Here is a 107,510-nt window from a genome sequence, read left to right as displayed (position 1 = left end):
GGGCAAGGTTCCTTCTGTTTCTATTTTGTGGGAGAATTTGAGGAGTACCTATGTTAACTCTTCTTTGAAATTCTGGTAGAATTTTGCACTAAAACTATCTAGCCTTGTGATTTTTTGGGGAGACTTTTAATGACCCTGTCTATTTCACTGGTGGTTATAGGTCCGTTTAAATTGCTTATCTGACCTTCATTTAGCTTTGGTAAGTGGTACCTATTGAGAAAATTATTCAATTCTTTTCAGTTTTTCTATTTGGTGGGGTACAGGTTTTTAAAGTGTGTCTTTATGATTCTCTAGATTTCCTCAGTGTCTGTTGTTCTATCCCCCTTTGATTTCTGATTTTGTTAATTTTGGATATTCTCTCTCCTCTTTAGTGAATTTGGATAAGGGCTTGTCAATCTTGTTGATTTTCTCAAAGAAGCAACTCTTCGTTTCATTGATTCTTTGTATTGTCTCTTTGTTTCTATGTTATTGGTTTCAGCCCTCAGTTTGTCTATTTCTTGCCATCTACTCCTCTTGCATGTGCATACTTTCTTTTTTCATTCTAGAGCTTTCAGGCATTGCTAGTATGATATCTCTCCATTTTTTAAATGTAAGCACATATTGCTATGAACTTGCCTCTTGACACTGCTTTCATAAGTTTGGGTATGCTGTGTATTCGTTTTCATAAAATTCTAGGAAGTATCTCTTATGTCTTGACTCATTTTTCATTCAGTAGTGAGTTGTTCAGTTTCCAGGAGTTTGTAATGTTTCTGTTGTCATTGATATCCAGCTTTAATGCATGGTGGTTAGATATGATCCAGGGTGTTTGTATTAGTTGGGTTTCTATTGCTGTGAAGAGACACCATGGTCACTATTCTAAAAGAAAACATTTCATTGAGGTGGCTCATTTACCGTTTGAGAGGTTCACTCCATTAGCATCATGATAATGGTGGTGTGCAGGTAGACATGGTGCTGGAGCTGAGAGTCCTATATCTTGCAGGCAACAGGAAATGGTCTGCGACACTGGGCAGTATCTTGAGCATATATGAGACCTCAATGCCTGCCCCCATAGAGGAACACTTCCTCAAAAAGACCACACCTATTCCTCAAGGCCACACCTCCAAATAGTGCCACTCCCTTTGCGGGCCATTTTCTTTCAAACTACCACAGTATTGTTTCAATTTTCTTGTATCTGTTCAGACCACATATGTGGTCAGTTTTAGAGAAAGCTCTATAAGGTGCTGAGAAGAAGTTATGTTCTTTTGTGTTTGGGGAAATGTTCTGTAAAAATCTGTTAGTTCCATTTGGTTTATAATGTCAATTAGCTCCAGCAGTTCTCTCTTTAGTTTTTGTCTGGATGTCCTGTTTTGGGGAGAGTAGGGTATTGAAGTCTCCCACTATCAATCAATGTGTGAGGGTCAATATGTGATTTAACCTGTAGTAGTGTTTTTTTTTTTTACAAACTTAGGGGCATTTGTTTTTGGGGCATAGATGTTAAAAACTGAAATGTCCTCTGACTTAGGCCAACTCCCCTACATGAAATCGATACCTCACACTGCTTGGGTCACCAAGAGCCAGAGACTAGATAGCCCAGAGACCTAGAGTAAAATCCAATACTACCAGACTTAAAAAAAAATAGTGATAAAATGACTCCTAATGATGTTCTGCTGCACTCACAGACCAGTGCCTTATTTAGGCATCATCATGCAGCAGATGGGAAAAGATACAGTGCCCCAGACATCTCTCTCTCTCTCTCTCTCTCTCTCTCTCTCTCTCTCTCTCTCTCTCTCACACACACACACACACACACACACACAGGGGGCGGGAGAAAGAGACCTTGGAACACACAGCTCTAAATGGGATGTCTCCATCAAGTCCCTCCTCTCAGAGCTCAGAAGTCCTCAGGGAAGTAAAGGCAGAAAGAGTGAAAGAGCCAGAGGGGATGGAGGACCCCAGGAGAACAAGACCTCTGGATCAACTGAGCAAAGCTCACATGAACTCACAGAGACTGAAGCAGCATGCACAGGTCTGCACAGGTCCTCTGTGTGTATATATTACAGCTTCCAGTTTACTGTTTTATGGGACTCCTGAGTGTGTGAACTCATGGGTCTATAATTCTTTTGCCTTTTCTTGGGCTTTTTTCCCCTTCTGTTTGTTTGCCTTGTTAAATTTTGTTTTGTTTTGTTTTTCTCTGTAGCTTTGGAGCCTGTCCTGGACTAGCTCTGTAGACCAATCTGGCCTCAAACTCACAGAGATCCACCTGCCTCTGTCTCCCGAGTGCTGGGATTACAGGCGTGCGCCACCACCGCTGGCTGTCTTGTTGAATTTTAATGTGATGGTTTTGTTTTATGTTTTATTTGGTTGTGTTTTGTTATCTTGTAGAAGCCTGCTTTTTTCTAAGGAGACAGAAAGGGAGTGGATCCAGATGGGAGTGGAGGTGGGGAGGAGCTGGGAGGAGCGGAGACAGGAGAAACTGCAATCAGGATATATTGTATGAGAAAAGAATCTATTTTCTTTTTTATGATAATTTATGTTTAATTAGATCAAGTGATGGCATGAGCTAAAAGTGGTTCATCTACTTTATGTTCTACAAGGTATTTCTCCCTTAATAAGCATCAAGAATCCTCCAACACACTTCAATAAAGATGAAAAACAAAAAAGAATTGCAGTGTCCTCTTGGAGGAGTTTTCCTTTGATGAGTATGTAGTGTCCTTCCCCATCTCTTCTGATTAGTTTTGGTTTGAGGTCTATTTTGTCAGATAGCAAAATGGCTACACCAGCTTGTTTCTTAGGTCAATTTCCTTGGAATATTTTTCCATCCTTTTACCCTGTGGTGATGTCTACCCTTGATGTTAAGTTATGTTTCTTGGTTCCAGCAGAAGGATGGATCCTGTTTTCAAATACATTCTGGTAGTCTGAGTCTTTTTACTGGGGAATTGAGATCATTGGCATTGAGAGATACCAATGACTAATGGTTGTTGATTCCTGTTATTTTGTTGGTGGTGGTGGTAGTATTAGTGGTGGTGGTGGTGGTGGTGGTGGTGGTGGTGGTGGTGGTGGTGGTGTGTGTGTGTGTGTGTGTATGTGTGTGTGTGTGTGTGTGTGTGTGTGTGTGAGATGTGCTTCTCTTCTTTTGACTTTGCTGATCTTGGATTATTTCCTGTATTTTCTTAGGTATAGAAACTCCTTTAGGTTGGAGTTTTCCTAATACCCTCTGTAGGGCTGGATTTGTAGATGGATATTGCTTAAAATTGGTGCATCACTGAATGTCTATTTTCTCTATCTATAGTGTTTGAAGGTTTTGCTAGGTGTAGTAGTCTGGGCTGGCATCTGTGGTTTCTTAGAGTCTGTAGCACATCTGTCCTGGCCCTTCTGCGTTGAGAAGTTGGGTGTAATTCTAATAGCTCTGCCTTTATATACTACTTAGTCTTTTTCCCTTTGCAGCTTTTAATATTGTTTCTTTGTTCTGTACATTTAGTGCTTTGATTGTTATGGCCTGGAGGGAGGGACTTTCTTTTCTGCTCCAATCTATTTGGTATTCTGTATACTTCTTGTACCTTAATAGGCTTCTCCCCCTTTAGGTTCGGGAGATTTTCTTCTATGATTTTGTTGAAAACATTTTGTGTGCCTTTGACCTGGGTTTCTTCTCCTTCCACTATTCCCATTATTTTTAGGTTTGGTCTTTTCATAGTGTCTTGGATTTCCTGGGTGTTTTGTGCCAGAATTTTTTTTAGATTTAACATTTTCTTTGATGTAGATACCCATTTCTTCTATTGTTTCTTCAATGTGTGAGATTCTGTTGGTGAAGCTTGCCTCTATGGTTCCTGTTTGAATACCTAAAGCTTTCATTTTCAGAATTCCCTCAGTTTGGGTTTCCATTATTGATTCTATTTCCACTTTGATCCTAAATGTTTTTATTCATTTCCTGCCACTGTTTTTGTTTGTGTTTTCATAGATTTCTTTTTTTGTTGTTTTGTTTGTTCGAGATGGGGTTTCTCTGTGTAGCCTTGGAATCTGTCCTGAATCTCACTCTGTAGACCAGGCTGGCCTCGAACTCACAGAGATCCACCTGCCTCTGCCTCCTGGGTGCTGAGATTAAAGGTGTGCGCCATCGCCACCAGCTCATTGATTTCTTCAAGGGATTTGTCCACTCCTTCTTTAAGACCTCTATCATATGCGTAAAGGCTGTTTTCAGGTCTTTTACTTGTGCTCCAACTATGTTGGAATTCTCTGCTGTGGTAGGTTACTGGCTGTAATGGAGACATATTATCCTGGATGTTGTTGATTGTGTTTTTATTCTGGGTCTAGGCATCTGGGATTAGGAAGATTTTTAATTCTAGGTGCTGATATCTGGTCTTGTCCTTGTTTGGTAGGTATCTTATTCTGTGGTTTCTGTTCCCTCTCTAGTTCTTAGGAAGAGTGTGGTCACTCTGTGTTGCCTGGTAGGAAAACCTGGTGTCCTGATAGGTGTTGGCACTGGATGTTCCAGATAAAATGTGTTTCTGGGTTAGGACCTAAAACTTAGGAATGGGCGTCAGCTGAGGTGGCATAGGGGCTTCTGAGGAGTGAGGAAAGCAGGGGGGGGGGGCGTTCCACCAGGATCTGTTTGGTTAGTCCCCTGGGAATGAGGGCACAGAGTGTGAAGAGGCTACAGCAGGAGGTCTGCTACAGAGCTGGGGATGAAACTGGGGGATTGGATTTGAAGACATGGAAAAGAGAAGATCTGCAGTCAGCCTACCTGCTTCCATGGTCAGAGTGGCCTGTGGGTTCCCAGGGACTGCCTGCTGGAGTTGGGGGCTGGGATCAAGCAATGAGTGGGGGGAAGGAAGGTTGGAGGGGGGAAGATCTGTATGATCACCTGGAGATAGGTACAGGAGAGGGGAGGCTGCCACAGGTGTTCTCCTGCAGATCTGGGGATGAGACTGGGGTACTGGACTTGGAGGAGCAGAGAGAGAGGTGAAGGTGTACAGTTAGTTTGCATATTTTCCTGACCAGAGCGCATCTCTTAGTTTTTAACATTTCTACATCTGTGTATCTGTGCTGTAGTGTCGTTGTCACAGTATCTGTAAAGACCAGTTCTATAGAACGCTATGTCTGTATGCACAGCACATATGCCAGTTTTCTTGTGACTTACTGACAGTTTACCTTGGCAAATGAGTATCCCAGGGTCTACTTTTTCCAATGTATCCTTGTGTCTCAGAGGTATCTTATAGCTCCTGTCTATACACCTCAGCATTTATTTCTCCTAGTGTTAGTACTTTGTTTTGTCTCTGAGATTAGTTTTCCATATGCTTCATTTTTTTGTGCCAGTTCTTTGTGTTCTAGTATCTCGGGTTCTGTGTGTTCTTTTGTGTACATATACCAGTGTCTCTGTGTACCAGCATTTGGTATTATCTATTGCCTCTGTATTTCTGTGTATCTGATACCTGTCATAGAGCTTTTGTGTGTGTTAAATATTTATTCATGCCAGTGTGTCTGTGTGTTTTAGTGGCTATGTATGTTTTCCTTTGTCTGTATGAATCATAATATTTGTATGACAAGCACTTGAATTTTCTCTACATAATTCAGTTTCCCAAGATTTATGTATACCAAGGTTTCTGTCCTGGTGTCTATGGTTTCTATGGTATGCTGTGATCTATAATCTGTATGTCCTTGGTTGTCAGTAAGTCTATGAGTGTCTGTTTCCAACTCTTAATACTTCTCTATGCCTTAAATTCTATCAGTCTCTGTGTTGTAGCACCAACATAGGCCTATCTCTGGGTATCACTATGACACTATATTCTTTACTTCTGACCTTGTCTCCATATGCCCTGGCTGTATGTTTAAATGCTTTTGCATCCTTACCCTTGAATGTCCCTGAGATTTAGCATGTCCCAAGCTTCTTTTCTAGTAACTGTGTCTTCCTCTCTCTGGGTGCCCACAAAGCTCTATGTCTCACTGCCTGCTTACCTAGTGAGTTGCTATTGTTTGAGTGTGTGTGTGTGTGTGTGTGTGTGTGTGTGTGTGTGTGTATGTGTATGTGTGTGTCCCTTTTCTGTGTAGCACTTAGTTTTTGTGTATTCCTGATTATCCATCAGTGATTCTTTACATTTCCCAATTTTTGTATATTCACAATTCTTCATATGTCTTTGAATCCTTGTGCATCCCTGAGTCTGGATATGCACAACCTTTACATGGCTTGAGTGTGTTTGCATGCTACCTACTGGCTTCACAAAGTGACTGGGTACCCAGCAGCCTCTGTATTCCACTTTCAATTTGTTATTATTTCTGTTTGAGCCCAACTCTTTGCATATACTGGACACTATGTGATCCAGCACGTGTCCCTGCATTCTTGTGTCTGTGTGTCCCTGAGTTCCTTTGTTCTGGTGTCCACATGCTCATGCTCTGTATATGCTGCCTTCCATGTGCCCAATATCAAAGAGTCCCCAAGTCTGTGCATCTCCAGAACTTCTTCTCTCAGGTCTAAATCTCTGTGCTTTGCTAGTTCCCTTCTCTGTCTGTCTCTCCTACATTTTGTCAGTGTCACTGTGTGACTACTTATAGTACTATTTAAGTAGTATAAGTACTTATAGTACTGAACCTGTGCTCTCTTAGTCCCCGAGTCTTTGTTGTGGGTCCCACATGAGAGTATTCCTGTTTCTGTGAATTTATTTGTCTGAGTATTTCTCTGCATCTCTTTCATTCTGTCTCATTGTCCTCTGTTCCATGTCTTTGCCTCCCTATTTTGTCTAGGGTCTGGAGCCATGCTTTTGAACAATAACCTACTACCTTTATGTCCTTAGGTTGAAGTCACTGTTCTTATCCCTTCATTCGTAGTCTTGGTTTGTTGCCTGCTATAGGTGTCCTCAGGTTTATCCTGATTCAATGTCCTCACATCCCTACCCTTCTCACCATCCTCTGCCTCCTGACCTATATTTTGTGTCTAGTTTTCTTTCTTTTTATCTCCACCTTTCCAGGCATATCTATCTATTTCTGTTTCCAAATTGACCCTGTGTTCACATGACTAGATTTGTGGGTTCACATTCCTGCCTACTACTTCTCTGTCTCTGAGTTTGCTGTTTGTGCATCGCAGTGCCCCATGGTACCTGTGTTGGTACCTGCCTAAGCTAATGTCTGTGCTGTCTGGCCTGATGGCGATCTCTTTGCTGTAGTTTTCATTGTTCAGGGGTTTTCTTTCTTTGTTTCTAGATCTTGGAGTATGTGGATCTCTGATGTTGACTCTTCTTCTGCAGGTGCTGATATCACTGAGTCTTTATTTCCACACCTCACATGTCTCTCTCTGGCTGTGTGTCTCTGGATTATCATTTCCTCCCCACCTATGTCTGCAAATCAGAATGTCAGTGTATTTCCATGTTTCTACTTTTTCTGACCTTGGCTAGTTTTTGAACTGTGATCCTGCCATTGTCTTCCTGGTTATCTTTGTATCTTTATGTCTCTGTGATCTTAATATCTTTGCTCCAGTCTGGATCTCTGTGTCTGTTAGTTTGTAATCTGTTATGTCTCGTTCTTCACATTTGGCATTGTGAATTTGGCCCGAAGTCATCTTTTATTTTTGTCTCTTTGCATTTCTGTGAAGGGACAGTAACTTAAAGTCACAGGAACACTCCAGTGAGAAAACATATGTTTCTGTCTCTGATACAGTCACTCTGGCACTCTGTCTTCTTTATGTCTTTGTGTCCATATATTCATGTTTTTCTTTCTATTGCTGTTGTTGTTGTTTGAGACATGTCCTTGTCATGTAGCTCAGGTTGGCCTCAAACTCACTATGTATCTCAGATTGGCCTTGAAATTAAAGCCACCTTCCTGCTTCAGCCTTCCAAACGCTGAGATTACAGGCACATGGACCCACACCCAGCTGTCCAAGTTTCATTGTTCTGAGTTCTCTATACTTTCTGCTGCTGTGTCTCCTCCGTCACTGTCCTTCCATATTCCTGTCTTTGTGGCTGTTTTTCTGCATGTGACCGATGTCTTTGGTTGCACGCCTACTGTGATTTAATGGTTAGTCTTGTACATTCATTTATTCTACAAATATTTATTAAGCATCTGCCATGTGCCATGAATTGTGGCTACAGAGGATTCAGAACCGATTCTTGCTCTCAGAGAGCTTACAGGCTTAGCCAGGATCCAGATGAGGAAGCAGATGATTATTAGACAGTATGAAAACTGCTATGAGGTCAGGCAGGACATAAAGCAGGTGCCAAACTCACCTCATGGAAGGCCCAGGGAATGCCTTCTGGGAGAGGGGCCACCTACAACTTGAAAGCTGAAGCGAGTTTACCTAGATGAGGGAAGAGTGTCCCACACAGAAGGCTGAATACACATGGAAGTCCAGTGGTGGGGACGGTCCATAGCTTACTAGGGAAATCCCAGGAGCTAGGAGTACATCATAGGAATAAGGGAACACTGTGAGCAGGGCTGGCAACTCAGTGAGACTTTGGTTTTAGGAAAGACAGTCTGTGGGCTATGAAAAGAGAAAATGAAGTTGGGAAGGTGAGGTAGAGGTAGGGTGGGGGATTCTGCGAGGAATAGATGGGGGTATGGAGGGGTTGATGAGGTCAAAGTCCATTGTATACATGTGCAGAATTCTCAAGGAATGAATAAAAAGGAAAGTCACTTCCAGGGCTAAAGTGAATTTGGAGGGGGAGAGAGTATAAAGAAGAACCATGAGGTGAGCGTACTAAAGCATTTAGGCCTGAAGTTCTGCTTAGCTCTATCTTTGTGTTTCCTGGTATATTTGTCCCTTAGCACATGTATAGGCGGCCTTTATGTGCATCTCCATGTACCCAGGCCTGTGTCCTGGTTGACTCCATGCCCTGGCCTCTGGATCTACAAATTTAGACCTCCTGGCTCTAGGTCCAGGAGCCATCACAGAACATAGGCAAGGTAGGGCTGACCCAGCAGCTGTTCTACATGAGAGCGTTTCACCAGCCAGCATGAAGTCCAGCGGGGATGAAGCCTTGGTGACTCTTTCAGCAGCTTCTTGCCTAGTACCACTGGCACATCTGGGCCCTGGTGCTTCTGTATATAAGACCCAGTAGGTCCTGTTACCAGCTGGATATCTGTGTGCTGAAACTGTCCTGAGGGAGAGAAGATGGAGCAGCAGTTAGAGCTGTGAGGAGGCCTGAAAGCAGGGAATCTAGGAGGAAAGTGGCAGGGTGGAGCATCAGGCCTACAGGAGGGGAGAGGCTGGACACTGTGGAAACCGTGGAAGAGCCAGATGGGACAGGGCTGTGGCGTGGACAGTCAAGATAGCAGAGATAAAGAAAGCAGCTGGGCTTGGAGAAGACAGGAAGATACAGGGGAAGAAGAGGTTCAAGGAGCCTCAGGGAGATGAAGCTATCTGTCTGACCTATCATTGCTGGCCTCAGGTGCTGCTGGGGTCTTCACACTTCTTATAGTGTGGCTACTTACAGCCTTCTTTCAGAGAAGGCTAAAAATGCAGATGGCGCTTTATAATACTAAAGAGCTTGCTGTGTCTTTCTCTGTTTAGAACCTTTCATGGCTTCCCCCTCCCATGGTGCCTTTGAGATGAAGTCAAATTCCTCCTCTTGAAGTTCAGCTTGATCACGCCAGTGCTAGCTCCTCCCAGTCTCCATTCCTTTCCCCCACGCTCCTGCTTAGCCTTGCAGATGCAGCACCCTCCCTCTCGAGCTCCAAGACTTGGGATACTGTAGCTTCCTGTGCAGCTCACTTGACACTCACCACTCCCGGTGATCACTAGTCTATGGCTGACTCGTTCCTTTTCCCATATCAGGAGCTTCCCAAAGGCAGAGTTTGCTTTTCATTTCTCTTCAGAGTCGAGAGCACTGAATGTGAGGGGCTCACTAGACCTTCACCCTAAACGAGGTTTCTGGGCTGGAGAAAAGGCTCAGAGCTTAAGGGCCCTTGCTGTCCTTGCAGAAGTCCTGAGTTTGGTTGCCAGCACCCACATAGGCTCACAAACTTCTTTAACTCAGATTCCAGGGAATCTGAGGCCCTCTTTTGGCCTCTGGGGTTACCCAGCATACACATGGTGCACACACATATGTGCAGGCAAAAAACATTTATATACACAAAAATAAAAAGAAAGGAAGAAAGAAAGAAAAAAAGGACTGGTACACCATAGTTCCTCTCAACCTCAGCAGCACTTACCCATCAGGCCACGGGCTGAGGGGCTGAGGCCTGAGCCATTGGCCACATAGAACCCCAAATGGGGTAGTTGTAGTGTGCTGGGGTGTCTGTAGTGGTGACGAAGAATCAGGAAGTTGAGGCGGGGCCCAAGTTGGAGGGTGAGATGGGCTGCAGAAGTGACATGGAGCTCCAGGTGGGGCTTCTTCACCAGGGCAGGTTGGTCCCAGGGTAAGTTCAAGGTACCCTCCCCTTGCACAGATATGGAACTGCGGCTTATTGTAATAGTGTAGGCCCGGGGTTTATCTGAAGTGATTGTGATGATCTGGAAGTATGTACGGGTCTGGTCCTCATGGCCTGGTCTTGGTGGTGCTCCAAGCAACTTCCCACTCACATGCAACCCTATAAGGGGGAGATGCAGGCATAGAGCACAGGTTTCCACCCCGGCACGCACATGGTGACCCACTGCACAGGCAGGTGTGAGGTCTCAGGGTTTAGATGATATAATTCAGATTTGTGGCTAGAATGCTATCTCTCATGTGGAAATGCTTCCACCATGGTCCATCCTGAGCTGTGTGTAAGGGGAACATGTACACAATGCTTATCCTAATGTGACTATTTCCATGTATATGTGAATACTTGCCATTGCTGTATAAATCTGTGTGTTTGGTTATATTCTGATGAGGATCTCTGGAAATATCAGTGCATCCACATGTTTGAAGAAGATGGCATGTTACAATGTGTATTTTTGGTTGTATGATTATATGTGCCTCTGGATATGTTGATGTTCTATGTCTTGGTTGTAAGATCTGTTGGCATGTATAAAGTGTCAGAATGCATGCATCTAGACGCATGCCAGTGTGTATCAGGTGACTATTTCTGTGCACTAGTATATTTCATGTGTCTGATGTGCCAGGGAATATGTGCTACTTCTGTATATTTGATTCCTAGAAATTGGGATGAACCTGGAAGCAACAGGGCTTCTATGTCTGAATGTATTGATGTGTGTGGGTTACTGTGTGGTACATATTTGCACATTTATGGATGGGTATGTGGAATGTCAAAATAATTTACCGTATGCCCTAGTATGTATCTCTGACAATCTTAGTATTTTTATCAATGTGCTTGTTTTCATTTTTTGTACCTTTAAATGTTATTTATTTATTTAATTTTTGATTTATTTATTTTTGAGACAGCCTCTCACTATGTAGCTGTGGCTGTCCTGGTACTCACTATATAGACCAGGCTGGCCTCAAACTCACAGAGAATCCTTCTGCCTCTGCCTCCTGAGAATTGGGATTTAAGGCATGTACCACTATGCCTAGCTTTAGATTTATATATGTATTATTTATGTGTGTGAATATTTTGCCAGCATGTATGTATGTGTACCATGTGCATGTCTGGTGCCTATGGAGGTCAGAAGAGAGTGTTAGATCCCCTGGAACTAGAGTTAGAGATGTTTGTGAGTCATGTGTTTGCTATACTATGTATTCTTGTATATTACAAGGTACTATACATAATTATTATTTTATCTATTATAAAATATAAATATAGAGAGCATATAATATTTACATTATACATATATGTATTATACACATATTATATCATCTATACATATATGTATGTGTGTATGTATGTATGTATATATGTACATAATTCTGGGTCTCCAGAACTGTAAGCCAACACAAATACTCTTTACAAAATAGTGCCCCAGTATATAAAATATATCATTATTTTATATACTCTACTATAAGGTATATATAGTAAAGTGCTAAATGTCTATGGTTGTTAACATGAGAACACCCAGCTGTGGTCTTGTGTGGGAATGGAATCCTTGGGGTTCTCACCTGCCTTAGGGTCCTCTATAAGCTGCAGTAGGTCCCCTGGGCGCCCATCCAGTGTGAAACAGATCTTGTCTCCTGAGTGAGGAATGTGGATCACAAAGTGGGGGTCCCCATCCACTGTAAGGCAGGAGATGGAACTCTGAAGTTATGAGTCTTGAAGGAATGGGGAAAGGAGAGTGAAGGAGAAGAGGAGAATGGAAGAATGTCTATTTTCAAGAAAGAGGGAGAGGGAAAAATGAAAGAGAGGGAGAGGAAGGGAAGAAGGGAGGGAGGGAGGGAAGGAGAGAGAGAGAGAGAGAGAGAGAGAGAGAGAGAGAGAGAGAGAGAAAGAGAGAGAGAGAACCCAGTGTCAGTCCAGTGTACAGAGTGGTGGGTGGTTGGGAGTGGATTACCAGAGGACGAGAAGGTGAAGATGCCTGGCAATGTGCCTGCAAAGGACAGAGGACACAGATCAATAAAGAATTGATCTAACACATCCTTAACAACCCTGGGACCCTCTGGTTTCTGAGTCCTAGGTAAGGGCCAAATTCCTGAGCTCTGTATTCAAACTTTTTCTGGAATTTTTTCTCCAATCTTTTCTTTACGCTTTATCCTATACTAGTCAGATTGACTTATTAGTTATTGTTTTTTTAAGTCAGGGTCTCACTGTATAGCCCACGCTGGACTTGAACTCTTGATCCTCCTTCCCTCAGCCTCTGGAGTGCCAGGATCACATATGACCATCACACTTGACCTTCAACTGACTGTTGTTATGAGTGCCTTGCCTTTTGTTGTTGTTGTTGCTGCTGCTGCTGCTGCTTCCTGTTTTTCTTGCCATTTGGAATGTTTTCCTTTCCTTTTTCTTACTCAGAGTCAATTTCTGGTTATCCTTCAAGGTCAGACCAATTGGATGGATTAATGGATTATTAGAGAGTGATTGTTCTAAAAGCTACCTCTTTGGGTTAGCTTGCTCTGGCTTGCTGAGTGATGACTTGCACTGCTTTGACATTCTTTGAGTTCCTACCATCAAGGAGATTCTCAGGAGATGAGCCAACTCCACTTTGGACCTTGAAGAATCTCTTCTTTATGAATTAACCATTCTGTAGCATTCCATTACAGAAGGAGGAGAACATGGTGATGGGGATGGGGGTTGTCTTATTTTTAATTGGAAAAAAATTTCATATAACATACTTTAATTATTTTTCCCTCTCCCCAATTCTTCCCAGATACTCCTCACCTCCTTACATACCCAACTTTATATTCTCTCTCTTTCAAAGCAAACAAACAAAAACAAAAACAAACAAGAAACTGAAAAACACAAAAATGAAAATAAAAAACAAGCAAAAGACCAATAAGATTAAAAAAAAACTGCTCAAAGAAAGCAATATGAGACAAAAGGTCTACAAAAACACCATTGAATTCATTCTGTGTTGGCTAACATGGGCATAGGACCTGCCCTGGTGTGTGACTGATCCACTCAGTAAGATTCCACTGGAGAAAACTAGTTCTACAATAAGTGTTGTTCTAAACTACTCAATTTATGGCAATTTATTACATGCTGATGGAAAATGAATATTTTGCCCCTCCTCTAGGCTCCCACACTGTCAACAATGAATAGAAATGAGGGCTTAGAGGTGTCTTTGCCAGAGGAGCCCCTTGTTTACCTTTTACTAGCTCCATGGAACCACCCTTGGAGTCCATATCATGTTCAGTTCCTCCCAGGATCCTCTCAGAATTGTCATCCCAGTGTGGACTTCCTGCCAAACACAAAGAAATAAAAGGAATCCTTCCCACGCTTGGGTCAAAGAGAAGGCAGGGTCTCACTGTGCAATCCAGGCTTGCTTCCAACTACTGATCCTAATGCTGCAGTTTCCCAAGTACCAGAATTCTATGTGACCTCCATATCTGGTCCTTTCTTCCTTCTGACTGGGAGAGTCCTCACCAGCTATCCAAACTAACTTATGTCTATATTCGTCACAGCTCCTTTCAAGCTCAGATACACTCAAACTTCTTACTCATAACACCTATAAATTCATCTGTTCATTCACTCATTTATTCTTCCAGGCACTGCTTAGGTAGGCGTCAGGATATGATGGTGAGAAAGACATGTGTGGCTCTCACCTGGTGAAATATCATACATAGTCAAGATATAAATGGTGGTGGATGCTATACAAAAAAATTGGACTGATCAAGGAAGTTAAGGCCTGTGGAGGAGGAAGGTGTGTAAGAAAGCTGATCTGAGATCCAAGGTACCGGTTGGAGTTTTAGGACTATAGGAAAGGGTGAATCAAGGAGAAGCAGTAAGAAAGACATACTTGAGTTATGGTTGGGGAGGGTCCAATGGGAGGAGTGCGTGCAGGGAGGGGGGGCAGACCAGGGGTCTAGAGTTCCAAGGATAAGTGGGAATGTGGGAGAAGGTGAAGTCAGTGTGGTGTAGGCATACAGAGCACTCCACTTTGAACTTTATTCCAGGTGTGAGGAAATCGGGGAGCATTATGTAGGAAAGGGACATGAATTGATTTGTTTCTTTGAAAAATTTCTTGGCCTGCAAGACAGCAAGAGGAGATTGGTATGGAGACAAGAAGAGAGCCATTTGAGATGAGATGGTAGAGTTTGTCTGATCTGTGATAGTGGCAGTTGGGATCGTGGGAAATCAGTGGATTTGGGAAACAGATTAGAGGTAACATCACCAGAACATAGAGGTAGATGGGATAATAGGGGAAGTGATGGACATGGTATGTCAAAGATGTGGCTCAATTTTGTGTTCCTGTGAATTATTGCTACCCCCTAACCCTTTCTAACCCTCTGTTATAAAGTAACTCAAGAAATTTTTCTTAAAGAAAGCTGAATAGCGGCATGGTGAAACACATTTCTTTCAGGAGCAGAAAGTATAGGTTCTAGTCCCCGACTAGCTAGCTGTGTGACATTAAACAAGTTGCTTCACCTCTCTGTGCTTCCGTTTCCCTGTGTATAAAATGCATTATCAATAGTTTCTCATGGGGAATTAAATGGTAGATTAGAAACATGATATGAAGAGAAGTACCTGTACATAGGGAGAGCTAGAAATTATAATTTAAGTCTTTGGGAAATGTAATGGTAATGACCATTATTTTCCATAAAATGTATGTCCCTTTATTAAGTGGGACTGTTCACAGAGTACAGAACAACCAAGCAGACCTGCCTTACCTAGTGATGTTCCAATTTAGCCTATCACATTCCTCCCCTGCTTAGGAGTCAGGAACCATTCTCTTTTTCAACAAGACAAATGTCAACTCTACTTTAGCCAGTTTGCTTCTGTTTAACCTTTCCAGTCTTATCTGCCAAGGCCTCTGATTCTGTGCCTATGTACCGAGGTCTAGAAATGTTAACTAGTCCAAAGTCCCAAAGCAACCAAGGAAGCTTCTGGAGCATTACTAAAATCCGTGCATACCGTATACACTCAGCTCTCTCCATTCCCACCCCCTGCTCTGCCTTGGTCTCTTGCCAGCAGCACTCACCATCTCTGTCAGGAGTGAGAAATGTATAGAAGACTGGTGGGTTCGAGGACTCCACGAACTTGGACTCTACCACTGACTCTGGCAGCAGCTGGAGCTTTTCTGGGAGAAGATGAAGACTGATAGCCTCAGGGGGAGTGCTGGAAGGCAGCAAGATTGGGAGGTTTTGGGGAGATGCCTCCTGACATAGAACCAGAGCTTCTGGTTAGGGCCATTATTAGAATCCCTGGCAGAGATGGTCCCAGAACTTGCCTGGTGCTCTTGGGTCCTAGTAGCGGCTCTTGCTGATGCCACAGTTTTGTAGTGGGTAGCAGAGAGAGCGGAGTAGGGGCCAAGGAAGAAGGGAGAGGTTCCCCAGGACTAGATGTGGGCACAGTACTGCTGGGACTTGTGGAACTTGGAAGTGTGTTCGAAAATGTGCCGACACTCTGAGGAACTAGTGGCCTGGGTCTGGCAGGTAGTGGGATTTGGGCGTTATAGGGAGTTGGGGTTCTGGACTTGGATAATGGTAAGCTAGTAGAAGTTTGGTGAGATGAGACACTAGATTTAGGAGATGAAGGAATTTTAGGAGACTTGGGAAAGACAATCCATGATCTAGGGTGTGGTAAATTTGGGGGAGTCTTGGGAACAAGACCCTTGGAGCTGAGGTGTGATGGGTGCTTGGATATCTGAAATGTGGAGATAGATTTGGGCAGTGGCAGGCTTTGGAGTATCTGTGATATGGATTCCCCAGGTTGAGGGTATGATGGGGCATCTGGTGTAGGTTGGGCATCTGATGAAGCAGGAAGTTTGAAATGAGTAAATGGATTAAAATGTTTCATAGTGCTACCTTTGGGCTGGGCAGGGGTGACAGGATTCAGAGGTAGGACATATGTCCTAGAATTAACAAGTGATAGAACACCAGGATTCTGGTGTGATGAAGTGCCAAGTTTCAGAGGCAATGGGACATTAGAACTTGAAGGCACAGGAGTTGTCAGTGCCAAGGTACTGGAATCTTGTGCTGGAATTTGAGACTTTGGTTGTACTGAAGCTGGTAGGCTATTAGAACACTGACCCAGTGCTCCCTGCTCCTTGGAACTGGGTACTTTCTTTTTAGGGACAGTAATAGTTGAGGTTGGTTTCATAGGCCTTGATTTGGAAGAGACCTCAAGGACTGAGGCTGGTTGAGCTGTGCCTGCTCCTAGGCCAAGGCTTTTGCTAGATGAGGGTGTGACTGTTCTTGTCTCAGCTGTAGTGGATGGCTGGCTCATGGATTTCTCATTGGTCTTCTCGAGGTGCGCCATGACCAGTGAGGTTAGAGGTGTGACAAAGTTGTATTGAAGGGATAGGTTGAGGGCTTTGGCAGCCAGCAGACGGCGAGTGGTAGTGTCCCGGGCTTGGAAGCGTGCCTCCAGCAGCTCCCCAATTGTGACATAAGCCCACAGGCGGTGGATAAAATGTGCCACATTGAGGGCAGGTTTCCCTGAGCAACCAAAGGCTTTCTGGCTGCTGTTGGTGGCTTCTTCACTATGGTGGGCCACAAGAAGCTGACCATTGGGGCCACGGGCTGCTAGGTGGATGCCCAGTTCTTGTTCACCTGGTTGCACCTTGCCAGCTACCACCAACTCTGAGCCACAAAAATAGTTAGGAAAATGGGCCCTAGGGGAGGCCCCAACCAAGCCCCCCAAATAGTCCAAGCGCACATCTGCCAGCAGAGGCTTGGAAATCTCATCATAGAAACCCTCTAGTTGCAAAGCTGCATCACTGTCTTCATATATGCGTCTTGCTTTTCCATGGTTCTCCAGGGACAAACGGCGCAGCAGTGAGAAGTCAGCATCATCCCCAAAGGCCAAGCTGAAAAGAGATACCCTGTGGCCCAATGCCTGACGGATGTTGGAAAGGATCACACTTGGAGTTGTCACACCGGCTGTGGGCTCCCCATCTGTCAGGAACATGATAAGAGGAATCTGCCCCACACCACGGCCCTTTCCAGGCTCCTGGTTGCTATGGTTCAGCACTGATGCGGCTGCCAGAAGAGCTGCGCTGATGTCGGTCCCTAATTGGGGAGCAGACTGTGAGATCACTTTCTCAGGCCATTTCCTACCCCCACTGTAGACACACCATGCTCCCAGGCTCATCCTCCCCACTTTATCTTTTCTCACGATGTTCCCACTGCCTGTCCCTCCTAACTCCTTCACGCTTGCCCTGGCTCACGTGACCTGATAGTGGAGCCCAGATGTCCTTGTCCTTTATTACTCCTGGTCTCAAACCATTCTTTGATTGTTTCCCAGGGTGTGTGTGGGGTGGGGGGCAGGATTGTTTCCTTCTCTAGTCAGATGACAGCCACCCAAAGGGAGCCTCACCACCTTCTTGCCACAGGGGAGAAGATGGCTTAGATGACAGAGGCAGAAATCTGGGGAAATGGTGTAAGCATTTGAGATACAGGATTTAACAAAAGTCAGAACTGGTGCAAATGCTTGGAAATAAAATCTACAATATTGAATTTTAAAAGTCTTAGAAACATTTGCGCTTGCTTTAAGGAAGACGAAACTTTGGTCCAAAGAGAAACATGTGAAGATCCAGGGGAAATCAACCATGTTCTTTCTGTCAGGAGATGAAGATAGGAGGCATGGTTATGTATGCAAAATGTGAAAGTGATGTTTCTGGCAGAGTGATAAATAAGAGGCATGGGAGAATGAAGAGAAGGGCTCAGAAATGTCCTGTCACCACAGACTATCACCACAGCCTGTCCATTTGGGTAGGCAGGTATAACACTTACAGCCATCCGCTTCCATGCGACTCAGGTAGGTTTTAGCACTGTGGATATTCTGGACAGTGGCTTGGATCGAGCCTTCGGCTTTCCAGATGTTAACTTTGTCAGAAAAGGAAATGATATTGAAGTAGTCACTAGCTTGCATGTCACTGAGGATCGTGTTCATGGCCTTTTTAGTCTGTGGCATAAGGGTGAAAGAGAGGATGAGAGAAAATTTGAGCTCCATGAACTTGAAAGGCTCTTTCCACAAGACACTTAGCTCAGAGTGCTTTATGGTTTTAACTGTATTTGACCCTTCCTTTCTGTGAGTTGAGGATATCAGGTCAAAATGTTTGTCAGGCTTTATGGTAGGCTTAGAAGTTCACTGTCCAATAGAGAAAAAATTCAGTTCTTAACTTGCAAGAGTCACATTTCAAGTGTTAAATGACCACATGTGGCCGGTGGCTACTTGTACTAGATAGTACATAATTTGAGATTATCATCAAGAAAGTTCCAATGGAACCACATATGGTGGTACATGGCTGTAAACACCATTCAAGAGGCTGAAGTTGAAGGATTACCAGTTCTAAGACAGCCCAGGATACATAGACTATCAAAAAACAAATGAATAAACAGAAGAAAAGTCTACTGGACAGCTCCACTTTCAAGTTTTCAGGTCTGTCCTTCCCAGAGCTCGACAGTCTGCAGGGTCAATGGTTTCTGAGTGTGCGATCCTGGCCAGAATAATGTCAGTCCTTTCAAGATGGAGGACCTCATGATTACAGAGCTAGCTAGCTGGCTGCTGGACTTTGGTATGCTTTACTTCTCCTCAGATCTGCTTCTGAGCCTCAGTCCCCTGTTTACTTCAGGACTACTGTCTCATCAGACCCTGGATAACCCAGATTCCATTTCAACTGCATAACTTTGCCATTGTGCCCTTAAATAGCACAACATTTCTCCTTCATTTGTTCACATCATCAATGGGCTTTTACTTGCCGCTTCTCTGGAAAGCACTTTCCTGAGCTGTCTGCTTTCAACCTTCTCACCCAGACAGTCTCTACCCCAGACTGCTCACTAACAGCCTTGCATGGAATATTTTCACTCTCCATCCACATATCCAACACTCTGATAACAAGTCACAGAATGTTTCCTCTTTCTCTCTCTTTCCCCATGACAATATTTCACATGGAGCTAGGCATGTAGGACGGTGAATAGAAAGTAGATTCTAGTATTAGGTACCATTTATGGGACACTTCCTATGTTCCAGACATTGTTGAATACCCTAGCTGTATCAGTTCATACAGGCTTTACAGAAGCATAGTGAAGAAGACTAAGATTATCCCCATTTCTAGGTAATGGCACAGAGGCTCACAAAGATAGAAATAGTCATTGGCTCAGAATCACAAATCACTGAGAGGTGTTAAGGGCAGGCAATAGAGCTCAGTCAATATTGTGCTTCTTAGAATGCAGGAAGCCCTATGCTCGATCTCAGCACCATATAAACTGGGCATGGTTGTGCATAACTATAATTCCAGCACTTAGAATTTAGAAGGAAAAGGATCAAATGTCAAGGTCATCCTCAGCTACATGTTGAGATTGAGGGCAGCCAGGGCTATTTCAAGAAGCAGTGATTCAGAAAAGGAGTAGCAAGTGTTAAAAAAAAAAAAGTAACAACAATCATCTTACACTATCAAAAAGGGAGACAGTTATGGATTTCAGAGGCCCCAGGAAAAGTCCTCGTTACCTGTTGCAACTTAGTTCCAAACATGGAGCCGCTGACATCTATAACAAATACCACATTCTTCTCCACTGGTGGGAGGCCTCTGGGGGCAAAGTAGTGAATAAAGTAGCCACCATAGATCTGGACAAAAAGAAGGGAGCCAAGATGAACAATGCTGAGAGCCAATGCGAACCAGGCCCCTCTCACTCTCCTGCATCACACCCTGCTCTTCCCTTCCCAGGCCAGCTCCCTCTCCCTAGATGTCTGTTGGCTCAGCCTTGCTCTGCACACCAGAACCAAACCTCTGCTCTTGAGCCCTTCATCGCAGACCTTGCCAGGAGCAGCAGAGGGAAGAAGAGAAGCTTGGGGCCCAGGCCTACAAGGGTCAGCATCTCTGTACTGTGTGAGTTCCTGTCCCTGGGACAGCCAGACTTGCACAGGCTCGGGGGTCCCCGGGGACGTTTGTCTGGGCTCCAGGAACGGAAAGTATTGTTTTAACCTCCCTCAACAGAGTGAGCCGGGGGCCCAGCTCATTGCTGCCAAGGGCTGGGAGCTCACAGGGCCTCCTTCTCCTCCTAAACACTCCTTTCTGCTGTTGCTGGGCAGAGCAGGGAGGGAGGGAGGAAGCAGAGGCCAACAGAGCTGTCTGTGCAGAGGGGATTGGTTAGCACCAGGTACAGATGCCTTGGGCTGTCCTGATGTAATTGGCTGCCGCTCCCTGCCCCCACACTCCATCTTTCCCTCTGCAGAGCCTGAGGGCTGGGTCCCTGCAGGGAAGGGAAGGAGATGGGCCTGGAGGCCCCTCAGGACCAGTGTCCTCTCCAGCCCAGGGAGGCCTAGGCTGCCTAGGGGTCTAGGCTGTCCTGGAGCCTGCAGTTTGAGCCCTAAGGCCTGAGGGCTGCCCAGGGCAAGCAATATTTGCTCCTGCCTGCCCTCAATCACCCTGGGAGCTCCCTTCTTTTCCAGAGGAGAGGGAATGGGAAGAGGAAATGCTTTCCCCCTCCATCCCTGCCTCTGAATTAATCCACACGGAATGGGAGGCCTATTCCACACAAACCCGGCTCCTTGTCCCATTTCCCCAAGGCTTCTATCACTCACCCACCCTGTCACTGTCAAGCCATGGGCAGAATCCTCGGGGTGGGGGGGCTCCTATGTGCCTGGTATACCTGGGGGAGGAAAGTGTGCCCACCAATCCTGACTGCATTCTAACCGGATTTCTAGTGGACAGCTTATAGCCTGGGTGCCAGAAACTGGCCAGCAAGCTCCCACAGCCCTTTTAGTCAATCACCACATAGTCTCAGTCCCTGGGCACACTGAAGGGCACCAAGTCATGTGCACTTGCACAGCCCACCTTGACTGCGGAGGGGTTCACATGCCTCCTGCTGAGGGCCATGCCTTCTTGCCATGGACCCTGTATGAGGTCAACCATGGTATTTCTGTGTCAACTGCTCTCCCAGGTTGCACCGTACTAGGTCTTCTTAGAGCGTGGGCAAGCATGTACTTTCCACCCACTGACACAACCCTCTGCTCCCAGTTACTTGGGACTTCTCACCAGCTTCTTTCCCACTGGGAGCTAAAGACATGGGCAGCTGTGAGAGTCCCCTACCAGTGTTCATTCCCATTGAACCCGCAGCACGTGCTGCTCCCAGACTCACTGCCTCCACCACTAAAGGCATCTAGGACAAGCTTGTTTCCTAAGCCAGCAGATGGCTTTGGACTCTGAGCAGACCCCACCTCACTGATGTGTTTCCCTCTTGTAAGCTCTGGGGTTCTGAGACCCTGAGCTCTCCTCCTGCCATCACAGGCCACCTCTTCAGAGCACTTTCTCTAGGTCCCTTTGTCCCCACACCCACCCTCGCACCCCCAACCAAGACAGCATGTGCAAAGTTTTCCAGGTCATTGCCTGCACTGGGAAAGCTTAAGACAGTGAAGCAAGCTGGTGGAGCAGGCCTTTCGAATTTGGGTCCCGGTACTTTGAGCCATTTTGACAGTGTAGACTGATCATTGTAAGATTCCCTGTCTTACTTACTGCAGTCCTTCCAGCCCTGCCTCTTGGCAATAGCTATCACTGTCCTGAGTCTCTCTAAGCATCCCTGCCATAATTCTGCATGTTCTGTCATGCCCTGCCCCGCCCCTGTGCCGCCTTTTCCTTCATTCACTTCAGGCAACACCTATTCACTTTTGCCATAGAAAGGTAGTTGTTACCACGTCTCAGGAAGACTGTCCTGATGCCTCTATGCCTGGAATCACACACACACACACACACACACACACACACACACACACACACACACACACACTGCTTAGCACAGCACCTATAGTGAATTTGATCTCAGATGACAAAATGGATCTGTCTGCTTCAACCAGGAGCTAGCCAAAGGAGAGACAGGGAGCTTAGTCCAATCCCTTCGCAGTTTCCAGCACCAGAGTTGGGCCCTAGTCTGCAGAGTTTCTGCTGGAGGATGTGTCAAGAGAGGGATGAAGGAGCAGTCTTGTCAACAACATTGTATGTGGTGAGGTAGAGGAGAGCACCTGAGGGTGAGATGAGGAGGGAATATAGATGGGTGAAATGTGGAGGGGATGTAGATGGTGAGATGTGGAGGGGATGTAGATGGGTGAGAAATAGAGGGGATGCAGAGTGGTGAGATGTGGAGGGGATGCAGATGGTGAGATGTGGAGGGGATGCAGAGTGGTGAGATGTAGAGGGGATGCAGAAGGGTGATAAGTGGAGTGGATGCAGAAGGGTGAGATGTGGAGGGCATGTAGATAGGAAGGAGTTTACCGAGGAATCGGGGTGGAGAGGCAGATGCTCATCAGTGGAGGAGATGGAGGATGACACACCAGGACAGTAGTGAGTCTGAGCAAATCTTTGCTCCTGTGCTCTTTGGGACTGGCTCAGGTGATGGTGGATAAACTTGCTTGGTGGCCTGAGGCCTTTCAGCAGGATGGCTTGTGTGCTGGGCAGGAGCGGGGAGGCAGGAAAAGCCTTTTGGGGACTGACTTCCCAGTCTTTGGGGTCTTGGGTCAGGGCTGCCCTACTCAGCTGGAGCACAGGAGCTCTTCTCTCTCTCCAGAGGCGTTCAGGCTCAGAGTTGACACATTCCTGTGCAGGAAAAGGCGTCATGATGGGGACAAGTGTTCAGAAGCCAACCACAGCAAGAAAGCCAAGGACAACAGGACACTCTAAGAGCTACAGAAAGCATGTAAAACCAAATACTCAGCAATGCCTTGCTTTGCAAAAGGGGCTGCTCCAGAGCAGGCTAGGGGCTGACACAACTGGGTGGGTCCATGCAGGCCCTGCTTCCAGTCCTCCAGTTCTGTCTGTGAGCTGCATACATGGTTCCCAAGGAGCAAAGCCACTTACCTTGTCCCTGATGGCTAGCTCTCACATATTCCTAGGAACACTCAGAGGGATAGCTCCTATAGCCTAGAGCATGGCCCTGGCCCGAGTGACGGTGTGCCCAAGACCTCTGCAACTCTGGGGTCCAGGTACCTGCACGTCTCCAATGATGTCCTCCATGGCCACATCATAGTGGACCGTGAAGTCGGCCATGATGCCTGATCTGGAGAAGGCAGACTGGTCTTGCAGTGTTGGGGAGAAGGTGATGTGGACACAGGTCTCTCCCCTCTGTATCCTGGTGGATGGGGGCATGTCACCCTCACCTGTATGGGTGTTGAGGTGGTACGGAGGGCTCAGTGCAGAAAAAAGCCATGGGTGGAGACAGTGACAGGGCCATGTGTGGGGAGAGTGAGAAGTGCAGTCCCTCACACTCCCAGCTGCTCCATCAGCCTGGCATGGCCTTCCAGCTGCCCCACTGTCACTGTCATGAGCCCTGTGGCCAGCTCCCGCCCTGCCCCACTCATCACACCCTGCCTGCCAGACCCAGTCCTCCCTTGGCTCCCAGCCCTGGCGGTAGAGGGTCTCTCCTTCACTCATAACCTCACCCTGCCTCACTTCCCACCCAAGCCATGGCCTGTCTCTGGAGGACTCTCATGTCCCCAGCTCCACCAGGAACCTCAGTGTCCTCCTCCAGAGGGGCAGTGTAGTGGGTGGTGAGGACAGAGACAGACACAGTGGCAGGGCTGGGCTCCTCTCCTGTCTTCCTGCTGTGAGACAGGGCAGGCTAGCAGGGACCTCCTCTGGGACACCTCTGGGACTGTGTGCCTCTTCTTCCGCCTCTTCCCCCTGTCACTCAGCATCATGCCTGTGAAGGAGCCCTTCAGAGTCTGGTGAAATCACTCATGACTTTTGCTTCTGGACATTTGCTGAACCGGCTGCAAGATCAACTCCTCTGGAATTTTAGTCCAAGACGAGTGTCCATTTAGAAATGTCTCAGGGCCTCCTTTTCTCCAGAAAATGGAGACTTGGGAATTCTGCTCCCCCTCCTTCCTGCTACAGCTGTCAGGAAGCTTAGGGGCAAGCCGAGCCCCCAAGCTCTGAGAAGCCTGCTCACATCCATTTCCTGGGCTTCCTTCCTTCCAGAAGTCTTTGTTTTGTTTTATCCCCACAGGACTACTTCTATCCTCTGTTTTAACCTTTAAGGAGAAGGGGGAGGGAGCTGCCATTTTTAGCTTGGGGCTTAAGCATGCAGGCTGCTAGATTCAGCTGGCCTGTGCACCCAGGTTCCTGTGCCTGAGCCACTTGTCCCCTTTCTGTGAGCACCAGTCTCCATAGAAACAGCACAGGGGTGGCAGTAGCTCCTAGATCTTAGGAGGTTGCTTTAGTGGTCAACTGTGAGCTTATGGGAAAAGACATTTGGGAGCACACCTGGACCTCCATGAGTGTCCAATGAAGGGAAATGATAGCACCACCACCAGTATTCATTGTGATGCTCTATGTCCCGTGGATGATGCTCTATGTCCCGTGGAGGGAGAATGGTCCCGTTTTTTTGCATGGGTCTCGTGGTGTAGCTCTGTGAGAAAATGACCACTGGCATGAACAAGGCTCTAATATCCATTACTCTCAGCTCCGGGAAAATAAACCTCTCCTTGTGGTCTTGGGTCATAGTTTCTCTCCCTTTCATCTGACAGATCAACAAAGGGAAGCCTTGCTCATTTGGCCCCATCTTATGGCAAAGTCAATCCTGGCCTGGAACCCAGCTTGTGCCACATGCATCATGCTGTCTTTCTGGCTGGGCAGGTTCCCATCAGCCAGACCCTCTAGTGCTGACAATCTCTGCCAGGGTAGCCACTTGAGCTATGTAATTTCCCTCTTTCTGTCTACTTAACTCTCAGAGGAGTGTTTCAATTGGTTTAGTGGTCCCTGAGCTTGGCTGGATATCAAGTTCACTTGAGACTGGTTAAACATGGAAATTTGTGGTTCTAACTCAAGCCTACGGTACCAGGCTTCAGTATGGCAAGGTCCTGGATTCTGTGTTTCCTTCAGATTGTATCATGATTGCCCTGCAGCCAATGCTCCTATTATACTGCTACGGATGGGCTTGAGTGCAAGCCTATTAGTCAAGATTAGATTTTGCCCCACATCCTGGCATCACCTGTCCTAGCTTTCAGCTTTTTTTCTTCCTTTTTTGGTCATTTAGGGAAGAGCAGGACTCATCCCTCATAATCCCTACAGCCTTCCACACTGTTAACACAGTATTTCATGATCCACTATAGTTTGCTTGTCAAACATTAGTCCTTTTTTTTGAGATAGGGTCTCACTGTTTAGACCTGTAAGTCACTATGTAGGCTAAGCAGGCCTTGAACTCACAGAGGTACCTGATTTTGCCTTCTTGTAGCTGGGTTATAGACATGTGCCACCAAGTGTGGTTCATTTATTATTTTTAGTAATTGAATCTATACTTTCAGAAGCTTTTACTTCATGCCCAGTTCATATTGACTTCAAGAATTGGGCAGGTAGTGGACTGGAAATATCTTGAACTCTAAGCAAGTCCCCCTCTCTCTCTGATTTGGGAGGGAAATTAGTATAGGTACATTACTGAAGGATTGTTCCATAGAATGCCCAAGGTTTCCATTCAAAGAATGGCAGTGTCTTTAGTATCTCATAGCCCTGCCCACATACTTGTTTGGTTGTTGGTGCACACTCGGCTGGTCCTCAGTGGAGGTATGTGCACGTAGGCAATGCCTGTCCTTTCAGACACCGTGATTTCTACATTCAGCTTCCTCACCAACTGTCCAGGCCTCAGGCTTACCACCAACTGGTACCGGCCCTGATGTCGTTGTAGAAGTTCTTCATATGCCAGGGCAAAAGTTACCTCTGTGCCTGCTGCCAGCCTAGTGGAGATTCGAAATTTTTCTGATTCCCGGTCCCTGGGCAAGAAGTAGAAATGGATGGAAAGGGTGTTGGATTTCCTGTGGCATAGGGGAATCATTAGATGGCATGCTTCTGCTAAGCCTCATCCTTAACCAACTGGACCTGATCAGGCTTTTTTCTCAATCAAGTCCCTGGGTTGCAGTCAATCATCTAGGCATCTATTCACCAACCTCCCTTCCTTCCTCCTCCTCCTCCTGAACATTCTACCTGAAAAATGATCTCAAAGGTAGCTCTCTCCCTTACAGAAACATGGTTGATAAAAATCTGAATCGAGAACAGAACAATTAGGGGCTAATGCTTTGTTTAACAAAAAAAGGCTTCAATTTACCCAAACAATGCCTCTCTCTCTTTAATAGTCTCCCAACCCTGCCTGATCCTTGTGTTAAACAGAGCTTCTTTATAAAACAATAGTAGGTTCTTAGTAGCAAAATCTAAAGCATTCCTGTAAGATGAAACTCTCTTACAAGTTGAGAGGAATCCATACAAAATATAATATTTGCACCAGACAAATGGGACTCATTTAAGAAGTAAGGCAATCTAGGCCAGCCTCACTTGTTAACCCAGGCCAGAAAGACAAACACTGCATTCTATTTCTCACATGTGGACCCTAACTTCAAACTTTTAGATATCTATGTTTAACTTGGAGTGTCTGTACAAGTCAGGAAGCCAGAAAGGGCCCATGAATGTAGAAGAGGGGTAAAGGCCTTAACGGGATGAGTAGGGCATATGTCCTTTAAAGGAAGGAGGGATATTTGAATCTAAAGTTTTTTTTTTCTTTTTTGTAGATGGGATAGAATTATGTTCCACAGGAGGGATGATTATTGGTCTTGTTTCTGGAGAAAGGACATCATTTGAATGACTATGGAAAAATGCTAAGGTGACCCTCAGAACAGGACTTTATGGTGGCAAAGGTCCAGGGGGAACTGAGGACCCCTGGGCTCCATTTAGCCACACTCAATATGGTGACGTTGGAAGGAAGCAAAGCTAATGGGGAAATGGAACCCAGAGAGCCTTAGGTATAGGAAGAAGTGAAGAACCTGCTATTCTCATGGCTGTGCAGCTTTTGAGCTGTCTGGGTGATGCAATTACAGCTGCATTCACATCTGAGGGGAAAACATTTGGGAGGTGGGGGACAAAGAGAATGGGGCCCGATTAAGAGAACTGCTGAAGTAAGGTTTGTCCATGGCTAGGACTCATACAGGAAAGCAGAGATGGACAGGAATCGTAATATGTGTGCTGGGAGTCTGAAGTTTTAAATATTGATGGGAGTTGTGTATGGGGAGATGAGGATATGAGATATGGGTTAACCAAAATTAAGAATGTATGAAAATTCCTGTTTATGCAAACCCACTACTTTGTCAGATAATTTAAAAGAACATATCAAAAAATAGTTTTAATGGAGGTACCCTACATAGGTGGAAATGCTACTCCCAGAAGCCATGGGTTATTAAACCAAAATCCTAATGTGAGGTGTGGGATATCTCCTTATGAGTTATTGTTCAAAGAGGTTCCAGAAGCCCCCAAATAATATAGGCCATTACCATTTTTTCTAGGTTTCTCACTATAGAAAGATGGTTAAACCTTATTGCTAAAGACACCACACACTTTGATTGTAGGGAATAGATAAACCAATCTTGAACTGACCAGGAAACTTCTTTCCTGATAGCTAGCTTCCCTGGTGCTGGAAGGTTTTATGTAGGCTGCTTGGGGAGAAGATTTATCAGTGATCTTTTCCAGAGCTATATCTAGCATACTACAGTATCAGATTACCAGGCAAGGGGGGGTAACCAGCTACTCTCTGATTGGATTTGAGGCATGCTTCACAAGAAGAATTTCATGCCTGGTACTGAAAAACCTAGTCAAAAGTCTATGGCTAAGGAAGTCACAGGCCCAAAGAAAGAACCTACTATTGTAGTTTTACTAAATGGTCATATTGTTAAAATGCTCTCTACCTTGATCAGAAAAGCTTCTTTTTACACTCAACAGTGATTAGTTAAGAGACCCATAACTGGTCAAAATGCTGAGAATAAGTGACCCAGCCCTAAATAAGATGTCCATATGATCCCCTCTGATGTCCAGGTAACATCATGGAATAGGGAGCAGAAAGAATGCAAAAGCTAAAGAATTTGAAGAAATACTATGAAACAATCTCTTCTGTATATGACATGGCTTTTGTATTCATGGACTCACAGCAGCTGTAATTACCTGCATAAGACCTGCATGAGATCAAGCTAACCAAAATCCCAGCTGGAATGGGAGAAGAGCCCATGAAATCCTGCTCTTTATTAAAGAGTTAGTTGGTGGCTTCTGTGGGGGAAGGAAAGTCATCTTTATTTGGAAGATGTAGTCACTGGTAGGTTGCCCATGCTCCAGTGAATGGCCCACACCCATTTGCAAATGTGCAGCACTAATTGAACTGACAGCATTATAAAGAACAAAAGAAGAGGATATGAAGTTGGAAGAGGGATGCATTGAGGGGGTATGTGGTGATATTTTATAAATAAAGCTTGCCTGGAGATCAGAGGAAATCTCCAGCCATTATAAGTAAACACAAAAGTCATGCAATGTTAGCACATGCCTTTAATCCTATCACTTGGAAGGCAGGGATCTGTCTGGATCTATGTGAGTTCAAGGCCACACTGGGAACAGAGCCAGGTGTAGTGGCACACGCCTTAAATTCTAACACTAATTAATCATGGAGGTCTGGAGGTCTGTACAAACAGACAGAAAGTGACAGAGCTGGGCAGGAAGAGGAAGTGATGTAGCTGAACAGAGAGAGCAAATCAGATGGCAGAACAGCAAGGCATATAGGCATGGGTAGACAGGAAGTAACTCTGTGCTTTTGGAAGCTGTGGAGTTGGTGAGGTAAGGTTGGCTGGTGGCTTTTCCTATTCCTTTGATCGCTCTCAGACTTTAACCCCAATTTCTGGCTCTGTTTTTTTTTTTTTTTATTTATAAGACTGTTTAGAAATTCATCTACAGGGGTATATGAGGGCTTGGATGGAGGATGAGAGTTGGATATGATCAAAATACATTGTATAAATGTATGAAATTTTCAAAGAATAAATAAATAAAATATCCCATTAAAAATAAAAACAAGAAAAGAGAACAACTCACTTGTACATAATCTTCCCCCAAAGCACCAGTTATTAAATAAGTTACATTTTGCTAGCAGAAGAAAGCTGGAATTAGGGAAGAAGTAAACTCCCACTTACTAAACATCTACTGTTATAGGCATTGATATTTACTGACTCACATAATCTTAATGTAATCCTGTGAAGTAGAAATTGTTGTCTTCATTTTACTGAAGTAGAAGATGAGATCCAGACAGAAGGAATATCGTTTTTGGTCACACAACTAAGATAGTTAATCACGTTTAGACCAGATGGAGCCTTACCTGATGCCCACATGAGCGGCTGTCTTTCCTTGCTGATAGGCTTTGTCATAGATTTTCTTTGCCTGGTGTTTTTCCTTGATTTCTGCAACATAGACTTTATTGTCGATGGTCCTGAAAGGGCAGAAAACAAGAAGGGGGAGCAGAGATAGAGAAAGAAAAAAGATGGTTCAAAACATAGTTACAAATAAAATGGAGAAGAAAGGGGATGGGGAAAAGAAAGAAAAAACCTGTCATTAAGACTGAGTGGGAAGAATGAATGACAGCAAGAGAGGGAAGAGGAGATATCCTCCTGAAATCTGTTTGTCAACTGGGGAAAGAGAGACCATATAACAGGTGGTAGACCTGTTGGAGTTTTGTGTTTCTCAAAGTGTTGAATGCTTGCCTTTTAACACACAACAATGTTTTTAGGTGGAACATTTTTATTTTAATTGATGTATATTTGCTATAACATTTATTTTTAAATAAACACACCAAGCTAAGCATGGTAGTGCAGTCCTATAATCCCAGTACTCAGGAATCTAAGGCAGGAGAATCACAAATTCAAGGACATTCTGGGCTATATAGTGAGTTCCAGGACAAGCTAGGCAATTTAGTGAGATTCCATCTCAAGTTTCATACACACACACACACACACACACACACACACACACACACACACACACAATTTACTTCAGTAACTCACAGGTACTGCTGCTTGGGATATGAATAACAACCTAAAAAGTGTGTCTTTTAAAATAAAACACATTAGGTAAATAATATTGTGAATGGTGTAAGTAGTAAATATTGTCAGTGATGCAGGCCCTAAAGGACCTGAGCTGGATCTGACCTGAATGGTCCCTCCCTGACAACTGATGTTCATAGTACCCCATAATGCACCCTACAAACTTCCAAAGTAGGGAAGCAACCAACAGTCCTACCCACCTGTTACTCCTATGAACCACAACAACAGCCAGCATGGCACAATAACCCTAAGGGTGCAGTAGTGGCAGACATACCTTGGTGGTAACCAACAGCTCTCTAATTGGAGTTAAGATCTTCTCAACCAGAGAGAAATGCCTGGTACTGGAAACTTAGCCAGCTATCAGGGCTAATAAAGTCATGGATCTTGGAGGAGAACTTTCAACTGACACTTTACTAAACCAGCATAATCCCTAAGTACAGTCTAAATATTTATTCTTATACTCACATAGAAGTGTAGTTCTAACCCCTAATCAAGGAAACTTCTCTTTGTAACAAACAGAGATTATTACAGAAAACCACAACCAATGAAAATGCAGAGTAGATGGATCCCAGCTGGTCAGTCCATCTACAACACAATGCCTGCACCTAAAGCTCAGGGATCATTGAAGAAGAGGAGATGGAAAGATTGTTAGAGCCAGAGGACCAGGAAGTTTGCTGTGAGATTGTGTCTTCTAGAATGTCAGAGAAACTACACCCATGAAGTCTCAACAATATGGCTGCCTTAACATGGCCTGAACAAAGAAGACACCAATAGGTACTTTAACATGGGAGGAAAGGTCATGAGGCCTCAACCCTACTACAGGAAACTAAGGAATGCTGAAAGTGGAAGAAACAGAAAGGGTTTATTTCAGCTTGCAACTCTTAGGTCACTCTCCATCAATGAGTGAAGTTAGGGCAGGAATTCAAGAAGGGCAGAAATCTGGAAGTAATAGCTGATGCAGAAGCCTTGGATGCATGCTGCTTATTGGCTTGCTCAGCCTGTTTTCTTATAGAACCCAGGACCACCAGCCCAGGGATGGCACCACCTACAATGCCCTGGGGTACCCCCTACCATCAATCACTAATTAAGAAAATGCCCTTACAGGCTTGCCTATAGGCCAACCTGATGGGGGCATTTTCTCAGTTCAACTACCTCTTCCCAGATGACTGTAGCTTGTATCAGGTTGACAAAAAACTAATCAGCACAAGTGATTGTCAACATGACACACAAATACATGCCTGTTAAACTGTAACATTTCTATCTTGTTTATCCCCAAGATCTCATGTTAATATCACAATGTAAAACAGAACAACTTTTAAAAAGTCTCATACTCTTTAAAAAGTCCAAACACTTTTAAAAAGTTCAGCTTCTTTAAGATATCTAAAGTCTCTCTAAAAATTCAAAGTCCCTAACTATGAGCTCTTGTAAAATAGAAAAAAAAAAGTTACATACTTCTTGTCCCAAGAGGAAAGAACCAGGGCACAGCCACAATCAAAGCAAAACCAAACTCCAACAGTGTAAAAAGTCCAGTGCTGGGAATTGACTAACAATCCCCTGGGCTTCAGAGGGCTTGGGCAGCTCCCGTTCCCCAGCTCTGCCATCTACAGCACACACAGCTGGTCTCCTAGGCTCAGGCCAGCTCCACACCACACTTGCAGCTGTCTTTGATTGTCATTCCATAGTCCTGGCACCTGCATGCAGGGTCTGCACTGCCACTGAGGCTGCACCTTCACCAGAGACCTTTCCCAGCCTCTCCCAGTGCCAAGCCTCAGCTGCTCTCCATGACCCTTTCACAGTTTCAAAAACAACACTATATAGGAGACTCTTACACATTCCCAAGTTCAGCTACCAGCTTGAGATGCAGCCTTGGTGTTCCTCCAGGAATCACTTCCCACAAGATTTCACCTCAATGATGCTGGTCTCTTATTAATCACAGCTGATTCTTCAGCCCCAGCTAATCAGCATCGATTGTTCCAGAAAAGCAAAATTTTCACTTTAGTGATACTGGTGTCTTGTTAATCACAGCTTATTTTCAGCCCCAGCTGACCAGAAACCAAAGATTCTCAATTCAAAATATCCTAAGAACAGTCTGATAAAGTCTTTGCTTCCCTAGGAAACTTGACAGTCCAGGGCTCTATAATCTACATTGCTCTCAGCATTCTTATTTTTCACGTCCCCACAGAACAGCTCATCTAATCACTCAACAGCTTTTCTAGTCCAGAGTTTCAAAATCTTCCGCAATCCTCCCCAAAACAACAAGGCCAGGTCTGTCACAGCAATACCCCATGAACCCACTACCAATTTCTGTCCTAGATTGCCTTTTGATTTTGTGATAAACACCATGACCAAATGCAGTTTATGGAGGAAAGGGTTTATTTCAGCTTATGTCTTATCATCATCACGAAGGGAAGTCAGGACAGGAACTTAAACAGGGAAGGATCCTAGAGGCAGGAACTGATGCAGAACAAATAAAGGAGTGCTGCTTACTGTCTTGCTCCCCATGGCTTGCTTAACCTGCTTCCTTATACAATCCAGGGCCACCAGCCCATGGGTGGAACCATCCACAGAGGGCTGGGTCCTTCCATATCAATCCTGAATCAAAAAAAGAACCCAAATACTTCCTTATAGGCCAATCTGATGGAGGCCTTTTCTCAGTTGTGGTTCCGTCTTCCCAGATGTCTAGCTTATGTCAAGTTGACAAAACAAAAACAAAAACAAAAACACCCCAAAACTATTAATCACACTTACTAACTGGTCTCCCTTTTAAACCCTTGCTCTTTATATATTGATCTTATAGCAGTAGAAACATCTATTGATCATTGGTTTATTTGAGACAGGGCCTGAACTCACTGTGTAGACCAGGCTGGCCTAGAGCAACAGAAATCCACCTGCATCTGCATCCAGAGAGCTGAGATTAAAGGCATTCTCCATAATGCCTGGCATATATTGTTAATCTTAAATCAAGCCACTTTACTTCTACTGTTCAAATTCTCTGTAGCTTCTATCTCAACTGAGAATAAAAACGAAACTCTTCACTAGGTACTATGTAGTCTACACATTATGGCTATTACCTCTTCAATCCCATGACTATTTCTGCCACTCACCCTCCTCTGGTCATGCTGCTACTTTTTTCCCTTCTTTCTTTCTTTCTTTCTTTCTTTCTTTCTTTCTTTCTTTCTTTCTTTCTTTCTTTCTTTCTTTCCTTCCTTCCTTCCTTCCTTCTTCCCTTCCCTTCCCCTTCCTTCTTTCCTTCCTCCCTCCTTCTCTCCCTCCCTCCCTATCTCCCTTCCTTCTTTCCTTCCTTCCTTCCTTCCTTCCTTCCTTCCTTTCTTTCTTTCTTTCTTTTTTTTTTTCCAAGACAGGGTCCCTCTGTGTAGCTTTGCGCCTTTCCTGGAACTCGCTTTGGAGACCAGGCTGGCCTCGAACTCACAGATATCTGCCTGCCTCTGCCTCCCGAGTGCTGGAATTAGAGGCGTGCGCCACTACCACCCAGATTCATTCTTTCTTTCTTTCTTTCTTTCTTTCTTTCTTTCTTTCTTTCTTTCTTTCTTTCTTTCTTTCTTTCTTCTTTCCTCTCTCTCCTTCCTTCTCCTTCTCTTTCTCTCTCCATCTTTCCTCTTCTCCCCCCTCCCCATCTCTCTTTTGGCAAAGCTGGGGGTGGAACTTAGGTTCTTGCACATGCTAGGTAAGTTCTATGTGACCAAACTATATCACTAGCTTTTTGAGACAGTGTTTCACTCTGTAGCTTAGGCTAGCCTTGAACTCACCATGTAGCCTTTTTTCTTCTTCACTTTTCTTGGTTTTTGTTTAGTTTGAATAGGGCTTACTCTGCAACTCAAATGCCTTGAACTTGATATTCTTGCCTCTGTCTCTCAACAATTTTAAAAATTAAAATTATTTTTAACTTAAAAGTATATAAGGTGGTGGCTGGGAGATAGCTTAGCCAATAAAATGCTTACCTTGTAAATACAAAGACCCGAGTTTAATCCCCAAAACCGATGCTAAAAAAGACAGGGCATGTATAGTGGGGGCATTTTTGGACTACCAGCATTGGGGAGATAGAGAGAAGTGGATTCTTGGGGTTCACTGGCCAGCCAGCCTAGATTACTGGCAGATTCCAAGCCAGTGAGAGAACTTGTCTCTCAAAAAAAGGTAGATGGTGCCTGAGGACACCTGAAATTATCCTCTGGACTCCATAACTTATGCAAATTGCATGTATACACATATACATACATATTAAAAACCCTCATAAAAGTTGTATGTACTAATGAGTATTTAAAATTTGATACCCATATGATACATGTGTGCAGAGTGTAATGTTTAAATCTGAATAATCATGTATAGCCTCAAACATTTATCACTTGTGGTAAAACTTTCAAATCCTTCTTTGAACCTTTGAAGGACAGTGCACAGTTGTCACCTGTGCTGTACAACAGTGCCTTAGAGCTTGTTGTCCCTATCTGATAGTGATCAGATGTCCCCACCTCTCTTGACCCCTTCCTCCTACCAGCCTTGAGAACTCATCATTGCACCCTCAAATTCTATGAACTTAACCATCTAGATTCCACATGTGAGGATATCATGGGCCACTTGCCTTTCCATGCCTGACATCCTTCACTTAGCATAATGACCATTCCATCCACTTGGCAGGGTTTGAGGGTTTGAAAAAAATTAAATGTATTATTTTATTTTGTGTGCATGGATGTTTTGCCTGCTTATATGACCGAACTTTATGTACATGCTTGGTATCTGCAGAGACAAGGGAAGATGTTGAATCCCCTGGAACTAGAGTTACAGGTTGTTGTGATCTGTCATATGGGTGCTGGCAATTGGACCCAGGACTTCTGGAAGGGCAGACAGCGGTCTTAGGTGCCAAGTCATCTTTCTAACCAAAATTTGAAGGGCTTTTTTTAATTGTTGTTTTTGAGATAGAGTTTTGTTCTGCCTTAGGCTGGTTTTGAACTCCCAACCCTTCTGCCTCAGTATTCCCAATGCTGGTATTATAGGCATGAGCAACTACAACCAGGTCAAAACTAAATTAAAAACAAACAAACAAACAAAAGACAAACCCAAACCAAACTAAACCAAAAAACAACTGTTTGGAAACAGGGCTTTGGTATGTGGTCTTAGCTGCTTTGCGCTCCCAATATTCTAGCCACAACCTTTTCTATGCTGGGATTAGAGGCACGGACTACAAAGTCTAGCCCATTTATGTTATCACAAGTAATAGGACTTTGCCAGGTGGTAGTGGCTCACGCCTTTAATTCCAGCACTCGGGAGGCAGAGCTAGGTGGATCTCTGTGAGTTCGAGGCCAGCCTGGTCTACAGAGCAAGATCCAGGACAGGCATCAAAACTACACAGATAAACCCTCTCTCAAAACAAAACAAAACAAAACAAAACAAAAAACCAAAACCAAAACAAAACAAAAAACCAAGTAACAGGACTTTATTCCTTTTTTATTATGGTGCATTTGGGTATCCATTAATCAAGTAGACCCTTGGGGGCGCCTGCATTTTTAGCTGTTGTGTATAGTGGTCCTTGACCTTTTTTTTTTTTTTTTTTAACTTGTCCAGCATTCTTGTCCCAGGGCCTTTGTGGTTATTTTTCCGTTCGCCTAGACCGTTCCTCTTCCAGATCGTTGTAAGTCTTCACGCCACTCTCTTCGGGTCTCTGCTTAATGTCATTGGTCTTTGATCACTCTAGACTGGTACCTCTACCCAGTCTCTGTCTCCTTTGCTCTATTTGCTACTCTCTTTTTTGTAGTCTTTCTCAGAGACAAACTGATGCGTATTAGTTTAAGTTTTCCATGTCATACCTTCTCTAGGAGACTATGAGCTCCTTGGGGGCCAAAGGCATGTCTGCCTGGTTTGCTGCTAATGCCCGGCATGCAGTACTCACTCCATCATCTCATGAGTGTCCCAGGAAAGTCAGTGTGTGTTTCAGGAAATAGTGGATCAAAGAGCTATAGAAAGAAGGCTAGAGAATCCAGGACTTTGAACTCAAGACTCCATGAGCTCATGTTGCAGCAAGGCATGTGAAGTGTTGGATAAATCTCAAACTGGGAAGAAATGGATGGGGTCAGAGCTACCTTTCAGCTGTGAGAATTTGGTGTCCTAGAGAACATTAATATACCTCCGTGGGAGGTAAGAACAGCTGTCTCCATTTCACACACGGAGTAACTAGGGCACAGATAGTGGCAGCTTCCAGGAATGCTAAGGGAAGATATGCAGCTGGCAGAGGAGACTACTTAGACAAGAAGTGCTTCAAGGCAGCTGAAGCAGTATTGCTGAGGCTGGGCTAGTGTGGGGGTGGACAGAGCTGGCTGGGCCTCAAGGTCTCCTGGGGGCTGGGGTGGTAGGGTGGGGCGACTGTAGCAGTAGCACACTGGGGCCTCTGTGTGTGTGTGCTGCCTCCAGCCAGCATCCTTTCCACAGAGTCTGCCCAGGAACATTTCTCCAGCCTGCTTTGCTAAAATTTCAAAAAAAAAAAAAAAAATCCTTTCTGTGGCTTTTTGTTTTTGTTTTTGTTTTTGTTTTTTTTTAAACTTCCTATTGAAATGAACCCCCGTTCTGCCTATTGCTTGGGCTTTACATCAACTGACCGCCAACCTTTCAGGTTGGCCCCACAATTCATATCATGCCTGGGGTTTGTTTCTTTGTCTGGGGACTGCTTTTATATATATATTTGGTTCGCTTGGTCCTCTACTTGCAGTGATCTTGGTTGCTTCAAGTCTTACCCACTTAGAAATCCTCTCATTGTCTCAGTTCTTCTTCCCTATCCAGACTGCACGCCAATCATCTAGCCACTCTCCGACATACAGCCTGGAGGTTCCTGATGGCAGGACATGGGCTTAGGGCTCTAAGATGGTTTATAGCACAAGAGTCTTCTCTGCAGTCATGGGGTGGGAGTGACCAAGCAAGGACAGAAAGTCTGTTTGGCTAGGACTCCCTAATCTCCTAACTCAGAGAATGTCTCCACTCCAAGATAGACGTCCCCTTTCCTTTTGTCCTTTTGAAGCAGGCTCTCATGTAGCTGAGGATGGTCATCTTGAACTTCTGATCTTCCTGCTTCCACCTCCCCAGTGTTTGTATGATAGGCGTGTGCCATCATGGCAGTTTTATCTGGTGATGGGAACTGGATCCAAGGTTTTGGGCATACTAGGAAAACATCTGACCTAGCTACATCCCCAACTCCAGAAGCCTTCTCCTAATTCCCATTCTGATATATGTGGCCTAATGCAACCCCATTCTGATAAGTAAGTAAGCTTTCCCTTCATCAACTTCCCTCACTCTTCATCTCATCCATGGCCTACCATCTAACAAATAAAACAGAAAAGGGGCAATCACCATTCATAACCCCCCCCCCCCCCCGCAAGCAGGTTCTTCCTCCCTCCAATGGTCTCTCAAATTCCACCGGCATATTCTCCTTCCATGCTCTAGCACAGGGCACTTCCCAGCTTCCCAGCTTCTTGGCTGCCTCTCCCAGCTTAGCCCTGCCTCACTGTAGTCACTGCTTGCTTACCACATTGCCATGTCTCTTTGCTAAGGGGCCCTGCTATCTCTACAATGGGGTGTACAGGTCCCTGGGGATGCTGGGGACACAGAAAAGGGAATGGAAGTTGATTAGTGCGCTATTTATAGAGATGCCTATTATTCTTTGTATACTACTCATAATGCATATTTGTTCTTTAGTATGTTTAATATGCGTGTGCTCCATGTACTTGCTTTCACGCTGGAAGCCCCTAAGAGCCTAGTCTTTTCCTACCTCTCAATTGTCGTCTCTGACCACACTTCTACCTTCTGCCTATCCCCCACACTTCAGTGACATAGAAGTACATGAGGGAACACTTGTGTCTTAATTCCTTGGCCTTGAGTTTCCAGGCTTGCGTCCATAGTGCTTGGCTAGTGAGCATCTCATAATTTAAGGTCAGCTCTAAGTGTCGTTATCCAAGGCTTTTTTTCCCACTGACGGGAATTCAAAATTGATCACTGTCTCCTGCTGGGCCTTGGGGTTTCCACCATTTTACACTCACATTTCTCTTTCCTTCTCCAGTATTTATTTCAATCACCTGATTCCTTTTTTGCGTTCCCCATTAGAGAGTAGACTGAGAGCAGGGACTGTGTGCAGTCTGTCCCTCCATCAGAACCATGCAAGTCATGCCTTCAGTATCAGGAAAAGGATTTCTTTCCCAAAAGCTAACTTTTTCAAGTATTTACCATACACCAGACACTGATGTTAGCATAGATTTCCACATGTTCTAATTCATTTAATCCTTGCAAGTGGTTTCGAATTTTATCCGCATTTTACAGTTGTGTAAAATAAAACTCAAAAGTTAGGTAGCATGTCCTGAGTCCCACAGCTGGCAGAGGCAGGATTCAAAATCAAGGAGTCTGATTTTACAATCCGTCCTCTTACCTGCTCTGCACTTGTGAGAGAGCAAACAGACTGAATGAATGCGTGTACAAACGAACGAAGCCTTGAGTTTGGAAGCAGACTTACATCGTGAAATTGGAGATAAAGGCGACTCGAGGTAGATCCAGGTCAAAGGTGGCTTCATGGGCCTCATCATGGGGATTGCAGAGGACAGAAGTGATCAAAGTGTGTGCATAACGAGACACCACAGTGGAATGTACAGAATAGCTCGTCATCAACAACTGAAAGAGAATACAAGAGAGGTGACTTAGACTTCTTTATTGGCCAAGATGGGCTGGTACATGGGATCTCAAGGTTCCTGAACTGGAGGAGGAGAAACTGAGGCACCTCGAGAAAGTGACCTCTGTCAGACATCGACGTACCTGAGAGTGCAGCAAGCAAATTTCAAAGTAAAGGTTCCAGATGATTCCAAATCAAAGCGCTTCTGATCTTACTGAACTCAGATCTCGCTAAACATGGGTTCGAATTTAGCAACCTGGTCAGGGAGAGGGTGATTGATGTCTTCCTTGCTCCCCAGCTCCCTGAAGCTGCCACTGCTGCTGCTGGTGTACCACAGATTTCACATTAGAATGAACATTTTTTAGCAAATCTTTCGAATGGAACAGAATAGATGGAGTCACCGGGCCCTACATTATTACAAGGCAGTGGGATAAATATTTAGGTTTTTATGATTGCAGCTATAAAGATTGAGCCTGCTAAATACAGTAAAATACTGCAATCATGATAAGTGTTCAGCACTCATGATCCTAATTAATCCTCACAGTCTGAGGAGTTAAGTTCTAGTATTTCCCACATCTTACAGATAAACATTAACTGAGGCTCAGACACTGAGGTCACACAGTAGTGAGATAACTATCTTCTTCCATATCTTCCCTGAAGTTATGATCCCTCCCTCTACCCACACATCACGTACACCTCGTCGTCTGTTCTTAGTGCAGGGAAGTGGGACAAAGAGGTAAACTGGAATCAGCTGGGTGTAGGTTCAAGCTCTGGCTCTGCGGCTTCCTGTCTTCACCTCTGAGCCTGTGTTTCCTCCTCTCTCTAATGGGAATAATAAGAGAGTGTGGCTTACAGGGGCGCTGTGAGGACTAACTGGAACCATAACCAAGGCTACTGGCACATCACCTGACTTGCACTTAGCAATCAGCAACTTCTCAGCCCTGCAGAAACAGACCGAGAAACCTCTGATCCTCCCGCCCCAAGGAGCTACTTCTCTCAACTTCCAGAGCATTGTCTTCTCATGCTAGAACTGACCTTGCTGTTGGATGAGGCAGAGCCATGGGGTCCCTGGTGTGTTAGGTCTAGGAGAATGGTCAGCAAAACACTGACACAGCAGAGGCACCTCCATTCAGACATGGTGCCACTTCTGGCCTGGGCCTGCTGTTCTCATCCAGAATGTCTGACCCTGAGCTCCAAGGCCTCCCTCTTTTAAACTTCCAGGTATCCCTTCTCTTGCGAGGGAGGGACTATGCTGAAGGGTGGGGAAGTCTCTGAATGTGGCATTGAGGCCTACACAAACCAGGATTGTCCAAGAGCTGAGGCTGGCATCTTGCCTGGAGGAGGGCCAGTTCTGTGCCTCCTTTCCCCTTCATCCAGCTGTAAGATGAATGGAAACTAAACCAGAGCGCTGGCTCTGTCTGTTTGCTATGCTGGCTCAGGGCGGGGTGTTTCTTTCCTATAAACATCCACTGGGGCTCAATAACTGGAGCCAGAGAAAGGTCACTGAGCACTGATCATCTTAAAAAGGTAGCAGCCTTTAAAGAGGCTTGGAGAGGCAAGTCCCCAGCCTCAGGCTTTTCTGTTGCTCATTTTGAGTCTTGACACAGGAGGGACTCTAACAGTGTAGAGATTGCACAGGCATGAGATTTCTAGTCTCAAGAATACCCAGAGGTTAAGATGGGCAGCAGTAGAGATGAGAAAGCAGGCTCAGGACCGAGAACATCCAGGTTGGAACTGCAGTTCACTGCTCACTGGCTACATGATATTCAGTGAGGAAACTTACCACTCTGCAGCCTCAGTTCCCTCATCTGTGAAATGAGGATAACAATAGTATTTAGTTATCAACATTGGGCCTGTACTTTTGGAATGCTTGACATCTGGTAGGTATTCAGTAAATGCATGCTGGGATAAGGTATGGCAAAAATCCAAGTATGGCGGCCAGGCATAGTTCTACACATTTATAATCCCATTATCTGGGATACTGGTGCAGAAGAACTATGAATTTGGTACCAGCCTGTGCTGCATGGTGAGTTCCATGCCAGGTTGGAGTACATAGTGAGATCCTGCCTCAAAACATCAACAAAAGAGCATGGGGAGCCCCCGTCACACTGGAGACATGAAAGGGGCAGAAAGATGAACAGTTGAGATGCTCTGAGCCCAGTGTCTGAAGGTTCTGTGGAAGAAGGATTGAGGAATGTGCCCACACAGGGGCCATTCATGTATCAGAACCTTTATTGCACTTATATGAACACAGATTACATTCACAAGACTTCCAGCATCTATCAACAAGGGAGAAACTCTCTGAGGACTTTTTATAAATTGGCATAAAGATGACAAAGGACTTGCCCTTTCGCATTAAGCACTACACAACAAAGTCTCATTCTAGCCTTTGGGGGTTCCAAGTCTTACTACTTGCAACCTAAGCCCACTCAAAGCTCCCCATTGCAGTCTCCTCAGTGGAGGTGCAGACACTGGGGACGCAGCTCACTTGGTCAGAAGGCTTGCCGACACTCATGAAGTGCTGGGTTGAGTCTTCAGTACTGTGTAAATGGGATGTGGTGCAGCTTGTCTGTAATCTTAGCACGCAGGAGGTAGAGGCTGGAGGATCAGAAGTTCAAGGTCATCCTCAGCTACATAAGGAGTTTAAGGATAGTCTAGAATTTGTGAGACCATGTCTTTAAAAATGAAAAGGAAAAAAAGAATTTCCTCATAGGGGACAGTCCTTGCTTGAGAAAAGCTTTGTTTATATACCAACAGAGAAAACTCCATCAGGTGCCCACTCTCTCTCTTAAAGACAAACAGATAACCAGGGGTTCCCAGGGAAAGAAAGCCTGTACCATGAAAGCAAGAAGCCCAAACAAACAAATAGAACAAATGAACCCAGAGCAGGTTGGGAATTTGAGTAACAAAAGAGAACTTCAGGAGAAAAATTACACTTGTCAATCACTCAAGAAAATATGACATGTGTGAAACAAGAATTAGATGCTACAAAACAAGAACAATCGGAGAACAGAAAGACACCTCAGAAATGGAAAAGAAGTTGCTGGAAATAAAAGGGTCAACAGAAAGATTGGAAAATAACAGAGGAAATCTCTTAGAATGTAAGGTGAAACAACAAAACAAACAGGAAATATGAAAAAATGTCAAAGATACACATCAACACAGCAGGCACATTTAGAGAAACGAGTTAAAGACTAAAAGAAAAATAATGAAGTAGTTTGTGTGGTTTTTTTGTTCTGTTTTGGTATATTTGTCATATTGATTTTTCCTTTTTTAAAATTAGTTTTTAAAAAATTGTTGTTTTCCCTGGGTTTTATAAGGAATAGAGGGGGGGAGGGAGAGGAAGGGAGGGAGGGTGGGAGGGAGGGAGGGAGAGAAAGAGAGAACATGAAACATGGTGGATAGCAGAGTGGGGAAGATCTGGGAGGAGCTTGGGGAAGGGAAAGAATATGATCAAAATATATTATATGGAAAAGGGTTTTTAAAATTATTATTTTTATATCCTGACCATTGTTTCCCCTCCCTTCTGTCCTCCCAGTCCCTCCCCCCTCCTTTCAGCCCCCACCCCATCCACTCCTCCTCTGTTTCTGTTCAGGAAAGGGCAGGCCTCCCATGAGTATCAACCAAACATGGCACATCAAGTTGCAGTAAGACTTGGTACCTCCCCTTGTATTAAGGCTGGAAATGGCGACCCAGGAGGAGGAAAAGGGCTGGAAAAAGTTTTTAAACAAAAGGTTTTTTTAAATGTATCAGGAGCTGGGCATGATGGTGAATACCCGTCACCCCAGCACTGGCAAGGCTGGGGCAGGAGGATTGCTGCAACTCAGAGACCAGTCTGGTCTACCTAGTGAGTGTCAAGCTAGCCAGAGCTACATAGTGAGAAATTGTATCCACAACCCAAAATAAAAATGTATTAGAAGTAATTTCCTACAGCTAAAGAAAGATCTCTAGAGTAGGTGCCAGAACAGTGACCCCAGAAGCCTGTGACTCCATCTCAGTCACTGCAACAGATCCCACACTAGTTCTCTTCCACGTTATCATCCTTCCTTCTGTCCTCCATCAGCAGGTTTCCAGGTCCCTTGAAAAGCCAATGCGCAGTCTTTCTTCTCTGTTGAAATGGTGGAAAGCACCAAGGCTCACCTACAGAGCCTTATGTGGCCAGCCCCCGTTACTAGTCTCCTCACACAGCCCATTGCTTCTCTCTTCTTCTTCTTCCACTACTCTAGCAACCCTGGACTTCATGCTCTTCCCGAATGCTAAGGATGGGAAAAGATGCCATGGGAAGGTTTTTGCACCATCCTTTCCACTTGGAAAATCTTTTCCCAGATGTCCACTTCACTCTCTTACCTCATGCAAGCATTTGTTCCCATCCTGCCATTTCATTGAGTTACTTCTTGAGCAACCCATTTAAAGCTGAAATCACCTCCTTTCTTCACTGTTATTCTCTCTCTTTTACCCTGTGTTTTCAGTTCCTCTCTGTCCCCTGGCCCCTTGTTTCTATGTGACAGATTAACTCAGACTGGTCTCAGACTCCAGATCTCCCTTCCCTAGGCTTCTGAACGCCGGGATTAAGGACTGCGCCATTACACTGGATTTCGTTTCCTCCATAGCACTTTATTACGTTGTTACAGATCTTATTTCTTGAGCCGATTGTTTCCTCTCTTCCCCGTACTAGAATCAGCTTCACGAGGAACAGGCATTGCTATCTGTCTTCTCCACTGTTATGTCTTCAGCTCCCAGAACAGCATTCAGTACCTAGCAGACACTCAATAAGTATTTGTTCAATGAGTTGACATAATAAAGGCATATAATTTATGGAAGAATAAAACCTGTTACAAAGTCTACATATATTCAAGAAAGGAGTGGTTCAAATATGAAACAAAATAAAATATGGTTATAAGAAACTAATGGAGTATATATAAGACAGTCTTTGATGCTAGAAAAAAATCTCCTTTAAGAGGCCCAAAGTTTATGACATTGGACTTGCAAAGGAGGAAGTGTATTCTTGGCTCACTACTTAACTGGATTTTGGAAAAAATATTTACATAGTCAAGACAATGTAAATACTCTTTATTGGTTTTTAGGTTTAAGAGCTACCCTGGAAAGACAAAGAGAGGAAGATCTCGTTAATACTGCAGAACAGAACATAAATGTCAATAATATGTATAACGTCAAAGGAAAGATCACCGAGATAATGTAGGACATTGACGGGCAATGTGCAGCTAATATCTTTTTCAAAGCAGGCAGTTAGGAATAATGCTGGCTTTGTAAAGTGGTAGTTGTAGGTTCTCCTCCAAGATCCATGACTTCACTAGACCCTGGTAGTTGGCTGGGTTTCCAGTACCAGACATGATTTCCCCAGAGTGATGTTGGTTACTGCCAACGGTATTCATGCTCCTGTTGTGCCCTCATGGTTATCGTTGTTGTGTCCATGGCCATCATGGCTGTGCAGTACTCCTGGTGTCCTCCCTCCCTTTGAAGCTGCCATTGTACCTTCTGGTACCTATACTTGTAGATAAGCATAGCTTTTACCCCTCCTCAAGGAAACCTTGCCAAGGAGAGAAAGACCATTACAGAAAATCCCAATCAATCCAACTGCAGAGATGTGGAGCCCCAACTGACATACCTACAACACATCTCCTCCACCTAAGGCTCAAGGCTCATTGCAGAAGAGGGAGCAGAAATACTGTAAGAGCCAGAGAAACAGGCAGTTTCCTGTGAGACTGTGTCTCCTAGAAATGTCAGAGAAGCTAGACCCAGAAAATCTCTCAACAACATGGCTGCCTAAACATGATCTGAACAAGGAAGATCCCAATAGACATAGTACTAACATAGAAGGTGGAAAGGTCATGAGACCTTAACCCTAGTCAAAGAAGTACAGACAATTAAGGAATGCTGAGAGTGGGAGAAACAGTCTTGACCAAGGAAGAACACACTCATTATTCCATATCAAAGGTCATCGAAATACGACTAAGCAGGTTATATTTATATATTTACGGATATAAAGTAACACACATATACATTTATAGAAAAATTGTAACCACAATATTTTTTTGTTTGTTTTTTCGAGACAGGGTTTCTCTGTGTAGCTTTGTGCCTTTCCTGGAACTCGCTTTGGAGACCAGGCTGGCCTCGACTCACAGAGATCCACCTGGCTCTGCCTCCCGAGTGCTGGGATTAAAGGCATGTGCCACCACCGCCCGGCACATGGGACCATTTTTATAATATTCTTTTGTTTGAGTTGTTATCACGTACACTTCAGAATTTAATAAAAAATTAAAAACATTATGCTGACCTCACAAACAAAATACAATGATTTCTCCCATGAATCAGGGTCTTACACTGTAGGTCTTGGCTGGCCTGGAACTCACTATGTAAACCAGGCTGGCCTGGAATGTGCGGCAATCATCCTGCCTCTGCCTCCCAAGCATGGTCATTACTGGTTTCCACCAGCAAACCTGGCTCGAAATGTATATATGTCTTGACACTTTCTAAATGGGAATCTCCAGCTAGACTTGCCTCCACAGATGAAAATCATACTGTAATGTCCTTGACATACTTAGGAAGGGTGCTGGTGTTTTGTTTTGTTTTCTATTGCTATAGCAAAGTGCCTGAGGCTGCATGTTCAAAGTCCAAGATTAGTTGGTCCCATCTCCTGCAGCTGTGTCTGAATTTCAACAAGACTAATAGCATCATGGTGGAAGCACAAACAAGGAGAAGTCCAATGGTGAGGTGTGAGTCTTTTACTAACAATTCACAACTATAGAAACTCACCTGAGTCCCAAGAGAATGACATCAATCTCTCTCAACAGGGATTAGCTCAGGGAGGGATCTCGTCGCTCTTTCCTGGCCCCATCTCTGAAAGATTCCACCAATTCAAATCAGTCCACTAGTCTCAAGCTTTCAGCACATGAACCCTTGGGAGAGAAACAACATTCAAACCAAAGCATAGTACTTGGAAAGCTTATGGGTCTTAACACCTCACAGGCAATGTAGTATTGTGGTTAAAACGCTGGTATTTGACATCCATTGAGCTAGGCTCAGATCCCTTTTGTGATGTATACCCATTACACAAAAAAGCTTGCCTCTGGTAAGTTATCTTTCTTATCCCTTAGTATCTTCCATCCTATGAGGCTGGTGCTCCCACTGTAGAAATGTAAGCCTTTCTGCTTTCATAAAGTTTCCTGGGGAGTAGAGAAACAGCTCCCTGTAGCCAGAAGAGGACTTGAAAATGAGTTGTTCAAATCTAAGCCTTTTATGAGCAAGGGCCACCTTTGTGAAGGTGCCTGTTTTTCTCTTCTTGTGATGGTGCCCCATTTTCTTTTCAGTCGCCCAATCCTTTCTCACAGGTTTGTTTTTAGGAGGCTTCTTTGTACAAAGAACATGGGAGAAGTGGTATGAGTCCAGAAGTGGGGTATCAGGATTTCATATCTATGGGGAACCTGCCTTTTCTTTAACAAAAGGTAGTCTCTCTCTCCCCGTCCCTCTCTCTCTGTCTCCTCTTTTGAACAGATAGCCCTCAGAGTTTGGAATAACACAGAGTAAGTTAAATTGCCCTACAACAGTGTTCTACCAGTATATCAAAAGAGAAAACAGCTGGTGTGGTGCCACCTTTAATCCCAGCACTCCAGTAGATACAGGCAGAGGTGTCTGTGAGTTCAAGACCAGCCTAGTCTACTTAGTGAGTTTCAGGAAAGCCAGAGCTACATAATGAAACCTTATCAGAAGGTGGGGAAGAGAGAGGGGGAGAGGGAGAGACTTTGAAGTGGAAAGGAGGAAGCTGCCAATAAGGGTAGAAGAGGCCCACCAAGCATGGGGCACAGGGCTTTTCCTGGTACTGAGAAGGGCTGTGCAGTTTGAAGAATGAGAAAGTCTGATCGCCAATTCATAATTTGCTGTGCTGTGCGGCTCAGGTGTCAAAAGGAATGACAAGTAGCCCTGGAAGGGATTTTTGCCCTTCTTTTCCAGCATTGTTTCTGACTTTTTCAAAATTCATCAACATTGGTTCTCTATAGTCCAGGGGAAGAGAAGTATGTTAGGTAGGATTGGTGGTAGGGCTCTCCTGCACTCTGTCTCTCAGTTTCATGGGTCTGGAATTTTAGTGTTCCTATGTAAGACAGTTTCTTCCAGCTCTTCTATGTGAAGCAATATTTAGCCAGGCTTCTATATTTCCTTAATTGCAATGTCTAACAGAAACTCAGCTTTTCATGTTTTCCCCAAGTTGGTATGTGGGACCTATGTAATCTCTTTTCATTTAAAACACTTTTATTACACATTTTTTTTGTGTGTGTGTGTGTGTGTGTGTGTGTGTGTGTGTGTGTGTGTGTATGTGTGTGTGTGTGTATACCATGGTGCATATGTGGAAGTCAGTAGACAACTTTCTGGAGTCCATTCTCTCTTTCCACCACGAGGGACCCTGGGACCAAACTCAGGTCATCATGTTCTAGGGCAAGCACACGTGCCTGCTGACCATAATCTCAGGTATTTTTCTGATGGTTTATGGTTATCGGAAACAGGCCTTGGGCATAATGATTTAGGCTCTTCAGATTTTGAAGATTAATGCTGATGATCAAAAGATTCTACAGTACATAAGAAGAAAATGGAAGGAAATTTCTCTAGTCAAAGGGCCAAGACTCTGAGCTAATTGTTTTTTCTCTTCACATAAGGTTGCCACCCCTTCTCTGGTCTCCAGGTCCTAAGATAAGGATATTTATGACATTGTGTTAGGAAGGCAGTAAAACTGCGGAAGGGCATTACCTTTCTGATGAACTTGGACTGAGATTTAGCTTACTTCATTGAATTCGATAATATTCAAGGTTCTAATTCTGTTCCTCCCGAGACCACGAGTGAAACAAAGTGGAACTCTAAATGTTGGGAACTGTAAGCGAGGGTAGACAGAGAACAAGGAAAGTGGTTGCATGAGAAGAAGTTTCCAGGCAAGAGAAAATGTCAGCTGATAGTGAAGTGCTCTGTTTAACTGGAATATAGGCAACTATATATGCCTTTCAAAGAAAACACAGCAGAAAAAAGGCTGGCAAATAGGGATAGATGGCAAACTCAGGTGTTGCTTGAAAATCTACTCACTGTCACAATACGATGCATGACATTCAGAACCACCAGGAAACTGTTGCACGGCAGAGACTTGGAAATAACAATGGCTAAATGAGGCATACACTTATTCATCTCATTAAAAGAAAGCCAGAGGTGGGCAGTCCATCCACCAAGTGGTCAGGAAGCAGGTTCTTTTCACTTACTGTGATGGTGTCCTAAAGTATAACTGTAGTCTTCTCGGCCTTTATCCAGGGGCAGAGCTTTTGTATCCCACAAATGAGATGTTCTATGACTAGAGAAAATGAAGAGAGTGGGTATCAGGTTAAGTAACTAGCAATGGACTCTGCAAATGTCTGCACTGAAGATATTCCTTCCAAGCTCACCAGAGATTTACCTGCAAACATGCCCAAACTTTTTTCTGTGCTTTGCTTTTCTAGACTTCAGCAATATTGAACATCATAAATGCATTCATTCCTCCCCTCCCTCTTCTCTCTTCTTCTCCCCCTCTGCTCTCCTCCCCTATGTATCCCAGGTTAGTTAATCCTGCTGACTTTGGCCCCTAAATGCTGGAATTATCATTGTATGCCAAGCTAAAAAAATCAGCACTATGTGTATTTTTTTTTTAAACCAGTGACAAGAGATCAGACCCAGGGCTCATACATGCTAGACTAGTGCTCTAACACTTAAACTGGATCCCCAGCCCAACCTCTCTATCTTGTAGAACTATTTCTCAACCTTCCTAATGCTGTGACCCTTTAATACAGTTATCATGTCGTGACTCTCCCAACCATAAAATATTTTCATTGCTACTTCATAACTGTAATTTTGCTACTGTTATGAATCATAATATAAATATCTGATATGCAATCCCTGTGAAAGGATCGTTCGGCCCTCTCGACCCACAGGTTGAGAACCACTTCTTAAAAATTCTTTTCAAATCCTGTCTTTTCTTTGGTCACTCCTTACAGCTTCTTTTCTTTTATTTCATCCATACCATCCATACATGCTTCTTGTCTCTAGGGCTCATTTCTGGATTCAGTATCTTCCAATTTGATGAATTCCTTCCTCCTGAGTGTACTTTCCTGTGAATTAAAGACTCATTTAAATAATGACAGTTTCTAGATTGACAGCCTTTACTTAGGCCTTTTTCTTGAATTTCCAACGTGCTTATTCAATTGTCAATACTGCATTTCCACCTGGATGTACCACAGGTGCCTCAAAATCAACATTCATTTCCTCTTAAATCCATTCTTCCATGCCTCAGTGAAAGGGTCACCATCCATACTATCTATCAAATAAAGATCCAAGATTTGAATATGTTCCTCCTTCCAATCCATCCCTACAAAATCCAATTACTCAAGTCCTACTGTGCGCCCCACCCCACCCCCACCATCTCCTTACTATCTCCACACAACACCTAAGACCTTCTCACTAAAACACACACCTACAACATCCATGCTGTCTTCAGCTGTAGGGCTCTTTAACGGACCTTCAGTACACTCAGGTTTGGGTACTTTATTATCTTGATATCGAAGGTTTGTCATAACTTGGAAGGGAGAGGAATTTGGGGTGCCAAAATTGGAAGAAAATGAGAGACTAGTCTAATGCGATCAGCAGAGACAGCCTAGGAGGTAAGAAAGTGGGAGTGTGACATTGCAAACTGTGGGGAAGTAACCGTTCTTTCTTATTCACAAATGGTCACTAGTCTGCAGGCCTTGATGATGTGTGAAACGTATGTGAGTCAAGTGTCTGTAGAGCATAGGGATTTGTCATACTTCCTTTCTTTAGTAGAGGGAAAGGTGACCTCATGAAGCAGACTAGTGACCATTTGTGAATAAGAAAGATCTTGAATTTTATATCTATAACTGTCATGTAGTACATTATAGTTTCTAATAAACTTTTCTGGGTCTGCATTCATATGCTCTATTGCTAATAATGGTTTTGTCCACTTCTCTTTGTTTTTATATTTTATCTTGTTCTCTTGAAGAGACCCAATTCTTTATGTGAATTTATTAGGTAACAGAAGTGCCTTAGTGAGAAACCTTAATGAGGGTGAGATGTAAATACCATAATAAAACTAATTATTTTGTACAATTAACTTTTGCTGAAAGTGGAAGTCTTTTTTTTTCAAACGATCTGAGTCAGCAAAACATTATAAAGCAACGAAAGAGTCCAATATAGACACCAGGATGTTCCTTGTAGCATTATTGTAGTAGTGCGAAAAAGGGGAAACAATCCAAAAGTACATGGAAGCTGAACCAAGCAAATAAATTATAGGGCATTTATATAAGAAAACATTATGCGCTACTGAGAAAAATATGCACTAAGGAAAAGAAGTTTGAATATATAACTGTAAAAAGAAGTTATAAGAACAATAGGTATAGTATGTAGCCTGTGTGGAAATAAAGCACAAATAATCAGACTATGAATAGAAAAAAAAGTCTATCAAAACGCTAATCATGACTATTGCTGGGGAATGAGATTAAAGGTAGCCTTTCATTATCTGTTACATATTTCTGCATTTTTCTGATTTTCACACAACACACTACCTTTGTAGTAAGAAAAAATAACGATATAAAATAAATAAATTCAATGAATGAATCGTTTTCGTGGGGCAGTTTGGCTTGGAAGGGCTTCAGACCGAGCCTGGTACAGTGGCATAAACATGGGCTTTGGCGTCAGACAGCATTGAGCAGGGCCCCATTGCCCCACCCCCGAGGAAGGGGGGCGGGGGTAGGGGGCTGCGGAAAGGGGCTGGGCTGGGCTGGGCTGGGCTGTCTGCAGCACTAGTCCAGGAGGCTGAGACTTCAAGAGGGACTGAGAGCAGGCACACGCATCCCAGACTCGCTAGAGGACAAGGTGAGGGGACAAGATTGGGCTTTCCTGGCGACCAGACACTGGTTCTATCCCCTGAAATCTACAGCTGGGCAGGTGGACAATTTTTATTTCACTACTGTAGCTGAAGAAGAGGTGCTGCACTTAATGTGGTGTGGGAAAGAGAACGACCAAGAAAGTAGTAGGTTGTAGATGGACTGGACAGCAGGGACTGGTGGAGGTGGAGGCGAGAAAAGGGGGCAACTGTGCATGTTGGGAGGAAAACTAGGAATACGGGGGAATGTGAAGGGAAAGACGAGATCCAGAGAGAACAGGGGTATGCAGAGAAGGGTTAAGGAATATTGGGGGGTGTGTGCATAGGTAGTACAGAGGAGGATGTAAGGAATGGGAAGAGATTTTGTAGAGTAAATAGGAAAAGCGATGGGAAATAGGGAGTCCGGAGTCAGGCAGAGGGAATAAGGAGGTGGGGGGGAGGATAAGGAGTGATGAGGGGGGGAAGGGCAGACGGGCTGGGACGGAGGCCCCCTAGGGAGGCGGAAAGGGGCGGGACCACTTCCGGCCTTTAGTGGGGAGGGCAGTATCTGAGTTTCGGAGGGGCTTGGAGAGAGTGGACACACTCGGGAATTGTAGGAGGACGAGGTGAGCCATGGGCCCCAGCTTTGGATGAGAGCCTGCTAGGGGTCGGCCCCACCCTCTGGGATCTGGAGAAAACCTGCCTCAAGAGCCAATTCTTACCGAGTCCATCCAGTTAGGGAGGGGACTGGACCCCGTTTAGCTGGGCCCAAGATGGAATCACTAGTTCAGTCCTGAGTTGAGGAGGGGGTGTTACAGGGAAGGAGCCAAACCCAATTTGGGTTTTACCGTTTGGAGGGGGGCGTGTTAGGATAAAGGGCGGGACCTGCAGGCTCTGTGAAATTGATAGGGTGGATGTGAGTAGGGGAGGGGCTGGGACCACCAGACACTGCGACAATTTGGAAGGAAGGCTTGTTGAGGAGGGGGCGGGGCCGAACAGCACTGCGGACCTAGAAAGGGGCGTGTGTAGGGGCTGGGTGCTGGACTGAGACCGTGGCCACTGCGCATGCGCTTTATGTATAGCGAGAAAGGGGCGTGTTGAGAAGGGCTAGCACACAGACAGGGCCAGCTGCTGAATGCGCATGTGCACGGTGAACTTCAAAGAACGGGTTTGTACTGGGAAAGCAGGCGGGGTTGAAAGGGCGCTGCAGCAGACGCGCATGCGCATTCCAGGCCTGCGGCTGGGGGGGGGGTGCGCTGGGAAAAGGGGGCGGGGTCCTCAGAGCTGCCGCGCTGGCACATCTTCCTGGAGGAGGGGAGGGTGCGGCTGCAGAGAACTGAGACCTAGAGACTGAATTTCTGTGTCTGAGAACCTACTGGTTGGGGCTCGGGGAGGGGCTGGGCATTGGAGCCCTGGAGAAGGTGAGGATCAGCTTCTAGGCAGAACAAGGGATACGACGTTCAGCAGGCTCTCCACTTGACCCAGGCCTTCTTTTCAGACTCAGCTTTGAACTTGAGACATGTCTGAAACAAGCGAGAGTGGTGCAGGTCCAACTCGCTTTCAGGTAAGACCGATTTTTGGCCCCTCTTTATGCTTTGCCTTTCCAGCCCATTCTGCTATTCCAAATCCTTGGAGCTTCTCCTCTCATCCTTGTTATTCTCCACCCACTTCTTTGCCAGGGTGCATCCCCTCTCCCCAGTGGATGGGAGGCCAGGAGACCAGGAGGGCAGGGAGAGAGGGTGGGCGGGCCCATGTACTGTCATTACTTTTTACTAAAGGGAATGGGAGGCCTTTTAAGGATGAGATGGTCAGAACACAGCGCAGGTAGGAGTCTTCACAGGTCAGAGAAGTGTTGCCTCAGAATTTTGGGGGATCATTTGCATAGTTGAGGGTGGGAAGAAGGTCAATGAAGTTCCCTGTTTCCCCTTGCAGGGCAAAGCTTCAGAAAAGGATAGCGGTTCCATGATGCAGGACCTGTTGACCGTGACCCAGAACTTGGAGGTCTCAGAGACACCAAAGGCTGAAAAGTCACCAGAGGTCTCAGAGGCTGCAAAGGTCCCCAAAGCCTCTGGAAACCCGAAGGCTCCAGAGGTCTCAAAGGCTCCAGAGGCTCCTGAGGCAGCTGCCACCAAGGCCTCACCTACCACACAGCCGACGGATACCCAGGTTCCAGCAGCTGACACCAAGAGCCCAGCAGCTGACACTGAAACGCAGAAGGCTGACCTGCAGGCTGTGACAGTGCCTGAAACCCAGACCAAAAAGGTCAGCTCTGTTACTGATGAGAAGGTCAATACAAAGGCCCCTGAGACTGAGGCTGCTGCCTCCCAGGCTGGAGCAGATGAACCAGAGCCTGAGGGTGCAGCTGCCCAGGTCCAGGAGAATCAGGATACTCGGCCCAAGGTCAAAGCCAAGAATACTCAAAAGGTAAGGCCTCTGCCTTAACCACCCTTGCTTCTCCACAGTCAACGTGTCATTTGGTTCATTTGTTCTGCAAGCATTAAAAGACACAGGGAACACTAAGAGGAATGTATTCTAGAGTTCAGTGCCTGGTGGGGAGCTGAGATGGGAGTATACATAGCTACAATCTGACTGTGATCAGTTTATATTTCCACAGTAGATATCCACTTTAGGCCTTGAGTTGGGCATATGCACATGTGTAGTCTCATATCTGAACGTACCTCCTATGGTTTCATTCTCTAGAGAAAGAAACTGATGTCCAGAGACAGAACTAGTCCAGGGTGGTATAAGCAGAGTCAGTGGCAGACATAGGAAGAAGAAAAGCCTCGCGCCTTATTTTTGAGTTGTTCCTGATCCACTGAAGGAGGAAGTTCCCAACTGGTACTCAGTGATAAGCCCATGACTCAGGATGGCTAGTGTCCAGTGAGGCAGCTTATTACTGCAAGGGCAGGCTTAGGGGATATATCCCAGAAGAGACTGAGTTAGGAGAAAGAACTGCCCGCTTCACTTGCTGATGTTGACCCTCCTCTGTTGATGCAGGTGAAACACCTGGATGGGGAAGAGGATGGCAACAGCGATCAGAGTCAGGCTTCGGAAACCACAGGTGGTCGGAGGGTCTCCAAGGCCCTAATGGCCTCCATGGCCCGCAGAGCTTCAAGGGGACCCATAGCCTTTTGGGCCCGTAGGGCATCAAGGACTCGGTTGGCTGCTTGGGCTCGGAGAGCTTTGCTTTCTCTGAGGTCACCTAGAGCTCGGAGAGGCAAGGCCCGAAGAAGAGCTGCCAAGCTGCAGTCATCCCAAGAACCTGAAGCACCCCCACCTAGAGATGTGGCCCTTTTACAAGGAAGGGTATGAAGTCATCCTCTGCATTGCACCTTTCCCATTGCCTTGTCCGACTTCTTCTCTGTTGTGCTTTGAAGTTTTCTGCAGATTTTTGACTCTTCACCATTTCCTTCTCCCCTAGGCCAATGACTTGGTGAAGTACCTGTTGGCTAAAGACCAGACAAAGATTCCCATCAGGCGCTCAGGTACAGTCCTCCAAACAGTTTCCCTCTCTTGAGGTTTGCCTTCTCTCCAGTGTTCCGGGGACATCCTTCCCCCTCCTGTCCCTGTCTCCTCCCAAAGTTCTCCCAGTTCTGGCACCTTTATTGATAAGCCCCAAACCTGACTATACCACCCATGGCATGGACAAGGAAGGGTCTGTAGGTTGGGCATGAGGGTCACCTGGTATCTCTACAGCACAGATGTTTACAACACTCTCCTTTTGCAGACATGCTGAAGGACATCATAAAAGAATATACTGATGTATATCCTGAAATCATAGAACGAGCAGGCTATTCCTTGGAGAAGGTGAAGGGGCAGCCCTGGGGGATGGGCGCATTGGGGAAACCTTAAACAGAAGAAAGGTATATGATCACCCTCCTGGGGGGAAGCACAGAGACCTAATACATTCCCATTACTGTGCTGATGAGCACACAGTGGCCTGGGGAGGAGCAACCACTGATCACTCGGCAAGTCAGCGGTGGAAACACAGCAAGTACTGAAGCTACGTAGCTCAGTCCTGGCTTCTGTCTGTTGCTGGATACACCATCCCATGTAATGCAGAGGCTCACCTCTCTGTCTCCCTAAATTTCTACCGATCACAACGATGCTATGGATGACCACCCTATGTTTGTTACATGCATAATACGCATTTAACGATGTGCTTTATATACAATATTATATTCTCTCTCACAAAAAAATCTTTAGCTGTTATAAGGAGCCACAGGATGCCTGGGAAGCTGAATTTTAAGAATTTATAAGCTATTCTCATCCACAGGTATTTGGAATTCAACTGAAGGAAATTGACAAGAGTGACCACTTGTATATTCTTCTCAGTACCCTAGAGCCCACTGACGCAGGCATACTGGGAACGTAAGCTGGGAAAGTGCTAGGGTGGGAAGGGGTTTCTGCTTCCTCTGAGCAGCTCAGGAAAGATGGTCTAAATGCCCATGTCCCAGGTCCCACACATGACTGGACCCCTGTGAGCAACAGTGGTACCAGATTATGACAGAAGAGTTTCAGAGCCTGGAGGGGGGCATTCCTGCTGTCACATGGCTTTCTAACAGGCTCCCAGGAAGTCAGCCTGTTGTTACTTCTCTTCTACTGGGTGCCTGGCCTGGCTGTGGAAGGGTAGCTCTCAAAGGGATTTCTGGTGTGGATCATGATGCTTGAGAGCAGGGTGCCACTAGGGTTCCATCTAGAACTTCTCGGGGCTGGGGGCTTTAAGAGAGAAAGAAAAGACTCCCGTTAACTGAGCGCCTGTGTGGTTGACAGGGATTCGTCCATGTCCTGCTAACCCTGGGTAGGGATAGTATGTGGCTTCCCATTTTACTGGAGACCTTGACTCAAGAGTGAAAGCACCTTGCCTTGGGTCATAGATAGCTGGGACCACAGAGTAGGCCGAATTCTCTGTATCTGAGGAATCTAGGAGAGGCTGGCCTAATGAACTGTGTTGGATAGATGATGACTTATGATCATAAACTTTCTCTTTGTCCTGTTATTCTCTTAGGACCAAGGACTCACCTAAGCTGGGCCTCCTCATGGTGCTTCTTAGCATCATTTTCATGAATGGAAATCGGTCCAGTGAGGGTGAGTAGCTGGGCATGCAGTTGAATAGGTGGCTGTTGTCTGGATTCCAGATGCTCATTTTCTGTCTTTGTCTCCTTGCCTCTTGCAGCTGTCATCTGGGAGGTTCTGCGCAAGTTGGGGCTGCGTCCTGGGTATGATTGGGCTCTCAGCGCTTGCTGTCCGTGTTGTCTTTTGGCAAGAGAGGACGGTCCCAGGATTGCGTCAGCCTGGTGGTCTGGTGGAGTGTGGGGTGGGGGTGGGGAATACTAAGCTGGGTAGTGGGTCCAGGGGTCTGACCTGTGTGGATGGGGAAATGTCTCTCATCTCTACTCACCTTCTCACCATCTCTTGAGCTTCCACAGAGCTTTCTCTGTACTGCCCATCTATTTTCTATTGTGGAAATGCCTCTGCCAGCATCTGGGAGGTGTGACAGATTTGATGCTATTTATTTGTTTATTCAGTTTTCTATGTTCTCAGGATACATCACTCACTCTTTGGGGATGTGAAGAAGCTCATTACTGATGAGTTTGTGAAGCAGAAGTAAGTGCCTATGTCTGTTGTTGGTGTGTTCCATGCATTTTTGTCTCTTTTGATAATGGATATGTTCTGTGCAAGTCTCTGCATGTGTGGTCTGAATGTGTGCATGTGTGTATGCTATTGGCAGGTTATTTCTGAGAGCAGTCACAGATTTATGTTTCATATGTGGCTTCAGAACAATTCTGTGAGGGAGATAGAAATAGTCTTAATGAATTGATGCCATTTGCTCAGCATAAAAGTTGTGTTTAGAACATGGCTCGTTTTACTCTGCTAAGTAGTATTTTATAAAAATTAATTTCCATTCAGATGGCATCAAGTGGTACTCTTAGGCAACCCAGGACAGTGCTGGGTACTGTAGACTTGTGCATTTGCTTTCATTTACATAACTGTGTACCATTCCCGGGTGAGGGATAGGATCCCTAAGAGGGGATGGTTGAGCCTGACCCACAGGTGATTAAAAAAGTGCTCATTTGGGTTTGGAGTCCTAACCTGTTAACTTTGTAACTAGGAGTCTACCTTGTATCATTAGGTGTCAGAGAAGAATATGCATGCTCTCACATAGAGAAACAGGTGTGTTTAGGAGCATGAGCGCACACACACACACACACACACACACACACACACACACACACACACAAAGACGGAGAGGGGAGTAGTATATAAAGAAAGGAATAGTCAATCAAGAACAGTTCTCTCTCTCTCTGTCTCCTTATGTATACCAGACTGGCCTCAAACTTACTTAGCTAAGGATGACCGTTAACTCCTGATCATACTGCTTCACCCTCCCGAGGGCAGGAATTAAAGGCATGTGCCACCATGCCTGGCCAGTCTTTTTTTTTTTTTTTAATAGTGGATCTTTCCAGAGCCTGGCCAGTCCTCCTTCCAAATCCTTGTAGTGTGGTGTCCTCAGAGCAGGGACCCTGAAGAATGGCTTCTCTGTTTACAACACACCCAACAGGAATCTGGGGCCATTGTAACAAGGGGTACAACACTTTGTCCTCCTGTGAGCAAGTGCCCTACATGTTTGTTTCTCTCCAGTTCTTCCATGTGGTTTCTGGGCATAATCAATACGATAAGGTTCAATATTGCTGAAGGACTGAAGTATTTAGTTGAGAATGTGTGCATCTACAGCCTGTCTAGTCCATTCATGACTGGTTCACATTTGACCCTAGAAATAGACTTTGAATGTCTCTTTCATAGGTACTTGGACTATGCCAGAGTACCCAATAGCAATCCTCCTGAGTATGAGTTCTTCTGGGGCCTGCGCTCTTACTATGAAACCAGCAAGATGAAAGTTCTCAAGTTTGCTTGTAAGGTAACTGGAGAGCCATTTGTACTTGGAATAGGAAGGTTATGGAGTGCCCTGGGATGGGGCATTCTATGTTCAGAGTGTCCAGATATTCATATCTGGACATTTTAAAGCTTCTGAGATATCAAACACTGTGCCAAGCACTGTATCTAGATCATTTAATCCTTAACAACTGGTATGGCTTTGTTGTATTGCACATATGAAAACAGCCTCACAGCATTTGCAGGTAATGTAGCCAAATCATAGAGCCAGTTAAGTGTCGATGAAGGGATGGACTGGTCAGTGCAGGATTACTTTTAGTACTAACTGTATTGTTACATGACATACAGTGTATAGTATGCTGCTTTGCAAACAGTGGATTTTAAATCCTCTGTGAACTTTCTGAAGGTTATTATTTCCATTTCAGGTGCAAAAGAAGGATCCCAAGGAATGGGCAGCTCAGTACCGAGAGGCGATGGAAGCAGATTTGAAGGCGGCAGCTGAGGCTGCTGCTGAAGCCAAGGCGAGGGCTGAGATCAGAGCTCAGATGGGCATTGGGCTCGGCTCTGAGAATGCCGCTGGGCCCTGCAACTGGGATGAAGCTGATATTGGGCCCTGGGCAAAGGCCCGGATCCAGGCAGGAGCTCAAACTAAAGCCAAAGCCCAAGAAAGTGGTGGTGCCAGTGCCAGTGCCGGTGCCAGTACCGGTGCCAGTGTTGGTACTGGTGCCAGTGCCAGTGCCAGTGCTGGTGCCAGTGGTGGCTTCAGTACCAGCTCCAACCTGACGGCCACTCTCACATTTGGGCTCTTCGCTGGCCTTAGTGGAGCTGGGGCCAGTACCAGCAGCAGCTCTGGTGCCTGTGGTTTCTCCTACAAGTGAGATGCAGGTATCTGTCTTGGCGGCAGTGAGGTAGCTGGGGCTTATGGGGGTGGGATGGGGGAGCTGAGTCCTGGGTTGGAGATAAGCATGAAGCATGTGGAAAGATTCTTCTGTGATTTTACTGTGTCCTGTTCGCTAGCTACTGACTGATTTTTCCTTTACTTGTGTTTGCAGATATTGCTAATAATCGCAGCATCTTCTTCTCAAGCCAGGGGGCGCTCTCAGAAGTCTACTCAACACAGCACTCTAGGCAGCCACTGTCTATCAATTGAAGTCGACACTCTATATTAAATCTATTTGCCATTTCTGAGTTTATTGCCTTTTTTTGGTAGATTGTCACATCCTAAAAACAGTTGGCAAAGTTTCCATCTCAGTGGTTGGATTCCTGAGAATGAGAATTGGCACATGTCTCTGGAGTAGGTCAGGCATTTCTCTCCTTTAGAGTAGGTCGGCTTGCTGTGGGGTAGAAACATGGGGATTGTAGTCTCAGTAGACACTGTTTCAAAAAGAGGCCTGACTCTCCTTTTAGAAATGTGAGTGGTTAGACCCAAACGAAAGAACATTGTCTCGGGGAGGAAAGGTGTAATACATTACAGTGGAGAGAGGAAAGTTGGCCACTCTTCCATGCATTCCAGTCTCTGAGGAGATGACAGGCCTGGACTGCTGAAATCCTGGGAGGATGCACTGTGTGGACAGGACTTGGAGAGGAGGCATCAAGTAGTGGAAGAGCTCATGGTTAGGGTAGGGAAGGGACGGAGACCCGATAGCGAGAATGGCGATCCGGGTACATCAACCAAGAAAACATGTGTTGGTTTACTCCAAGGATTGGGTTTTTGACATTAGAATAAGAACACAGGACCAAGGGGAGTGAGCATGAATCTAGATCTTAGCTACCGTGTTCTGGTGCCTGCCTTAAAACACTGCTTACAAAGACTGACAGAAGAGACTAGACAATGGGACCTAGCCAGATGTGGAGAAAGATTAGTAGATGAGGTAGATTAAGGACTGCGTGGGGTCTGTGACTAGGCGTCTTAAGTCCATGAATGGGGCACCAAGCTGAATAAATGTCCTTGGTGGCTGCTGTATGTCTGATGGTGTTCCAGGTATCTGGGGGAAGGGTATAGAGAGAAGTTTTAGTCACACAGAGGGTAGTTGTATGTAAGGAGATGATGGCTTGGAAGCCAGAATATTAGTTGATCTATCCATATGGGTGTCAAAGCACCTGTATAGAAGCAAGAATGGGGATGGAGGGGCCCATTATGAGCCAGGAAACCCAGAGACCTCTCCCGGGATTAAAGGCGGTTTCTGCCATTGCTCACCAAGGGACATAGCACAAAGGCTACCGGACAGTGACTTGAGTGTATGTGGGAAGTTTTGCCCTTTTCTTTGTGGGAAGACTTACCATCACTAATTCCTGTGATAATAGGTTCCCCGTCACCGAGAAAGTCTTGTGGGTAATGAGGCCCTTGTAATGGCCACCTCTTATACTCTGTATGCAATTAAAGCAACATTTATTGCTTCGGAAAAATGATTGGGGGAAAAAAAACAACCACAAAACAGCCAGACAGGCTGTAACCTCTTACCCATGGCCATCAATTCAGACCTACATGCACTGCCAGGGAGCTCTTCACTAGAAGCAGGTCTTTCTATTGGGGTGCAAGCCATGGTCTCCTCAAGAGGCTGGATGGTACCTATGGTATACAGTCAGAGTCAGCTTTGGCATCCTAGGAAGGAGTCAGTGGATACTGTGCCAAAGGTTACCCCATTGCCAGGTGACACTTATGTAAAAATGGGGACTAGGAGATAATGGAGGGTCCTGAAGAACTTGAGGACTATAGGTCTACTAAAACTGGATTTAAAGTGCTTGACAGTTGAGACGGAATCAGTCATGAAGAACTCCACCCTTGCCATGTGTCCTCCACCGGCCACTGGGTTTATAGAGTTCCCCACTTCTCAGGAAACCAAGTGTCAGGCCTTGAAGGCAGGTGGGACAGGAAGAAAAAAACCATCCCTGGCAAGTGGAGTTACAGCATGGCAGAGGGTGTGGCCGAGAAAATCACAGAAGATCTTTTCAGTCTAGATAGCGTTACTGTAACAAATGGACACTGCCGTTTCTAGGCCTTCCTTTAGGATGGCCATTAGTTAAATCCAAATAATTCGACATTACAGCATGTATCTCCTCCTTGGCTAGGAGTAGGAAGAGCCCTTTGAACAATCTCTCCTTCCAAAAGCCTGTAGATATTTTTTGTCTAAATTGTTCCCTTCCCTTGAAATTTGTTTTCCCTAAGTGGACTATAATAATGTGACACAGTTATGATTCATGTATAAAGAAAAGCATGGCCTGCAGTCCCCAGCTACTTAGGAGGCTGGGGTAGGAGGATTGTAAGTTCAAGGGCTATCTGGTTTACAGAGTGAGTTCAGTGCCAGCCTGGGTAAATTACTGAGAACCTGTCTCAAGAAGTAAAAAGAGAGAAGAGAACGTAGTTCAGTGATAGAGTGCTTGCCTACAAGGCCCTTGCTTCAATCCCCAGCATCACTTAAAAAAAAAATCCAACACCAGGTTAATAATGACTAGATAACGTGTTTTAAGCTAAAAGTTAAGTGTGAAAGGCAACACATATAGAAATTACACATAGCGACTATTGTTGCACTGGGGCAATTTGTATACTAGTTCATTGAACAAGCACTAAGTTGTATGAAGAAATCAATTGGTAAGTTAATAGGGCATAAATATTCCCACACAGCCTGTTCTGGGAGAGCTATTTGCTTACTACTCAAAATATCTACAGGCAAAGCATTAGAACTGGGCCTGGTACATGATGTGTGCCTTTGAAGTATTTTATTCCAATATCGCTATCATAATCAGTTCTTCCTATTTTCTGGCCCTCTAGCACGACTCAATTAACATTGATTAGGGCTTCTGACCATGTTGCCATCTCTTTGTTCTGTGATAGTTTTTGAGACAGTCTCAAGTAGCCCAGGCTGGCCTCAAACACCCCTATGTAGCTTAGACTGCCCTTAACTTCCTGATACTTTTGCCTCTGACACCCTCCAAAGTTGTGGGATGACAGGGGGCTTTCCAGATGGAGATCAAGCAGATGCATGACCCCCCCAGAGGGACTGTTCCTTCGTGCTTCCTAACAGGGTCACATCTGAGTAGGACTATAACAGCTCAACCTCCAGCTAGTTCCTCCTTGTCATGTATCATGCTCCCAGCTTTCTTTCTCCCAGAAGCTGGTTATCAGGAGTTCTGAACTAGGCCCTAGGGGTGAGCTACACAATACAATGCACAGGTACGTGTTACAGGGGGCATGAGCCTAGTGTAATTCACAAGCACGTTTGGGGCCTACTCCAGTCCAATCTCATATGCACCACTACTCTTTGGCAATGGTCACTGCCTGCCAAATTTATGTTTTATGGATTAGAGAAGAAAATTAGTATGTGCTGTCTATAGTGCAAGGTCACTTGGGGGCTCCTGCATTAGGCATTTGAAGCATACTAGGATCCAGTGATTTAAATTGGTTAGGTAATTTTCAAGTTAAATTCAAACAGAAGAACCGTTATATGTTGAAGGAAGCATGAACTGTGGGAGCCCAGAGAAGGTGAGGATCGGCTCTTTTGTGTACAGGGGATTACTAGGCAAAGGGGCCATGTGCTAGCTCCATCTACACAAAGACACACAGACACAGCTTTGTGTGATGCACAGCTGGTGCTGCTTAACTGTGAACTCTACAGATGAAGATGATAGGCCTTTGAAAGGAGGGGCAGGGGAGATGGCTCCGTGGATCAAGGGCTTGCTGTCAAGTGTGAGATCTGCAGTTAGGAGCCTTACCACCCACATAAAGAACCTAATGGGTATGAGAACTCATCTGTAATCTCAATGCTTCAAGAAGTAGACACGGAAGATCCTCTGGGCAAGCTAGTTGAATCAGTAAACATTGGGTTCAGCAAGAGACCCTGGATCAGTAAATAAAGTGGAGAGCAATTGAAAAATACACCTGACATCAACCTCTAGCCCCCACACATGTGAATACACATGTACGCACATTCCACACACACAAAAGAAACCAGAAGGAATGTGAAGATATAGATCTGGTGTATACATACATGCACACATTTGTGTTAGAGGAGGCACTCATATGAACACAACCAGCCATCAAATGGAAGTCTGAGTTGCATAGGCAGGGCAGGGTCAGCTCCAGTGAAGAGATCCTGGAGAGGAAGGTAGTGCCATGGTGTAGGCTGATGCATCAAGTGGTTTCTTTCTCTGCTTTATAGAGTGGAAGAGCTGAGAATCAAGTCGGGGGATACCTTCAGTGTGGAAGATAAAGAAGGCTAGCATAGAAGGGGCTTTTCAAGTCCAAGTCTGGGACATTCCCCACCTATTCAGTGGAAGTGCCAAGGCCAAGCAAGAAGGCTTACTTTTCAGTCCTGCATCTGTGGCCAGGTCCCAGTCATGTGACCTGGGGCTGCTTTCTGCTCCTCTGAGGCTCAGCCTCCTCATCCATAAACTATGATAGTTATGCCCAGTTCACAATGCCATTGTCAATCAAGTGGGATCGCACATGTGGAGGCTGATGGTACTGTGGCTGTGCAAAGGTGTCTGAAAAAAGAAAAGAAGGGCAATGAATGCCTTTTCTGCAAGTCATTTTCAACCTGGGCAACATGGACGGAGTTTTTCCAAGCTATGTGTATATGATAACAAGCCCAGGCAAAGGAACAGATGCTGAGAAATGAATAGCTTTATGAAACTAGTCTCTAAAATTTACAAGTTACTGAACTGGGCTAGGGGATAGGGAGACTCATGACATAAGAGAATCAGAAACAGACCAGAAAAGGAAGAGATGTCCAAAGGCCAGTGACCCCTGAGATAAGGAACAAATAGAGAGGACTTCCTGGAGAAGTAGATCTTGGAGCAGAAGCTGGGCCTTAGAAGGAAATGGAGTGAGTAAAAGGCAGTAGGGTGGGGACCACTGACTTCTAAAATAGGGTAGGGGAGAACATCAACACTGAGTCATGAAGAAGAGGGATTCAGGCTGAGACCCTCAGGTCACCTATCTATGTATTTGACGTTACCAGCTGACAGAAGGACCAAAAGGGACAGCAAGGTGAGCATGAGCAAAGGAGAGAGTGGTGGATGATGAGGAGAGACATGGGAAGGGTGGTCTCTGTGATAGAGCTTGAGCAACAGTCAGATTTGGCCAGCCCTGGAGCACCTTGCAACTGGTCATGCAGAAGCAGTAGGTATGTGGGAGCCAGCAATGGGTATCTCAACACTGTAGCTGGCATTGTAAAGACCAATGACCATGAACTGCTTTTACCACATCATGGGGGCACCTTACTTAATAATTTCCATGTTTAACCACTTCCTAGTAACTTAATTTCCAGCCAAGCTCGGGGACCACTAAACCAATTGAAACATTCCTCTGAGAGTTAAGTAGACAGAAAGAGGGAAATTACATAGCTCAAGTGGCTACCCTGGCAGAGATTGTCAGCACTAGAGGGTCTGGCTGATGGGAACCTGCCCAGCCAGAAAGACAGCATGATGCATGTGGCACAAGCTGGGTTCCAGGCCAGGATTGACTTTGCCATAAGATGGGGCCAAATGAGCAAGGCTTCCCTTTGTTGATCTGTCAGATGAAAGGGAGAGAAACTATGACCCAAGACCACAAGGAGAGGTTTATTTTCCCGGAGCTGAGAGTAATGGATATTAGAGCCTTGTTCATGCCAGTGGTCATTTTCTCACAGAGCTACACCACGAGACCCATGCAAAAAAACGGGACCATTCTCCCTCCACGGGACATAGAGCATCATCCACGGGACATAGAGCATCATCCACGGGACATAGAGCATCATCCACAGGACATAGAGCATCACAATGAATACTGGTGGTGATGCTATCATTTCCCTTCATTGGACACTCATGGAGGTCCAGGTGTGCTCCCAAATGTCTTTTCCCATAAGCTCACAGTTGACCGCTAAAGCAACCTCCTAAGATCTAGGAGCTACTGCCACCCCTGTGCTGTTTCTATGGAGACTGGTGCTCACAGAAAGGGGACAAGTGGCTCAGGCACAGGAACCTGGGTGCACAGGCCAGCTGAATCTAGCAGCCTGCATGCTTAAGCCCCAAGCTAAAAATGGCAGCTCCCTCCCCCTTCTCCTTAAAGGTTAAAACAGAGGATAGAAGTAGTCCTGTGGGGATAAAACAAAACAAAGACTTCTGGAAGGAAGGAAGCCCAGGAAATGGATGTGAGCAGGCTTCTCAGAGCTTGGGGGCTCAGCTTGCCCCTAAGCTTCCTGACAGCTGTAGCAGGAAGGAGGGGGAGCAGAATTCCCAAGTCTCCATTTTCTGGAGAAAAGGAGGCCCTGAGACATTTCTAAATGGACACTCGTCTTGGACTAAAATTCCAGAGGAGTTGATCTTGCAGCCGGTTCAGCAAATGTCCAGAAGCAAAAGTCATGAGTGATTTCACCAGACTCTGAAGGGCTCCTTCACAGGCATGATGCTGAGTGACAGGGGGAAGAGGCGGAAGAAGAGGCACACAGTCCCAGAGGTGTCCCAGAGGAGGTCCCTGCTAGCCTGCCCTGTCTCACAGCAGGAAGACAGGAGAGGAGCCCAGCCCTGCCACTGTGTCTGTCTCTGTCCTCACCACCCACTACACTGCCCCTCTGGAGGAGGACACTGAGGTTCCTGGTGGAGCTGGGGACATGAGAGTCCTCCAGAGACAGGCCATGGGTTGGGTGGGAAGTGAGGCAGGGTGAGGTTATGAGTGAAGGAGAGACCCTCTACCGCCAGGGCTGGGAGCCGAGGGAGGACTGGGTCTGGCAGGCAGGGTGTGATGAGTGGGGCAGGGCGGGAGCTGGCCACAGGGCTCATGACAGTGACAGTGGGGCAGCTGGAAGGCCATGCCAGGCTGATGGAGCAGCTGGGAGTGTGGGGGACTGCACTTCTCACTCTCCCCACACATGGCCCTGTCACTGTCTCCACCCATGGCTTTTTTCTGCACTGAGCCCTCCGTACCACCTCAACACCCATACAGGTGAGGGTGACATGCCCCCATCCACCAGGATACAGAGGGGAGAGACCTGTGTCCACATCACCTTCTCCCCAACACTGCAAGACCAGTCTGCCTTCTCCAGATCAGGCATCATGGCCGACTTCACGGTCCACTATGATGTGGCCATGGAGGACATCATTGGAGACGTGCAGGTACCTGGACCCCAGAGTTGCAGAGGTCTTGGGCACACCGTCACTCGGGCCAGGGCCATGCTCTAGGCTATAGGAGCTATCCCTCTGAGTGTTCCTAGGAATATGTGAGAGCTAGCCATCAGGGACAAGGTAGGTGGCTTCGCTCCTTGGGAACCATGTATGCAGCTCACAGACAGAACTGGAGGACTGGAAGCAGGGCCTGCATGGACCCACCCAGTTGTGTCGGCCCCTAGCCTGCTCTGGAGCAGCCCCTTTTGCAAAGCAAGGCATTGCTGAGTATTTGGTCTTACATGCTTTCTGTAGCTCTTAGAGTGTCCTGTTGTCCTTGGCTTTCTTGCTGTGGTTGGCTTCTGAACACTTGTCCCCATCATGATGCCTTTTCCTGCACAGGAATGTGTCAACTCTGAGCCTGAATGCCTCTGGAGAGAGAGAAGAGCTCCTGTGCTCCAGCTGAGTAGGGCAGCCCTGACCCAAGACCCCAAAGACTGGGAAGTCAGTCCCCAAAAGGCTTTTCCTGCCTCCCAGCTCCTGCCCAGCACACAAGCCATCCTGCTGAAAGGCCTCAGGCCACCAAGCAAGTTTATCCACCATCACCTGAGCCAGTCCCAAAGAGCACAGGAGCAAAGATTTGTTCAGACTCACTACTGTCCTGGTGTGTCATCCTCCATCTCCTCCACTGATGAGCATCTGCCTCTCCACCCTGATTCCTCGGTAAACTCCTTCCTATCTACATGCCCTCCACATCTCACCCTTCTGCATCCCCTCCACATCTCACCCCTCTGCATCCCCTCCACTTATCACCCATCTGCATCCCCTCCACTTATCACCATCTACATCCCCTCCACATCTCACTATCTACATCCCCTCCACTTATCACCCATCTGCATCCCCTCCACTTATCACCCATCTGCATCCCCTCCACATCTCACCCATCTGCATCCCCTCCACATCTCATCATCTACATCCCCTCCACATCTCACCATCTACATCCCCTCCACATCTCACCATCTATACCCTGTGGTGGCATTGTGTTCCCCAAAATATTGTGTGTTCCCCGAAATAAACATATCTGGGGTCAGAGAACAGACAGCCACTAGATACAGAGCCACAAATGGTGGCTAGAAAATGGGAAGAGTAAGCCAAAGCAGAAGTTGGGTGGTGGTAGTGCACGCCTTTAATCCCAGCACTTGGGAGGCAGAGCCAGGTGGATCTCTGAGTTCAAGGCCACTTTAGAAATAGGTAGGCATGGTGACACAGCCTTTAATCCCAGAAATCCAGTCTTTAATCCCAGTGAATGATAGCAGAAAGCAGAATGGTATATAAGGCCTGAGGACCAGGAAGTAAATTAGTTAAGCATTTGCCTGGTTCAGCATTTGGCTGGTTTATCGTTCAGGCTTTGGAGCAGCACAGTTCAGCTTAGAGCCACTCGGATGAGGATTCAGAAGCTTCCAGCCTGAGGAAACAGGATCAGCTGAGGAACTAGCAAGGTGAGATAGTTGTGGCTTATTCTGTGTCTCTGATCTTCCAGCATTCACCCCAAAAACTGGCCTCAGGTTTGATTTTATTAATAAGAACTTTCAGGATCCCAACTACAACATCCCCTCCACATTTCACCCATCTATATTCCCTCCTCATCTCACCCTCAGGTGCTCTCCTCTACCTCACCCCATACAGTGTTGTTAACAAGACTGCTCCTTCATCCCTCTCTTGACACATCCTCCAGCAGAACCTCTGCAGCCTAGGGCCCAACTCTGGTGCTGGAAACTGCGAAGGGATTGGACTAAGCTCCCAGTCTCTCCTTTGGCTAGCTCCTGGTTGAAGCAGACAGATCCATTTTGTCATCTGAGATCAAATTCACTATAGGTGCTGTGCTAAGCAGTGTGTGTGTGTGTGTGTGTGTGTGTGTGTGTGTGTGTGTGTGTGTGTGTGTGATTCCAGGCATAGAGGCATCAGGACAGTCTTCCTGAGACGTGGTAACAACTACCTTTCTATGGCAAAAGTGAATAGGTGTTGCCTGAAGTGAATGAAGGAAAAGGCACAGGGGCGGGGCAGGGCATGACAGAACATGCAGAATTATGGCAGGGATGCTTAGAGAGACTCAGGACAGTGATAGCTATTGCCAAGAGGCAGGGCTGGAAGGACTGCAGTAAGTAAGACAGGGAATCTTACAATGATCAGTCTACACTGTCAAAATGGCTCAAAGTACCAGGACCCAAATTCGAAAGGCCTGCTCCACCAGCTTGCTTCACTGTCTTAAGCTTTCCCAGTGCAGGCAATGACCTGGAAAACTTTGCACATGCTGTCTTGGTTGGGGGTGCGAGGGTGGGTGTGGGGACAAAGGGACCTAGAGAAAGTGCTCTGAAGAGGTGGCCTGTGATGGCAGGAGGAGAGCTCAGGGTCTCAGAACCCCAGAGCTTACAAGAGGGAAACACATCAGTGAGGTGGGGTCTGCTCAGAGTCCAAAGCCATCTGCTGGCTTAGGAAACAAGCTTGTCCTAGATGCCTTTAGTGGTGGAGGCAGTGAGTCTGGGAGCAGCACGTGCTGCGGGTTCAACGGGAATGAACACTGGTAGGGGACTCTCACAGCTGCCCATGTCTTTAGCTCCCAGTGGGAAAGAAGCTGGTGAGAAGTCCCAGGTAACTGGGAGCAGAGGGTTGTGTCAGTGGGTGGAAAGTACATGCTTGCCCACGCTCTAAGAAGACCTAGTACGGTGCAACCTGGGAGAGCAGTTGACACAGAAATACCATGGTTGACCTCATACAGGGTCCATGGCAAGAAGGCATGGCCCTCAGCAGGAGGCATGTGAACCCCTCCGCAGTCAAGGTGGGCTGTGCAAGTGCACATGACTTGGTGCCCTTCAGTGTGCCCAGGGACTGAGACTATGTGGTGACTGACTAAAAGGGCTGTGGGAGCTTGCTGGCCAGTTTCTGGCACCCAGGCTATAAGCTGTCCACTAGAAATCCGGTTAGAATGCAGTCAGGATTGGTGGGCACACTTTCCTCCCCCAGGTATACCAGGCACATAGGAGCCCCCTCACCCCGAGGATTCTGCCCATGGCTTGACAGTGACAGGGTGGGTGAGTGATAGAAGCCTTGGGGAAATGGGACAAGGAGCCGGGTTTGTGTGGAATAGGCCTCCCATTCCGTGTGGATTAATTCAGAGGCAGGGATGGAGGGGGAAAGCGTTTCCTCTTCCCATTCCCTCTCCTCTGGAAAAGAAGGGAGCTCCCAGGGTGATTGAGGGCAGGCAGGAGCAAATATTGCTTGCCCTGGGCAGCCCTCAGGCCTTAGGGCTCAAACTGCAGGCTCCAGGACAGCCTAGACCCCTAGGCAGCCTAGGCCTCCCTGGGCTGGAGAGGACACTGGTCCTGAGGGGCCTCCAGGCCCATCTCCTTCCCTTCCCTGCAGGGACCCAGCCCTCAGGCTCTGCAGAGGGAAAGATGGAGTGTGGGGGCAGGGAGCGGCAGCCAATCACATCAGGACAGCCCAAGGCATCTGTACCTGGTGCTAACCAATCCCCTCTGCACAGACAGCTCTGTTGGCCTCTGCTTCCTCCCTCCCTCCCTGCTCTGCCCAGCAACAGCAGAAAGGAGTGTTTAGGAGGAGAAGGAGGCCCTGTGAGCTCCCAGCCCTTGGCAGCAATGAGCTGGGCCCCCGGCTCACTCTGTTGAGGGAGGTTAAAACAATACTTTCCGTTCCTGGAGCCCAGACAAACGTCCCCGGGGACCCCCGAGCCTGTGCAAGTCTGGCTGTCCCAGGGACAGGAACTCACACAGTACAGAGATGCTGACCCTTGTAGGCCTGGGCCCCAAGCTTCTCTTCTTCCCTCTGCTGCTCCTGGCAAGGTCTGCGATGAAGGGCTCAAGAGCAGAGGTTTGGTTCTGGTGTGCAGAGCAAGGCTGAGCCAACAGACAGCTAGGGAGAGGGAGCTGGCCTGGGAAGGGAAGAGCAGGGTGTGATGCAGGAGAGTGAGAGGGGCCTGGTTCGCATTGGCTCTCAGCATTGTTCATCTTGGCTCCCTTCTTTTTGTCCAGATCTATGGTGGCTACTTTATTCACTACTTTGCCCCCAGAGGCCTCCCACCAGTGGAGAAGAATGTGGTATTTGTTATAGATGTCAGCGGCTCCATGTTTGGAACTAAGTTGCAACAGGTAACGAGGACTTTTCCTGGGGCCTCTGAAATCCATAACTGTCTCCCTTTTTGATAGTGTAAGATGATTGTTGTTACTTTTTTTTTTTTAACACTTGCTACTCCTTTTCTGAATCACTGCTTCTTGAAATAGCCCTGGCTGCCCTCAATCTCAACATGTAGCTGAGGATGACCTTGAAATTTGATCCTCTTCCTTCTAAATTCTAAGTGCTGGAATTATAGTTATGCACAACCATGCCCAGTTTATGTGGTGCTGAGATCGAATTCAGGGCTATTTTATTCACTACTTTGCCATTAGAGACCTCCAGCCCGTGGAGAAGTATTTTTTTTAATAGATGTGAATGGCTTCATGTTTGGACTAAGTTAATGGAGATGATGAGGGGCCTGTGCATGTTTCTTAGTTCATTCATTCGAGGGCCCAGAAAAAGGCTTGGTTAAGACTATGAGACCATGATCCAGACATCCTCCTTCTCCACCATCTTGGGGTTTATGTGTCCCCTCTTAGGCCCTGATACTTTCCATGATAGGAACCCTATAGTTCTTCAGCCACAGAACCCTAGAACACTGGCCCAGTGATCTCTAGGTCTGACACTGTTCAGTGCCTCATCCATCTTGGTCCAGTCCCCATATGCCCTTAGTTCACAGATCACACTACCTTGAGTATCCTGCCATCCCTGGTTTCTCTTCCAGTGTAGCCTTAGCTATCTATGAAGCCTGTGATTCTTCCTGAGGACGTGGGTGTTGGTGTCTTTGATTTTTTTAAATCTCCAGATCTAATGGTTTGCTATGCTACCATTATTGTGCTATAAGCTGTAGAGTTTTACGGCCATCTGTTTTTATATTTGCTATCCTACATGCCACTCTTGAGTTAGTACATTAGACCACAGATCATAGGAAACTGCACTAATACCTCCTTTTTGTAGTGTTCCTGAAGTGGTATTTCAGACCATAATGCTTATATCCCCAGAGAGAAATTTGTAGTGTCCGGAGACATAGATCTTTGGTACCTTAAAACTTTTGGGTACAGAGTCCTTGAGCTATAAGGAATTTTTTAAGCAGGCTCAACCAAGCTGTGGGAAGGAAGGATCAAAGTACAGGAAGGTACCTGCCCAGTTCAAACCCTTTTGGAGCCTCTTTTTCCTACTTGGATGGTTCAGGGGTCTGACGCACTGGTGAAGGTCTTATCTCAGTCATTAGCTGCCTGAAAAACTGAGTCCTAACCACAGAATTACTTCCTCTCCCCACATGCTGGTATAGCACACCAGCTGGGCTCCTGTGACTAGCTTAAAGAACTGTCATTACTCTTGGGCCTTATTCAAGAAACAGCCCTGGGGTGGGAAAGATGGAACAGCTCAGTGTCCAGGGTGACCTTGCAGAGTGGAGGAGTTCTGTTCCCAGCATCCATGTAGGGGGGCTTCTAACAGTCCATTCTCCCAGCTCTCTTTTCTGCTGCTGAGCCCACATAAACATGTCCATATACATGCATACACAAGTACACACAAATTATATAAAAATGTTTAAAAGGCATCAGTCATTAGAGAAGGGCAAAATCAAAGGTAGATACAAACCAACAGACATTGAAATAGGTTTTAGCTTCTGACTTGTACAACTATAGACACGGCTTCACATTAAAAGTCCCTTTTTCCCACTTTCTTTGACCTGATATATTAGGTCTACTTTCAATGGAAAATTATGAAGGCACGCTGAAAGGAATAAGAAAAACCCTCCAATATAAAGAGATAAATGTAGCAATATCAGCATTCTCCAAAAAGTGAAAGAGCTTGAGATTTTCAGAGCAAGAATTTACTTTTTTTTAAGATTTATTTATTATACATACAGTGTTCTGTCTGCCTGTGTTCCTGCAGACCAGAAGAGGGCACCAGATCTCATTACAGATGATTGTGAGCCACCATGTGGTTGCTGGGAATCGAACTCAGGACCTCTGGAAGGGCAGTCAGTGCTCTTAACCTCTGAGCCATCTCTCCAGCTCCAAGAATTTATTTTTTATCTGCTATATTTTTATGAGAGGAGCCAAAAACATTTCTGACAATCTTCTACATGAAAGTATTATTATCAGTTTGTAACCTTTGTCTATTCTGTCATAGCTGGAAATTTATTTTCTTTAGGGTATCATGCCATTTATTGTTTGTAAGTCAATTACTCAGTATATTCAGACATATAATTTTACCAGCTCATTTAAATATTACTAACATTATCATAGCTAACTTATAAATGTATAATTAAAATATAATTCCATCACTTTCCCCCTTTCCTTTCCTCCCTGCATGTCCTCCCAAGTCCCTTCCTTCCAAATACTTCCAAGGCCCCGCCTCACTCTTAATTTGATGGCCTCTTTTTCTTTGATTATTATCACTATATGTACGTTTGTAACAATTCATATAAACATACATGTATAAGTATTCACAAATATATAAACACAGCCTGCTGAATCTATTCTCTTTGTTGTTTGTTTGTATATGTTTCAGGCTGACCACTCTTTATTGGATAACTCGTTAGGGGGCCCATCCATAGGAGAGGCTAATGCTGCCTCTCAGGTGTCCTTAGTTGCCTGTAGTTCTTTGTCTAGGAGTGGAACCCAGTGAGATCCCCCCCCCCCCCCCCGCAGTGGTAGCCTGTCTATTGATATGGCTGTTGTTCTAGTCTTGTTTACAGGAGAGGCTGTTTCACAGCAGACTTCCTGGGGTTCTACCTCTTTCAATCTTTTTACCCCCTCTTCTACAATATTCCAGGTCATGTATTCAGGAGCTAGCGTTCAGGTGTATCTACTGGGGCTGGGGTCCCTACAGTCCATTGATCTGTGCTTTGTGTCCAGTTGTGGCTTCCTGTGATGGTCTCCATTTTCTGTCAAGGTTGTCTGTATTTCTTCAGACATATAATAACATCCTCTTTTACGTATAATTTGATGGGGGAATAATTATATTAATTTGAGCCCTTCTTGTCTTTCTTTTGATTAGGTAGGTTGACAAGAAGTCTTTCAGTTCTGCTTATTTTTTCAAAGAATCAATCACTTGTTTGACTTATTCTATGTATTTTTCTTCAAGTCTCCATTTTCATCAATTTCTGCCCTGATCATTATTATTTCTTCACACCTACTGTTTTGAGATTTAGGATGCACTTGTTTTTCAAGGACCTTCAAGTTCATCATTACATTATTTATTTGGCATCTTTCTCAATATTTTTTGTCTTTTTGAGACAAGGGTCTCTATTATGCAACTCCTGGAACTGGCTAAGTAGTAGACAGTCTGGCTTTGAACTCACAGAGATCAGCCTGCCGCTGCCTGCTTAGTACCAGAATTAAAGGCATGTGTCACCATGCCCAGCATCTCATTTCTTAATGTAAAGATTCATACTATAAAAAAAAAATCCTCTTAGAACTGGCTTAGCAGTATCCCTTCAGTTCTTGTAAGCCATGCTTTCATTTTCTTTACCTTCCAGGAATTTTTAAGTTTCCACTGTGGTTTCATGTTCAGTCTCCATGTGTTTGTGTTGTTTTTATAGTTTAGTAGGTGTCATATTGCATATCATTTCATATGGTACAAGAGATTCTTTCAACTCATTTGTATTTGGTGGGACTTCATTGTGGACTATAATGTAGTTTATTTTTAGAGAAGTTTCCATGCTCTTCTGAGAATATATGTTCTGGATCTGTTAGATACAATGTTCTGTATATATATATCTGTCGAGCCCATTTAGTCTGTGAGGTAGCTTAAGTAATAGTTTTTTTCTTTTCTTTTTTTTTTTAACTGACTTTTAGTTTGAATGACCTATTAAGAGATGAGAATCAGCTATTGAAATCATTCAATATTATTATATTAAAGCCAATCTAATATTTTATGTCCATTAGTTCTATGAAACCAGGAGGTCCTATTGCTTAGTTAGTTGCCAGGTATTTTCTCATAGCAACACAAATACAACTTATATAGAAGCTTAGAGAAACTATCAAAGAAAGAGGGCATTGGAGTTAGATATTTCAAGAATTTAAGGGAAAATACCATCAAATTAAAATTCTTTATACTTCAAGATTATTCTTACAATACAAAGGAGTAATAATGTCCTTATTGTATTAATAAAATAATTAAAATGATTAAGAAATACATGGGCTGGGTGGTGGTGGCACACACCTGTAATCCCAGCACTCAGGAGGCAGAGGCAGGTGGATCTCTGTGAGTTCGAGGCCAGCCTGGTCTACAGAGCTAGTCCAGGACAGACTCCAAAGCTACAGAGAAACCCTGTCTCAAAAAAACTAACTAACTAACTAAATAAATAAATAAGAAATACATTATTCTCTAAGAAATAGTAAGTGTTCATCAAATAAAAGGAAAGTGGTGTAGCTTAGATACTTGGCTATAAATAGTAGAAAAATGTTTAAAAATTAACTGTTGTCTTCCCAGTAAAATGGCGAGCTGATAAAGGAGACAGAATTAAAAAAATAAATAAATAACAGGCACAAGAAGAGCTTTGGAAATTCGACTAAAGGGGCTGGCAGGATGACCCAGCAAGGACAGGTTCTTGACACACAAGCCTAATGACCTGAGTTCCTTCCCCAGAATCCATGCAAAGATGGAAAGAGTGAGCCAACTTCATAAAGTTGTCCTCTGACCTTCACTACATCATGCATACAGCCACCCTGATATTGTATTGCGTGCACAACCGCCCCTCACAATAATAGATACTTTAAATTTAAAAAATGAAAGAAATCAACACAGGAAGTTAAAGGATAATTTAAAAGAGCAGAAAAATAAGAAATACCTCCAGAAGTGTTCACCACCCTTAGAAATTAGTGAAATTCAAATTTAAACTTTGAGATTTCATCTTACCCCAGCAAGAATGTTTCGATCAACAAAACAGCCTAGGTCATGGTGCAAAACCCTCATTCACTGTTGGTGAGAATAAAAATTGGTGTAGCCACTCTAGAAATCAGTATGGAGAATCCTCAAAAAAATAAGTAATCCAAGTTGGGCAGTGGTGGCACATGCCTTTAATCATAGCACTCAGGAGGCAGTGTGTAAAAGAGGCAGGCAGATCTCTGAGTTCAAGGCCAGCAAGGTCTAAAGAGTGTGAGTTCAAGGACAGCCTTGGCTGTTACACAGAGAACCCTTGTCTAAAAAAGCCAAAAAAAAAAAACAAACAAACAAAAAAAAAAACCACCCACATATGACCCAGCTATACCACTGCTTGGCATATGTCCAAAGGACTCAACTTCCTACTCCACATATACTTGCTTAGACTTGTTCATTGCCACTCTATTCACAGAAGCCAGGAAATGGAAACAATCTAAATGTCCTTCTATAGTTGAATGGATAATGAAAACATGGTACATGTACAATATGGAATACTATTCAGCTATAAAGAAGACTGAAATCATAAAATTTGCAGGTAAATGGATGGAACTAGGAACTAGCTCCATGGAACTAGTGAGGTAACCCAGACCCAGAAAGACAAACACTCCATGTTCTCTCTCATCTGCAGTTCCTAGCTTCAAATTCTCAGATGTGAGCTTACAACATAGGGTAACCACAAAACCCAGGAAATTATAAAAGAACTGTTGGTGGGTGTTGAGAGGAACAATAACAGGATACAGATAATATGAAGGGGAAATGGAAAAAATGGGGTAGGGGGCTCCAACTGGGAAGGGAGGAGGGCCAAATAACACTAAAGTTGATTGATAAAGTCTCAAGGAATCTTATTTAATGTTTACCTAAAATCATACACAATGCATATAAGTGTATGCATATGTGTGTGTGTGTGTGTGTGTGTGTGTGTGTGTGTGTGTGTGTGTTATACTACTAGAGCTAACAGTGCTCCCCACAAGAACCATACCTCCTTTAGAATGGTTTGTCAGGATACAAGTGACTCACAAACAATATAGACTATGGCTGTTGCCTTTGGCCGTATCTCAGAGGTGGACTCTAAGTCCCTATTGCTGAAAATGCCACACACTTAGGACACAGAACTCAGATGATTCGAGCTGGATCTAATGTGAAAGCCCCCTTCCTGCTTCTAATGTAAAAGCATCTTTCTGAAGTCTGGCTTCCATGTTACCAGAAAGTGCTATGCAAGCTGCCAAGGGAGGGAATCAATTCCTACACAGCTGTGACATCTACGAACCACAACAATGATTATATAGAAGATATAAAAAATGGTGCAATAATGGTTCTCATTATGGCAGTAGTAACCGGAAAGCTGACAATTTGGACTTAAGGCCCACTCAATCAGAGGGAAACTATGCCTGGTACTAGAACCTAGTCATCTTCCTAGGGCTGGTGAGGTCATGGCTCTTAGAAGAGAATCTACTACTGCCACTTTGCTAGACCAGCATAATTCCTAATCACATTCTAAATCTTATCCTATACCCACAGATAAGTGTAGCTATCACACTATTCAAAGAAACTTCTCTTTATAGCAAATGGAGACTGTTACAGGAAATCATAGCTGGACACAAGGCAGACTGCAATCTACACATACCTATACATACACATTCCAAAACAGAGATCAACTGATCATGGGGAAACCAGCCCCAGTGGATATATCTGAAGTTCAACTCCTGTATCTGTGGTTCAGGGAACATCATGGATGAGGGAATTAAAAAAAACAAACAAACCACAAGAGCCAGAATACAAGGATATATGCTGTGAATCAGTCTTTCCTAGAAATGGTTGCATAAACAAGACCTTAAAAATGGTGGTGTCAATAGTCCTGCTAATGCAGAAGGGGCAAATCTCACTGGGTTCCATGTCTAGACAAAGAACTACAGGTAACTAATGACTGTTGAGAGAGGGAGAATTCATTTTTCTGGGATGAGCGCCTTAATTAGTTATGAAATGAAGTGATTAGCACTAAAACCACCTCTTCACAAACAACAAAAACAGACTCAGCAGGTTGTATTTATATGTTTGTGCATATACAATATAACAATAATTATCAAAGGAAAATTTGAGGGGGAGGATGGATGGAATCAAGGGAGGGGGTATGGGAAAGGCTGGAGGGAGGAAAGTGAAAGGTCGAAGTGATGTGACCACATTTTAATAAATATGTACTAAAATGTACATAACATCATAAAGAAATCAATATACTTAGGCAGGTCATAATTTCTGAATAAAGATCTTGGCTTTCAAGAAAATTAAAAAGAAAAGAAACAAAAGCGATGTAAATGGGAAAGGAGGAATTCATGTTATTTTTATTTGCAGACAACACGATTATACACAAACACTTCATGTACTCCACCAGAAAACTCATTGATCTCATAAACATTTTTATTAAAATAGCAGCATATATATCAACATATAGAAATCAGTAGCTTTTCTATATACCAATAACAAACATGATGAGAAAGAATTTATGGGAAAAGCCCTTCACACTAGCTTCAAAAAATAAAATAGCTAAGAACAAACCTACAGAAATGACGTACTTCTAAAATGAAAAATTTCAGACACTGAATAAAGAAATAGAAGAAAATACTAGATGAAAAAAACCTATGCTCATGAAATTGTAGAATTAATATTGTGAAAATGGCTATATTACCAAAAATGATCTACAGATTCAATGCAAACTCCATCATAATCAAGGTAGATTTTTATTATTTCTTGCCATCTACTGTATTTGGGCCGGGTTTGTTCTTGTTTTCCCAAATTTTTGAGTTTCATGAAAAAGTCAATTATTTATGCTTTTTCTTTGACCCATTCATTATTCAATGATGTGTTGTTTAATCTTCATGAGTTTGTGTAATTACTAGAGATTCATTTGCTGTTGCCTTTAAGCTTTATTGAACTGTGGTCAGACAGGATATATGGAGTTATTCCAACTGTCTGAGTTTGTTAAGATTTTCTTTCTGTCTCAGTATGTGGTCTATTTTAGAGAAGCTTATTTGGTGTTTGTGTAGATAACTGTTAATTCCACTTGATGTCATTTAATTGTGATATTTTTGTTTATTTTCTGTCCACATAACCCCTCTATTAAAGAAAGAGGAGTATTGAATTCACCCACTTTCATTGAGTTGGAATTAATCTGTGTCTTTGAGTTCAGTAGTGCAAGTTTTATGAAATTGGTTGTAGCTGGAGTTTTTCTCTCCATCTCCTGCCAAACCCTGGCAGTCCCTTAGCCCACTTATAAAATAACCATACAGACACTTATATTATCTAAACTGCTCGACCTATCATTGTCTAGCTCTTACTCTTATACTCAGCCCGTTTTTGTTAATCTGTATGTCGCCATGTGTTCCATGGCTTTACCTGCTGCCTCTACATGATGATCCCTAGACTGCAGGCTGGTGTCTCCTCCTCCCTGCCTCCCTGTTCTCTCAATTCTCCTCTCTGCTAGTCCCGCCTCTACTTCCTGCCTGGCTACTGGCCAATCAGTGTTTTATTTATCAATCAATCATCCACAGCAATTGGCTGCATCAGTGTTTGGTGCATGTATATCTAGGATTGTAATGCTTTCTTGTTCCTTTATTAAAATGAGGCATCCTTTAAAAAAAACTCTTCTGATTATTTGAAGTCTATTTTGTCTGGCAACAGGGTAATGACACCTTTGTTTGCTTCCTGTTCTCATTTGCTTGGGATAGTTTGTTTTTTAACCATCCTTTTTTTCAATTTAAGGATATGCCTATCTTTGAAGGTAAGTTGAGTTTCTTGTAGACAACAGAAGTAAGGATTTTGTCTCTTAATCCATTCAACTAAGCTCTGTCTTTCAATTCAGGAATTGAGGCCATTAATATTTAAAGTTATCATTGGAAGGTGTATTGATTGTAGTCATTTTGTTATTTTTTTCCTGTTTGTGTTCTTAGCCCTGTTTTGTGCTTCATGGTTACAGCTTCATTTGCTTCTAGATTCTTCTTGGCTGTCCTTATTCCTCTTTTAGTCCAATGAATTGATTCCAGCATTCTCTGTAGGGCTAAATTTGTGAAGATGTATTCTTTTATAGCTTCTTTATATCATAGTAAGTTTTTCATATTCTTCAACGATGGCAGATGATGTGCTGGGTACAGTAGTCTAGGATGACATCCATGGTCTTTCAGAGAACTTGATGTATATTGCTTCAGGCTCTTCAGACTTTTAAATTTCCCATTGAAAAATTGTCTATTATTCCCATGGATGAATATATATATATATATATCTTTTGGTTTTTCTATCACAGTTTTCAATATGCTTTCCTTGCTCTGTATAACTAGTTTGTATTTTAACTATTGTGTGGATTATACATGGAAGAAATAAAAGCACTTCTCCTTGGAATACTTAAGAACAAGACTAGATTCTTATACTTCACACTCTCTGTGTCTTCCATCTGCTGTCTGCCTATGAGTCTGAATTTGTGCCTGCCTGAAGAAGGCTGTCTTGTGAATTGTGTCTGTGTCTTCTGTTTATGTGTATCTGTCCCTAACAAGGGGTTTCACTCTGTATTTAATGAACAGCAAAGAAATTATCACATGGGGGAAGGAATGGGATACTTTACAGAAATCTTTAACAGTTTTACAAGGGATTAAGTCACTGGCTCCAACTAATCCCAATTGATCCAGATAACAAACACCATTGTTTGTCAACAAATAGCTACAAATGGTGGCTTTCAACCTTTATGGTAGATTTTAGGAAGTTGTTTTCAACTTCTTATTTGCTGCTTTCAGCAAGTGATACAAATGTATTACTTTGGGTTAGGGGCATGAAAGTAAGTACATAACTTAAGATTGCAGCTAGGTATTGCCTTAGGTTGTAAAAGTTGATTACATTGGAAATCCAAGGTAAATAAGGTTGGTTGTTACATTGCTCTCTTAAAGGCAGGTTAAACAGGCAGGTTGAGCACACAGTAGGATAGCAGTCTTAAGTCTTGAGTGACCTCAAGGTGAATTATTAACTTTGAATGTGAGGTCCACTAAAAGTTCTAGTCTTTTAGAATATAAGAGATATTTTTATCATAATGCATTACCACAAACTGTAATATGGGGAGTTTTTTTTTCTGTTCCTGTCTGTTTAGTGTTCTGGATGCTTCTTATATCTGTATGGGTGTCTTTCCTTCATTTGTGGAAGCTATCTTCTATGATTCAGTTGAAGAGCTGGCCTATACCATTAACCTTAGATTCTTCTTTTTATTCTACATGTACAATTTGAAGATTTGGTCTTTTCATGGTATCACATAGTTTCGGCATGCTTATGTGCTTAAATACTTTTTTCACAACTGTTCCTTGAGTGGACCAATTCCTCTACTTTATCTTCAAGTCTTGATATTCTAGCTTCTACTTGATCCATTCTACTGGTATGGCTTTCCCTAGAGTTTTCTAATTTGATTAATATTTTTTTTTGTGTGTTCCACCTTCATTTCACCTTGAATTCTCTTCAATATTTTTAACTCTTCATTGAAGTCAGTTTTTAAATCCTGAATTTTTGTCATTTCCTTCAGCCACATATAAATACATATATTTGTGATTTCTTGGCCCTCACTCAAACATCTATTTCTATTCTTGCTATACTCATTGAGCTGATTGGTCATATCCTCTTTAAATTCCTTGAATTATTTGATCAAGTTTATGATTGTTTAAAGTCTGTGACCTGGAGTCCATCTAGGTAATTCTCATTAGAGACTATTTATATAGAAGTAGTGGGTCTGCAGAAGGAGCATATTGCAGGAGCTGTGTGATGAGAGCTAGACTTGACAGTGTGGGGGTGGTGAGGGCAAGCTTGGCTCTGGATTATTCTCAGGATCTGTCTCTGCATTCACAGCTTTTCTTGCAAAGGAAAGTTTCTCTTACTAAGAATAAAAACACAATTTGTCTAGGTATAAACAAAGTAGATAGAAGATAGCTTGGCACAATTTCAATTTAGCTAATCTATAATTGTAAGTACCTCCTAGGACTTAAGACATCCTCAGTCATGGAATGTTAGCCAGGTTTACCATACCATGCAGGGATTTCCTCTTGTGAATTTAACGTCAAAACCACTCAGAGAGTGCTTGATTGCCCCCTTAATGGCCATGGCACTATTGCCCCAATGGGTACACCTTGCCTAGTAGGTCTGTATTATGGTCCACAAGATTCTCAACTGGATAAGACCACTAATGCATTGTCTCTCCTAGCAGACTATATAGCCTATATTGTTTTGGAAGTCACTGGGGCTCCTGACTTAGAACTCATAAGGAGGTATCCTGAAGCTGGCACTGAAGTTTATTTCTTATAGACAGGGAAGAAATGGATGCTGTGATCTGACCCAATCAGCTAGTCCGTGTGTTTTGGTAGTGTAATTGAGGCCATTGATATTTAGATTTATTATAGAAAGGTGTGTTATACTGGTCTTGTCATATTGTTGATTGTTTAATGTTTGTTATTTTCTTAGTCCTCATTTGTTTAACAACTTTCTTAGAATATTTCTGGCATACATACATTGAGTAGGTTTTTGGATATGTGTTACCTCAGCTTGGTTAGTTTTGGATCAGCTAGGTAATGCTTCAAGTTTAGTCATGAAAATACTCAGTACTGATTTATGAGTGGGGTTACTGCATTGGTCCTGTTCACCTAGTGGGTGCACAATCTCTGACTTCACTAGCATCTCATTCTGTGTAAGATATCCAGGGTCAGTAAAGTGTGGCTTCTGACCTGAGGAGTAGGCAGGAGTTCCAGTGGGGTATTTGCGTATAGTCATTGAGGTTGAAGTGCCATGGGCCATCAAGGGTATAGTTCTGATCTGGGGAGAAGACAAGTGCTTTGCATGTCCAAGGTGTCGCTGAAGGTGTGTGGTCTCTGACTTAGGGGGTGGATAGCACTCCATAGGATCCTGTGCTTAGACTGAAGTGTGAGTTAGAATGCTGGGCATTGGTGGGGCTGTGGTCTCTGACCTGGAGAATGTGATCTTTTTGATGTGTTATTAAATTTGATTTGTTAGTATTTTATTGAGATTTTTTTTTTCGAGACAGGGTTTCTCTGTAGCTTTGGAGCCTGTCCTGGACTAGCTCTGTAGACCAGGCTGGACTTGAACTCACAGAGATCCACCTGCCTCTGCCTCCTGAGGGCTGGGATTACAGGCATGTGCCACCACTGCCTGGTTCGGTATTGTATTGAGATTTTTGTTAAGTTATGTTCATCAGTTAAATTTGCCTATAATTTTGTTGTTGTTATATCTTTACCCCATATCTCTAGCCCTGGTTCTCTTCTTATACATCTTCTGTAGTGTTTGATGGTATTTTATAATGTTAAAAATGGGAAAAGATCTAATATTGATTCTGTATGTTTTTAATTATCTACAATAGAGCCAGTGAGATTTCTTATTGGGTAAAGGCACTTTTATAAGTCAGGCCTCAAGATTCAAGTTTGATCCTCAGAAACCACATGGTGGAAGGAAAGAACCAATTGCAAAGAACTGTCCTCTTACCTCCACATCTGTGCTATAGCCCATGCATGTGTGCACATATGTACACACATATACACATACATATAAATAAATGCAATTAAATATTTTAATTAAAAATAGATATAATAACTCCCAATGGCATGATACTTTAGCTAATATATATTTTCTTCTTCAGGGTGTGGTAAACATGAAACCAAGAATCAGTTGTGTTTTTTTTCTATTTTTTTATTATTATTATATTTGTGTTTTAATTTTACATATCAGCCATGGGTTCCCCTGTCTTCCCCGCCCCCACCTTCCCCCCAGCGCCCTCCCCTCCATTCCCATCTCCTCCAGAGCCAAGACTCTCCTGGGGATTCATTTAAACCTGGTGGATTCAGTACAGGCAGGTCCAGTCCCCTCCTTCCAGGCTGAGCATGTGTCCCTGTGTAAGCCCAAGGTTCCAAACAGCCAGCTCATGCACTAAGGACAGGTCCCAGTCCCTCTGCCTGGGTGCCTCCCAAACAGTTCAAGCTATTCAATTGTCTCACTTATCCAGAGGGCCTGATCCAGCTGGGGGCTCCACAGCTTTTGGTTCACAATTCAAGTGTTTCCATTACTTTGGCTATTTGTCCCTGTGCTTTTTCAATCTTGGTCTCAACAATTCACACTCTTACAGTCCCTCCTCTTTCGCGACAATTGGACTTCTGGAGCTCCACCTGGGGCCTGGCTGAGGATCTCTGCATCCACTTCCATCAGTATTGGATGAGAGTTCCAGCGCGACTGTTAGGGTGTTTGGCCATCTGATAACCAGACTAGGACAGATCAGGCTTTCTCTCGACCATTGCCAGCCGACTACAGAGGATGTATCATTGTGGATTTCTAGGGACCTCTCTAGCACTTCGCTTCTTCCTGTTCTCATGTGATCTTCATTTATCATGGTCTGTTATTCCTTGTTCTCCCTTTATGTTCTTGATCCATCTGGGATCTCCTGCTCCCCTAAGCTTTCTTTCCCTCAAACCTTGCCCTTCATTACTCCCACTGTCATCCAGGTTGTTCATGTAGATCTCATCGATTTCTCTGTCATTGGGTGATCCCTGTGTCTTTCCTAGGGTCCCATTTTCTAGGTAGCCTCCCTGGAGTTGTGTAGCAGTCTAGTCATCTTTGATAACCACATCCAAGAAAACACAAGAAATAAATAACTCCAGACCAGCAAATCAAAAGAGGGCACACACACCACCACCACCACCACCAAAATAACAGAAATCAATAAACACTGTTCATTGATATCATTTGTCCCAATAAAATTTCCCAATAAAAAAGACACAGACTAACAGAATGGATCAGAAAACAGGATCCATAATTATGTTGCATCCAAGTAACACACTTTAACCTCAAGAATAGACATCACCTCAGGGTAAAGGACTGGAAAAAGATTCCAAACAAATTGAATTCTAGGTCCATTCTAACTAAGCAAAAGGACCTGGGGAACAAGCTGGTGTAGCCATTACAGACTTCAAACCAAAACTAATCAGAAGAGACAGGGAAGGACTAATTCTTATCAAAGGAAAAATCCACCAAGATGAAATTGCAATTCTTAACATCTATGCCCAAACACAAGGGCAATCAAATTCATAAAAGAAAGACTACTACAGCTTAAATCACATATTGACCTTCACATAATGGTAGTCTATTGCTGTTGCCAATGGATAGGTCATGCAGACAAAAACTAAACAGAGAACTGCTGGAGTTAACTGAGTTATAAACCAAATGGACCTAACAGCTATTTACAGAACATTTCACCGAAACACAAAAGAATACACTTTCTTCCCACCTCACAGAACTTTCTCCAAAATTGACCACTTACTCTGTCACAAAGCAAGTCTCAATAGATACAAGAAAATTGAAATAACTCCCTGCATCCTGTTTGACCACCATAGATTAAAGCTGGATATCATCAACAACAGAAACAACAGAAAGCTTACAAACTCATGGAAATGGAACAACTCTACTGAATGAAAAATGGGTCAAGACAGAAATTAAGAAAGAAATGAAAGTCTTTCTAGAATTGAATGGAATCTATAGACAACATACCCAAACTTATGGGACACAATGAAGGCTGTTCTAAGAGGCAAGTTCATAACATTAAGTGCTAACATAAAATACTTGGAGAGATCTCATACTAGCAACTTAACAGCACACCTGAAAGCTCTGGAACAAAAAGAAGAAACCATACCCAAAAGGAGTAGATGGCAAGAAATAATGAAATTCAGGACTGAAAATAAATAAAACACAGACAAACAAACAAACAAACAAAAAAACCAAAGAATTAATAAAACAAAGAGTTGATTCTTTGAGAAAATAAATAAGATGGATAAACTCCTATCCACATCAACTAAATGGTGGAGAGAGAATATCCAAATTAACAAAATTAGAAATAAAAAGGGGGAACATAACAAAAGACAGCAAAAAAAAAATCCAGAGAATTATAAGGACATACTTTAGAAACCTGTACTCCACCAAATTAGAAAATATGGATGATTTTCTCAATGCATACTACTTGCCAAAGTTAAACCAAGAACTGTAACATGAAGCATAAAAGGTCTTATTAAATAAAAACATGGAGCCAAATATAAGGGTGAAAGCCTTAGATCAGGGAAATAGGGAAAGCCACCAGGCAATCTTACTTCACCAGCTCTGGAGGTTCCAAATGTGTGACTTCCTGTCTACCCAGGCTTTATATGTCTTGTTTTTCTGCCCTCTCATTAGCTCTCATAGCCCAGCTACCTCACTTCCTCTTCCTACACAGCTCTGTCACTTTCTGTCTGTCTGTACAGACCTCCAGGTCTCTATGGTTGGTATTAGTATAAAAGGTGTGTGTCACTACACTTGGCTCTGTTCCCTAGTGTGGCCTTGAACACACAGAGATCTGCCTGCTAAGGGATTAAGGATGTGTGCTGCCTGATTTTTGTGTTTACTATAGTGGCTGGCTTTCCCCTGATCTCCAGGCAGGCTTTATTTTATTAACACACAAATAAAATATCACCACATTTCAGCACAAATAAAATGTCACCACAAAGAACAGATAAGCAAATTAAACAGACTCATAATTCCAGGTGAAAACCCCAGAGAAGTGGCAATTAAAAGTCTCCTGACCGAAGAAAACCCAGTGCGAGATGGATTCAGGACAGAGTTCTACCAAACATTCAAAGAATTAATGCCAACACTCCTGAAATTATTCCACAAAATTGAAACAGAAGGGACATTGCCTAATTCTTTTTAAGAGGCCACAATTACCTTGACAACTAAACCACATTAAGATCCAACAAAGGTCATGTGGTGGTGGAGCACGCCTTTAATCCCAGCACTTGGAAGGCAGAGCCAGGTGGATGGATCTCTGTGCGTTTGAGGCTAGCCTGGTCTACAGAATGAGATCCAGGACAGGTATCAAAACAACATAGAGAAGCCCTGTCTCAAAACAACAACAACAGCAGCAACAACAACAATCCAATAAAGATCAAGAATACATCAAAAAATCATACTTCATAATCAAGTAGGTTTCATGCCAGAGATGCAGGGGTGGCTCAACATACGTAAATTGATAAATATAATCAATAATAATTAATATGTCCATTTAAATTAAATAAAAAGACCTGGAGATGGTTGGGGATTTAACTCAGTGGTAGAGCACTTGCCTAGCAAGTGCAAGGCCCTGGGTTCGATCCTCAGCTAAAAAAAAAAAAAAAAAAGAAAAAGAAAAAGAAAAAAGAAAAAAAAAGACCTGGAGAGATTAGGGATACAGGGACATACCTCAACATAATAAAGGCAGTTTACAGCAAGCCCATAGCCCACATCAACCTAAACAAAGAGAAAGTCAAAGCATTTCCACTGAAATCAGGAAGAAGACAGGATTGTCTACTCTCTCCATATCTATTCACTATAGTACTCCAAGTCTTAGCTAGAGCAAAAGACAACTACAGGAGATCAAGAGGATACAAATTGGAAAGGAAGAAGTCAAAGTATCTTTACTTACACATGATATGATAGTATACATAAGAAACCCTAAAAATACCACTGGGAACTCCTACAGCTGATAAACACTTTCAGTAAAATAGCTGGATACAAAATTAACTCACAAAAAACAGTAGCTCCTCTATAAACAAATGAAAATCAGATTGAGAAAGAAATCAGAGAAACAACACATTTTACAATAGCCTCAAATTATTATTTTATATTTAAAGTATCTTGGGGGTAACTCTAACCAAGCAAGTGAAAGACTTACTAAAATCTTCAAGTGATTAAAAAATTCAAGTCATTAAAGAAAGAAATTGAAGAAGAGATCAAAAGATGGAAAGATCTCCCATGCTCATGTATCAAAGGATTAACATAGTAAAAATGGCAACCCTACCAAAAGCAATTTATAGACTCAATGCAATCTCCATCTGAATTCTAATGCAATTATTCACAAATCTTGAAAGGAAATTTTTTAGGTTCACATGGAAATTGAAAAAAAAATCTGGGATAGCTAAAACAATCCTTAGTAATAAAAGAATTGCTGGAGGTATCACCATCTCTGATTTCAAGTGGCACTATAGAGCTATTGTAATTAAAACAGCATGGTATTGGCACAAAATATACAGCTTTGTAAATTGAATCAAATTAAAGATACAGACATAAATCCACTTACCAATGGACACCTCAGTTTTTTTTTTATATAAAGGAGAAAGAAATAGACAATGGAGAAAAGATATTATCTTCAATAACTTGTGTTGGTCAAACTGATTGGCTACATTTAGAAGAATCCAAATAGACCCATGGAGTATCACCTTCACACAACTCAATTCAAAACCTGATAGAAGAGAAAGTGGGGAATACCTTTGAACTCATTGGCACTGGAAACATCTTCTGAACAGAACACTGCTGTTACTGGCACTAATCAACAATTAATAAACAGGACTTCATGATACTGAAAAGCTTCTGCATGGCAAAGGACACTGTCATTCAGACAAAGTAAAATGCAGGAAGTGTGTCACTAAGGAGAGGGCAGGGGACTGAGAGAGGAGGACAAAACAAACAAAATCCAAAGCATGTATGAAATTGCTATAATGAAACTGATTACTTTGTATACTAATCCATACAAAAAATAAAAAAAAAATATTTGTGATAATTACCTATTCTGCAGTTGGCTGACTTATCCTGTCCAAAGTCTTAAATGCTACATGCTTCCACTGTGATATCAGAATAGCCAGCAAATGATCCCATAGCAGGAGCAGGAAAGACCAACCTTGAATCAATTCCAGGAGACATTCAAGGGGATAGCCTTCTGATCTTAATTAGCCAAATCTTGGAAATGGTAAAATCTTGATACCCTAATGTCCTATGGTCTGACTTTGTCCTTCAATGAAAGTAGCAGCAAGCAGAAGGAAGAGAGCAGCTACTGACATCCAGAACCTGTTCTAGCTGTAAAGCCATATTGTTCTTTTACTAGACATAAATAATTCTGCTAAATTTTGAATCAATTTTGATGTTATAATAAAACAATACATAGCTTACAAGTAATAGAAATGTGCTTTTCATAGTTCTGGTGGCTGGAAATACTGATAGGAAGGTACTGGGATATTTGGTATCTAGTAATGGCAGGCTTACTGGTTTGTATGGGGCCATCTTTTTTGTGTATCCTTACACTGTAAAAAGGGCAAGAAGAATTTCCTGATGTATTGTTTATAAGGGAACAAATTCCATTCATGAAGGCCCTATGCTATGAGCTAATTACCTTCCAAAGACTTCACCTAAATTGGCATGTTGGGAATTAGGATTCTAACATACAAATTTTAGGGGCCACAGATACTAAGTCCAAGACAAAAATATTGTTATAAGCTCCCGTGTTTCCAGATAGATTCATAGTTACAATCATAAATGCATACATATACCAGGGAATTAAGTGAAAGGTAGAATCATAAAATAAAATAAAAATCTATGAATCTATTCTGATAAATTAAACAAGTGAGTAAATAAATACAGGCTAAGGGAAAACTTTTTGCTTTAGTAAACTGTTGACTAATAAACATAGACTAATAATGAAATTCTAAAATCACTGTTTGGGACCTACCATGACCTTAAATATGGATCATCAATGGATACTAGAATGATTAGACAAAAAATTGATGAGCAACAAATGGCTTCACAAAAGATACCTACAATGTTGAGAATTGCAGCTCATAAGGGAGGAAGCAGGCAGACACATTAACCAAGCAATGAAAGTTATTAATGGGACAAAAGTGTTCCTTTTGAAAAAGCACCGAGGACACAGCATTTCTTATGTGATACTCCAGCGGAATGTGAATCTACTTAAGCAAATAATCAAGTGAAAACTGTTTGTGTCCCCCCACAAAGGAAGCTTCATGTGGCTGTATGGAACCTCAAAAGAAGTAAATAAGGCTAAATGGTATCATAAGAGGGTCCTGATTGAATAAGATCACAGGCCTAACAAAATGAGATACCAGAGAATATCTCTCTCTCTCTCTCTCTCTCTCTCTCTCTCTCTCTCTCTCTCTCCCTCTCTCTCCTTGATTGTCTTAGTCACTGTTCTATTGCTGTGAAGAGACACCGTGACCAAGGCGACTCTTATAAAAAAATTTAATTGGGGTGGCTTACAGTTTCAGATGTTTAGTCCATTATCATCCTGGCAGGAGGCAGGCAGGTGCTGAGAGTTCTACATCAGGATTTGCAGGCAGCAGGAAGAAAGCCACTAGGCTTGGTTTGATCTTTTGAAAAACTCAAAGCCCACCTCCAGTGACACCCTTCCCCCAACAAGACCACACCTCCTAATCCTTTCAAATACTGCCACTCCCTGGTGACTTAGTATTCAAATTTATGAACCTGTGGGGGCCATTTTTTCTTTCTTTCTTTCTTTCTTTCTTTCTTTCTTTCTTTCTTTCTTTCTTTCTTCCTTCCTTCCTTCCTTCCTTCCTTCCTTCCTTCCTTCCTTCCTTCCTTCCTTTCTTTCTTTTTTTTGGTTTTTCGAGACAGGGTTTCTCTGTGTAGCTTTGCACCTTTCCTGGATCTCACTCTGTAGACCAGGCTGGCCTCGAACTCACAGAGAGCCACCTGCCTCTGCCTCCCCAGTGCTGGGATTAAAGGCGTGTGCCACCACTGCCTGGCAGTCAATCTGTTCTTTCTCTTTTCTCTCTTTTTTTTTTTTTTTTTGAGCTGAGGACTGAACCCAGGGCCTTGCGCTTGTTAGGCAAGCACTCTACCACTAAGCTAAATCCCCAACCCTCATTTTCTTTTTTTTTTTTTTTCAAAAAGATCTATTTATTTATTATGTACACAGCATGTATCCCTGCAGGTCAGAAGAGGGCACCAGATCTCATTACAGATGGTTGTGAGCCACCATGTGGGTGCTGGGAATTGAATTCAGGACCTCTGGAAGAGGAGTCAGTGCTCTTAACCACTGAGCCATCCCTCCAGCCTCTGGGGATCATTTTCGTTCAAAGCACTATACTATTTGTCTTTCTCTTTTTGAAACACACACACACACACACACACACACACACACACACACACACAATGGCACATGTGTGGAGAATGTTTTGAGGTAATTCCACTGAAGAATACAAGGACACTCTTAAAGCCTGGAAAGTCTGTATTGCTGCACAGGGAACTTCCCGAAATCATGCAGCCCTGAGCTTCACTGTCTTTTATGCACAAAATTCACATCATGGTTGACACAATTTGGTTAGCAAGAAACAAAACTACAGAAGCTGTAAAGCAATGTAGAGTTATTACATTTAGGGACTTTCCTGGATCCTGGAACTATGGACTAGGTCTTAGATGGATTAGGTCTTTGCTCTTGTTTCAGCAGGTGTTAGAGCCTATGTTCTGGATTCTAAGGTCAGAATGGTGCCTCCATCATAGCATCAAATGTGCTAAGGCCTCAGGGCCTGTTACAAGAACGCAAACTGTGGAAATCAGTTTTCTCCTTCTATCATGTGGTTCCTGGGATCAAACTCATGTCATCAAACTGGGTGCCAGACATTACCCACTGTGCCATCTCACCAGCTGAAGACACATGGTTTCTTTTTTCTTTTTTTTTTTTTTATAACATTTTATAAAATTTTTATTGACAAATAATTCACATAGTATACAATTTGCCTATTTGCACAATTTGATAGACTTTAGTCCAGCATCCTCATAGGCCCATGACACCATCACCACTTTCTATTTTAGAACATCATTGTCTTCAATTTCATACATACATATAATGTATGGTGATTATATACCACCTTATTTTTTTAATGAACATAATATTTACAGTTGTAACCATTTTTAAGTTCACAATTCAGTGGCATAAATTACATTCAAGATATTAATATTATTTATATAATATTACATAATATAAATAATAATAACATTAGTTAAACTCATGATATTCATTAATTACACTCATGATATTTTTTTTTTTGAACTGAGGATCGAACCCTGGGCCCTGCACTTGCTAGCGAGTGCTCTACCACTGAGCTAAATCCCCAACCCCTACACTCATGATATTAATAACATTTGTGGTATTCATTTATCACTTTTGCAGTATTCATTCAATAACTATATTTATGATATGATTTATTACATTCATGATATTATGTCTTGATACTATTATCTGTTTGTGGGGCTTTTCCATCACACAAAGTAGAAACTCTGTACTTAGGAAATCATTGCTCTATATTTCTTTCTTTTCCATCTTGAGATAACGTCTAATCTTTCTGTTTCTATGAATTTTTATATGCTATATATTTCATGTAATACAATTCAATAGTATTTGTCCTTTTTTAAATATAAAAACATTTTATGTATAACTGCAGGAGAAATAATACACAGATAATTTGAACATAAAAACAGGTTATAATTCAAAGGTCCAGGGTTATTTGAAACTGGAGAATATTTTCTCTATACAAAATAGTAAAAGATGATAACATTTCCCAGTAAGCCCTTTTAAGCCAAATAATAGCTGAATTATACATATAAATATTGATTAGATTCTGGGATACAGAAGAAATGTATCTTCATCTGTTTAGAGAGCTATATTTTACTTAAGTTGTGTGAGATTCCTATTCATCTTCTCCTTCACTGTTTTATTTAGAGCAGATATTTTTCTATAGGCTAATCCAAAGTCTAAAAAGATTTTAGCCTCCCCTCCTGAAAGTACAGCCAGCATATTCTTTCATCAGCTTGATATGGTACAAATTCTTATTCTAATAGTGAAATGGTTTAGAAGACTGATAAGAATCTCAAATGGCTGAAAGATATTGAAGGAAATGCTCAACATCCTTAGTCATAAGAGAAATGCAAATCAAAATGACTCTGAGATATCACCTTACACCTGTCAGAATGGCTATGATCAAAAACACTAATGACAGTCTATGTTGGAAAGGATGTGGAGCAAGTGGAACACTCCTCCACTGTTGGTGGGAGTGCAAACTTGTAAAATGACTGTGGAAATCAATATGGCACTTTCTTAGAAAATTGGAAATCAACCTCCCTTAAGACCCAGCTATACTACTCTTGGGCATATAATCAAGGAATGCTCAATCATACCACAAGGACACATGCTCAACTATGTTCATAGCAGCATTATTCATAATAACAAGAACCTGGAAACAACCTAGATGCCCCTCAACTGAAGAATGGATAAAGAAAATACGGCACATATACACAATGGAGTACAACTCAGCAGTAAAAAACAATGATATCATGAAATTTGCAAGCAAATGGATGGATCTAGAAAATATCATCTTGAGTGAGGTAACCCAGACTCAGAAGGACAAACATAGTATGTACTCACTCATAAGTGGATACTAGATGGGAGGGAAGGGATGGCCAGACTGCAACCCACAGCTCCAGAGAGGCTAGCTAACAGGGAAAGACCCTAGCAGGGACACATGGATGACCCTGTGAAGGAGAAGTGGATGAGATCTACATTAGTGGACTGGGTGTAGGATGGCAGAGGGCGAGGAGTGGGGAATGAGAACATAGGGAAATGGGAGGGTCAAGCTGGAACAGGGATAGAGTAGGAGGGCAGGGAAGATGATACCATGATAGATGAGGGCATCATGGGACTAGGAAGAGGCAGGGTGCTGGGGAGGCTCTCAGGAATCCACAATGTTGACCCCACCTTGGTCTCCTGGCAGTGGTCCAGAGGGTGCCTGGACCGGTTTATTCTAGTGTCCAGCCTAGCGAATAACCTAGCTGTCATCATAGAGCCTTTGTCCAGTGACAGATGTTGGCAGATACAGAGATCCATGGCCAGGCACCAGGCTGAGCTCCAGGATTCCAATTGATGAGAGAGAGGAGAGATACTGTAGGTGAGGGACGTCAAGATCATGATGTGAGGACATGCAGAGATGACCGGCCACACTAGTGGAAGCCCATGAACTGTGGACTGGTGGCTGTGGAGCCCCCATGGGACTGGACTAGGCCCTCTGGATACGGAAGATGGTTGTTTGACTCGAACTGTTTTGGGGGCACCCAAGCAAGGGAATGAGGATCTGTCCCTCATCTATGAGCAGGCTTCTGCAATCCTGTGTCTGTGGTGTGACACCTTGCACAGCCATGGTGCAGTGGGAAGGGGCTTGGACCTGCCTAGGCTCAGTGTGCTGGGCTCTGATGACTCCCCATGGGATACCTCAATTTGGGGGATGTGGGGATGCAGGGTGGCTTGGGAAGGAGGGCTGGGGGGTGGGAGGAGAGAGGAGGGGGCTCTGTGGATAGTATGTGGAGTGAGTAGAAAATTTCTTAATAAAGAAAAATAGAAAAAAAATCATTCCTTTTCTTTGTCTTCAGACTAATGGATTTACATCTTTATAGTGTTTGGTTATCTTATACAGGAAAAGAAAGTCATGTTTGATTAGTTCACTGCATTAATGTTCAGGATGCTGTAGAATAAACAACAGAATTTAATTTCTTATACTTTTGGAGTCTAAGAAGCCCAAACTTAAAGTTCTGATGACTTTTTTATGGGATGGGGGCTCAGTTTCTGGTTCACTGTGACTTCTTGTGATGGAAGGGTAAAGGAAACTTTGTTGAAGGGCAGAATCCCAAACACCCACTACTCTGCTCATGGATCAAAGACCTCTCCACAGGCCCCAGCTCCTAAGAATGTCACCTCAAGGGGAAATATTTCTTTTTATCTGGTTGAAAAAGATTTTTTTCATATACTATATTTTGATCAAGGTTTCCCCTCACCCAACCTCCCAGATCTTTTCCACATCCCCATCCACCCAACTTCACAGCCCTTCTTTCTCTCTCTTTAGAAACCAGAGGTAAACAAAAAAAAACCCCACACAAATTAAAAACACAAAGAGAAAACACAAGAAACACATATACTGATACACAGAGAGAGAGAGATAGAGAGAGGAGAGAGAGTGAGAGAGAGCGAGAGAGCGAGAGAGCGAGAGAGCGAGAGAGCGAGAGAGAGAGAGAGAGAGAGAGAGAAAGAAAAATACAAACTGGAAACCATAATATGCAAGTAAATGACCAGTAAAATAAAATTGCCCAAAGAAACATGAGGCAAAAAGTCTACAAAAATACCTTAGAGTTTGTTTTGTGTTGGCTATCTACTGATAGATATGGGGCCTACCTTAAGTGTGATTTATGTATCCATTGAGACTTCACTGGAGAAAACTAATTTTTCCTTTGCAAGTGATGTCAATTGGAAGAAGCTTCCCATATTAGACTTAGGTGCCTGTGTCCACTTCACCCTGTTAGTGCTGGGACTTGAGGGGAACTGTTTCAATAGATGAATTTTGGAAGGACACAGACACTCAGACCACAACATCAGTGTTTTGAATATTCTATTGTGTAAATTGAACAAGAAAGGTAAGATTTGGGTTCTAGCATGGGAAATCAATATTTATAATATTTATAATACACAATGTGAATAAGGCACTAAAATGCTTAAACTACATCATGTAATAAAGATTTACCACATTTAAAACTCTCAGATAAAATTTATAACAGCTTAATATTAGAACAATAAGGAGCTACATTATCCATTTATTTGGAAGATAATAAGAGTGCTTCATAGAAGTTATGTTGACATAATCAGAAAGCCATTTGAGATTCAAGGCCATCTGTATGTTGGCTCCATGGATCATGGCATATTGGAAAGAGACAGCACAGAACTGGGTGCAAATTCTGCCTTTGATTTTAATTTTCTGATTCTCAGACAGATCTGGTTTGAACTGCATTTCTATCTACAAAGGAAGAGAGATCACCAAAGATTACTGGGAAAACAAGCAACAATATCTGCAAAGCATTTTACTGTAGCAAAAGAAAGACAACAGCATACAATCCCAGCATATACTTAGCACATGCTTTTTGTGAACTAGGTCCTGTGAAAATGCTTTATACAGATGGTCTCATTAAAATCCTGTAATTGCTTTCTTGTATTAATATGTCTAGCTTTCCCAGAAATAAAATTGTGTAGTACATGTATTGACTATAATTTGCATGCTCTCTTGATCTGTTTCAGATAATAAATATTTCTCTACTCAAAAAAAAGAAAGTAGACCAGTTGACAAGCGGGTGAGTCCCTTGCCTGCCAGCTGGACTGCCCTCACCCGCTGGATTCCATTTTCCCAAGACCTACTCTGCTACCCAGCCTCTCCCACCTCATCATCTGCCCTGTGACCATCCCTTCCCCACAACTCTGGCAAACTCCAAAGGCCCATACTAGTTGGAAGAACAAGTGAGTGACCTGCCTCCCAGATAAGCTGCCCTACTCCCCAGGCCCTAATGCCCAGGGCACATCCGAGGCTCTCCCCTTCACCCAGAGCAGCTTTACTGGAGACCAGGCTGTTCCTAGAGATCCCAGGGAAGACACCTCCTACTACACTCTAACATTCCTTAAAGCCTGCCCCAAACCCTGAGACTGTACCCTCTCCCTTGGACTCCATATTCTTGCCTACAACTTTAGAAGAAGATAGGCTTTACTGGACACTAGGTCAGGCCTGATCTAGGGATCCAAGGTAAGACTGCCCACAATTTTCCAAAACTCCTTAAAGCCTGTTCAACATCTCCCAATAGCATAACCTCCCCGGGGCTCCATAACACAGCCCACAGATCCAGCAGCTTTACCAGAGGCCAGGCTGGTCCTAGGGTCCCAGATAAGACTCTGCCCACTAACACTCATAAAGCCCACCCAACAACCCAAGACTGCACACCTACCCCTGGGCTCCATATTTTGGCCTACAACTTCAGAAGACTTTGGCTTTATCACAGGTCAGGCTGGATCTAGGGACTCAAGGCCCCCCAAACCCCAGCAGATACACCCTAGTGGACCTGAAGACTTGCCAATCACCAGAACCCTTGGCCACTTAAGCCAGAAGACCAGAGAGGAAGCAGAAACCAAGGAACAAAATACCTATCCAACAAAGACAAAAGCATGAATCAACCTATGATCATCCTAAATCCAGATGCCTAAATGCCAGTGTAATAACAAAGTCAATAACAGAAAAGGGTAATATGGTACCACCAGAACCCAGCTATCCTATGGCAGCAAGACCTAAACATTCTATCACAGCCAAAGCACAAGAAAATGACCTTTGGAATAATTTTATGAAGAAGATAGAGGTCCTTAAAGATGAAATGAAAAAAAAAAATCCCTTAAAGAAGTTGAGGAATCTTCTCTTCCATCTCTTGCATTCTGCTGATCATGATAAATGATGACCACATGAGAACAGAAATAGGCAGAGTGCTGGAGAGGTCCCCAGAAATCCACAATGATACATCTTCTGTAGACTGCTGGCAATGGTCGAAAGAAAGCCTGATCTGACCTAGTCTGGTGATCAGATGGCCAAACACCCTAATGGTTGTGCTGGAACTCTCATCCAATAACTGATGGAAGTGGATGCAGAGATCCTCTGCCAGACCCCAGGTGGAACTCCAGAAGTCCATCTGTCGAGAGAGAGGAAGGACTGTAAGAGTGTGAATTGTTGAGACCAAGATTGGAAAAGCACAGGGACAAATAGCCAAACAAATGGAAGCACATGAATTATGAACCAAAGGCTGTGGAGCCCCCAACTGGATCAGGCCCTCTGGATAAGTGAGACAATTGAATAGCTTGATCTGTTTGGGAGGCACCCAGGCTGTGGGACCAGGATCTGTCCTTAGTGCATGAGCTGGCTGTTTGGAACCTTGGGCTTACACAGGGACACTTTGCTCAGCCTGGAAGGAGGGGACTGGACCTGCCTGTACTGAATCCATCAGGTTTAAATGAGTCCCCAGGGGAGTCTTGGCCCTGGAGGAGATGGGAATGAAGGGGAGGGGCTGTGGGGAAGGTGGGGTGGGGGCGGTAACGGGAGGGGGGAGGACAGGGGAACCCATGGCTGATATGTAAAAATTAAAACACAATATAATAAATTTTAAAAAGGAGAAAAAGAGAAAAAAGAAAGAAAAAAAGAAGTTGAGGAAAACACAAACAAAAATTGGAAGAAATCAATAAATCCCTCAAATAAAACCAAGAAAAAAAACCCAAACAGTTGAAGGAGATGGTTCAAGACCTGAAAATAGAAATAGAAGCAATGAAGAAAACACAAACCGAGGGAATTCTGGAAATGGAAAATCTGGGTAAGCGAACAGGAATTATAGATGCAAGCATCACCAACAGAATACAAGAGATAGAAGAGAGAATGTCAGGCACTGAAGACACAATAGAGGAAATGGATTCATTGGTCAAAGATAATGTTAAATCTAAGAAAAATTCCTAATACAAAACATCCAGGACATCTGGGACACTATAAAAAGACAAAACCTAAGAAAAATAGGAATAGATAAAGAAGAATCCCAGCTCAAAGACCCATATATATTCAACAAAATCATAGAAGAAAATGTTCCCAACCTAAAGAAGGGCATGCTTATAAAGGTACATGAAGCTTACAGAACACCACATAGACTGGACCAGAAAAACATCCCCTCACAACATAATAACCAAAACACTAAACATACATAATAAAGAAAGAATATTAAAAGCTGCAAAGGAAAAAGGCCAAGTAACATATAGAGGCAGACATATCAGAATAATTCTTGACTACACAATGGAGACTCTAAAAGCTAGAAGAGCCTGGACAGACATCTTGCAGACTTTAAGAGACCATGGATGCCAGCCCATCCTACTATACCCAGCAAAACTCTCTATCAACATAGAAGGAGAAAACAAGATATTCCATGACAAAATCAAATTCAAACAATATCTTTCCACAAAGTCAGCCCTATAGAAGGTACCAGAAGGAAAACTCCAACCCAAGGAAGTTAGCTGCACCTATGAAAATACAGGAAATAATTTCACACCAGCAAAACTCAAAGTGAAACACACACACACACACACACACACACACACACACACACACACACACATTCACCAACCAAAAATAATAGTAATTAAAAATCACTGGTCATTAATATCTCTCAATATCAATGGACTCAATTTGCTAATAAAAAGACATAGGCTAAGAAAATGGATATGAAAATAGTATCCATCCTTCTGCTGCATACAAGAAATACTCCTCAACTTCAAAGACAGACAGTGCCTCAGAGTAAGAGCTTGGGAAAAGACATTCCAATCAAGTGGACTTAAGAAGCAAGCTGTTGCAGCTATCCTAATATCTAACAAAATAGACTTCATATTAAAATTAATCAAAAGAGATGGAGAAGAATATTTCATATTCATGAAAGGAAAAATACACCAAGATGAAATCCCAATTCTGAACATCTATGCCCCAAATATAAGGGCACCCACATTTGCAAAAGAAATATTACTAAAGCTTAAATTACACATTAAACCCCTCACATTAATAGTGGGAAACTTCAACACCCTACTCTCACCAATGGACAGGTCTGTCAGACAGAAACTGAACAGAGAAATAATGGAACTAACAGATGTCATGACTCAAACGGACTTAACAGTTATCTACAGAATATTTCACCAAACACAAAAGAATATACTTTCTTCTCAGCCCCTCATTGGACCTTCTCCAAAATTGACCACAGACTCGGTCACAAAGCAAGTCTTAACAGATACAAAAAATTTGGAATAACTCTCAGTATCTTATCAGAGCACCATGGAGTAGCGCTGGAGTTCAACAGCAACACAAACTACAGAAGTCCTGCAAACTCATGGAAACTGAACAATTCCCTACCGAATTACAACTGGCTAAAGGAAGAAATAAAGAAATAAATTAAAAACTTCCTAGAATTCAATGAAAATGAACGCACAACATACTCAAACTTATAGGGCACAATGGAAGTAGTGCTAAGAGGAAAGTTTATAGAACTTAGTGTCTGCATAAAGAATTTGGAGAAGCCAGGTGGTGGTGGTGCATGCCTTTAATCCCAGCACTTGGGGTGGCAGAGGCAGGCAGATCTCTTTGAGTTCAAGGTCAGCCTGGGCTACAGAGTGAGTTCCAGCAAAGGCTTCAAAGCTACACAGAGAAACCCTGTCTTAAAAAAAGAGACCCTGTCAAGAAAGGGAGAAGGAAGGAAGGAAGGGAGGGAGGGAGGGAGGGAGGGAGGGAGGGAGGAAGGAAGGAAGGATTTGGAGAAATCTTATACTAGCGACTTAAGAGCACACCTTAAAGCTCTAGAACAAAAAGAAGCAAACTCACCGAAGAAGAATAGACACCAGGAAATAATCAAATTGAGAGCTGAAATCAGTAACATAGAATTAAAGAGAACAACACAAAGAATCAATAAAACAAAATTGATTCTTTGGGAAAATCAACAATACAGACAAACTCTTATCCAAACTAAATAAAAAGCAGAGAGAGAAATATCAAAATTAACTAGATCAGAAGCAGAAAGGGGGCCATAACAATAGACACTGAGGAAATCCAGAGAGTCATTACTCAAAGTAATTCCACTAAAATCAGGAGCAAGACAAGGCTTTCCATTCTCTTCATATCATTGCAATGTAGTACTGGAAGTTCTAGCTAGAGCAGTAAGACAACAAAAGGAGATCAAGGGGATACAAATTGGAAAGAGGTCAAGAGTATCACTATTTGCAGATGATGTGATAGTATACATAAGCAAGCCAATTCTACCAGGGATCTCCTACAGGTGATAGACACCTTTAGTGAAGTGGCAGGATACAAGATTAAGTTAAAAAAACAAACAAACTTGTATTGTTCCTGATTTTAGTGGTGATGCTTTGAGTTTCTTTCCATTTAATTTGTTGTTGGATATAGGCTTGCTGTAAATCACCTTTATTATGTTGAGGTATGTCTCTTGTATCCCTAATCTCCCCAGGACTTTTATCATGAAGGGGTGTTGGATTTTGTCAAAGGCCTTTCTACATATAATAATATGATCATGTATTTTTTCTGTCAGTTTGTTTATATGGTGGATTACATTGACTGATTTTCATGTAGTGTAACATCCCAGCATCATCTTTGGGATGAAGCCTACTTGATCACGGTGGATGATCTTTTGGTTGTGTTCTTGGATTCTGTTTGCAAGTATTGTATTTGAGAATTTTTGCATGTATGATCATAGGGAAATTGGTATGTAATTTCTTTCTTTGTTGAGTCTTTATGTGGTTTGGTATCAGGGTAACTGTGGCCTCATAAAATGAACTGAGGAATGTTCCTTTTATTGCTATTTTGTGGAATAATTTGAGGGGCACTGGCACTAATTTTTCTTTGGAAGTTCAATAGAATTCTGTGATAAAACCATCTAGCCTTGGAATTTTTTGGTTAGGAGAATTTTAATGACAGCTTCTATTTCACTAGGATATATAGATCAATTTTAATTGTTTATCTGATCTTGATTTAACTTTGGTAAATTGCATGTATCAAGAAAATTATCCATTTTAGATTTTCCCATTTGTTGGGAGTACAGGTTTTTAAAGTATGTCCGTATGGTTCTCTGGATTTCCTCAGTATCTGTTGTTATGCTCTTCTTTTCATTTCTGCTTTTGTTAATTTGGATATTCTCAGCTTGCCTTTTAGTTAGTTTGGATAAGGGTTTGTCTATTTTGTTTTCTCTAAAGAACCAACTCTTTGTTTCATTGATTCTTTGTATAGTTCTCTGTGTTTCTATTTTATTGGTTTCAGCCCTCAGTTGGATTATTTCTTGCCATCTGCCCCCCTTGGATGTGATTACTTTGTTTATTATAGAGCTTTTAGGTGTGCTATTCAGTAGCCAGTATGAGATCACTCCAATTTTTTGTGTAACTTTCCTCTTAGCACTGCTTTTATTGTGTCCCATAAATTTAGGCATGCTGTGTATTCATTTTCATTGAATTTTAGAAAACCTTTAATTTCTTTATTTCTGTCTTGACCCAGTGGTAATTCAGTAGAGAGTTGTTCAGTTTCCATGAGTTTGTATGCTTTCTGTTGTTTCTGTTGTTGTTGATATCCAGCTTTAGTCTGTGGTGATCTGAGGGGATGCAGGGTGTTATTTCAGTTTTCTTGAATCTGTTGAGACTTGTGTCTGAATATATGTTTGATTTTGGAGAAAGTTCCATGAGGTGCTGAGAAGAAGGTATATTCTTTTGAGTTCAGGTTAAATGTTCTATAAATATGTGTTAAGTTCATTTGGTTTATAACATCTGTTAGGCCCAGTATTTCTCTGTTTAGTTTTTGTCTGCATGGTATGGATGTCTCCCACTATCAATGTGTAAAGGTCAATACATGCTTTAAGCTGTAGTAGTGTTTCTTTTACAAACTTGTGTTTGGGGCATCAGTGTTAAGAATCATAAAATCCATTTGGTGGATTCTTGTCTTTGATGCATATGTAGTGTTCTACCCTATCTCTTTTGATTAGTTTCGGTTTGAAGTCTGTTTTGTTAGATATTAAAATGGTTACACCAGCTTGCTTATTAGGTCTATCAGCTTGGAATATCTTTTACAACCCTTTTACCTGAGGTAATGTCTATCCTTGATTTTGAGGTGTGCATGTTTCTTGCATGCAACAGAAGGATCGTTCCTGTTTTTGCGTCCATTCTATTACTCTGTGTCTTTGTATTAGGCAATTGAGATAATTGATATTGAGAGATATCAATGACCGATGATTGTTGATCCCTGGTATCATGTTGTTAGTAGTGGTGTTAGTGGTTGCGGTGGTGGTGGTGGTGGTGGTGGTAGTGGTGGTGTGTGTGTGTGTATGTGTGTGTATGTACACACATGTGCACATGGACATTTAATTTCTTTTGATTTTGCTGGTGTTAAATTATTTACTGTGTTTTCATGGGTGTAGTTTGTTGTTGGCTGTTTTTACTCTTTATTCTTTTGCCTCTTACTCTTTGGGGGCCCACCACCCAGCTCCTAAATAAATACATAGAGACTTATTATTACTGATAAATGATTGGCCTTAGCTTGGCTTGTTTCTAAACAGCTTTTCTTAACTTAAATTGTCCCATCTATCTTTTGTCTCTGGACTTTAAAAAAAAAAGATTTATTTATTTGTTATGTATACAGTGAGTGCTCTGCCTGAAGTCCAGAAGATGGCACCAGATCTCATTATAGATGGTTATGAGACACCATGTGGTTGCTGGGAATTGAACTCAGGACCTCTGGAAGAATAGCCAGTGCTCTTGACCTCTGAGCCATCTCTCCAGCCATGTCTCTGGGCTTTTATCTTTCTCTATTTCTGTATTCTTTCTTTACCCCATGGCTTGCTGTGTAGTTGGGTGGCTGGCCCCTAACAACCTCCTCTCCTCCTTTCTTATTCCTCGATCTTTTTTTCCCCAGATTTCTCCTCCTATTTATTCTCTCTGCTTGCCAACCCTGCCAATCCTTTGTTCAGCTCTTTTTTTTAAAAAAAAATAAGTGACTAGTATCTTTTTTCCTTTTTTTTATTAAGAGAATTTCTATTCATTTAATATACTAACCATAGATTCCCTTGTCCTCCCTCCTCCCTCCCCCAGCCATCCCCCCAACACACACCCCATTCCCACCTCCTCCAAGGCAAGGTCTCCCATGGGGAGTCAGCAGAGCCTGGTACATTCAGCTGAGGCAGGTCCAAGCCCCTCCTCCCTGCACCAAGGCTGCATAAAGTGTCTCACCATAGGCACTAGGCTCCAAAACACTGCCTCATGCACTAGGGACAGGTCCCAATCTCACTGCCTGGGACCCCCTATACAGTTCAAGCTAAACAACTGTCTCGCTAATCCAGAGGGCCTAGTCCAGTACCATGAGGGCTCCTCAGCTACTGGTCCACAGTTCATGCATTTCCAGTAGTTTGGCTAGTTGACTCTGTACTTTTTCCAGTCATGGTCTCAATATCCCTTGCTCATAGAATCCCTCCTCTTTTTCATCAATTGAACTCCTGGAGCTCCGCCTGGGATATGGCCATGGATCTCTGCATCTGTTTCCATCAGTCACTGGATGAAGATTCTATGATGACAGGGTATTCAGCCACCTGAATCACCTGGAGTAGGTCAGCTCAGGCACCCTCTTGACTATTCCCAGTAGTCTATGGTTGAGCCATCCTTGTAGATTCCTGGGAATCTCCCCAGCACTCTGCTCCTCTCTATTCCCATGGTGTCTTCATTTATCACGGTATCACTTTCCTTGCTCTCCCACTCTGTTCACATTCTAGCCCAAACCCCCCACTCCCCTAAGCTCTCATCCCCTGTCCCTTGCCCTACATTACCTCCCCTCACCGCCAGTTTGCTCATATAGATCTCATCCATTTCTCCATCACTGGGCAATCCATGCATCCTTCCTAGGGTCCTCCTTACTAGCTAGCCTCCCTGGAGCTGTGGGTTGCAGTCTGGTTATCCTTTGCTTTATATCTAGTATCCAGTTATGATTAGACCAATCAGATGTTTTAGAAAGACAAAGTAACACAGTTTCACAGAGTTAAACAAATGCAACATAAGAGTGCAGCACACCTTTGCATCATTAAAACAAATGTTCCACAGCATAAACAAATGTAACACATCTTAATATTCTATAACAGTAGTTAACCTCCGTAGGTTGGAGTTTTCCTTTTAGTACCTTCTATAGGGCTAGCTTTGTAGATATATATTGTTTAAATTTGACTTTATTGTGGAATATCTTATTTTCTCTATCTATGGCGATTAAAGTTTTGCTGGGTATAGTAGTCTGGACAGGCATCTGTGGTCTATTAGAGTCAGCAGTGCATCTGTCCAGGTCCTTCTGGCTTTTAGAGTCTTCATTAAGAAATCAGGTATAATTCTAATAGGTCTGCCTTTATATGTTATTTGGCCCTTTTCCCTTTAAGCTTTTAATATTCTTTCTTTGTTCTGTATGTTTAGTGTTTTGATTATTATCTGGCAAGGGACTTTCTTTCTGGTCCAATCTTTTTGGGGTTCTGTATGTTTCTTGTACCTTTACAGGCATCTCCACCTTTAGGTTGTGAAATATTTCTTCTGTGGTTTTGTTGAAAGCATTTCTGGGCCTTTGAACTGGTTTTCTTCTCTTCCCTTTATTCCTATTATTCTTAGGTTTGGTCTTTTCATAGTGTCCCAGATTTCCTGGATTTTTTGTGTCAGGAGTTTTTTTTTTTTTAATTTAACGTTTCTTTGATTGATTTATCCATTTCTTCTATTGTATCTTCAATGCCTGAGATTCTTCTGTCTCTTGTATTCTGTTGGGGAAGCTTGCATCTGTTGTTTTTGTTGGAATTTCTAAATGTTTCATTTCCAGAATTCACTCAGTTTGTTTTCTTTATTGGTTCTATTTCCAATTTCAGGTCTCAAACAGATTTATTTATTTGTTTGTTTCCTTACATTGTTTGTATTTTCCTGGGTTTTTAAAAGGGATTTATTAATTTCCTCTTTAAAGGCTTCTATTATTTTCATAAAGGTTTTTAAAAGATCTTTTTCTTGTGCATCAGCTATGTTTGAATAGTCAGGGCCTGTTGTGGAAGGATAGCTGGGCTCTAGTGCAGACATATTGCCCTGGTTGTTATTGATTATGATTTTATGCTTGCATATAGGCAGCTGGATTTGGGAAGATTGCAATTCTAGATGCTGACATTTGGTCTTGTCTTTATTGAGTGGATGTTTTTTCCTCTTGGTTTCTGTGTCCTTTCTGGATTTTCAGAGTGTAGTGGCTGTGTATTACCTGTTTTTCTGGCCTGTTTAGATGGTGTGTTCCCAGGGAATGCCTGCTGCTGTTGGAGGCTGGGATACTGGATGAATTGGGGGAAGGAAGGTTGGAGGATAAGGTCGTTATGATCAGTTGGGGATGGGTCAGAGAGGAAAGGAAGACAACAGCAGCTTTCCAGCTACAGAGTTGGGGCTGACACTTGGGGGATTGGATCTCAGCAGTAGTAGGAGATGTGTGGGTCTGCCTTCAGGCTACTTGCTGCCCTAAGTGGCACTTGTTTATCAGGAGGCACCTGCTGGGATTGAAGTCTGGAAGACAGCAACAAGTGAGGGGAGGGAGGTTAGGAGGGGATGGTTTGTGGCAACTACAGGAGATGTGGGCAGTGGTGAGGGAAGGCTACAGCTGGTGTTCTGCTGCAGTGCTAGGGATGAGCAATTGTACTATATTTTCATCATCCATTCACCAGTTGCTGGACATCTCCACTATTTCTATTTCCTATCCATTATGAATAGAGCAGAAATGAACATGGGCTGGGCAGTGGTGGCATAAGCCTTTAATCCCAGCACTCGGGAGGCAGAGGCAGGTGAATCTCTGTGAGTTCGAGGCCAGCCTGGTCTACAGAGCGAGTTCCAGGAAAGGTGTGAAGCTACACAGAGAAACCCTGTCTCGTAAAACCAATAAAAAAAATAAAGAAATGAACATGGATGGACAGGTACCTCTATAGTAGGCTATAGAGTCTTTTGGGTATATACCCAAGACTGATTGGTGGATCATGTGGTAGAGCTATTTCTTTCTTGCTTTTTTTCTTTCTCTCTTTCTTTCCTTTCCTTTTTTTTTGTTTTTTTTTTTTTTGTTTGTTTTTGGTTTTTCGAGACAGGGTTTCTCTGTGTAGCTTTGGCGCTTATCCTGGAACTCGCTTTGTAGACCAGGCTGGCCTTGAACTCACAGAGATCTGCCTGGCTCCGTCTCCTGAATGCGGGAATTAAAGGTGTGCACCACTGCCGACCGGCCTATTTCTACCTTATAGTGGAACTGTCACACTGATTTCCACAGTGGTTGTACCAGTTTGCACTCTCTCTAGCGGCAGTAAATAAGTGTTTCTTTCCCCACATCCATGCCAGCATTTGCTATCATTTTTTTGGAATTAGCCGTTGTGATTTATGTTAGATGAAATCTCAAAGTAGTTTTACTTTGCAGTTTCCTGATAGCTGGGGGAATTGAATATTCTTAATATATTTCTTGGCTGTTTTTTTAAAATTAACTTTATGACCACCACACACTATGTCTTGGCACACACATGGATACACACACAATAACTGAATTAATAAATGTGATTTTTAGCAAAATGGTATAACTTTTTTTATTTCATCTTTTGAGAACTCTGTTAGTTTCATGCCCTGGTTGTTTTTCAGTTCTTTGTATATTCTAGGTACTCTTTATTTAATATGTATCTGGTAAGTATTTTTCCCATTCTGTCGGCTGTTTCTTCACTCAAATGATGGTATTCTTTGCAATATAGAGGCTTTTCAGCTTTTTCAGAGCCCATTTATTAATTATTGGTCTTAATGCCTGTGCTCTTGGTGTCCTGTTCAGAAAGTCCTTTCCTGTGCCAATGAGTCTTTTGTGTTTCTATATAAAATTTAATATATTTTTTCAATTTCTGTGAAGAATTTCATTGGACTTTTGATGAGGATTTCATTGAATCTGTAGACTGCTTTAATAGGAAGGCCATTTTCACAATATAATCCAGATAATCCATGATTATGGGAGGTCTTCTGTCATTGGGTATCTTCCTCTATTTCTTCTTCAGAGTTGTAAAGTTTTCATTTCAAAAGTCTTTGACTTCCTTGACTTATTGGAAGATTTTTCAGGGGGAGCTATTGTGAATGAAAATTTTTCCCTTTCTTTCACAGTATGCTTGTCTTTTGTGTTTAGGAAGGCTACTGATTAATGTGTATTCATATTGTATCCTACTACTTCTCTGAATGTGTTTACTGGTGTAAGAGATTTCTGGACTCTTTAAGGTCTTTCTTGTATGAAATCAAATATGCAAATGAAAATACTTTGACTTTTCCCTTTCTTATCTGTATCCCCTTTATCTCTTTCTCTTGTTTTGTTGCTCAAAATTTTCAAGGGGAAATAGTGGATGGAAATAATGGATGGAAACCCTTGTGTTATTCCTGCTTTTACTGGAAATACTTTTTGAGTTTTTCCTCCATTTAATGAGATGTTGGCTATAGTCTTGCTGTAGATTGCCTTTATTATGTGGAGATATATCCCCTGTATTTCTAGATTCTATAGGACTTTTATCACTAAGGGAGGTTAGACTTTTGTCATAGACCTTTTCTGGTCTAATGAGATGACCATATGCTTTCTGTCCTTGACTCTATTTATGTGGTGGATTACCCTTGTGGATTTATTTATGTTGAATCACCCCTGAACCTCTGGGATGAAGCTGACTTGATCATTGTCGTGGTTTGAATGAGAATGTCCCCCATAGGCTCATATGTTTGAATGATTGGCTCCCAGTTAATGGAACTGTTTGGGAAGGATTAGGAAGTGTGTCCCTATTAGAGTATGTGTGGCCTTATTAGAGTAAGTGTGTTAATGGGGGTGAGCTTTGAGGTTTCAAAAGCCCAGGCCAGCCCCAGTCTTTCTCTCATACTTGAGTTTGAGGATCAGGATGTAAGCTCTTGACCACTGTTCCAGTGCCATGTCTGTTTACTGCCATGTTCCCTTCCATGATGGTAATGGATTAACTCTTTGAAACTGTAAACAAGGCCTCAATTAAATGCTTTCTTTTATAAGTTGCTTTGGTGTCTCTGTGGTGTCTCTTCATAGCAATAGAACAGCAACTAAGACAACAATGGTTAATTATTTTTCATGTGTTCTTAAATTGTGTTTGCAAGTATTTTATTAAGAACTTTTTCATTCAGGTTTATCAGGGATATTGACCAATAATTTTTATTTTTTTATTGGGTCTTTGTCTTGTTTTTATATCAGGGTGGTACTAGCTTCATAAAAATAATTTAGAAATGTTATATTTTTCTATTTTGTGAAATAATTTTGAGGAGTATTTGTGTTAGTTCTCTGAAGGTCTGGTAGAATTCAGTGCTGGATTAATCTGGCCCTGTGCCTTTTTTTTTTTGGTTAGATTTTAAATTGCTGCTTCTATTTCATTGGATAA

The 107,510-nt window shown here is 43.4% G+C and overlaps 2 protein-coding genes, 1 long non-coding RNA gene and 1 other non-coding gene across 7 annotated transcripts; 2 read left to right on the top strand and 2 right to left on the bottom strand.

Moving 5' to 3' along the window:
* Window positions 1–8,844: 8,844 nt before the first annotated feature.
* Itih6 (inter-alpha-trypsin inhibitor heavy chain family member 6) lies at window positions 8,845–40,036 on the bottom strand. Its single transcript, XM_036173857.1, is given in 14 exon segments — window positions 8,845–9,056; window positions 10,111–10,488; window positions 11,934–12,047; window positions 12,323–12,358; window positions 13,574–13,666; window positions 15,407–15,590; window positions 15,592–17,438; window positions 18,162–18,333; window positions 19,879–19,995; window positions 23,348–23,517; window positions 25,877–26,124; window positions 29,526–29,636; window positions 38,747–38,901; window positions 39,935–40,036. Coding segments are annotated over 14 exon segments (3,939 nt in total).
* Window positions 40,037–48,162: 8,126 nt separating this feature from the next.
* LOC118574455 lies at window positions 48,163–51,615 on the bottom strand. Its single transcript, XR_004943733.1, has 3 exons — window positions 51,521–51,615; window positions 48,945–49,032; window positions 48,163–48,242 (listed from the first exon to the last, which is right to left on the bottom strand). It is a non-coding gene; the product is annotated as an uncharacterized LOC118574455 (long non-coding RNA).
* Maged2 (MAGE family member D2) lies at window positions 50,728–58,880 on the top strand. Of its 4 annotated transcripts, none has more exons than XM_036175369.1 (13): window positions 50,728–50,809; window positions 52,297–52,362; window positions 52,731–53,222; window positions 53,796–54,104; window positions 54,220–54,283; window positions 54,526–54,605; window positions 55,075–55,169; window positions 55,807–55,886; window positions 55,975–56,017; window positions 56,343–56,405; window positions 57,603–57,717; window positions 58,118–58,577; window positions 58,745–58,880. In XM_036175369.1, the coding sequence occupies exons 2-12, from the start codon at window positions 52,318–52,320 to the stop codon at window positions 58,568–58,570; spliced, it is 1,839 nt and encodes a 612-aa protein (XP_036031262.1). In that variant the 5' UTR covers window positions 50,728–50,809; window positions 52,297–52,317; the 3' UTR covers window positions 58,571–58,577; window positions 58,745–58,880. The 4 variants fall into 4 exon arrangements, with proteins under 4 accessions (XP_036031262.1, XP_036031261.1, XP_036031264.1 ...); XM_036175368.1 differs by lacking the exon at window positions 50,728–50,809 and adding an exon at window positions 51,347–51,424; XM_036175371.1 differs by lacking the exon at window positions 50,728–50,809 and adding an exon at window positions 51,949–51,966.
* Window positions 57,300–57,426, top strand: LOC118574913. The gene has a single exon (XR_004943789.1). It is a non-coding gene; the product is annotated as a small nucleolar RNA SNORA11 (small nucleolar RNA).
* Window positions 58,881–107,510: the final 48,630 nt, after the last annotated feature.

This window comes from Onychomys torridus, chromosome X (assembly GCF_903995425.1).
Source record: "Onychomys torridus chromosome X, mOncTor1.1, whole genome shotgun sequence".
Classification (NCBI taxonomy): Eukaryota; Metazoa; Chordata; class Mammalia; order Rodentia; family Cricetidae; genus Onychomys; species Onychomys torridus.
This window is presented reverse-complemented; position numbering and strand designations above follow the sequence as displayed.

What these genes read in the sequence shown, in the direction of transcription:
- Maged2 (XM_036175369.1), top strand. Translation starts at nt 52,318, where the DNA reads ATGTCTGAAACAAGCGAGAGTGGTGCAGGTCCAACTCGCTTTCAG. An exon ending in CAGGTCCAACTCGCTTTCAG is followed by an intron (nt 52,363 to 52,730) that starts GTAAGACCGATT and finishes TTCCCCTTGCAG; the next exon opens with GGCAAAGCTTCAGAAAAGGA. An exon ending in AAGTTGGGGCTGCGTCCTGG is followed by an intron (nt 56,018 to 56,342) that starts GTATGATTGGGC and finishes CTATGTTCTCAG; the next exon opens with GATACATCACTCACTCTTTG.